The following is a 142624-nucleotide window of genomic DNA, read 5'->3' as shown; positions in this document are numbered from 1 at the left end:
GGGCTCCCACTTCATCAACTCTCCACCCTCTACACACCTCCTGCGCTGAGGCAGAATTACATACAGCTGAGAGAGATATGTGCCCCTAGTCCTTCCATGGGGGACTGTCAACGGGCCTGATCTCGTTGAAGGTCTCCATTGGGTAGCCATGTTGTGATGATTAAGATGATAATGGCTGCCATGCCCAACAGGACAGTCTCCTGTGGCCCTGGGTCATAGGTGTGTTCATGAGCTGAGACAAATGCCATCAAACAGCTTTCCGAAGGTTGACTATTTCTTCCCTCTGCCCGTGAGTGGCTACTTTACTTCCTACTTTGGCAAATGCCTAATGGAAACATAGCCCCCTCTCTCTGTTGTATGCATCCATCATGCATGTGCAGGTATGTGCAGAGGTGCTCACCTATGCCTGACCATGTGGAGGTCAGGGGTCAACAACATGTTCCTTCCTCCACTGCTCTATGCTTTATTTGGGGGAGGGGGCAGGGTGTAGTTGTTTGAGTGAGAAATGTGACCTGAGGCTCATGTATTTGGGGAGCTAGGATCCTTTAAGAGGGAGAAAACTGCTGGAGGAAGTAAATCACGGGTGGTGGGCTTTGAGGGTTCACAGCCCCACCCCACTTCCAGCTTGCTCTCTCTGCTTTCAGCCTGTGGTTGGAGATATGATCTCTCGGCTTCCTGCTCCAGCTGCCTGCTGCCATGCAGCCCCCGCCCCCTCCTCTGCCATTGTGGGTTCTCCCTCTGGAACCATGAACTAAAATAAACTCTTTCTTCCATATGCACTTTAGGTCCTGGTGTTTTATCTCAGCAACAGAAGAGTAACCAACAGACTGGGTCTCTCTCTGAAAAGGGAGCTTGCTGTTTTAGAGGACTGTCTGGCCATCGAGGCCCCAAGATCCACCTGTCTCTGCCCCTGCAAAGCCTACAGACACGTGCCACTATGTCTGGTTTTTTACTTGGGTGCTGGGATTTGAGTTCAGGTCCTCAGACTTGCTCAGTAAGTACTTTACCCGCTTGACTCTGCTCCACACACACAACCCTAACAGAAACCTCTTAAAGGAGGGACTTATTTTGGCTCATGTATTCAAAGGGTTCTCCGGGGCAGAGCATGCGGCAGACTAGCTGCTTCATCTCATGGTCAGCCGAAAGCAGAGAAAGGAGCCAGGGTAGGGTACAGTTCCCAAGAACGTCCTCGAGCTAGGCCCCACCTCTACCTCCCTACCACCCACAACCCTATCGTACCATGACTCCATCAAGGGGTGACCCACTCATTAAATGAAAGCCCTCAGATCTGATTGTCTCAGACAGATCCAGAGGGGTATGCCACTAAGTCTCCAAGGCAGAGGTGTTTGTTTTTAAGAAAAGGCCTCACACTGTAATTCAGAATTGTGGTGGTATTCTAATTGTACTGAATTATTATTTTGATTGTATGTTAATAAATGAAGTTGTCCGGGGGTCAGAGCTATTAGAGCCATAGCAAGAGTGTGGCGGTGGTGGCACACGCCTTTAATCCCATAAGATCTCTGTGTGTTCAGGGATATAGTCAGCATTGGAGACATATGCCTTTAAGACCTAGGGGGCTGTACATTCAGACAGTGATGAGGCAGTCATGTGTTTGGGTTTACAACCAATGAGAAGGCAGAACAACATACTATAAAAAAACGAACCGACAGGAAGTAGGTCTCTTTTCGCGAAGCTGGGACAGCAGGAGGAAGGGTGAGATTTTAGCTCTGAGCTCTGACCTCTCGACTTTCTCTTTTACATTGTTTCTGTGTTTCTTATTTAATAAGACGGTTGATTACATCAATACAGAATGGTCTTGAATTTGAAGCAATCCTCTTGCCTCAGTCAACAGAGTGTTGGGGTTACAGATGTGCAAGGTGAAGCCTTGCTTTTTTTTCCAGGCTCTGTGTGTGTGTGTGTGTGTGTGTGTGTGTGTGTGTGTGTGTGTGTGTGTGTGTTGTGTGTGTGTGTGTGTACAGAGGCCAGGTGTCAGCCTTGTGTATGCCCCCTCTAGTACTCCAGTGACCAGTATCAAATGGTAGTGCCCAATGAGAGGGCAGTGAGATGTGCAGAGGTTTCTGCTTCCTGAAACCCTCTGTGGAGCAGAGATGTCTACATGCCACCAACCGAGCAAGTCCAAGTGTTCAAAGCTCAGTCCCCAGAACGGCATGATTGGGAAGTTGAAACCATTACTTTTCTGTGACCAGGTGTCTGACATAGACAACTTCAGGAAGGACAGGGTGGTCCTGGCTCAGCTTGACAGCACATGTCATAGTGAGAAGTCACCAAGGCAGGAGCATGAGGCGGTTGGTCACATGGCACCCACAGTCAGGAAGCAAAGAGAGATGAATGCTGGTGCCCAGCTCACTCTCTCCTTTTTGTTTGGTCTTGTATAATATTAGCGGGACCAGCCTTAATATTATACATCCCAGGGGCTCAGGAGAGAGAACTACTAACGGTGAGGACTATTTTCGGGAAACAGAATCTCAGCACACTGAGCTCTATAGTCCACTTGCTTTAATTCCTCTGGCATAACATCCTTTATACACAGCTTCAGTTCTGTTCTCATGTCTACCTCCTTTCTTGCCTGATTTCTCTCTATACTTATCTATTGCTCCCTATAAGTTCTATCTTAATACTCTTGTCTTAACTCTGCCTCATCTAGGTCCTTTTCATCTTGTTCTTACCCAGCTAGTACTTCTCCATCTGACTCTTCCTCATCTTCCATCTCATTCCTCTAGTCCTCTCTTCTAGCCCTACAATCTAGTCCTTCTTCATCTCAGTTTGTTCCTCTCAAGTTCTTACCCATCTAGTTCTTCCATTCTCTTTTCTCTTCTCCATCCCTCGTGCCCTGGAAGTCCTAGTATGTAAAGCCAGGCTTCCAGGGTCAAATGGAGGGATGATAAGAATCACATTGAGAGGCAATAACCATTAATTATCATTTGCAACCCCAAAGGGAAGTGACCAATGGGGAAATGAATTAAAGGCTAAATTTGGGTAATATCTAAGAAGAGTGAATCTTATGTGCTCAACTATAGTCTTAAACGTGATTAGTAGAAAATGCTAAAAATCTGTAAGTTGCTAGGTCAATGGGAGAAAATAAAACTGTCTTCTTTTTTCTTGTGGCTCCTATCTGTCCAAGCTATCTGCCGTTTTTCTGCAGGGTGGGGGAAAGTGTGCTCAGTCCCTAGGCAACCTGTGTATAGCTATATGCCTCTGGTGATAGTTAAAGGGAGATCTGGGACTAGAGGTAAGGTTTGGGAAAGGAAGAAGTAAAGCTTAATTGGTACATCCGCCAGGCCTTCTCAAACAGGTAGCCTGGATGCTTAAGTCTGTTCTTAGAGAGTAGAGAAGTTATCTCTGATAAGGTACTTTCCTCCATCTGGGGATGGACCTGGCCGGATGATGCCAATGATGATAATTAGAGGGAGGCTTGAACTGGGGTTCTGGCTGAGCATAGCTGTCAGCACAGAAAGTTACTTACATATTCCTAGAAGTGATTAGGTAAGGAGTTAGAGGTTTATAAAGTTAGTAAGGCTGTAAGAAAGGAGGGTCCGAGCTAAATTGTGTAAAGCTATTACTTAATGTCCACCTGACCTAGGCAGTGTCTCCTTGTGGAATTTACCTTAAATCAGGAGACCTGCATGTGGACTGTTATTACTGCTAGTCCTTGAAAGTGGCTAAGGGAGATATCTGATTCCAGAGAAAGCCTCTCCTGAGGCTGTTCTCCAAATACCTGGAATGTGTATGTCCGGAGGGTGATCAGTCCACACTGTTAGCCCTTCTTAGGGAAAAATCAACTGGGAAAACTATGAAGGTACACATGATTTTCATAAAGAAGATAGCTGATATATAACAAGCCAAGTAACACCAAAAACTCCTTGGGATTTGGCTTCCTCTGGAGGAAATCCTTGATCCCTCCAGGTAGTGACTTTGCCATAACCAGCTGAGTTCTTATGATATATTCCTGCGGCCTGCAGCAGTTTGGTCCAGGCCCCAAGGCCATGGGACAGTGACAACTGAGGGTGGTTCTCCCTTCCTCAATGAACACAGTCTAGAAACTCCCTCACAGATATGCCCAGAGGTGTCTCCTAGGTGAGTCTAGATCCTGTCAAGTTGACAGTCATGTTAACATCACAAGTTCAAGTTCCCCACTTGCCAATTTGACAACTGAACACAATCACTTTTTTTTTTTTTTTTTTTTTTTTTTTTTTTTTTTTTTTTGGTTTTTCAAGACAGGGTTTCTCTGTGTAGTTTTGGTGCCTGTCCTGGATCTCACTCTGTAGACCAGGCTGGCCTCAAACTCATAGAGATCCTCCTGGTTCTGCCTCCCAAGTGCTGGGATTAAAGGCGTGCACCACCACTGCCCAACAACACAATCACTTTCAAGCCATAATTTTCTTTCCCTTGTTCCCATGGCTTAAGGCCATCCAATAATGCAAAACCTATACAATCAAAACAATTTACATACTTCCAATATGTGATGGCACAAAATGAACATTTAGTTCCCATTCCAACAGGGACTAAAGGGGTCACTCCAAGGCAACATTGGACCAAAGCAAGACTGAAACCCGGCAGGAAACACACCAAATGCTGCAGCTCCTTGTCAGGCATCTAGGGCTCATGATGGAATTATCTGTGCTCCAAGGGGCTTTTGTACCCTTGCTCCTCCAGCTCCATCACCTGCAGCACACACAGCTTCCTTCGTGGGCCACGCTATCCTCTATAGCTGACCTCAATGGATGTCCCGTGGTTCTGCCATCTCCAGCATCCTGGAGTCCCCATCATCACGTAAGCTTCACCTTGTCAGCTTTATAAAATGGACTCTCCACATCTGTTTATAAAGACTCCAAATCCTGCCACCATTGTCTGTCCTCAGTGACTTTCTGGAATCTTGGTGCAAGCCTCCATGACCCACTCCACCCCAGCCTCCTTCTCCCCCTTTTCATGTCTGTAAAACCAATATCACATGGACAATGCCGTCAAGTTCTGCCACCAGCTGGAGGTATGACTTGAACCCTTGGACCACAGCTGTGGTGACCTCTCTAAGTCTTGGTGGTTTAATTGGTGAAAATACTTTCCCAAGCATTTATTCCGTGAGCAGGGGACTCCTTCTGTGGAATTCTCAGTACAAATGCTCTCTGTTCAAAGGAATTTGCATTTTCACAGGTGGAAGCCCTCCATGGGTGGGACCTTGTCCTCAGGGTACCTTCCCATTGTCACAGTGTAGAGTGTGAGGTTTCTCTGTGACGGTGCTCATCTCTGTAATAATTAAGCTGCATTCTCTGCAGTCTCCTCATCTGGAACTGTACACTCACTCACACTCCTTCCTTCTAAAACTGCACACTTTTCATATCCTCTCTCTCTCTCTCTCTCTCTCTCTCTCTCTCTCTCTCTCTCTCTCTCTCTCTCTCTCTCTCTCTCTCTCTCTCTCTCTCTCTCTCTCCAAGAGCAGTGAGCAGTAACCATCCACAGCCTGAATGCAGAGTGCAGCCAGATTCCTTGTCAGAATATAGCTTGGATTTTTAGACCAGTTCCTAATAAAAACTCTTGTTTCCTTCTGAAGCATCACTAGACAGGTCCCCATGCCCCGCCCCCTCAGCACTTTGGTCTTCTAAATTCCCCTTGGAGTTCTGCTTATAACATTCTAAGGCTTCTCTAGCCCACAGCTCTAAACTCTTTCACGTTTCTCCTACAAATCCATTCCAAATGCTGCAAACCACGAAGCCAGCTGTCACAACAGCATCCCCCGGCCCTCTTCGGTGTCAACATTCTCAGTTACCTCGATGACAAGCAGCTTCAGAAAAGAAAGGTTTATTTCACCTCACAGTTTGAGGGTGCACAGTCCATCGTGGTGGGGAAGGAGTTAAAGCAGGAACAGGAGGTGCCTGGTCACATCACCTCTGCAGTCAGGAAGCAGAGACAGATGGATGCTGGGCTCAGCTCACCTTCTCCTTTTTATTCAGCCCTGGACCCCAGTCCACAGGCTGGTGCCACCCACATTGAGAATGGATCTTCCCTCCTCAGTTAACCTAATCTAGAAACTCCCTCCCAGATCTTCCCAGAGGTCCGTCACAGAGATGGTGGATCTGTAAGAAGTGGGAGCCAGTAGGAAGTCCTTAAGTCAACGGAGATGCTCCCTTGAAGGGAGCTGCAGGGCCATCGTCTTTTTTGTCTCTTTCATTTTGGACCATAAAGTAAACAACCTATCTGCATGTGACAGTTCACCTTCTCTGTCCATCAAGTCAGCATAGAATAGCATCTTTTCCTTGCAAGAGTTAGCTGTGTCTTCAGTGATGTTGAGATTAATACCAGGAGTGGGGTAGCATCACCTGAACTGAGTTATGAGTTATGGGTAAGAATTACTGGTCTTGTGGTGGATATTTTCTACATTCCTTACCTATCAAAGAATGAGAAAAGTTGATTAAAGTGTGTCTTCTTGGGGGCTGGAGAGATGGCTCAGTGGTTAAGAGAACTGGCTGTTCTTCCAAAGGACCTGAGTTCAATTCCCAGCACCCACATGGAGGCTCACAACTGTCTGTAACTCCAAGATCTGACACCCTCACACAGATATACATGCAGGCAAAACACCAGTACAAATAAAATAAAAATAAATAATTTTTAAAAAAGTGTGTCTCCCTGTATCTCACATGACTGCCCCCTTGTACATGCACCTGCTCTATGATTTAATACATAGATGCCCATGGCTCCCATCTTTGCCATTACAGACTTCCTTTCTTTGTCTTACTACTCAGATCTGTGTGATCTACACTTCCATTACTATAACAATCAACTTACAGAGAGAAAAGATTAAAATTAGCTCATAGTTCCCAACCATGATTGATTGGCCCCATGGCTTTTGGCCTGTGGTGAGACTGCACACCACATGGAAGCTTGTGGTAGAGAAAAACCATTCATCTCACATCCAGGAATCAAAAGAAAGGAGCAGGAGAGAGATATGTTAATGTTTCATCCATATTTGCCTGGTATGCCTTGACCCATGGTTTATGTCTACTCACCTTGAATTATATTGGTTTGGATGGCCTGGTATGGAAGGCAGGATTTGATTTGTTTTTCTGATCCAATCGGAATTTTTTCCTTTGACTCAGCAAATTAAGCTATTTATTTATATTTACTGGTATTTCTATTACCTGTTTGTTATTATTTTTGTGACGGAGGCAGGTTCCAGAGGAGGATTCTAGAATCGCCTTTCTTCTTCCCTTTACTTCCTGACTGTGAAGTAGATGGCTTTACTCTACCATAAGCTCACACATAGTTGACAGGCTCACCGCAGACCCAGAGCCATGTGACCAATCAGTCACGGGTGGGAACCTCCAAAACTAGAAACCAATACAAACCTTTCCTGTTTATAAGCTGGCTGAGTTGGGTGTTTTGTTACAGTAATAGAAATCTGACTAACATACGCCCACAGACCAACCTGATCCAGATCATTTCTGAGTCTCTCTCCTCAGTTGACTCCGAATTGTGTCAAATTGACAGTTAAAACTCACATGCTGGCGAGATGGCGGGTGGGTGGAGGTGCTTGCCACCCAAGCCTCTGACAGCACTAAAAAGCCACATCAGAGGGGGGTGAAAAGGGTGAACCAAGCTGGGTAAAATGGTACAAGCCTGTGATCCCAGCCCTCTTGAAGCTGGGGCCAGAGGATCACAGAGAGAGGCCATTCTGGGTTACCTGGACTCAAAAAAAAATTAATTAAAAAATTGGGCTGGCAAGTAAGTAAAAGTACTTATTACCAAGCCAGAAGATCTGAGTTCGATACCCAGGACCTACATGGCAGGAGTCGAGAACCAACTTCTGAAGCTTGTTGTTGATCTGTGGGCATGTATGGTGGCATGCACACACATGCATGCATGAGTATGCACATGGGCATGTGTGTGTGCATGCACACATACAATAAATAAATAAATATAATTTTAATTTTTTAAATTAAAAGGAACTAATTATAGGCCAATGACAGAGCTCTTGCTTATCCTACTCAAGGCCCTGGGTTCCATCTTCAATACTGGGGTGGGGAGCATTGCATACAGAGAGAGTCTTGCCAAACATGGTGCTGCTCACCCCTAAGCCCAGCACTGGAGAGGAGAGGCAGGTGGACCTCTGTGAGTTCAAGGCCAGCCTGGTCTACGCAGTGAGTTCCAGAATATCCAGAGCTACAAAGTGTGTGTGTGTGTATGTGTGTGTGTGTGTATGTGTGAGAGAGAGAGAGAGAGAGAGAGAGAGAGAGAGAGAGAACATCATTGTGCTAGTTAGTTTATTCATTTGATGCCTGTATTAGTCATGATTCTCTAGAGTGACAAGTTACAGAATAAATAGATAGATAGATAGATAGATAGATAGATAGATAGATATAAAAGGGATTATTAAAATGACTTACAAGCTGCAGTCCAGTTAATCCAGCAATGACTATGAACAGAAAGTCCAAGAATCCAGAAGTTGCTCAGTCCACAAGGCTGGATGTCTCAGCTGGTCTTCAGTAAATGCTGAAATCCTGAAGAAGTAGGCTCTAATGCCAGTCAAGAAATGGATGTGTTAGCAAGACAAGGGCAAGCGGGCAAAGAGCAAACCTTCCTTCTTCTGTGCCCTCATATAGGCTACCAGCAGAAGATGTGGCCCAGATTAAAGGTGTGTCTTCCTGCCTCAAAGGTCAGGACTAGAAGTGGACTCACCCACTTCAAGCAAAAAAAATCTCTCACAAGTGTGTCCTTTATTTCTGGATTGTAGTTCTTTCCAGATGCAGTCAAGCTGACAACCAGTAATAGCCATCACAATCCCCCAATTCAAACACCACAGTTCTAAGAACAGCCCCATCACGAAACAGTGCATGACGATGCTGCAGGAGACCTTTGTAGGAGGTTCTGCTGGGACAGCTCCCTAGGCCAGGCATCCGGGTCAGTTCTGGATTCCAGAAGGGAGGAGTGAGTGTGGCCACTGGGTGGCAGCATTGCTCCGTAGAGAAGGCAGTGGACTCTGCGGTGTGCTGTCCAGGCCCCTCACCAACTCCGGCCCCTCACTGTTATTGATGGGGACAGAAATAATGATGCTCCATTGTTGCGGAGACAAACACCATGCGGTGCTCAGAAAATCCATGAGCTGGCGTCCATGGGCCATAGGATGCATGGTCCATTCACATCTGAAAACAGGAACAGGGCTTGGCTGGCCCAGACACCCCTTCTTTCCCACTGATTGACCCTTTCCAGAATCTCACACACTGGCAGCTGGCAGGAGGGGCCGGAAGATGGAGGGGGAGGTCACTGTCTGGTTCTGGCTCAGGTGTGGAGCTCAGCTGAGAAGGGAGAGCTAGGCAGAGAAACACTGTCACCTGGGGACCCTTCCACAGGGTCAGAACTCCATCCTCATTAGCAGAAGATGATGTCCAGAGTGAGCCTGAGGCAAATAAAGATGGGCTAAGGCATCCATGGTGGCCCTTGTCTGTTGTCACAGCACTAGGAGTTTGAGGCAAGAGGACTGAGAGTTCACAACCAGCCTAGGCTGCAGGAAGGAAAAGAAGGAGAAAAACAAACACCAGCAGAGAAGTATGCTGTAATTGCCTGACTGTCCTTATGACCCTCCGAGTGCCAGGGCCTGCGAGAGGGCTCTGCAGGTATAAGGGCTTGCCGATAATCTTGATAGCCTGAGTTCCAACCCCGGAACCAGCATAGGAGGAGAGAATTGACTCCTGCAAGTTGGCCTCTGACCTTCACAGGCACACTGTGGTACATACACACACAAACATCCATATGTATATACATGCATGCATACATAAACGCTTTTTAAGGAAGAGAGTGCTTCTGTCTCTGCCTCCCACCCCAGGCCAATCCAAACACCAGTAGACCTGCTCTTCAAGCACTCAACAACCTCTTGAGGGATTCTTGGAGCCCCATGCCTCTTCCCCACCTGGCCCATTTTGGCTCAGTGCCATGTTCTCATCCTCCAAAATATGCTATGTAGATGGGGGAGGGTGTGCACACTAGTGAATGAGTGGATGGGTGATGGATGGGTGGATGGATGGATGAGTGAGTGAGTGCTCTGACCAGTTCCCATGACCTCAGATCAATCCTCCTGCCTCAGTCTAGAAGTAATATGGTAGGGTGGTAGTCACCTCCCCCGGAAGTGACCCATAATCCCCATGAGTTGAGGCAGCCATTGGAGGCTCCCAGAGGTTTTTCACTCCTGTCTGTTGGGTAATTGGGATTTCTGCCACACACAGGGACACTGAGGCCTGGAGGTGGGGGGGGGGGGTTGTGTCACTTTGCACTGTGCATCCTTTCTGCTCTACCCAGGAAACAAACCTTGCCAGATAAGACACAGGACAAAGGTTGGGGAACACTTATGCTAAAAATGTATTTACCATTCATCCAAAATTCACATTTCACTGGGCAATTTGATCTGCTCCATCTGTGCTATGGTTTGCTAAACCTGCATTTTTTTTTTTATTTTTTTTTTTGGTTTCTTTTTTTTGTTGTTGGCTTTGTTTGCTAAATCTGGCTGTCTTCTTGCTTGAGACATGCCTGCTCCCCCTCCATCCCCTGTTACTACTGTCCTTAGGAATCAGGACAGGTAGGACAGGATGACACATGCCCAAATGTCTGTGTCTGTCCCTCCCCAACCTGAGCCATGCTGGCCTGGTACCCTGGGCCCTGCTGTGAACACACACCACACGTTTGAACAACAAAGACCCATGAAACAAGAGCCAGGAATGCTTGCCTAGCACAAGGCCCTTGTTTCCAAGGCTGGCACCACAGAGAGAAAAAGAAAAAAAAAAATCTTTGAGAACAATCACTTCCCACAAAACTAAGTCCAGCCCTCAGCAGTGTTGTATTCCCAGCTCTCTAGGGTGCTCCCGGGAGAGTGTTAGGGCAGTCTGTGGCTCCTAGAGTCCAGTACAGGCCTAGGGACGTGACCTTGGATGAATCCTGTCCTGTCTCTGGGCCTCAGTTTCTATCCCTGTGGAATGGAAACTACCCTACCCCAGGAGACAGAGCTTGGGGACACTCTCCAAACCTGTAAGATCCTGGGGTGGGTCTATGTGAAGGGCCACCTCAGTCTTGCTCTCTAGTGAGCAGAGGGGCCTTCCTGGTCACTGATGAGGGCCCTGCATGTCCCAGCCTCTCAGCAGGGCACCAGCACGGTAAAATTCCCACCTATGTGACTGAATTCTGGCCCTGACTAAACTCCATCTGAGGGGCCTTGTCACTGGGTATATCCCCAGAGATATCACACACACACACACACACACACACACACACACACACACACACACCATGATGGGCAGGTTGGAGCCCCTCCCACAAGTCACATGACTTCCAGTCAGTCCGGTCTTGCTCACTGGTATGTCCCGGGGTAGGACAAGGGCCAGTGCATAGTAGGTGTTGGATGTGTCGCTGTGTAGTGAGTTCAGGGACATGCTGTCAGCACAGGCCACTCACTGTGCCCCTTCCACACATGAGGGAACTGAGACTCTAAGAGAGAAAGCTGTAAGAGACCACCTGGCTCTCAGACTGACCCTGGAGAGCCTCACCAGAGCCTACCATCCCTACATGGGCACACGCAAAACCAATCAAGGAATGTGTGGGACAGGGAAGGAAGCAGGGAGGGCCACTTCCATGCTCACCCTGCCCCCTCTAGACCTGAGTTTCTCCCACCTGCTCAGGGAGCATGCACGACCAGAGACAGGCAAGATAGCCTGGAGTCACACAGCATTGTAGCGCCAGGCCACACCTCCTGTCCAGGAAAACACACACACACACACACACACACACACACACACACACACACACACACACACACTGCCGCCCTACTGCCCACTCTGAAACCACTCTGTTCTGAGGGGTGTCACTGGGGTACACTCGTAGCTCGCTCCTTCTTGCCTATGTGACTTCAGATGAGTCCCGTTCCTCTCGATGTACCTACCCTACCCTCAGCACTGTGCTGACCAGCAGGCCCTGAAACTGTGGACCAGATCCAGGCTGAGATGAGCCAACAGAGCCCCCCCTCTCAGCCCCTGGACCTCCACCCACATCCACCCAGGAACACAGGGGGACAGAGCCCACCTGGTAGCTCCCAGAAGCTAAATCAGAGGGAAATAATTGAGGTTAATTCCTGGCCTGCATGATACCCCCCACCTCTCTTCCCAGCAGGCCTGAGGATTTATGAGTTGATGGCGGCATTGTCATGTAAAGGATTGGGGATCCTTAGAGAGGGCTGTGAGGATGAAAGGAGGCAGGCGGGTAGGATGCATCCTTACCCAGCGGCGTGCTCATGCAGACACGCTTAGCCATATTCCAGCCACCTCTCTGTTGTCCCCCACAAGGGCCAGGTTGGGGCTAGAGGTGCCCTCTACACAAGACACAGTCCTTCCAGATGCTGTGTGGCCTTAGGAGATTCACATGCCTCTCTGGGCATCTTGGCCCCACAGTTGTGTGCCAAGTGACCAAAGAGAAGGTGAATTTGATTGGGAGGAGCCAGAGCACTCAGCCTACCCCTCATCTTAGCCTACTGGGAGACTAATTAGTGCTGACTGAAGTTCCAGAATCTTCCATAGTAATGCATTAATCCCAGCCAACCCTCTATAAAGTCCTTACTGTCTATTGTCCTGAATCTGTGAAAGAGGAAACTGAGGCAGGTGGTCAAGACCTTATGAAGGTCCCGGAAAGTAACAAACCAGGGCTCAAAGCCAGAGGTCTCAAGGTAGACCCTTCTCATCTTGGGAATCCTTCCCAGCATGGACACTTGCTGGCTTCCGGGTACCCTGGCTGATAGTTGAGGCCAAGGGGAGCCAGTGTGACCTTTGACACAGAGCCGTCCACACCAAGCAACCTCACTCCTAGGAGTCCTGAAGAATAAGAGTAGAAGTTGGCCTGGGTGTGGTAGCACACACCCTTAATCCCAGAACTCAGGAGGCAGAGGCAGGCGGGCCTCTGTGAGCTCCAGACCAGCCTGGTCTACAGAGTGAGTTCCTGGACAGTCAGGGCTACACAGAGAAACCTTGTCTCAAAAATTAAATTAAAAAAAAAAAGAAAGAAAGAAAGAATGGAGGGATGAGGGGAATTAGCGAGCCAGATTCTCACAGCTGAAATCCAGCCAATGGCTGCCTGTTTTCTATTCAAAAAAGCCCAGGCTGGCCTTGAATTCATGACCCTCCTATCTCATCCTCTTCAGCCATTGCCTACTGGTATGTGCCATAATGGCCACCACCACAACTGGCAGCTTTCGTGTTCCTTGGAACATTCCTTGTTCCCAGTGTCCATCTGTACCTGCCCTTGTGCCTGGGAAGGTAAGTGGTTTGGTCTGCCCTGGCTCCACCCTCTTCCGCCATGGGAGCTCAGAGCGTGAAACAGGTGCACAGTAAGTAGATGTTCAACACACCCGTGTGAGTGTGGGTAGAAACGGTGTGTGGCAGGCCGAGGGGTGGGGAGCCTTAGGGGAAGTCACCGGAGGGAGGCAATGAGACCAAGAGGGCAACTCCCCAACTTGGAGAATAATCAAAGCTGACAAGCCGGACCTCTAGGGGAGGCAGAGCTGTGGAGCCTGCTACTTGGTACAGTCAGTACCAACAGAAGAACTCAGACACCTCCCCTTGGGCATCTCAGAGTCTCTGAGGTCTTCCCAGCCACGTGTCCCCTCACACACACACACACACACACACACACACACACACACACACACACCAACAGAGCAATGCAATCCCCATGGCCTTGACCTCTGCCCTCAGACCCCAAAGAAGGGTTCTCTTTACCCCTGCCCAGGTCCTCCTCCACCTCCTGCTCCCCCACTCTCCTTGCCATGCACCCCCATGCCACCTTCTCCACCCATCCGAAGTTAATTCCTGAGAAACTTTCCTTAAGAGCAATTTTTACTTCTTATTATGCCCGCTGCGCGAGCCCCACTCCGTGCTATCTGGCTCCTTCAGCAGGGAAGCCACTGTGACACTTGCCTGGAACAGCAGAGGTGACTGGTGAGGGGTGGGGGGGTGGAGGGGCGGCTGTCTCCTGGGATTATGATAAGGGCTGGCAGGCTCTTGGTATGCCGGCCAGGCCTCGCCTTCCCCTCCGCACTGACTGATAGGGGTAATTTTCCATGCTGGTCCTATCTGCTATCGAGAGAGAACATTCAAACTCAGCCCTCCGCTTCCGATGCCACACCACCCTGCGAGACGCCACCCCCTCTCCCAAGGAAATAGAACCTCATGATTTGAAAGGGGAAAAAATTTAATTGAAGTAGCCAGGTCACTCCTTCCCTATCGACTCCCAGATTTAATAGAAAACTCCAGACGGTTTTTTTGAAGCCACATGTGAACGCGGGGTGCCGGAAGACAGGCTGGAGGATAGGATGGATGAGAGCTCAGGCGGGTCCCGACCCCAGGACTACTGTGACCTCACATAAACACCAGAAGGTACCCTAGCCCAAGACTGAAGCTCTGCTGTGGAAGTGAGGGTGGGCAATGAGGAGTCCTGAGGAGCCATGGGGGACAGGGACAGGGAGCTGGCTTCATTTCCTATGTGCATAACATTTTACCAAAGAAGAAAGAGGCTTCTGGAAGGTTCCGGCTCTTGCCTTTATTGTCTTTATTGTTATTATTGGAGGGTCGGGGCTGTTTTCTAGGCTCGGAGCCGTCAGCAGAATATTTACTGTACTGCACGGTGCGTTAGTAACTAGATTGTCTCCCGTTCCTCCTCGACTCCAAACCCCATCTCTCTTAGGCAGGAGGAGGGTTCCCTTTTTGCCAAAGTCAGCAGCTAGGGCAGAGCCGCCTGGCTCCCGGAACTCTGGCTGGCTTTGGTGGTATCGCCCCAGGGGCCTCAGACAGGGAGAGGAGGCTGCCCGGCTACAGGATCCATGCTCTTGCTCAGCTTAGAGTTGGCTGCTGTCTTCTGTGTACCCCCTGCCTCAGAGTCTCCCCGCAACCCCCTTGGCAGGACACCACACCTGGAACAGCCTTCGCTGGCCACAAATGACAGCCTAGACAGCCAAGGGTGGCTGGCTGCAGGGAAGGGCTGGGCCAGGACGGGAAGTGCCATCAACCCGCCCCCTCCTACCTTAGCTAGGGGACAAAGGAGCCCAGCCCACGGCAGCTTCCCATACAGGTTTAGCAGGTCTGCCCCAGAGGCCAAGGAGACGTGGCCACAAGCCATTCATTACAGATTGGTTCAGGGGGAGAGGGTTTCTGCAGGCACAGCCCAGCTCGGGGCTTTCACTCTTTCTTTAATCTGTTCCTCCTCCTGTGAGCAGAGGCAAGTGCTCAGTCCTCCATCAGCATAGGGCTCTGGGCTTCACTTGCATCCATCGTGATGGACCGGACTGGACATCTCTGGGGCCTCCTAACTCTGAATGTAAGAACTGAGCAGTGGGGCTGGAAGTGTGGCTTAGCAGGTAGAGCGCTTGCCTAGCGTGCACAAGGCCCTGGGTTCAACCCCCCAATTCCACATGAACCAAGGGTGTAATCTCAACACTTGGGAGACAGGGAGATCAGAAGTTCAAGGTCATCCTCGGCTACAAGTTGACTTAACGATAGCCTGGACTACGTGCAGCCCTGCCTCAAACATAAGAACGACAGGCTCAGGCTTTGTAGCATACAGCTTCTCAGAGTCCTCCCCACCACATTGCAGGGGTGGGGTGAGGAGCACTGTTTCATCCTTACTGCAGACAAGAGGAAAAGATGGGGTTGAGACAAGCTGGTGGGGGTGGGGTGTGACCTGTCCTGCCCTGGGTGTCTGCAGTACTGTACTCCAAATCCCTCCTGGGGACCAGGCATCAGCACCCACGATGCTTCTGTGAGTCTAGGATTAAGCCTTCATCATCCAACTTCTCATCAACCTAAAATAAATACAACTGTGTGCCTCGAATCTTAAAGCCCCGCGCCGATTCCCAGCCACGGCAGACTTTGTGTGCCAGGGCAGACATCCACGAGCTGGGGGCATATTGCAGGCTTTTACTCCGAGAGATGGACAGGGAGTGGGTGCGGCTGCCAAACCCAGCGTGGCACTGGAGGCACCGGATCTTGGTCTGGTTTCTGTTGCTGTAACAGGATCCCCAGTTTGTGGTGTTTTGTGAAGAAAAGAGGTTTCTTTAATTCACATTCTGCAGACTGAAGAGCATGGAGCGGGGCCTGGCCACATCGGGACATGGCAGGGCATCTGATGGGAGCCAAGAGACAGGGAGAAGGCACTTGGCAAGAGAGGAGGGCTAGAAGATTCAAGGACAGGTTCATTATTTTCCAGCAGCCTGCTCTTACAGGAACTAACCAGGGTCCTGAGAAACCCTCGTGAACCTCTGCAGTGGGCAAAGCCCGTGACCTAATGGCCTTCCACTAGGCCCTGCCTCTTAAAGGGCCCACCACCTCTCAACACAGCTGTGCTAGGAAGCACCCTTCCAGCTGAGGACTTCGACAGAAATCCTTAAGTCATACCCAAACCACAGCACACCATTTTCCCAGCATCCTCTCAGCTTCTCCACAGTTCCCAACAACACCAGGCCTATTCCACCCTCTCTGGATCACTGTCCAGAGCATGGACTTCCCACTTCTGCATCGCTACTGACTCAGGTAGGATATTCAGCCTCGACCCAACAGGCACCTGCAGACCAACCCTCCCCAGGTATGACAGCAAATTCATCGACATATTTGCTGCTCACTGGAAATTTTTGCTCACTGAGGAGGGAACTGACCCACTAAGAACCACAGGAGTAGCTTTAGCCAATGACTTAACCTCTCTGACCTTTCATCTTCTCATCTGTGAAATGGGATCATCAAGATTCTAATACATGTACTAGGAGCCCCAGGACATAATGCTTGTGGGCCATACTCTAAACACTTAGCCCAGCACTCAGGGAATAAGTTCACAAAGGAAATGGCATCTTACAGGAAAAGCTAACAGAGTTATTTAGAGGAGCTGGTGACTTCCCAGATGGGACACAGTGTCCTGGGGTCACATTGCCCTGCCCTTTGTCCTCAGACTTCACAACAAGGTGTACTTCTGGGTCTCACGGGTGCGTCCACATCTAATGGGCAGATGCCAGGGAAGCAGCTGGGCACAACTTTATCTCGTTATGTTATGTGTATGAGTGTTTTAGTTGCACGCCTTGTGCCTGAGGAGGCCAGAGACAGCATCAGATCCTCTGGACTGGAGTCATAGATTACCATGGGCCACCATGTAGGTGCTGGGCATAGAACCTGAGTTGTCTGCAAGAGCAGCTAGTGCTCTTAACTAGTAAGTCATCTGTCCAGACCTGGGTTTCTGTGTGAGAGTGTCAGATCTTGGAGTTACGGACAGTTGCTAACTGCCATGTGGGTGCTGGGATTTGAACCTGGATCCTTCAGGAGAGCAGTCAGTGCCCTTAACCACTGAACCATCTCTCCAGCCCCTAGACCTAGGTTTCTAACTTTAACTCTTTCTCATCCAATTCTCATGTTCACTTGTTCTCTCCTTTTCTCCTCTCAACAGGCCTTCAGGACTTTCCTTTTTTTTTGCACATGTATGTAGTTTCACATGGTGTGTGCATGTGAACCTGGAACTGGCTGATTCAGTTGTCCCCCAAATCCTCCCGGCTCCTCCTCTCCAGCACTGGGATTAGGGATGTATGCCACCACAGACAGCATTAGATGGGTTCTGAGAACAGAACTCAGGTCCTTATGTGACAAGTGCATTACCAACTGATCCATCTCCCCAACTGAGCCAACCCCTAACCTGATGGACAGTTTCTCTTGTGAATTCTTTCATCATTTTTAAAGCCATATAAAGCAAGCAGGCAGGGAAACTGAGGCAGTTCCAGGTGTTCAGTGAGTAACGAGCTGAGACTTGCTGGAGAATTGAAGGGAACCTCCGAGACCAGGGTAATCAGCGTCACACACTTGGGCAGTGACAGTGATTCACATATGATCTGAAGTGGCCAGTTCATCTGCATGATGACCCCTGAAAGCATGGCATAATTTCCTTTAACTGATGAGAAAATGCAGCATCCCCAGCCAGAATGGATGACCAAACCAGATCACCTCATCCAAAAGCAAGCTGCATTAATTCTCACCACAGGATTTATTTTACTTTTGCAAACAGTGTGATCCAGAGCTTCAGCATTCTTCCGAGTGGACACACAGCAGCTGTGTTCACTGCTCCCAGCTGAGACCTGGGTGGCCCAGGCCATACCCCACCCCCCACCCCCAGGGTAAACAGTGACCCAGCACACCTGTTAAGTACTCCTCCCCGGAAGAGCAGCTCTGGGTCCCCTTGTTCCGTCATTCTCTCCCTGGCTTGGATTGAGACCAAAACTGACTTTGGCTCCGATTGCCCGGGGGCCAGCTCCTTCAAAGATAGCCCTGCCCCTCTCCTATTAACTGGCCAATTTGGATCCCTGGTCTTGAGTGAAAATATTATTTTTCCCCAGTCAATCTCAAATTGCTTCTTCATGAAGTTAAAGTGGCCAGTCCAAGCGAAGGAAAAGAAAACAAAAATCCAAGCTTTGAACCAGCTGCACACTCTTGTGTAGACAAAATATCCCTTTGACCGGCGTCCCAGGCAGCCCCAGGACCCCAGTCCATCCTCCCAGCTCATGCTCTGGCTTCTCACACTTCTCTGCTCTGGTGGGTTTGTGATACAGATGGGATTCCAATATTGCAGAGATGGGATGAAAAGGAACTGGCCTTCGAGGCTCCTGGCCTCGTCTTGCTTACTCATCACCGAGAACGGATCTAGAGCCTCATAGATACTAAGTAAGCATTCAACCACATGCCCAGCCCTTTTTTGTTGTTTTTGTTTTTGTTTTTCGAGACAGGGTTTCTCTGGGTAGTTTTGGGCCCTTCTTGGATCTCGCTCTGTAGACCAGGCTGGCCTCGAACTCACAAAGATCCGCCTGCCCCTGCCTCCCAGTCCTGGGATTAAAGGCGTGTGCCACCACCGCCCGGCCCTTCCCAGCCTTTTTTGTGTGATTATTTAATTATTTACTTTAGAGATGTAGCCCAAGCTGGCCTTGAACTCTTTGCAGAAACAAGTATGCCTTTTGAGCTCTTGCTCCTCATGCATCCACCTCTGGAATGCTGGGATTACAGTCATGCTCCACCATGTCCAGTTTATGGGGTTGGACTCAGGCCTCCTGCCTGCTGTGAGCACACACACATACACACACACACACACACACACACACACACACACACACACATGCATCCCCAGCCTTCAGATACTTTTCCTTCATTCTCCTGACTGCAAAGGATGAATCTGTTTTTCTCTCAAGGATTCTTTTTTCACCTACATGGGTGTTCTGCCTGTATGTATGTGCACCATATGTGTGCAGTGCCTGAGGAGTCCAGAAGAGGGCCTTGAGATGGTTGTGAATAGCTGTGTAGTGCTGTGAACAGAACCCAGGGCCTCTGGAGGAGCAGCTAGTGCTCTTAACTGCTGAGCCATCTTTCCAGCCCAGTGTTGCTTTTTAAATCCAAAACATTTTTTTGTTTATTTTTCTTTTGTGTACATGTACATGTTTTGCCATGGGTGTCAGGTCCTCTGGAACTGGAGTTACAGACAGTTGTGAGCTGCCACGTGGGTGCTGAGAAATGAACCCAGGTCCTCTGGAAGAGCAGTCAGTGCTCTTAACCACTGAGCCATCTCTCCAGCCCCCCCCCAACCTTTTTCTTCCCAAGAAAACCCCAGGGGATATCAAAGAACAGCCTCTCTTGGGGCTCTCAGTTTGAGGCCAGCCTGGTCTACAAAGTGAGTTCCAGGATGGCCAGGGCTGTTACACAGAGAAACCCTGTCTTGGAAGAAGAAGAAAAAAAGGAAAAGAAAGAAGAACGGGCTCTCGGCTTGCAACTGTCTTGCAGCAGGATCCACAGTGGGGATTCTCACAGCAGGAAGGGGATGGGGGGCAGTTGCCGGTGGTTTAGGCCTCCCAATCCTGTGGCTGCTCTCTGCACAGAAGAGTCAAGAAGTGCAGCCCCAAAAGGACCAGAACAGCTCTGGGGAACACAGCACACACATCCACTCAAACGGGCTCCCACACTCAGACACCCACTTACACGGACTCTCCAACATGCTCACTCGTACTCACACGGACACTCCCCCTCTCTCACATAGCAGAGCACACGCTATCAGACACACAAGCTTGTACAGTCAAGCTTACACACATTCTCTCTCTCACACACTCACACGCACGCACACTAATCAGTTACTCACACAGGACTCAGCTTCCTTCCCTAGAATGAGTCAGTGCACACATGAAACTCAGCTTCCATCTCTCACAATCAGCAGTACTGCTCTGGATATGCAAAGCCCAATAGAAGTTCCAGATTTCAATTCATGGATTCAAGATCAGGACCCCCCAACTCTGTAATTAAATCAAGGGACAAGGAAACCAGCGCAAGAAGTAACCTACTGGGCTGGAGAGACGGCTCAGAGGTTAAGAGCACTGGCTGCTCTTCCGGAGGTCTTGAGTTCAATTCCCAGCAACCACATGGTGGCTCACAACCATCTGTAATGAGATCTGGTGCCCTCTTCCTGCAGGCATATGTGCAGACAGAACACTGTATACATAATAAATAAATAAATCTTTAAAAAAAAAAAAAAAAAAAAGTAACCTACTGTGGGGCAGTGGTGGTGCATGCCTTTAGTCCCAGATCTCAGGAGACAGAGACAGTCAGATTTCTGTGAGTTCAAGGTCAGCCTGGTCTACATAGTGAATTCCAAGCTACACAGTTAGACCCTGTCAAAAAAAAAAAGAGAGGTAGGTGTGGGAGAAAAGGAAGGAAGGAAGGGAGAGAGGGAGGGAGGGAGGGAGGGAGGGAGGGAGGGAGGGAGGAGGAAGGAAGGAAGGAAGGAAGGAAGGAAGGAAGGAAGGAAGGAAGGAAGGAAGGAAGGGGAAAAGCACAAGATCATTTTGGTAATTTATGTTAACTGGAGTGGGCGCCCAGGCCTATGACCCCAGAGCCAAATATAGGGAGAGAGGCAAAGGATTGAGACATGGGCTGGGGATATGGCTCAGTGGATAACACACTTGTATGAGGACCTGAGGTCAGATCCTAGAGCCCCCTCAAAGCTGGGTGTGGCAGTGCATCTGCTGTAACCCCAGCATGCCTATGGTGTGACAGACAATCCCCAGAAGCCCCGGGACTTGCCAGTCTAGAGTACAGAGATTATCCTCTGACCACAACGCATGAGTCATGTACATACACACTCACACTTAAACATACATTTATGAAGAAGGAGGAGGAGGAAGAGGAGGGTGATGGATGAGAGATGGCTCAGTGGTTAAGAACCCTGTCTGTTCTTGCAGAGGACCTGAGTTCAATTCCCAGCACCCCATGGCAGCTCACAACTATCTGTGACTCACAACTGTCTGTAACCCTAGATCCTGGGGATCCAATGCTCTCTTCTGGCCTCCAAGGACACCAGAAACACACTTGGTGCACTCACATACACACAGGCAAAACACTCATACACATAAAACAAAAATCAATAATAACAAACATTTACAAAGAATTGAGGACAATGTCTAAGTCACAAAGAAACAGATAATGCTCCCTTCCCAGAGGAGAGCCGTGGAGGGAACTTCTGCAGACACCAGCACCACTGAGAATTCTCCAAGACTCCTTAGCTTAATGTATGTGGAGGGATCTTTAGGGAGTTGTTCCCATTAATCAGCTGTCTCTCTGTGCTGAGACAGAGGGCTGGCGGAGACACTAACTCATTTACCAGAGCCTGGCTTCCCAATTTTAGAAATGAGTTTAGCAGAGCCAGCTACTCTGGGAGTATTCAAGAAGATGGGAAAAGCCCACATCCTCCTCAGACACCCCAAATTCTGTGTATACTAGTCCCTCAGCATCAGTGACTCACTAGTTATGTGCCTTGGAGTCTTTCAGAAGGCTTAGAGGAGCAGAGATTGCTGCCTCCGCCCACCTTCCCACTCTTCAGAGCTCTGACTCAGCAAGTCTATTGGGGTGGGTGGGATCTGTTGGGGGTGGGGGTCTGTTGGGGTGGGGTCTGTTGGGGGTGGGGGGGTCTGTTGGGGGTAGGGTTGGGGTCTGTTTGGGGTAGAGGTGGAGTCTGTTGGAGTGAGTGGGGTCTGTTGGGATGGAGTGGGGTCTGTTGGAGTAAGGGTGGGGTCTGTTGGGATGGAGTGGGGTCTGTTGGGATGGAGTGGGGTCTGTTGGGATGGAGTGGGGTCTGTTGGGGACAGGGGTGGGGTCTGAGAAGCTTCATTTCCCACAGGCTCCACTGAGAGGCTGCTGGTCTGTTGGGGTGGAGTAGAGTGGGTCTTCAGGGTTCATCGGCAATGTCCTGGACACTACGTAGATGGTTCAGATGGGAGAGTGTCTTTCTTCACTCTGGAGCAGAAGGGTGTGTTGCTTTGGACTTGGGACTCAAAAATCAAGCAGGCACTGGGAGATGGTTCAGTCCATAAAGTGCCTTCTCTGAAAGCGTGGGGACCTGAGTTCAGATCCCTAGAACCCATGTGAAAAGCCAGGAGTATCAGCACACACCTGAAACTCCAGGAGCGGAGATGTGGAGACAGGAGGATCTTTTGGGGTTCATCAGCCAGTCAATCTAGCCCAGTTAGTGAGCCCCAAGTTCAGAGGGAGACCCTGTCCCCTCCAAAATGGGATGAGGTGTGATCAAGGAAGACACCTGACATCAACCTCTGGCCTCCACGTTCGTGCACACACATGTGCACTGCCCCCTGTGTGTTCTCAGGAACACACACGTGCACAGAGTCATGCAGACACGGTGGTCTTGGGGAGCTCCAGCCCTGGTGGGCATGCTGCAACAATGATCGAGAGGGTCTCTGCTTGTTACCTTTGCTGGTGAGAGGGGCAGACCACAACAGGGCCTCTTGCCTGCTGAGAGGAGAGGAACGGGAGAGGGCATGGGGTCACAGGTGGGGTGGGGACCGGGAACAAAGGCAGATGCCGTCAGAGTGGTTTTCACACACCAGGGTTGGATTGGGTTGTCCTTGGCTATTTTGCTTTGCTATTTTGCAGTGCTGGGGTTAGGAGGAAGAAGAGGATGAAGAAGAGGACGGGGCATGGGCTGAAGGAGGGGACGCCATGCCCCCCTTCCTCTCCAGCAGAACTGAAATGCTGTTAGTACCTCACAAGCTGTGAGAAAGGCGGGAGCTAATCCATATACAGATGGCGGCGAAGATGGAGAGGAAGAAATACATGTAGCACAACTGTACATCTTCTTTCAGGTCTGCCCAATGCTTCTAGAACATTCCATGCGATGAATGTTTCCTGCTGTATCTGTCGGTATCCTATCATTACGAGTTTGGGTCCTATCCCTCGTCCCCATTGTGGGAAGGTCGGGATGTTTTTATGTCTCGGCACACATGCGTGACCAACCCCAGACACCACGAACGATATGCCAAGGAAGGCGCTAAGCACTACTACAGCTTCTCAGACTTTCCAAACTGCGCCTCAGCAAGCTGGTATCAATTTACTAAAAGTTTCCAGGGCCTTAGCCCCGATACCATCACCCCTTCACGGCTGCCACTTTGATGGGCGAGTGTGGCGTCTCGTTCCTCTCACTTCCCTTTCCTTGGGTATTGGGTGAGATTGACATTTTTTTCACACCCATGAAGCCCTCAGGTACATCTTTCATAAACTGCCTGTCTATATCCTTGGCCAGGAATTTGTTTATCATTCTTATTGATTTACAAAATCTCTTTATATAGCAAAGATATCAGCCCTCTAAAGCAGAGACTCTAAATGTATCTTCTCTGGCTTGGCATTTTCTTTGTTTTTGTTTTATTTTAGTGTGTGTGTGTGTGTGTATGTGTGTGTGTGTATGTGTGTGTGTGACATGCATATGAGCATGCACCCATAAGAATCTATGAAGAGGGTACCATGTCTTTCTTCATTGCTTTCTGCCTTATTGCCTTGACCCAGGGATCTGCCTGTCTCTGTCTTCTAATTCTGAGTTACACACACACACACACACACACACACACACACACACACACACTTTTTTACATGAGTGCTGGGGATTCGAACTCAGGTCCTCACACTTGCATAGTAAGCACTCTTACTGAACCAGCTCCCTGGCCCCGCATTATCTCTGTCTTATTTTCACAGGGTTTCCTTCCTCATATGTTACTCTGTTCCTCTGAGATCCACTTGGTCACCAGTCAGGGGGCCCCTTGTCTATCAGCCTGTATCCTCCCATTCCACCAGCCCTGGGACCTCTCCAGCTTGCAGCCTAGGGCAGTTTCTTTGATTTGCTACATAATGAAAAGTCCTAGTTGGAAAATGGCGAATCAGGTCCTTCCAGAATTCCAATATGACCCCCAACCCACTGGGCTCCTACCCCTGCTGGCTGGGGTCACAGGTCACAAGTCATCACGCCCCAGTGACCCCAAAGAGGGATGACTCCAGCCCCCTGGTGACAATAGTTGATGCCAGCCAACTGGTTCTGCTGTGTCTGGAATGTGGGAACTACTTGGACTGTAAGACAGAAAGTGATACTCCCACTGAGGGCAGGTGTGTGGAGCGGGCTAATTTAGAGCTGCCTTGCCCTGCCTAGCCCGAGGCCTCCACATGCTGAGGCTACTGTGTTTGTTCTTTAGGAGAGAGGAAAGTTGAGTGACTTCCTTTGGGGAACACTCCCAAGACATGAGGCCAAGGTTACCCTTAGCATGTCTGCTCCATTCACAAGCCTTTCTCCATGCTCAATGCTTAGCTAATTATTTTAAGGCACCAGAGAACCACTCTGTGGAGCCAGCACCATCTGAGATGAGAGTCCCCTTCACACCACACAGTAAATGAAAGAAAAACAAAAAAAAAAAAGCACACACACATAGAATGAGAATGTTGTCTCTTCACACCACACAGTATGGAAGTGAGAACTGTTAAGGGGTGGGCAGTCTTCACACCACACAGATAAAAAACAAGTGTCTTCACACCACACAGTATGGAAGTGAGAACTGTTAAGGGATGAGTGTGAAGAGGGCTGGAGAGATGACTCAGATGTGTTAAGAGCACTGGCTGCTCTTTCAAAGGACCCAAGTTCAGTTCCCAGCACCCACGATGGGCCGTTCACAACCATCTATAAAAACAATTCTAGGAGATGGAATGCCCTCTTCTGGCCTCTGAGGGCAGCACACACACACACACACACACACACACACACACAGTCACACTCACCCATTTATTTAACAGACATCCATTGCATTCAAGGTCTAGGACCTCAAGAAACTCACACTAATGCACACATGTCATCCTGCCATACATACATGCATACAGCATGCACACATATAAACAAATGCATGTGCTCATGTGCCTGTCCCAATGCATAATTATTAGCATGCACACACATGTAGACAATATGCATATGTGTGCATATGTGAATACTACAAATACATGCCCACAATCACACACATAAAAAAAATTTTTTTAATTTATTTTTCTTCATGTGTATGTGTGCATGTTGGTGTATCTGCCACATGGGTGCAATATCTACAAAGGCCAGAAGAGGGCATCATATCCCTGGAGCTGGAGCTACAGATGAGCCACCCAATTGTGTTGGGAACCAAACTCAGGCCCTTTGCAAGGAAGAGCAGCACACATTCTTAACTGCTGAGTCATCTCTAGCCCTGGGAGCTATTAAAAATAAAAAGAATTGAGTCCAGATGCTCCAGCATCTAAGCTGTGTGACTCTGTGGAATGCACTTCACATCTCTGGGCCTTTGTCTCTTCATCTCCAGTGTGAGGCTACTGTTGCTCACTGCCTGCCTTTTTGAATGTAAAATAGGCCTTTCTGAAGGCAAGGACCACTTTCTCCAACATGCACAGCTGTGCCCCCACAAGCCAGAAGAGTCTAGGGTGAGAGAGAAGTCCATTTTCAGTCTTCCAGGCCCTGGTTTCCGAACCTCAGCCTTGGTGGGGGCGGGGGGCAGGGAGCCGACAGCCACCGTGGTGGAAGGAGCCTCTGACGGGGCACTTTTTTGATCTGCTCTAACTGCCACTATAGAAAATTAGATAGAATTCATTTCTGTGATGAAGGAATTAATGGTTATGGAGAGAATCGAGTTCAGGTGGAAGGCTTGAATCCAAGGAAGGGAATAAAGCCTTGAAATTCAAATGAAAAATTACGATATAAGCATAAAGGAACCCTATTTTACACCTGTAAGACCAAATGTATAAATATGAACCAACGGCTCCCTCTGGGAGACCGGAATTGTGCTTCTAATTCACCCAGACAAATAAGCCATGCATCCCTTCCACCCACACATTCCAATGAAGGCCAGGCACCAGCAGCCCCAAAGGCCCACGATGGCTGCCTCCTTCCTCCGCTGTGCACCTGCCAGTCAAGCCAAAGCCCTTCTAGTATCCCTGGAAGCTGGAGCTCCAGAAACTACAAACGCCTTGGACCAGGTTGTCCATCCCCAGGCTTCCTCCTAGCTCTAATTCCTGGTCTTCAATTTCCCCACCCCCACCATGCCTCTAGGGTATAAAATCCTGTCATCATCAGATGCTTCAACTTCTTTCATTTATTCATTCACTCACTCTTTGGAGTGTCCACTCCGTGCCTGATATTGGGTATCAACATGAAGGGGAAACTGAGGCCACGGGCTTGGGGATCGGGGAAGTTTAAGTTAAAATCCTTTCCTACTACCTTGAGTCAGAACTTAGACTACTTCCTCATTGTAGAACACCCTCTCTCCCAACACAGGACAGCTCAGAGGTCACAGGCTTGCTCTACATATTCAAATCAGAGGATGCATATCCCAAAGGTCCAGGGCAACTCACAATCATTCAGCTTGGCTACCAATTGAGCGTCATTTACTCTGTACTTCATGTGCTCAGCCCAAGCACAGCAGAGGTACAGATGGACCCAAGTCGCCCACTGTCACGGAAAAGAGCAAGCAGGAGCCAGCATGCATTGAGTGTCAACTATACACAGGGCACCAGGCTCTGTGTTTTCACCCAATCGAGCCACCAAACTCAGGGCTGGCAGGCTGTGTCTGGGGTTCACCATGCATAGATGGCCACATACCCTCCTGGTGTTCCACCTGGTCACAGAGGACACAAGAAAGTTCAAAGGCTCCAAGCAAATCACTGAGTCCGCAAGATTTGAGCTGAGGTCCTTCAGCTTTTCCTTGAGCCCAGACAACCTGCTTATGTGAAAAACATTTATTCACTCATTCATTCATTCACCCAGTGAAAATATATTGAGCATCAACAAGGGCAGTTGAGAGACAGCAGTACATCGGTGGAGCTTCCAGGAGATTCCAAGACCTTTGCTCCAGCCCACAGTAGTGGAGGAAGACACCTCCCTCTCCAGTGAACTACTTTGGAAGCAGGAAGAAGCAGGAGCCCCAGGGGCCAAGGGAGCCCAATTCCATCAGCTTCCTCTTGGCAACTGTCCAGTCTGAGGTGGAGAACAGGTAGTGTTTGATCCTTCTGTCCCTATTCTCATCCTTCCTGGGGCCCCTAAAAAGCCTGGGGTGCTGAAGGAAAGTATTCCCGGGCTTAGGGGCTTCCCTGGACTGGCACACAGTCCCAAGCTGCAGGTTAATCTCAGAGCTGCAGGCCGGACTGTACTGGGCTAACTGCCCCCCACCCCCACTCCCCACCCCCGCTTTGGTTTGTTTAATGAAAATATTTCTCGGGTGCCATAGATGCTCGGCAGTGATAAGGTAATTGTGCAAGGTCAAGGTCTACAGCCCATTACCGCCCAGACTTGGTGCAAATTGAACTTGGAGAACGGATCTAAAGGGGCCAGAGCCAGCAGCCCCATGCCATCTGACACTTGGTCTTTTGTTTAGACTGCAGGGAGCCCAGAGGAGGCACGTGTGCACCAACCCTGGCTCTGCTGTCCGAGATCTTGTACGTGTGTGCACACACATGCTCCCAGCCACACACAGTCAGCATGCACATTCCCATACACACAGTCACCCCCAACCCACTCAACTAGATGGGGGCACCCACTCTTCCTCTCCTGGCAAGCCAGTGACTGCCCCTCGAAGGCAGCCGCGGCCAGATCTCTAGAGGCCAGTCAGAAGCAGAGGGCAGGAGGGGGGAAGGAAACCAGGAGCCTTCCCTGTCAAGGACAGCAGGAGGCACTCCTGGGCCACTCCCCAGCTTCATCTGCCCTGCCTTTTATTTCGAGAAACTTCAGAAGTGCAGGCTCCCAGGACCAGCCTGAGAAGAAGACAGAAGATGAAGAAGTGGGATAGAATGGTGAGGAGAGAAAGGGAAAGGAAAAATGGGGGAGTGAGGAGGGAAAAGAAGAGAGAAGAGACCTAGAGCAGGAGAGGGAGAAGAGCGGAGAGAAAGAAAGGTGAAGAAGCAAGAGAAGGGCAGGGGAGGCTGGAGGGGAAGAGGAGGAAGGGGGAGGAAAAGGGGGGCTAATGGAGGAGCCTCCAGACCCCACCCCCAGGCTCCTGGCTCTCAGCATGTAGTTCTGCCTTGAGAACGGCAATCTCTATGCAAATTGATTTTATTTTTCTGGGGGAAATTAAAATGTGAGATATGAAAACAACTGGGCTTCCTTCTCTTTCCCACTCCTGCGTGGGTGGGCACCCCCAAAGAGCACGCTCCTTAAAAGAGAAGGTGTGGCTGTGTCCCCAAAGAGCCTCTACCAGCAGGGAGGGCTCCGGGGTCCCACCTGGGAGACCCTGGAGCCTCAGGGCCCTTTTGTCCAGGCTACCCCATGCCTGTCTCCTTCTCCACATCCACTCTTCTGTCCCATCCAACCGCAGCACTCCAGCTGGTGGCTCTGCCCCCCCCCCAGCTCAGCAGGGGTGTCAGGGGCCTTGGGAATGTCAAAGACCCCAAACCAAAAGCCTCATTTCTCAGTATCTTTAGCACCCTGTAAAGAAAGATGCACTGGGTGATCACTTTCCAAAACTGCTCTCTGCATCTGAGATAAAATAAACAACCTCTACTCCCTAGAGCTAGGGGAGCAGCCGCCGTGGACACTGGGGGTGGGGTGTCGTCTAAAGTCTCACACTTCCTGTCTGTCCTGTGGGGATCTGAGCAGCCAGGGCCAAGGTCTCCCAGCTCTTCCGAACAGTCCATACTGGCTCCATTCCTTTCTCCCCTGCTTAATGCAGTTTGGAGGGTTCCACTAAAAACTTGAAAGGAAGACTGTTGGTGTTGCCGCAGCCCTTTGAGAGAGAGGAGAGAGGAGAGAGAGAGAGAGAGAGAGAGAGAGAGAGAGAGAGAGAGAGAGAGAGAGAGAAGAGAAGGGGAGGGGAGGGGAGGGGAGAGGAGAGGAGGGAAGAGGAGGGGAGGGGAGGGGGGTTATGTGGGGAGATTCCAGAAGACAACCGCCCAAGTGGGGACAGCGCTGGAACAGAAGTGGTTCCTATGGGGATGAAGAGGGTGGCCCACACCGTTAGACTGTGCAGAAGAAGGGAAGAGAAAAGATGAAGGAGGGAAGAGGGAGGAGAGGAGCAAGATGAGGAACAGGAAGAGAAAAGGAGGGAAGAAGAAGAAAGAAGAGGGGAGAAGAGGAAGGAAGAAGAGGGGGAGAGGAGGGGAAAGAAAGGAAGGGAGGAACGGGAAGAGGAAGGGAGGGGAAGGAGAAAGAGTTAGAAGGAAAAGAGGAAAGGGGGAGGACGGAAGGGGGAAGGGGAGGAAAGGTGGAGAGAGTCTCTTCCGCAAGGTCCAGCCCCATCTGGACCAAAGGATCCTGGTCTGAGTTCCAGCCCACAGAGCAGTGGAGGCCGGTCATACTTCTGGAAACCATGGAGATGGGAGGTGGGAGGACCAGACCACAAAGTCGGGCAGAGGAAACCCACTGGGGAGGAGTCAGAAAGGCAAGGAGGAAAGAGAGAGAGAGAGCACGAGATGGACCCTAAGCACAAAGCAGACGAAAGGAAAGGAGACAGATGGTGGGGTGCAAAGGGAGGCTGGGACAGAAAAAGTGTGCAGAGAACTGAGGCGGAGAGAGGGAGGGTGGGCTGGAGGGCTGAAGAGAGCTGAGCAAGCGCAGGCTGCAGCACACAGCTGGGACAGGAGTCCTGGGAGCAGGCCGCAGAGGCTCTGGAGGTCTGGGGAGTTGATTGATGACTTGGGAGGGGGTGCACAGGGACAAGGGGCTAGCCAGGGGGACCAGTCGAGTAAGAGAGTTTCTCCCCCCACCCCAGCTGCAGCCACCCATGCCCAGGTGAACCCCCCTTTCCCCTGCTGGATGTGAAATCGCCATTTCATCCCGCCACACTTCTTAATTGTTGCAAAAATCATTTGTGAAATTGGTCTCCAACAGGCAAGAACGGCCACGCTCATTCTGACAGACAACCCCGCTTCCTCCCCCCTGGCGCCTGCCCTGCCTGGGCTCCTGGGATCCCCAGCTGCAGGAAGGCAGTGTGGCCAGCACAGGGCCTCCTGGGGAGTGCGCCTCTGCCTCTGTGTCTTCCTCCCAGGAGGGTAGAGCGGAAGATCACCTCAAGGGCAAGGTGGCCCCCAACCACAGGTCTGAGGATCCCTGAAAATGGGTGTCTGTCCCACTCCACCGGGTTGCAGGGTTTGTAACAGAGAGACTGAGCCTTAAAGCGCAGGTGGTAGCCCCCTCCCCCAGGGGAGCTAATGCAGACCACCACCCCTTCCAGACTTTGCTCAGAGCTATGCTTAAACACTCATGGAATCTACAACACGACACCTCTATTGAGGAACCCACATTTAATTTACCTAGCCTGACCCAAGACGGATCTACACAAACCCCACCAGCACGCAAAACCCCAAATATGCCAGTGAAAGCCACTCCTGCTCACCCATGAGTACACTGGGACCATGCCACCATTCATAGGAGGGTACCTAAAAATCTGCCATGCCAGGGGGTGGGTGGATGGACAGACAGATGGACGACTGAATGAGAACACATCAAATGTGTGTGTGTGTGTTGTATGTTTATAGAGAGATATATGGACATAGACATGTTTATATCAAAATGAATATCAGGAGTCAAAGCAGGCTAATGTTCCCAGCAAGTTGCCTTTTTCCCTGCACAAACTACAGGCCAAAAACTCTCTCCACCTGGCTGGTGAGGGCGCCTGTGTCTCAGGCAACAGTGGAAACCAAATGGCCTCTTCCCTCTCCCCTTTCAGAGCGGCAAGCATGTATTTAACAAGCTTTTCCACAGGGCTCCCATCCCCGGAAAGCCTCCCCCCCCCAAAGAAAAAAAAGTCTGGCGCTTCCCCCACGGTTGGAGAAAAGGTCGGTAGCATGCTGAGAGGGGCAAAGGTCACAGGTGAGGAAGGACACACTAGGGCCAGCCGCAGAGAGCACCCCCAGGCCAATGTCCCCTCCGCCACAAGGAGAGGGCGGGCGGGCAGGCGGGGGGCAAGTTTGGGGATGGGTCTATTTTATTGTATTTTACCTCCAGAGCTGGGCCAGCGAGGCCTTTGCCTGGAGTGTTAGGGGGTGGGAAGACACAAAAGGTCTGTAGAAGTGGCGTCCTACCCTGCTGGGAGGGCGTTTCACCCCTAGGAATCTATGTCCTGAGGCTGAGCCCTGGTTACTCCGGCTTCAGAGAGCAGAGAATTGTGGAACCTCTGACCAAACCCACACACACACTCTGGGCCATCTAATTGTGGCACCACCACACCCCCGCCAGCCCACCAGTGGAGGAAGCTGAGTTGGTACCAAGCTCTGCCCAGCCAGCCATCTCCCGCTCATCTCCCACCTGCCTCCCAGATCTACGGCCTTGCCGCCGTGGTTTCCGGACACCACGCAGTTCACTAGTAAGGGGTCCTAGGTGGTGGCCTGTGAGCCAGAGAAGCAGAAGCTGGAAAGAGAGGGAGGCTGTTCCCAAGGGTTTGTCAGACCCAGGTTTACCACCTCGGGCTAGGTATGTCCTGCTGGGCTTCTCCGAGCTGCTAGGTGAGACCGGAGGAGTCAAGCCTGACGTCGTAGTAGAGAAGTAAAAACCCTTCCCCCGACATCACCCCAGTATGTTCCCCCAGGGAAGGAGTCGTTGCCAAGGAAAGTTCAGAGCTAGTGAGTTAATAAGAGAAGAGGTGGACGCCAGTCCCAGAGGCCGGAGACCACGAGAGAGGACAGAGCAGCGCCCAGCCGCAGGCCGGCTTTCCTACACACGGGGAGACTGCTGAGAGCAGTGGGGAGAACCCGGACCGCCGCCGGGGAGCACGAGACCGTCCGTTCATCTCTGGACCTCACTTCTAAGAAGTTGTCCCCGCCCTCTCTCTGGGCACCCCCAGCCCACCCCATCCCTGGACTCTGCTCCGTCTAATTTCACCCCCTGCAGAGAGAGAGAGAGAGAGAGAGAGAGAGAGAGAGAGAGAGAGAGAGAGAGAGAGAGAGAGAGAAATGAAGTGGAGTTGGAGATTAGAAAGGAAGAGAAAAAATATTCGTTGGTGACTTCTTTTCGTGAGCGGTCCCCTCTCCCTCCCGAACTGGCCCCCTTCGCTCCTCATGAATAAAAGAAAAGTCAGAACCTATCAGATCTCTCTGGCTGTCGCCTGCTCCCTCCCCTCCCCTACGGGTGAGCACTTTTGCACAACTTACCCAGCTGATCGCTCGCGCCCCCTCGCTTTTCCTCTTCTCACCCCCAGCCCTGTCACTCGGGTCGCCTCCCCTCCAACCAGAAACCCGAGCAGACGCGCGTCCCCGCTCCAGTCCTCCCGGGGACAGGGTGTGAGGGCGAGCAGAGAGAGGCGTGGAGAGGAGGGATCCAGGGGAGGAGGGAGCCGGAGCCAGAGAATAAATATATAAATAAAGACCCAAGGAAATCCACTCCGTAGCCTCTGGGCTCGGGAACTTCGGCTGGGCGCTCGGGAGCGAGTGGCCCGCAAGGCGCAGCTGGGGACAAGGAGCCCGGCCTGCAGGGCCCGTGGCTGCCAGTGTCACTCGGCTCAACTTCTGGCCCGGCCAGGCGGGTGGAGGCGGACTTGGGGTTGGAGTGTTTGTTTGTTTGAACTTCCTGGTCGCCACCTCTCCCCCCCACCTCCGCCCCCACCTCACCCCCCTGCACAGCTTCTGGAAGGGGCGCGTCTGCAGCCGGGGGGGGGGGAGTGCAGGAGGGAGGGGGAAGAGGCTGGGGGGGCGGGGGGAGAAGAGGAGAGGAGAGGAGGATCGCAGCAGGGGTGAAAGGAAGAGACGCCGAAAGGTTTCTCCAGCCGACTCTGGATTCGTCTCCGGCGTGCGCAGGAATGGCGGCGCTGCCCGGCGCGGTTCCCAGGATGATGAGACCCGGCCCGGGGCAGAACTACCCGCGCACCGGCTTCCCCCTGGAAGGTAAGAGCGCACTGGAGGCCTTCACCGGGTACCCCGAAGGCCTCGGGGTGCACCAACCGCGCAGCGGGCGGTGGGTCTTCCTGGCTCTGCTGGGTCCCAGTCTTCGCGTGCGACCCGAGAAGTTTCTAGAGCCAACACTTGTCGGTTTCTCCGTGGGCGCCGCTGACCCGCGGCACGGGCTTCGCGGGTCACGGGCGGCAAGCCTTTCCCCGCAGGGTGCGACTCCCCGGGGAGTTTGAAGCTAGTCCGTTTTGCATCCCGATAAATTCCAGTTTTCCCCACTGTTTTCTGACACTTTGCGGAGTCTCTGCGCAGTGCCTCCCGCTTTCTTCCCTCGTTTTGAATCTGTCCCTCAGCCTCGGGATGGGGTCCTAAACCCTTTTATTTCGAAATACCGACGAGCGATACTCTAGTCCTACCCTACCAAACTGTCCGCTTCCTCCAAAGCAACTTACTAACCGGCTTGTCTTTTGGGCCCGGAAACAAGCTAATTGGAAATAATACATAGTACCATATTTCCCCGCAAAAACAAAAACAAAAACCCAAAACACAACTTTTCCCTCGATCTTTCTAAAGTCTGCAAATGTCCCGAAAGAGAAACTCGAGACAGAGAGCGGGTACAGCAATGTCCAATACAGGGGACTGTCGTGGTGATGAAACATATTCAGCCAAATTCTTCAGCCACTCGAGGGAGTAGAAGGGACCAGCGCACGGTGACGGGGCCCGGAGAGGAGAAAGGGCCCCTTTGCGCCCCCTCCCTTTTTCTATTTAAACTGATGGAAGGCTTTCAGCCAGTCACCGAAGGGTCATCAGGCATCCTCGGGTCAGGCAGCCCAGGGTGTCACGGCAGCGGTTAGAAATGGCGTGCCAATTTTATTTTATTTTATTTTTTAGTCGCTCCTCTTGCTATTATGTGGGCCCCACTTGCGGGTGCGGGAGGATGGGGAGAGAAGGTGAGAAGGGGCTGTCTGGCAGCCTGCGATCTGGGGAGGGAGACCCCCCTCAGGCAGCGAGAAGCCGCCGGGTCCCCGAATTAGACAGAGGCGAAGAGAGCGGGCTGCGTGATCAAGTGTGCGCGAGCGGCCACGCAGGCGGGAGAGCGCGGCAGCCGGGGATTTGCCAGAGCCCTCTCCTGGAACGAATGCAAGCAAAACAGGCGGCTGAGGACGCGCGAAGGATTAGGACAATATTTGCCCAACATGACGCAGAATACTGAGGAGAGCCGAGTGCCGGTCGCTAAAGTGGCTCTTGAATATAAAGTTGGGCGTTCGAGAGCTCTCCAGCGCTAATGGCGTATCCCGCCACGGAGACCGAGTGACTCTGGCTTGGCGACGCACGATTTCTGATTAAATCCGAGGGTGGCTTCAGATACCTACTTTTACAAAGAGAAATTGGTGGGGGGAGCAGGAAAGTAAGGAGGGGGCGGTAGGAACAGCTCAGCAGCCTGAGCCTTTTCTAGCCTCCTCCTTTCCAATTATTCTATCTGCTTTCTCCGCTTGGGCCGCTGTGAAATCGTTGTAATCTTCCAGATCTCTGCAGCAGCGAGTACCCAAATTGGGGGTATCGAGACCGGATTAGTGCACCGGGTGTCCCCCCAACCTTCTGTGAGAAAATTGTGTAGACTTTGCATTAAGGCCTGCCTGAGTTCTCCCCTCCCCAGAACACACCCGGTATGCCTATCTTCCCGGTACACACACACACACACACACACACACACACACACACACACACACACACACACACACTGGCCCATCTTCACTGCAGCAAAGACTTCTGGGACAGTTACTGCATTTCTGAGACCAAGTGGGGGTATTTTGGAGCTTGTGGTAACTGTGGCATGTGCCCCCAATTTGTCCCTAAACGAAATGAGAACTTTGAGTGTGTTTGGAAGCAAACGGAATCCGTCAAGGGATGGCCTGGGCTCCGGAAGCAGTCCAGGACAGCTTTATATCACCAATCCTTAAGCTGTGAAGACTTATGGTGGCACAAGCCTGGCTGCTTAAGCCAGAGCTGTGAATGTTGGGAGTCAGGAGCCCTACTGGTAGTGGAGTCCTGACTGCCAGGGTCGTGGAACTGGCCTGGTGGGCTACATCCCACTGACTGTCAGCCTCTTCCAGAGGCAACAGGCCTGTGACCTCAAGCTAAGGCCTCAGAACCATTTGCCACTGCTACTAGGCTCTCTAGTATCCGCCAGACTCCACTCTCTGTCCCTTCCGAAATCCACATCACCAAAGGTGTATCTTCATTTCCCGCAGCGGAGAGTGACTTTGGGGACAAACACACCAAGACTCTGAAGCCAGGGCCCTTCTCTTTCCCCCTGTAGGAACCTCCCAGTGCTTCAGGAAGATCTGGGAGACAGCTGTTGGGAGTCTTGGGTCTCAGCTCCCCCACTCACACACTAACCCTTTCCTGCGTTATTCTCACTCATCATCTTCCCCCTCTCCTCCAGTGTCCACCCCTCTTGGCCAAGGCCGGGTCAATCAGCTTGGCGGGGTCTTCATCAACGGGCGACCCCTGCCGAACCACATCCGTCACAAGATAGTGGAAATGGCCCATCACGGCATCCGGCCCTGCGTCATCTCCCGTCAGCTCCGTGTCTCCCATGGCTGCGTCTCCAAGATTCTGTGCCGGTATCAGGAGACCGGATCCATCCGGCCTGGGGCCATCGGTGGTAGCAAGCCCAGAGTGAGTGTCATTGCCTCTGAGGCAGGCAGCAGGCTTTCCCTGGTGTGGGACCTTGGTTGTCCACCTCTCACTAGCTCCTGTCACCCAGCAGCCCTGGCTGTCTGGAAGCTTCCATGGAAAAGACTGTAGGAGCTCCTCCTTATTGCTCAGAAACTGCACCAGTATTTGAAAATTTGAAGGATTCCTTAGCTGGGCTTTAGATTGTCCAAGACTGTGAAGCCGATAATCCCTCACCGGAATTTCCCCACATCTGCCCCAACACCATACCTCCACCCTAGCCAGAGGAAATCTCCCTTCCATGCTGCCTGAGGTGGGGCGGAGGGACCACAGGGTTATGAATTAGATTTTATTTTATTTTATTTTATTACTTATCCCTGCCCCCACGGATGCCAAGGAATCGTTTCCTTGAAAACCCTGAAGTCCATCTCAGAAGGAAGGGCATGACCACGGGAGCAGCAGGCCTGCCTGGGAGCTTCTGGGAGGTTGATACTAAAACTATTTCCCTTCCCCCACCCCATCTCCCCATTCCTGCTACCCCACCTCCACTTCTGAAGCAGGTGGCGACTCCGGATGTGGAGAAAAAGATTGAGGAGTACAAGAGAGAAAATCCCGGAATGTTCAGCTGGGAGATCCGGGACCGGCTGCTGAAGGACGGCCACTGTGACCGCAGCACGGTGCCCTCAGGTGAGAAGGTAGCCGAGCCGCCGCCGCCGCCGCCGCCGATGATGACGGCAGAGCTGCCAGGGAGTCTGGCTAGAGACTCGGAGTTCGGGGCTGGAGGGTGGACTGAGGGAAGGGATGGGTGGGTGGTACCTGGGAGGAAAATAGTTCAGCGTGGAAGTGAAGCGAAAGCAGGGGGGCGTGAAGGAAGAGGGAAACAGGAAGTTGGGAAAGGAGAGGTTCAAAAGAAGGAAGGAAAATGGGAAGAAAGGAGAGAAGAAGGGAGATGGGGATGCCTAGAGAAGTTAACCTTGAAGGTGGGATCCCCTTGAACTTTGGGGAAAGTGATCTGGAGAAGAGACACCTGCCCCAGGAAGGTTGATGTCCTTGGCACACACACTCACACCCATTAGCACCTCTATTTTGAAGCTCAGATCTCAGACTATGCTGTGATGAGGAGGAAAGCTACTCAGATTTGTTTCTGACTGTGTAATTGTGTGCAAGCATGCAGGGCCAGCACACACCTGCGTAGCGGCAGCAAGGGCTGAGGTTCTCTGGGTCGCACTAGGGCAGTGGGCATGCTGTGAGTGTATTGGGGCACGAGGTAGGGTCAGGCCCCTGATGAGGGTACAAGGGTGTATACTGAGAAGCACTAGGTGGATGCTCTGTGGGCTTACCCAGGTCTGGACCTGGACGTGCATGCCCCAGGAGGGACCTAGGTTCCTCTGGAAACCTAAGCTGCTGCTGGAGCAAGCCTAAAATGCCTGGGTGCGAGGGAGCTGAAAATGGGTCTCTCTGACCTTTGCCTCCTGGTCCTCTGCCCCAATAACTTATACTCTCTCTTTTTGCCTTTAATTTCTGAGGTTTAGTGAGTTCGATTAGCCGAGTGCTCAGAATCAAGTTCGGGAAGAAAGAGGACGATGAAGACGGAGACAAGAAAGAGGACGATGGCGAGAAGAAAGCCAAACACAGCATTGACGGCATCCTGGGCGACAAAGGTAAGAACCTGCCGCGGCCTGCGACGCCGCCGGAGACCACGTTTTCCCTTGCTGGCGCTGAGGGAAACTCCTGCGGATTAACCTCGGCCACAGCTGGGACGGTCGGAAAAAGTCGCAGGCTGCAGGCGGCCGGGGTTTTGGAGGCTTTATGGTGCGCCGGTCTATCCCTCCCCAGCAAGTCAGTCCAGGGGATCGCGGCTGCGGGGTAGCACAGTCCTGCGCCTCAGCTGTCACCCCCCACCCCCCGCCGCGCGCGCACCGGCCCACAGCCTGTGCATCCTCGGGAGCTGGCGTTTTGGCGTCGATCAATTATTTATAGAAAACTTGGGCAAGCTTGCCGGGGCCGCGGGGGGGGGGGCGTACAGGGAGGAGGGCGAGGAAGGAGGAGCCCGCCCGGGGCTCCCTAAATGAATTTGTTAACCAGACCCGCACACGCTTTCTAAACGGTCCCTTGAAACCCCGCCTGACAGCTGACTGACCGCTGAAATCAATAAAAATTAGCTCGGGCCGCGCGGGCCGCCTCTCAGCCCCGCATGGCTAGGGAGGAACGGGGGCACTCGAGTGCTTTCCTCTTGGCAAGCACTGTTGTGGCGGGGGCTGGAGGCCAAGTTCCCAGATGCCAAGGGTCGGTGGATTCAGAGAGAGTCAGGCGCCCCACACCCGCTGCCCAACCTCAGCTAGGCTTTTCTGCATCGTCTCCCTAGCTCAGCTTTCTCTCGGGAGCTGCTAATACCGAAGTTTATCTTTCAAGCGCCTGCACCCCGGCTTGGAGAAGCCTGCTGTGTTTCTGTTTCTGGATGGGGAAGTCTTTCCTCGCCACCCCTTCCGTAGAAGTTTTCTTGTCTTTGTGAAAGTGGGGCCAAAGGGTGGGTGAATAGAAATGGGGATGGAAGACTTCAGAGCCACAAAGACTAAACCGGGCGGCGCAGGGCACGCGCGCGCGCGGGGAAGGAGGGGGGGTCGTCTGGGGAAGGCGCCTGAAACACCCATGCCAGGGAGGCAGAATGAATTCGAAAGCCAAGTGTCTTTGGTGAAAGTGGAGGACGTTTACTAAGGATGGATCGCTTGTTGCCCAAAATTCTTCCGGAGGTTTCTGCAGATTCCCTTCCCAGCACCGCCTGTCTAGGTCTCTCTCTGGTTTTCAGGAGTGCCTCCCAACCTTGAAGATGAACTTCACAGACAAAAGCCCACTTCTAAAGACAACTCCCAGAGACGGAGGCCCAGCCCCCACCAGCCCCCAGTAGCTCAGTCCAAGTGGGGAGGATTGGGAGGAGGCAGCCCCCTTCTTAGGGCAGCCTCTTGCAAGAGAAGGGCAGGCTGCTGACACTCTCGGGGCCCCTAGAGGAGCTGCTGTCCCTCCAGGGACAAAAGGACCGGGAAGAAAGGCTGAGAGCAGTGCCTGGTGCCCTGCTGTGCCCGGCCTGCCAGAGGGGCCTAGGGTCTGCTTCGGGAGGCAGCCTCTGCACTGCCAAGTAGCCTCAGGCTTGGCCATTCTGCCCAGAGCCCTGGGACTCCTTCCCGGGGACCCAGGGTTTATCTCAGTTTATCAGAAAGACAAATTGGACTTTTTTTTTTTCTTTTTAAAAATCGGTGTTACTATTGATGGACCCTGAATCTGAATAATCTTCCCAAGGTACATGCTACACACCAAACACCACCTAGGAGTTACCCCCAGGAAGCAGTTGGGATATTTGAGTTTGTTTGGAGATAGCTGGCATGTGTGTATGAAGGGGGATGTGTCTAGTTCAGTGTGGGATGAAATGCAAGAAGTCAGTGGCCTCTGAGAAAAGGAAGAGAAAGAAAAAGGCTTGTGTCTTGAGGAATCCCTCCGACTTAGAGAATTCATGGGCCTCACAAAACCCGGTGAACCAGTGGCTTCAATGGAGAGAGGGTTTCCCTGACAGAGACCCAGGACACTTCAGGACACTTGGCGCCCCCAGGGGTTTAGAAACCAGACAGGACCTTCCAGATGGGGACAGCTGAGAACACTAGTGTTGACTGTAAGAATGAAATGGCTTGCAGGGGCCTGATGTCCGGACAGATCCCCAGGGTTTGAGATGCCGTAGGGGTAGGGGTGGCACTCGGGGTCTCTGGATAGCTGCGTGGATGCTTGCATCCTCCAGGTGACTATCTGCCTACCTACGCGCCTTTGGATCAGGTCAGGAATGTCTCGGGTCTTAGCAGGCAGTCTGCAGCTCAATCAGAGGCGACTGTGGGGAGGCAGTGGTGATTCAGTTGAGAGACTGTTTTCATCCTGGACAGATTTGGTGTCCGGTGTGAACCCTGGCCTGTTGGCTGGCAGGCAGGCATGTGGAGAACGCTCATCTCTCTCTTAGACCCTTAAGACATCAGTTTCCCAGCTGAGTTAAAGACCTTCCAGCCTGCACTCGGGTTATAGGAGTCCGGGAGAGGACCCAGATGCCCAACCCCCTCCCCACCGTGGACAGAGCAGGAGGAGGGTACACACTCACAACTTTGTTTTGGCTTCTTGCTTTTTGACAAATGCTTTCTCCCAGGGTCGCCCCTCTCGTGGCGGGGAGCCACCAAAGAGGGGTTTAAGAGGGCTCCTCTTTAAGCGCTAAAGAGAGATCCCTCCCTGAGTCCGTTTCTTCCTATCGTCCGCTTGGCATTTAATAACGTTAAGACTTATTAGAGCTGGTAATGAAAACTGAGGCTGCTGAATAGGAAGCTGTGTAGGAGAGGGGTGTAATAGCTTCCAGGCATGGTAAGAAACTATTTATCCGCAATCAGTCTTCACTCTCAGAGTTGGAAGCACAAACGTTAAGTTGAAGGGTTTTAAAGCAGATTAAATTGAGCTTTTATTTCTGCGCACTTTCATCTCTGAACGGCTCACTCCTGCTTCCCTTGGGCTGATATTCATGAGACTGTGGGCTTTTTTTTCCCCCTCTTTCCCTCTTATCCTAGTTAAGACTGAGTTATTAGGATTGTTGCTTGTGAGAATTCTCAGGACTGCTGTCGATAGGGACTGTGGCCTCGCTCGGCTTACCTGGGGAAGGAAGGAGACAGTTTGCACCCTTGAGGGGTTGGACCCTGTCCTCTTCATCCCTCTCCCCAAGAGTCAGGGCATGGGTAGTTCCTCGAGCCGGCCTGCTAGAGATCTGAGCAGAGAAGGTAGAGGAAGACGATTGCCCCCAAGAAACTGATAAGGGCATGCAAAAACGGGTTGTAGTCATGGAGAGAGACAAGGTGGAGAGATAGTCAATTAACAATGGCTGTACAACTTGCGGCCCATCCTTCAGGCATCTGACAGTGCTCCAGCTGAAGCCGTAGATGAGCACATCAGACACAGGATTGCTCTGGAGGGTACAAGGCCCAGTGGGGTTACAATTAACATAAACACCCCAAAGTTACCGGGGGATGAGAGTTGTTTTCCTGTGTGACCGGGAATACCTATGGGTGTCAGGGTCCAATGGGGGAAGAGTCCTGGAGTGTGAAAAGCCGGGAAGGCTAGGGAACTGACCAGGGGACTAGGACTTCATTTTTCCCCCGTGGTGAGGACTGAACCAGAGTCTTGCACAAGCCAGGCAAGCACTCTCCCACAGAGCTGCCGCTCAGGCCTTAGGTTTGTTTTCTTTGCATTTTCCCCTTAATTTATTTGAAGAAAGGCAAACTTACAGGTGTGGAGTGGGGATCTGACAGGGAAGGATGGAGAGGAGGGAGCGCCCGAAGTGTCGGGTTTAGACACTTGTAAAAGGAGGTGGGAAACAATTTAATTTGGCAGCGGCGATGGCTGCTAATGCGGTTTTCGGTCGTTTGCCGCACCGGAGGAAGCTGTTTTGATTGTGTGTACAAGGACCTGCCAAATTTAATTAGGCTCCGGGGGAGCGAATGAATAGGGAAGGGGGGCAGGGCTCCTCGCGGCCCACACTTTTTCTTTTCTTTTTTTCTTTTTTCTTCTTCTATTTTTTCGGGAGACTTCACACCTGGAAGGGTCGCTGTTTGTGGGGGGGATAGGTGAGAAGGGGGCTGGGAGGGGCCTTGGAGAAGAGGGCTGGGCGGAGAGGGGACTAGTCGGCCCATTTATCAGGGGGCGATCTGCATTGATTTAAACCTACAACTTCCCTCCTCTGTAAATGTGTGTTTAGAGAAAGGTAATTGACACTCCACCAAATCAAAGGATTACCCCGGGTTGGCAATCTAATCAAACACAGTCCAGGCGGGATTTGAGTCTGTTCAGAGGAGGATCAGCTTCGCATAATGGGGGCTTCGAGGAAGATAGGGGGTGTCAGGCAATTCCTCGGCTTCAGGCAGCTCTCCGCTACGGATGTGGAGGGAACAGAGCAAGCGTGGGAGGGGGCCCTGGAGGCCCCACGGTCCGATGGGGGATGGGACTCGGGAAGGTCCCGTGGGGGGAACTCCTATCAAGGGGGTGAGCCCACACTGCGCTGACAAGACCCCCCTCCCATCCCCCTGAACCCAAGACAAGAGTGAGGAGGAGGGAGCTGAGACTAAACGACACTACAATGAGGCGATAACTGTTACAAAGGCGAACACGCGCTCGCATGCTCGCAGCCTCGCATCCCGCGGTAAATAAAGTCTGCAAACTGCGCTCCAGATAAACGGGTGCCTAAATCTAGTGTGACGGGCCAGGAGAGAAGAGACAGAAGGAGATAAGGTTGGGGAGGGGCGATGAAGGAGCATAATCTAATAGAAGACATTCAGAAAACAAACTTTATAAACAAGAGAACCAGCGAGTGCCGAGAGCGCGAACCTCGCTGGGCCACAACCGGCCGTTGGGCCTGGTTGCTGGGGATGCCTCGGGGATACTGGGAATGCTGGGGCGGGAGGGGGCATACAGGAGCTGGGCGCGGGAGTGGCGGGGGGGGGGGGACGTTCAAGGAAGAAGCCCCGGCCGACAGAAGTTGCTGGAGTCTCACAAGTGGGGTTCCCTGCTGCGAGGACGCGCGGGTTCTGTGTTCACCTCCGGGCACGCACCCGCCGCGCAGCGGCCATTTCAAGGCGTTTGTACCTAAAAGATTCGTGTGCACAGAGCGGCAGTTAAAGGAATTAGATATTTACCAGTTTGAAATAAGCCTGCCTAAGAAGAAGAGAGAAGACACACACACACACACACACACACACACACACACACACACACACACATTGAAAAGATGAGACTGGGGGAAGACTTCAAACGAATTCATCATTTGGAACGGTGAAGGGAGATTTACCAGACAGTATTGGGAAGTTATTTAGATATTAATAACACATTTTCCTGAGGCGCGACCACGGCAGCCGTCTGCGCAGCTCTCCAAGCTATTTGGCTGGGTAAAATATGGGCGTCTCAAATGTTGGGAGGCGATAAGGCAATCGGGCCAACCCTGGTCCTGAGTCTGCAGCGCAAGAGCGTTAAACCCGGATTAACCTCCCCCACCCGCCACCCTCCCCTTTCACAGCTTTCCAAATTTTTGAGTGGAATTTACATGGAAGGGTTTTTAAGCACATATAGCGAGGCCACAAGGCAGTGAGGTGACTATTGAGACTTTGATTTTTATTTAGTCGCCTCTTTCTGAAAAAAAACAATTGTTACAAGTTAAATTGCACATCGATATTACATAGAGCACAGAGAGGACCGAGCATATGACAGTCTTTATAAAGTTGCGATTTGCCCTGAGTCCTTGGCCATCAACAAAGTTAAGGCAGCCTTGGCCCTCAGCCCCAGGTAAGGGCATCTTAGGATATAAACCCGCAAACTAACAGGCTGAGAACAATCGGACTGTGAGGAGGGCTCCTGCTTTGAAACCCCAAAGGGAAGGTTCTCTCTGGGGCCATGAAGGCCTGACTGAGGGGGGGGGTGTGCATTCCGGGAATTCCTGAAAAATAGCCACATCTCCTCCCACTCCACTAATGGGGTAATTAGGAAACCCAGTTGGGGACCCAAGGTGATTGGAAGACTGAGATGCCCCCCTAAGTTTCTGTTACTCTGGGCCCTCCTTCTCTTTTTCCTTACCCCTAACTCCTGCTGAACATGGGGAGGAGGTGGAAATGGGGTCAGCACTTTCTGACCCGCTCTGTTGGGACTGGCCCCACTGGGGTCAGGTCGGGGGAGGGAGGAAACTCGCCTTCCCAAATCTAATCAAGGCAGAACGGCGACCTAAGGGGGAAGCTGCGCCAGTGGTAGCTAGATCTCTCCACAACTTCAAACAAAGTGGGGCTGGGGAGAGGCGAGGCCGGGTTGCAAAGGGGGAAAGAGCTGAGGGGAGGGAGTGGGGAGGGGAGGGGCCTGCAGGAGGAAGAGAAGGGGTCGAGGGCAAAGGGGAGGTGGGGGCCAAATGAAGGGGTGTGGGGAGAGAGATGTGAAGGCGGGGTCAACAACTTAAGCCCCGGAGGAAAGAGAAAGCTTCGGATAGATCCCAGCAGCCTCGGGAGGGGTGCGGGAAAATTGTGCGCCCCAAATCTAGTTTCGAAGTGCCCCCAGAGCGTGTGTCTGGTCCTTTAGTGAGGCAGCTAAGTTGAGCTCGGGCAGATTTCCAGGGAGCGGGAGGCCGCCGCAGGTCTCTGGAAGTCCACTGCAGCCATGAATTGTCCTAGCGCGTCCGAGGTCTAGGGTCAGCCGGGTGGCTGGGTTGCCAGGTCCTGGAAGGACGAGAGGCCCGAGTCCGAGTGGAGAGCCAGGCAGCGGTGGGATGGAACGGTGGGGACCCGGAACCCTAGACAAGGGATGAGAAAGTCGGAGAGAATCTGCAGAAAGGGCACGACCGTGGAGAGCCACGCAGGAGAGACGACTGGGAGTGGAGTGTGAGGACTGCTAAGCAGCTCCGGGGGGGGGGGGGTTCAGGATAGCAGCTGGAAGGACAAAGGGATGCAGTAGCCGAGAGGCAGACCAGGTCTGCGAGCGGCGGGCTGCAGAGCTAGCGGGGCCGGCCGGCGGGTCGCAGCGCTTTTGATCCTCGGCGTTGGGTGACATTAGTACAAAAGCAGCTCATCGTATTACCGCGCGGCCCGGCGGCTTCCCGGGATCCAGCCGCTTAATTAGAGGCAAGCGCGCCGAGCTGGTGGGGCGGGGACCCGGGCGGCGCGCTGTGACCCAGCGCTGGGCCTCGGCCAGCCGCGCAGCGGTGCGCGATTCCCCCTCAACCCCCCACGCCCCCAGCCTTGAGCCCCGCTCTCGCCTTCCCGCTTAGCCGTCCCACCGCAAAGTTCCCGGTGACAGCGCTCAAGTCATCATCAGCTCCTGGTTTTGGTCTCGGAGTCAGAGGGATGGGGTTGAGGGTCGGGGGCGGGGGGGGGGGAGGCTAGAAGACTGCACCCTAGGGCGCGATGAAGGCTAAGTGCTGCCCCGGGTCCTGTTGCACCCACTGCTTATCCGCAACTGGGTGTTCGCTGCCCTCCACCGTCCTGTGCTCCGGGCCCCAGCAGCTCCGGGTGGGGGATGCTGGAGGAGCAGGGAGGGTCAGAATGCACCAGTCTCCAGTCTCCAGCACACTAGCCTTGCAATTTGGGACGCGTCGATGAATCTCTCTGCGCCTCCGTTTTCCATGGACAGGGATTTACACAAAGGTTCCCATCCTTTGGATGGGATTCCAGAAGCCATTTGAGAGTCAGGTAAAAGCTAAACAAAACCAACAAACAAAAGCCCAACCCTTCACTGGAGTCCATAGGGGCAGAATTTTAAATAGTGTGTAAAGACGCGCCTCTGCTTCCTGAGGTCACACCTTGCTCAGAACCCCACAGCTACCTTTTTTTTTTTGATAGCATCATATTCTCTAAAGAGCCCCAGCTTCCCAGAATAGGGATCTCTCTCTCTCTCTCTCTCTCTCTCTCTCTCTCTCTCTCTCTCTCTCTCTCTCTCTCCCTCACTCTCCAAAACAGTCAAAGGACCCGTGACTCCAAAACAGAGGCCACCTCTCAGCTTCATGATTGGAAGGGCCTTTTCCCAGACTTTACAGATTTTCATTTATTTGTTTATTGTTTGGGATTGAGTATGCACTGTGGAGGACAACTTGCAGGAGTCGGTCCTCTCTTTTCATCATGTTTTCATCATGTGGGTCCTAGGATCAAACTCAGGTGATCAGGCTTGAAGGCACTCACCTTTACTGGCTGAGCCATTTCACTGGTCCCTGCACGGATAAATGCTTATGTGACGTCTCCTTTCGCGCTCCCCCCCCCCCCCCCCGTCACTAAAGGAAAAAAAGAAAAGGAAGGAGAGAAAAATCTTCCCAAGGAGTAGGAAGTCATCATTTGTTCTTTAGAACTTTTGTTAAGTGTATTCGAGGTACTGGACACAGTGTCAACCGCCTAACTTATACTCCAGATATCAGGTCCCTTGCCTTCAGGAAGTTCTGATCCTGGTAGTGGGAACAGACAATAAGCCCCAATAAACAGACCCCTCCCACTGTGTGTGTCTGTGTTCACCTGGGTCTCTGGGAGTGAAGTGTGCGTGCGTGCGTGCGTGCGTGCGTGCGTGCGTGCGTGGTGTGTGTGTGTGTGTGTGTGTGTGTGAATGGTGTGCAAATGTGTCCCAATCTGCCTGGGAGCACACAGCGGGGTGTGCTTGGGGCTGCCACTGAGTGTAGCCAGCAGCCCACTTTGCAGTTGCAGGCATCCGCTGCCTAGCTTTCCTGCACTGAGGGTTCAAGGCAGCAGTGGAGGGAGATGAGAGCCTCTGGCCTTCACTGAACTCTTTGTCTGTGGGGCCAAAAGAGCTGAGATCAAAGAAGTCCCGGCAGGACAGAAAAGGGGGTGGGAATGAGAAGTAGCTTAGAAAACTCTAACCTGGACTTTTCTGGGGTCCTTTGGGGGGAAGCCCCAGCAAGTGGGCTGGGGCCTTTCTGGGGGGGTTCCCCTCCAAGGCCCAAAGCCTCAGCAGGGCTGACAGGTGATCAGCCACGCCTCCGGATGTGGGTTTAATTTCAGACAGCAGGTCTTTCCGTGACTGGAGAAAGTGGAACCCAGCCTTCCAGAGGTGATCTGTGTGGGTGTGGAGGTGTTTGAGGAGTGTGGTGTGGAGACGGGGAGGAGGGGTGTCTGGATTCAAGCTTCCTGGGTCTCAGGAAGCTTGTCTTAAAGTCTAACTCGAGTTTATATGACCTGTGTAGACATGAAAATCAAAGCTGGTGTTCGCCTCCCAGGAGAGTTTTGGGGTGGTTAGGGATTGGGGGAGTCTTAGGGAAAGTTTTTGGACCTCTACTTGCTAATGGAAGCTTCCAGAAGTATCCCCATCTCCCGCTTTCTCTTGTGATTGCAGAACCAAGGGAGTGGTATACTGAGCCCTTCCTTCCTTCCCCTCCGCATTAAGCGCCTGACCCCACCCCCATCCTGACCCCGCCCCATCCTTGTACTTTCCTTCTTCGACGGGACTTCCTGGATTTGGCCTTTCCAGGGCCCCAAAATCCGGTGGGAAACAATAAATTCCAATGGATGGGGTGGGGGCTGCAGCTGGAAGGCACCTTGGACTTCAGCTTTGGGCCTCCCTGACCTGGAGGCTGATACCCTTTCTCTAATCTTCCTCCTGCTGTCCGAAAATAACCAGAAGTCCGAATGCCCACCCCTCTTTAGTCAGGGATAGAGTGAATTGCTGCAGAACCCCTGCATTCCGTGCCTTTATTAGTAGGATTCTAAGAGGACCCTATGAAAAGAGGCCCAGGAACTTTATTGAAAAATGTGAGACTCTCGGTGTGCTCCAGTTCGGACATTCCCTCCCATAACCAGTTGAGGCTACACTGAGGTCCCACCAGAGAGTGCCCCTAGCCAGGCTGCAGACGCATTTTGCTCTGCCCCCCAAAGACTGGTATTTTTCTCTCTGCTGTTTGGTGGGTTCAGATGCCGAAGTCCACCCCCTGGCAGGGAGCCTTGCAACAGCAGTGACTTCCCAACCAGCCTTGGCCTCAGTTTCCCCATCTGATCTACGTGGTGGAGAGATTTTCCCAGCAGGAGAAAAGACTGGGCGGGCAGTTGGAAAGCTCCCTGGAGCCTGGCGGGGAGTCCCAAACTGGAGAGAGGCCCTGGCTCCTCCTCCCCTCGGTCTCGGCCTGCTCTCGCCTCAGTGGCCACTTTAGAAATACAAACAACTTTAGAAATAAAGTAACCAAACTCCCAAGGGGCTTTGAAGCCGCGAATGCCTGGTGGCGTTTTGCTGTGGTGTGGGCCAGGCCCGGACCTAATCTCGCTTTCATTTCCACCGGTGGCTGTGGGGGGAAGAGCTCCCGGCCTCCCGGCCCCTCAGGAGGCTGATTAGGCCACAAAGAGCCCCCATTATCCCGAGAAGAAAACGGTGGGAGGGGGGTGCGAGGGGACAGCGAAGGGGGAGCAGCCCCTGAGCCAGTCTATTGACTTAGTGGATGAAGTCAAGAGTCGCACACACGCAGGGCCTCGAGGGGCGGGGGCAGGCCCACAAAACCCCAACAGGGGAGCAGCTGGCCCCCGGTACAGGGATTGGTCTGCCGAGCTGCTTCAGGGTGACTGCCCAGGCTGCCCACCGAGGGCCTAGGACAGTGAGCCCCACCACTCTAGACCTCGGTTTGCTGGGTGAGGAGGGTGGTGGTGATGGTCCCCTGCTGCTCTGCCTCTGGAATGTCCCTCCATTGTGAGTCCAGGAAGCTGATGCATCCAGAAGTCACCTGAGCAGTGGCTTCCTAACTGTTAGAGGCTACCACTCAGCAGCTGAAGAGCAGGTGGTCGAGACTGGGGAAGGGTTCAGGGAGGAAGAAGATCCTGGTAATTCAGTGAGATTTTTCTGAGACTCCGTGTACTTTTACTTTTTCAAACAGGGTATCTCTATACAGCCCTGGCTGTCCTGGAACTAGCTCTGTAGACTAGGCTGATCTCAAACTTAGAGATCTGCCTGTCTCTGCCTCCCAAGCGCTAGGATTAAATCCAAGTACCTTTGGCAAATGGCAGGTGGGCGTAAGTCTCAGGATGCTGGGAAGAGGGAAAGATGACACTGTACAAATCCAGGGCAAACCGCAGGCTAGGTAAATATCACCCCCAGCTTCCCCAGCATCCTTCATCCTTCAAGGATTCCTTTAAGAAGCAGAGACCCTCCCTTATGACCTTGGCATGTGGGCTGTGAGTCTACAGCCATCATCCAATGGTGAGTGGGGTGGAGGCAGGACGTGTACAGATGGCCACATCCTTCCGGTCTACAAACCTGAGCCAGGAAACACAATAGACTCTGGGGGAGCTGCCCATCCACAGAGGACCAAAGGAGAAAGAGGAACCTAAGTCCAACAAACACCATTAGATGAATGCAAAGACCTTGGTAGCTCCATCCCTTGATAGAGGCTGGGAAGCTGGGTGGAAAGGGCAAGGCCAAAGGTCAGGGACCAAAAATGGTAGAAATCCCTCCAGATAGGTACGAAGGAGACAGGGAAAGTTGGGTGACAGGATTTTCCGTTCTCCCGAGCTCTTACCCCCTAACCCGCTCAGACTGCTGCCCATTGTATCTTTGCCCTACCCCAGAGCCCCCTTGAGACAGGGTACATGTGACCCCTGCATAGCTGGGCCGTGATGTGCAAACCTGCTGCTCTTCAGCTGGTCTTCATCCCCTCCCGAGAAACTAAGCTTGTCACGGTGGACAATGCTGGCGAGGTGCTCCACCAGGGACCTGGCTGGTAGGCTCCTCCAAAGCTGAGCTCAAGACTTCAACTTAGGGCTTATTCCAAGGGCGGTGGGGAGCCCTGGAGGGATTTCAGCTGGAGAATGATGGACTGAGCAGAGAATGGTGTGGAAGGTGTGGAGGTTGACGCTGTGACCCAGAAGCTGGGAGAAATGCAGATGGGAGCAGAGAGCAGAGATGCAGGGGAGATGTGGTGGTGGTGGGGGAGGAGACCATTCTGCCGCTGAAGCTGATGGAGGAGGGAGGAGGCAGCTCAGTCCCTGAGTCATCCCTGCCCTGGAGGCTCCAGGGTGTGGAGCCAGCAACTGCCACCCATGGATTCCTCTTCAGGCTGGGAGGGCACAGACTTGGACAGGCCCCTGAGCTCATCGTGTTACAGTGAAAGTTCAGAAATGGTGACAGGAGTGAGCCCGAGGAGGGACAGGCCACAGAGCTTGTGGGTAGAGGACCGAGACCAACAAGCAGATGGCAGGGCATTCAGGAGGCAGAAGGTGAAATCCCCTTTCTCATCTCTGCAGACTCGTTTTTGTTTGCTTGTTTGTTTGGTTTTGGCTTTTTTGGTTTTTCAAGACAGGGTTTCTCTGTGTAACAATCCTGGCTGTCCTGTTTCTCACTGTGTAGACCAGGCTGGCCTTGAACTCACAGAATCCGCCTGCCTCTGCCTCCCTAGTGCTGGGATCAAAGGCGTGCACCACCACCACCCGGCATCTCTGCAGACTCTTTGTGTTGAGTGTGGTACATGCTTAAATCCTCCACTGAGGGGAAAACTGAGGCAGAGAGGTGGATGGTGGGGAGGAGAGCTCTCTTCTGAGTCTGCTAGACCCTGATGTCCTTGGCTTTCAGTGTCCTGGAGGGACCCAGTCCTGCTCTTTTGTTTGGGCTGGACAACTGAGGCCCACCACCTTCCTGTCTTTCATGAGTCCTGGACCTTCTTCAGTCCCAGGGGAGACTGTGGCTCCAGCAGGCATCCTATTAACCACTTAGGATGTCAGTATCCCCAAGTATCTTATGAGAGCAGAGACAAGACAGATGTCTCAAACGTGGCCTCTGAAAGGTCTGTTTTGTCACCCAGTGAAAAATTCAGTAGACAAATGAAGCTCAGAGGCCACGTGGCCGCAGGCTGCCAGGAATTGGAGGTAGACAGAGTGAGCCCTTTCAGGAGTCTCTGGTCCTCAGGGCTCTTTGTCCGAACCATAGCAAGGCTCAGCCCAGTGATTTTCAAGTTGTGTTGGACAGACACACAGCCCCAACACTGCATGGGCATGAACATGGGCATGTACTGGAGGGGAAGATGTACGAGGCCGAGGCCGACCTGCCTGGTCTGATGGAGGGCGTTCCAGTGAGGCTGGGCTTTGTCCCAGGGAGGATGAGCCCGGCTGCTCTCCAAGGCTTCTCGGGAGGGGGTGGAGGGGAAGCTCTGTTTCTCTTGGAATCAGAGCCTGGGGCTGTGGTTATTGGTCCTCAGAGATAAGGTGGTGATGCTTATCTGGTGACAAGTGAATCCTCTCCCTTTCTAGTCCCCTGATTAGGGAACTTTCTCTCCTGGCTGAGAGTCTCAGGCAGGGCTGATTTTACAGACACTGATGCCTGCCTCACAAGTTTGCCTAGCTGCTGTGTGACCAGGGCAAGAGCATCCCCTGTGCTTTCCGGGTAGTGGTGGGGAGGGGGTGGGTGCTGGCAGTGGGGCACATCAGACCGGTTCTCAAGGGAGGTGCTAGGAGGAGGATTCGCCAGAATGTGAAGAATGGAGTTTCTCCAGCCAGCAAGACAAATGTGTGTCCCAGAGACAATCTTCCCAGGTCATCTGAGAGTCACTGACCTAATATAAAACACAGGTATCTAGATAAAGAAACAGAGGCCCAGAGAGGGGAAGGGACTTGGTGATTGTCACAGAGTAAGTCAGGAGCATTGAACAGAGCTGCCTTCTCTAGACCATTACGGTAGGTCCTTCAGTGGAGCATTCTTCCAAAGGTGCAGGGTTCCTTGTCCTGTCCAAGTCACTCCACTCTGTCCTGCTGATCTCAGCCCTTGCTGGGTTCATAGGATAGCCTCCTAGGCAGTGTGTCTCCATCTTAAGCCTGACTCTCCCTGAGCTGTGGCTGTGGAGGACCTGAGCCTCTGTCCTCCGTCTTGACTTTCCACCCAGCCAGTGAGGATGAAAGTCACACAGACAGGAAGGGAGCTGAAGCAGTAGGAGAGGCACCTGGCATTTGGGAGAGCCTGGTTAAAATGAGGGAAAGATTGGAGGATGGTCTGTGTAGGATGGAACAGGCACTGAGGCTGACTGGATGAGGGATTCCCAAACCAGGTGTGCGCCAGTCACCAGGGGCTTTGAAGTAGACAGGAATAGAATTCCCCATCTTGTGCATCTATTGCAAAGGTGATACATGCTTGTGAAATTTTTTATTGTTATTTTATTATATAGTTATTGTTACTATTATTTATTTATTTTATTTTGGTTTTCTGATACAGGATTTCTTTGTTGTAACAGCTCTGGCTGTCCAGAAACTCATTCTGTATACCAGGCTGGCCTTGAACTCACAGAGATCCACCTGCCTCTGTCTCCCAAGTGTTGGGATTAAAGGCATGCGCCACCACCACCCCACTGGAAATTTATTAACTTATTCTTTTTTTTTTTTTTTTTTGAGACAGGGTCTCATGTATCCAAAGTTAGCTGCAAACTTACTATGTAGTCAAGGATGGTCTTAAATCTCTGATCCTCCTGCCTCCACCTCCCAAGTGCTGAGATTACAGGGTCATGGCACACGGCTCATGCAGTACTAGTGATTGAACCCAGGGCCTCATGCCGGCTCGGTGAGCACTCTGATAACCGAGCTACATCCCCAGCCCCTATGAAGTTTCAAATAATAAAAAGTATTAACTGAGGCTGGAGAGACAGCTCAGTGGTTAGGAACACTTGCGGCTCTTGCAGAGGACTCCAGCTAAGAACCCACAAAGTGGCTCACAGCCATCTGGAACTCCGATTCTAGGGAACCTGACACTGTCTTCTGACCTCCGCAGATACCAGACATACATGTGGCATACACACACACATCAGGCAAAACACTTATGCATGGAAAGTAAAAGAAATTCATTTGAAAAGTAGTTTAAAGTATAGAAATTAATGTTTATGGATTCACCTTCAGACCCATGGGCAACCTTTCAGAGTTGGGGCAGAACCGGCTGGTGTCTCTCTGTGTGGCTATGGCTGTGTGTATCTGAGTGTTCCCTGTAGACCTGGAGCTGGATTGGGATGTAAAGTGGACTATGTCCATTCACTCTGTGACCATAGCGGTGTGGAGGGGGTATGCATGACCATGAACCCCAGATCAAGCTTCTATTCGGTCTGTGTGTGCTGTTCCCCTGGGCTGTGTTTCTTTGGGTTTTTTTTTTTTTTTTTTTTTTCTTCCCATGAGATACTTGTGATGTTCAAGCTGTACCCTTAGCTCTGTCAGGCCAGTGTCCCTAGCAGGTTAAACACCCAAGTCAGAATATTTGCAGGTGTGTGTCCTCTCAAAGAACCCCCCCCCCACACACACACACCTAAATGCCTCCCCTCCTTTCCCCCTCCTGCACCTGCCCCAGCTTCCGGCCTCCTATGCTTCAAAGCAGCAGGCTGGGCTTTACCTGCCCGCCTTTGAGAAAAGCAGCACGGCCTGAAAGGGGAAGTGGTATTTTAGGGGCTTAATTAGACGCAGGATAAGAATGGAGGCTGGCGCTCTGGTCGCTCTGGTCGGGCCAGAAGAGATTGTCGGGATTAACACCCAGGTAAACCTGTCAAGGCCTCAAGGCTTGCTGGCCTCCTGGCAGCAGGCAGCAGGGGAATCCTGGGCAGCAGAAAGGCTGGGCTAACTGGGCTGTCACCCCAGGAACCATACCCCAGGGGTCACAGTGATGTGTGTTCAGAGAACATCTCTCCCCCCACACCCCCCAGCTGTCCCTTCCCCGACTCCTTTCCCTTGAGAAAGAGGAGTTAAGAGCTCTCATTTTATTATGGCTAGAGATGAGGGGAATACATACTGTGGGTGGGTCAGGGCTGAGAGCGTATTTACGAAGGGGCAGGATCCCACTTCAGGCATACCCATTGGGGAAACTGACAGTGAGCTGGCCCACAATCTAGGAGAGACTTTTAGAAGGCAGAGATGGGGCTGTGGAATGGGAAGCAGGGGTGGGGGATGCAGAGCTGGTAGATGCTTGTGGAGGAGGCTTGCGGGGCAGCAGCAGTTTGGCCTGAGTCCTGAAAGGCAGGAGGGAGCAGACATCCACTGAAGATACCAACCAACCAAGCAAGGTGGTAGCATCTATAATCCCAGACCCAGCACTGTTGAGACTGAGGCTGGAGGTTCACAGTTTAGAGACCAGCCTGCACTATACAGTAAGATCCTGACCCCATCTTAAGAAAACCAACCTGGTGGTGGTGGTGCACGCCTTTAATCCCAGCACTAGGGAGGCAGAGGCAGGTGGGTCTCTGTGAGTTCAAGGACAGACTGCTCTACAGAGTGAGTTCCAGGACAGCTAGGGCTGTTGCACAGAGAAACCCTGTCTCGAGGAGAAGAGGAGGAGGAGGAAGAGGAGGAGGAGGAGGAGGAGGAAGAAAAAAGAAAAAAACAAACAAACAAATTCTGCTACCAATTCTGTACTTTACAGAGTGAATTCTCCAGGCTCTCCAGACAACACTTGGAAGTAGGAATGATCACACAGCCCATTTCTAGATTAAAAAAACAAAACCAAAACCAGAGACATCGTGGTCACACTGGGGCAGGCCCATCTCAATGGGCATCCACGGTCAATGGGACCGCCTTGAACTAACGTGAAGGACAATGCTGAGTCAACGCATTCTCATTCAACCAGCCAGCCCCATTATCTGTTGTCTGGTAAAAAACAAACAAACAAACAAACAACAAACAAAAACCAGCTCAGAAAGGTTCATTCATTCACCTGGAGTCACACAGCCAGAAAGAAGTAACGCATATAGGTCTTTCTATTGTGGCATCAGCTTTTCCAAAGGCATGCACCTTTGGAACATTCTTCAGAAGTTCACAGGGTCCTGTGTCCTTAGAGAGTGGCTTCCCCGTCTCCTCCTGGGAAGGGTTTATCCTTTAGGGAAGATTCATGGAGAGTAGTAACAGGCTTCTTTTTCAAACGGAGTTCCAGCGGGCAGTGTGGCCAACTTGCTGTCTGTGATCCTAAATCAAGAAACCCCAGTGGCCCGGGAGTGTGTTGGATGGGTAGGTGGAGCAATCCCTGTTAAGGGCCTTTTTTTTTTTTTTCTTCTGTGTGGATTTTTTCCCTTTCTCACTGTCCTGTATAGACCTGGCCTGCACTGGGCTGTATCTTGGGTCTCAGGAAGATAGCACAGCAGACATCTCTGGTCATTGGTGTGTGTGTGTGTGTGTGTGTGTGTGTGTGTGTGTGTGTGTGTGTGTGAAATAGCCCAGGCTGTGTGCCAGCTGAGTGCTGTGTGCACGCAGGTGTGTGGCTGCTGTTGCCACGTGTCGGGGTGTATCCACTGTATAGCTACAGAACAAAAGAGGTGTGTGGCTCGTGACTTGGTGGAGAGCACTCTGCTGGGTGTAGGCTTGTCGATTTGCCCACGGCCCCATTCATAGATAGGAAACGGGATCCAGGGACCCAGTCAGTTTTGTGAAGGCATCTAGCTGTGCATGCCTGAGTAGGGAGAAACCAAGGCTGGCTTCAGAGCCTGGCCCCTCTTCCCTGCTCCCCAGGGAAGATTTAAGTGACAACAAAAAGTTTAAAGGCGCTGGCAGCATGCAGTGGCCCCACTGTCATCAAGGGGTCTGGCGGACGGACGTGTGTGTGATCACATGCATGCCCCCCTCCTCATCTGGCCTCTCAGCTCTTGCCCGTTCCTGGGCCCCCAGCCCAGCCCCGTCACACGAGGGCCTTTCTTTCTGGGGATTGCAAAGATTAACGCCTGCAGCTGGCTGTAGCCCTAAACAATGGCAAGACCTAGGAAGTGAAGGAATCGCCAGGGGACTACAGAGCCCTGTCCAGTGAGGCGGGTGGGTCACGGTCTGCCCGCTTGACTCCAAGTGACCCCGACCGACCGACCGCCCTTCCCCCAGCTCCAACTCCAAGCTCCAGGCTGGAAGCATAAGTAGTCTGTGCAGAAATTCTCCCTCCAAAGACTAGACCACTTTGCACAAGTAATGCCTTCTACTAGAGATGGGCGGGGGGGGGGGGACACTTTGAGAAGAAGGGGAGCACCCCTCCAGTCAGGAAATAATCAAGTGTTAGGGAAGGACCTGGTGTCAGAATCCCAGCTGGGGGCTTCACCCACCCTGTTCTACAAAGACAAGACAAACTGACAATCCCAGCACTTGTCAGGCTGAGGTAGGAGATGGCCAGCCTGGGCTACTAGCAAGATCCTGGGGGTTGAGGGGGAGGTGGGGAGAAGCGAAACCAACCCAGGCTGGTACACTGCCTTTCTCTTCCCCATATCCCTACCCCCTCTCTCCTGTGGTAGCTGAAATAGCCCTGGCTACTTGAAAAGTTCATCCTGAGCTACGAGTGGGAAGGAAGCCAGTGTGGGAAAGGCCAGATGGTCATCTGCCCTGGTTTTCAAGGGCAGTGTGAGTGGGAGTTAGTGCTGGGACATGGAGCCCAGTGATCCAGCTACGTGAGCCGGGACAGAGCATAAGGTGGACAGAACCTGCTGGCTGGTGGCTGGAAGGACTTTCTGGGTGCAAACCTTCTTTGGCAGATGACTTGCTGTGTGCTAGGCACAGCCTTCCATCTCAGAGCCCTGAGAAGGAGAGGTTTCAGTGATGCCAGGAGATTTAGTCACTCGGCCCAGACCACAGAGCCAGAGAAAGAGACAGAGGAGCATTTGATCCTAGCAAGGTCTGGTTCTGGGCTCAAGACTGATATCTTTCTGGGCATGGTGGCACATGCCTTTGATCCCAGCCAGCACTCAGGAGGCAGAGGCAGGTGGATCTCTCTGAGTTCGAGGCCAGCCTGGTCTACAGAATGAGTTCCAAGACAGCCAGGGCAGTCACACGGAGAAACTCTGTCTCAGAAACCAAAACCAAGACCGAACCAAAACAAAAAGATTGATATCGCCCTGCTATGTGGGTGGATGGGGGTGGGGATGGGTCAGAAAGAGTCCATCAAAAAGAGAACTGACCCTGCTTGGCTTGCCTAGCTGGTGTCTCCAGTGCTGTGGAGATTTTAGCTCCCAATCCAGAGCCACCTATGTGTTTCTTGGATTTGGGCATTATTGGTAAATTCAGCCCTGTTCTTTCTCAGGGGCTGCTCCCGTCTTTCTGGTGCTTCCCATAGCACACCAAAAAAGAAATAAAGACACTGGGTGGAAAACAATGCACCCCTGCTTCTAGTAGCCGAATGTGGGTCTCCTTGGATCAGAAACAAGGGCTGTGGCAGGTCCCAGCCCGTGACTGCAGAGCTTAGAAATGCAGGTGGCGAGTCCCCTCCGCAGATGAAACCACTTAATTACCACGCAATCAATATGCAAACAAGTGCCAAACTGGGTTTGAATCAAATTTCTCATTGGGGACTCGGTGGGGGAGGAGATTCAGGCAGAAGGGGGGGCACCGGGTGAGCTGCAAAGGAGGGGGCTGGCTGATAGAGAAAAGGGTATCAGTAAGACCCAGGCACCCCAGGGCCACTCAGAGGCCCCCAGAGTCTGGCGTGGGGCCCTGCTTCCCATTGAGAGGAGCGGGGGTCCTGTGCCTTCAGGCTGCCTGCTTCAGGAGGCTTCTGAGGCCTGTCAGCTGAAGTCTGGCGGCCTCTGCTAATTCATTTGACTCGGAAATCTCAACTTGACCAGGTTCCCCCTCCCCTCTTTAAAACAAACTCATTAAACTTGTCAACACTCATTAGGCCTGTAAAACATTGAACTGGAGCCACTGGGGGAACTCGGAGAGGGTATGTGTTAGCTGTGTGTGAGCATCTGGGAGCGCGCACTCCGGAGCTGAGCCAGGCCCTGGGAGACTCAGCTCAGGCTTGGCCACAGGACCAGAAGTCACAACGGTTCGTTTTCTTGCATCTGCCGGTTATCAAAGGCAGAACAATGCTGGGTGTGAGGTCCCCCAGAGTCGAACTTCAGTTGGAGTTTGCGTTCGACTGTCTGGTCGATCACAGTGGGACTTAGCTCATTGGGCCAAGCACTCTGCCACCAAGCTGCAGCCCCAGCCTGAGCCTGCTGCATTTTAGAGCCTGGCATTGGTAGCCGCTATGATTTGGAGCAGCTGTTTCCCCAGCAGCAGTTTGAACGTAGGCTTCCTGCTGCAAGCCAGTCTTTGCAGGACAGCCTTTTTCGTTGAGCCTCAGTTTCCCCCAAAGTAAAAAGTTCAGCAAAGAAGCAGGGTTGTGGTGAGGAGTGAGCTGGTACCTGCCAGGACTTCAGGAAGAGAATTTCTTCTTTGTCGCGCACACACCCACCCACCTCTTCTACCTGCTGCCCACCCTCAACTCCTTGCCAACACAGTGTGGAATCCAGGGGTGGGATCTAGATCCCAGTCCTTGGGTGAGAAGGGTATGTGTTTGGAAGGGGGACTCTAATCTGAAGTTGAGAAAGTGGAGGCTTCCAGAAGAGAGTCTGAACCCAAGGACAGAGGGACTCTTAGAGGGAGAAAGCACATTTTGCAGGGGGAAACCGTGTCACAGAGATCTTGCCTAGGTACAGGAGACGAGTCTCAGCCCCGCGCGCCTGCTTTTAAACACTGCCTGTTGCAGAAGAACCCAAACCACCCAGGTCTATAAATTGCAACAGGAAGAAGCCTGCTGCTGCATCCAGAGTCTCCTCTTAGGCCCCAGTCTGCAGAGTCCAGAGATGGCCTCCCTGCCTCCCTGGGTCTGCTCTCGGGGCCGGGGAGACAGCATCCAGCCGATGAATAGCCGTTTTGTCTGGGTCCCCTTTTAGCATCTATGATGTGTTCTTTTTCCCTTTAAAGTGGGGTGTCTGCAGTCTCCGGCTCTTTTTCTCTCCCCTTCCCCCTTCCCCCTCTTATTGAGAATACCCTCTTTAAAAGAGAGAGAGGAGAAGAGAGAAAGAGAGAGAGAGAGGAGAGAGAGAGAGAGAGACGCCAGCCTTCTGCTGTTTTCCTTCTCCTTGAAAATGAGAACATCAGCCATTGAAGTGGATTGATGAACTCTTCCAAAAAGTTTATTAAGGGAGGTTAGACAAAAGGCCCTGGGTCTGCAGGCAACTGAGCAGTCAGTATATATACTGGGCCCTTTTGTCCCCCCAGGGCCGACGCTTGAATACCTCTCAATGGCCCTCTTCAGAGTGACAAGATCAAGCCAGACAACGGCTTGTTAAAAGGAGCTGCTAGCCGTTTCTCTCTGGCCGGGCGCAAAGCTGCGTCCCCCCACTTCGCTCCTGCATTAATGTACATCTGCACCCGCGGGAATAATCGGCTGGAATTCTGTTGGTTTTGTGTGGGTTTTTCTTTTCTCTTAAATACACTCTCCTCCTCCTCCTCTGCCCTGCCCCCACCTGCCCCTCCCCTAGCCACCTCCTCCCTCCCCACAGCTGTCCTAGAGGCATATGTTACCCAGCTCTGCTGTCTGTGTCTTGGGAGTACCCTTGGATGAGTGTTTCTGGAGAGGAAGCAAAGAACAGCGCCCTGGAGCCTCTATCTCTTTGGTCCATCATTATGGATGCTCCTGTGCCCCGGGGGTGGGAGGTGGGAACTTAGCTACTTTCTCACCCTGTAGCTTTGGACATCAAGTTGGGAATTCTCTGTCCCACTTATGGATGGAAATTCAGGCAGGTGTGTGGAAGTCTGGGATATTCTCCAGACCTGGCCACCTCAGTGTCTGTGTTCAACAGTCCCTAGGTATGGTGGGTTTCCCATGCGGCAAGCTGTTGAGAGCAGGGAAGCTATTCTCAGAGACAGGGACAGCTGGATGCCTGGCCCCAGGAAGCGGGGTGGGCAAGACTGTGGGAGACCCATAGGAGTGGGACAGGAGGCGAGGAGTAGCTGCCTCCAGAGGACCATGGATGCTGACAGGGGTGGACACTGGACAGAGGAAGCTAACAAGGGTCAGATCTGCCTTCGTCAGCTGGGCTGGGCAGTGTGCATGCGTGTGCATGCATGCAAGCCTGTGTCCATGTGTGTATACTTCGAAACACTGTACTAAGGAGTTTCATTTTACCATCAATGCATTTTGTTCTGTCTGGATGCCCCAGCTCCAGGGTCAGGACACTGTAATAGATAGGTGCCCAATCAATGCTCTTTGCATCTAGAACCTTCCTGAGATCCAGAGGGGCAGCTGCTGCTTCTGGGGGTTGATGCTCTTCCCTCCCAACCTCAGAGACAATTGTCTTCCTTTTCTGAGCGGTCCTTTCCTGGCAATGCTAGGGGAATAGACTATTCTCCCCTTGAGGATAGGGATAGCATGAAGGAGAGAAAGGGGCCGGGCCAGGGCCAACAGCCTGAGCAGGGATCCCTCTACCTCCTAATGGCCCTCTCTGATGGGGAACAGCTCTTAGCTTCCCCTTATTTCTGCAATGGAACGCACTCCCCTGTCCCTGTCACCCCAGGCCCTCTAGGCCCATGGATGGCCCAGAGGGCTCAGGTGGATCAGCACATTCTACTAACAGGGTGGCCTCAGCTTTACTACACCTTTTTGTAGACCAGCACAGGTTCAAATCCTGCGGCTTGCCAACCAAGTCACTGCAACCCAAGTCTATATGGCCGGCAGAAGGGAAATGCTCCAAAAATAATGTTCGGGTTGGGACAAAAGTTCAGGCATCCAGGCCAGGCCTGTCTCTGCTCTTGCCCCAGTCCCCTTCGTGTCTTTCTGCTTAAGGATAGAATTGGGAGAAAGGAAATCCAGATGCGTGCGTTTGTGTGTGTACGCATGTGCACGTGTACACCAGGTGGGGGGAGGTGATGGGACACTGTAACTTAAGAAATTCGCCTCTCACCCCTGCCCACCCACCCCAGTGAAAGATAACTATTTCACGGATGATTCAAGCCAAACTTCCCTGGAGGAAGGGCTCTGACCCGTGACCCCTGTAACCTGTATTTAGCACCTTCAAAAGCTCCTCTTAGCCCCAGAGAGCTGCCCTGAGACAGACCTAGGGAACAGGGCCATCAGCAAGCCAGGTCCTGAGCTCAGGAATCCTGAGTGAAAAGCCAGATGGATCTGGGAGGAGCTGGGCTAGTCTGTGAGTGAGTGGCCACAGGGCACCTGGCGTGGTGGAGGGAGAGAGGACTGGGCTCCCAGAGGGTGACTGGGAGGTAGAGAGAGTTAGGGCAGCTGCCCCTCCCCCACGCGAGACGATATCTTTCCTCTCTGGCTGTGTTGGCTTACCTGTAAAATGGAATGGCAGCCTTCCTTGTGGGTTTTTGCAAGGATGCGTGAATGCTGTGGAGAGAATGGCAGCTCCCATTGGTCTAGCCAGTAGTGGGGACTTGTCTGTGTTGGAGGGGACAACACAAAGGTCTGTGCCCAGGCAGGACAGAGGATGGGACAGCTACAGTGATGAGGGTTGCAGTTATTAACTCAAAGATGTGAGCTCATGACCTATCGTCACATTAGCAACACCAGACAGTGCAAAAGCCAAGAACAGTGTGGACTCATCCCTGTCCCCAGGGACCCCTGTTGTGATAGATAGACAGGCAAATGTGTTCCTTCCCATCCTGTAAAAAAATGTCTCATGTTGGACAGGTGATGGGTGGGTTTCTCTGTCTCTCTATCTCTGTCTGTCCCTCTATCCCTATATGTCTTTCTGTGTCTCTGTGTGTGTGTCTCTCTTTTTCTGTCTCTGTCTCTCTGTCTCTCTGTCTCTTCTCTCTCTCTCTCTCTCTCTCTCTCTCTCTCTCTCTGTGTGTGTGTGTGTGTGTGTGTGTGTGTGTGTGTGTGTGTGTGTGTGTAGCTGGCTGGCATTTTGAGACATGGTCTCATTCTGTAGTCCAGACTAGCTTGGAACTCACCCTGTAATCCAGGCTGGCACAGAATTCATGATCTTCCTACCTCAGCCTCCCAAGTACTGGGATGACAGACATGAGTTACCATCTGGCTTGCTTTTGTCTTGATTTTCTCAAATTGTATTTCCCGTGCATCTCTGCAGACTTTCAGATCTCTGGCCTGGGGAGATAGTTCATCTGGTAAGAGCCTGCTCGGCAAGCATGACGCCTTGAGTTCTAATCCCCAGTGCCCGTGGATATGTTCACCTGTAACCCTGGCACTGGGAGGGTGCAGCAGAGGCAGGAGGATTGTTGGGGCTTGCTGGCCGCTGATCTAGCTCCAGATTCAGTGAGAGACTCTGTCTCAAGGGATAAAGTGGAGATTGAATGAACAAGATAATGTCATCTTCCTGTGGTCTCTGCATGCGTGTGCACACATGTATACATCACACAGAGAGAGACAGACAGACAGAGACAAAGAGGGAAAGAGAATGAAACAGAGAGAGAGAGAGATTCTGATCTCTGCTCCCACCTCCTCCTTCCTGCCCAGCCTTGCCTTTGTCTACCCATGTCTCTTAAATTGGACATCAGCTTTCCTTCATCTTTCAGGCAGGAAGGTAAAGGCTGGGGCGGTGGAGGGGGGTCGGTCTGTCCTCCCTTGTTCCTCCATGTCTCTTTTGGAAGCTGGCACTGGGCAGACTTTTATCTTAGCTCAGCCCTTGCTCTGCCACCTCAGGCAAGACACCAGGGTAGGGGTGGGTTTGCCATCTCACAGGGGGAGGAAGCCACATGCTGACTTCCTGACCTGGCCCACAGTGGACCCTCGGAACATAAGTGCCGATGTCCAGGAGGCCCTGGGCCCCGCATGGGCTTCCTGGTTGAGTGCAGAGCCTGGGCTCCCACAGCCTGGCCAGCCTTTGAAGGTCAGTGCAGCCCTTTATTGCCACAATTAATCATCCAGGGACAATGGTGCTGTCATGCCCTCAGCCTGGCCTTCAAGGGGCAGGGGTGGGTGGAGGGCACCCGAGGGGGGTTTAAGCAGCTGCCCGTTTGTTTAGGGGTGTAGAAAACTTGGTTGGCTTGTGCTGCTGCCCCATGTTGGAATTAAAGAGCGTTCCTAGGGAGGGGCGGTAGTCAGCCTGGATCTGGAGGGAGATTTGCTTTTTTTGGAACACAACTTGTTCTCAGCTCGTGCCAGAGTCCTTTTAGGTCTGCTCAGGGGCTGGGTGACAGCTGTGGATAGCCAGTGGTTAGGGACGCCACCTTTCTAGGTTGGCTAAGTAAAACAGGGAGCTTTGGTGTCCCCAGCCCCAAGAAGAACATTCCACAGTGTGTGGCTTGAGCTGGGTAGAGCCCCTCATCTCTGAGCTTTGGACTCCTCTTCCACAGGTGAAAGGTAACCAGTACCTCAGGGATGTGCTGGGGACACTTACTGGTGGCATCCACTTAACAAGCCTTTGGGAAGTGTTAGGGTTTGACTTGCATCTTCCTTCTGTTGACCCTCATTCACTCATTCATTGTCCATTCATTCATTCATCACCCGCTCATCTGCCTAGTCTTCATCCATCCATCCATCCATCCCTTCCTTCAGTACTTATTCATTATTCATTCATCATCCATTTATTCATCACCCACTCATCCGCTCAGTCTTCATCCATCCATCCATCCATTCATTCATTCCTTTACTACTTATTCATCATTCATTCATCATTTGTTCATTACTCATTCATTATTTGCCATTCATTGCACATAATTGACCAATCGTTCATTCACCTTTCACTTCCTGAAACTGTGAAACTGAAGCTTCATGTCTGCCTGGAATTTGAACAGAAGAAATCTGGTTCTTGAAATCTACAAAAAGTTTATTAATTTTTAAATTGAGAATCGCTTGCTTATTGTAGAAAGAAATCATTCAAAGGGATAGAAAGTTTGCCTGTCCATGCTTCCTACTGCTAGACTTCAGATGCAGATAATTTGAGAGTCTGATAGTCTAGATGTTTCTCTGTGGAGAAGTGTGCTTATCTCCACCTATGTGTCCTCTCACAATGGGACAGTGCAGTGACACTGTTGGAATCTTACCTAGATGACAGTGTGCCTGGAACAGTGTTTGCTAGGAGCTTGGGACGTGAGGGTCTTTCATCAAAACCTCACCGGTGCAGGGCTTCCTTGTTTCCTTTGGCTGCTGTTGATTTGGGCAGGAGTAGCTGAGGTGCCTGGAGTAGCTGAGGTGCCAGGTTCCAAGGTTTCTCCTGGTTGCCTTTTGGCTCAGCGAGCCAGTGCATCGCTGTTTCACAGAGGGTTAGACCTAGCGCCACAGAATTATTGTGACTTCTAATTTCGAAGTATATGACATTTGGGGTGTGTGTGTGTGTGTGTGTGTACATGCACTCCCTTGCCTGTACAGGAGCCAGGGTCAACCTTCAATGTTATTCCTCAAGGTCCAGCCACCTTCTTTCTTTTATTTTTTAAAAATATTTATTTTATTAGTGTGTGTGTGTGTGTGTGTGTGTGTGTGTGTGAGTGAGTGAGTGTGTGTGTGTGTGTGTGTGTGTGTGTGTTTCTGCAAGTGCCAGAAGAGACCAGAGGCTTTGAATTGCCCTGGAGCTGAAGTTACAGGCAGTGGTGAGCTGCCCTGTATGGATGCTGGGAATTGAACTCTGGTTCTCGGCAAGAGCGACACACACTCTTAATTTCTGAGTTGTCTTCCGGGGCCCCCACCTCATATCTTAAAACAGAGTTTAATGGCCTTAAAATAGCTGGAATTCATCAAGTAGGCTAGGCTGGCAAGTCAGCAAGCTACAGGGATCCGCCTGTCTCTGTCTCCCCAGCACTGAGATTGACACAGAGCACCTGCATGACTGCCCCGCCCTCTCAGTTCTGGGCGTTAAGTGAAGGGCCTCATGCTTGAAAGGCAATCACTTGACTACACCCCCAGCCTCTGAACTGAGGTCTACTGAATCTTCAGGAATATTCTGGGATATACAGGGACTGCTCCCCTCTCAAAGGGTGGAGGAAAGACTCCTGCTGTCGTAGCCTGGTGTGGCCCTGTGGCAGGCAGGAGGCCCCAAGCTCTGGCTTTCTCTGCAGCCCAGGAACAACTGAAGGACTTTAAGATCCAGCCTTGACACAAAGGCCCACTGCCAGCAGCTGGGACATGATGGTACCCGGAACACGAGCACCTTGGTCCTTGGCATTCCTGTGAGAACTCAGAGAAGGGATGGGGTGTATAGAGCCCCAACCTCTAGCCCAAGAGAGGGCCTCTTGGACTGAGTACCCTTTCCCTTTCTGCCCTGTGGAAACCCAGGCCCCCACGCACCCCCTATCACAGCTCCAGGGTTGGCATTTGTTTGGTTTTGTGTTTGAAGTCCTGGGGATGGAACCCAGGGCCACTCAAGTGTTAGGCAAGTGAGCTACCACTGAACTACAAACCTTGCCCTTAAATGTTTTTTACATTAATTGAGTCGTTTCTGTATGTGTGTATCTGTGGATGTGTGGGCATGTACTTGTCACAAAGCGTGCATGTGAGTGTGTGGGGGGGGGCGGTCAGAGGACAATTTGTGGGGATCAGAATCAGGTCTCTTTTCCACTCTGTGGGTCTCCAGGATCAAACTGGGCTCGGCAGACTTGGCGGCAGGCGACTTTACCCACTGAGCCATCTCAGTCCCCCGTCAGCTCTCCTTATTTTTTATTTTGAGACAGGTTCTCTCTAAGTTGCCCAGGCTAGCCTTGAACTCACACTATAGTCCAGGCTGGCCTTAAACTTGTGATCCTCCTGCCTCCGACTTCTAAATGGCTTGGATGGCAATTCTTAGCCACCAAGTCCAGTTATGGTTTGAGTTTGCACTGAAAACCCCCTAATCATCAGATCATGAGAAGCTTCTGGATGTTAGGTCTGGAAACACCCAGACCCTCTCACTCTTCACTGTGTCCTCAGGAAAGTTACCCGACTGTCCCAAGGTCATGCAGCTCACTGCTGGCAAAGCGGGGACAGATCCAGTCTTCTGAGACCGAGGGATGGTTGTGACACAGGAAAAGCAAACAAAGGCGGGGAAGGATGGCCGTGGCGGCAGCCTGGGGGTGCTATAGGGATGAGGGTGGAGCGGCCATGTGGATAACCAGGAACGAAGCATCACGGTGCTCAACTGTGGCTTATAACTTCACTCTTCACAACGTTCCTTCAAGGCTGTAACGCTCATAACCCTCTGTGAAGGAACCTTGGCCCCCTCTTTTACAATTGGAGAAACCGATGCTCCAAGGGTACTATCAGTCACTCAGAGCACTCCGTAAGTGATGGACTAACAGGCCTGGGTGGGCTGAGGACTTGGGAACCACACAGTCCTTCCCTGCTTTTATAAACGGAGGTGAGGCCCTGAAGAGTGGAAGCAACGAACTAACAGCCCTGCAGCCTCTTCCAGATAGAGGACAGTGAGCCCCAAGCTGGTAGAGAGGCCAGCCCTGGACCCCAGCGGTTCTGAGCAAGGCAGGATTCATAGCGGTCCCTTCCAGTGTCAGCTAACTCAAGTTCCAACCTGAATCTGCTGTTTGTCCTTGGGAAAATGGCACTGTCTCTCTGTTTTCCATCTTCTTGCGTGCCGTGTGCATTTCTTTATAGAGTGCTTGAGAGGGGAGATGACCTCTGGCATGCACTCAGTCTGGTCACAGTTAATGGGTCCAGATACTGCTAGCAATCCACAGACTTTGCTGAAAGGGCAAAGGAATCTATTAGAGAAGGAAAACTCACAATACAGAACAGAGGAATTATTGCATTGTCCTGGAAGGCTGAGGCCCAGCCCTACACTGTTCTTTCCCTGTCTTCAGCATCCAAAAACCACTAGGGAGTGAAGAGAAAGCTGTGTACGTTCATCCCAGGTCTTAAGGGTCCCAAGCAGCCACACCCCAGAGGCATGTACCCCAAGGTCATAGGCAGGTGTAATAGTTACCTGCTACCTCACTAGGGACGGTGCTTCAAGGTAGAACAGCTACTCAATACACACAGTAGGTCCTCAACATATGTCATGACCTAAGTGTTGCTGTCAGGCTGACTGGCTAGGAGGGGTTGGCAGCATCTCTGTTCTCAGTTTTGGGTCCCTGACAACACATCCATAGCTTGTGTCATTCATGGCATAAGCGTTAAGAGTTCAAGGCCAGTCTTGGCTACAATGAGACCCTGTTCTCAAACACCCAAACATAAATAAATAAAAACTCAAAACAAAGGCGGCTGGAAAACAATTGGTTAAAAAGACAAAATAATTCTGCATTCCAGGATGAAAGCCAAGACCAAAACAGTGTCTGTTCACATGCCGCCATACACACGGTCCATCTTATTCTAAGGGGAGACACTGAGCTTGCTCTGATGTGTAGCAACCCAAGGCTCCCAAAGAAGTTGTTGAGGGAGGCGTGGCCCATGCTCTGCCTCTGCCCTAGAACGGCCAGTGCATGGGTGGACACACCCCAAGGCGCCACAAGTCTCTCTAGGTGTAATGCCACAGGGCCCAAAGGGCTCTACCTGCTGCTGCTGCTGCTGCTGCTGCTGGTGTGACTGCTCAGCCTCCAGTGTGACTCAAGGCCCAGGTGACCTGTGACCCTGGGAAAGTCTTGGGGTAGAAGGTCCAGTGAGGCCACCGAAGAAAGCATCTGGCCGTTTACCAAGTCGGGCACCTCCCTGGTCCCTGGCAAGGTCCTCGGGGTCCCACCTCTCACCCAGGTAGTGTGAGGCAATACTTTACCTAAAGACAGGCTTTGAAAGTCAGTTATTTGAAGCAAGGCAGTCAAGGCCTGTTGGGCCTCTCAGAGTGCTTGAGGCAAACAGAATGTTGGCAGGTTTAGGACCTGAAGAAACAGGATTGAATTTCCCTTCACCTCACCTGGGGAAAATACACACTGCCTGCTGGTGAACTTGGTTCAGAGGCTTAAGGGGTAGGGGCCTTTTATGGTTATTGAGGAAAGGCCCAGAGGTGTCTAGAGCCTCTCCCCGCTTCCCATCCCCCACTTCTAGCCCTTATCAGCTGCTTCTGTCTAGGGCCTAGAACTACCAAGGCTGGCTGGTTGTTCCTTTGGTGTGGCTTCATTTCCTCCTGCTTTAGATTAAAAAAACAGAAACAAAAACAAACAAACGAACAACAGCTTGCCCTTAGTTTAGAAGCTGAATTAAGGAGAGATCCAAGCCTTGACCCTTCTACAGGTAGCTGTGAGTACCATCGGGTAAGCCTCTTTACCTCTCTGCCATAACTATCTGTGAAATGGAGGAAGGTGAGAACACTCAGGTTAGAAGGTCCTGGCCAAGTGTCGGGTGGTGGTGGCACACGGTTTAATCCCAGCACTCGGGAAGCAGAGGCAGGCAGATCTCCGAGTTTGAGGCCAGTGTGGTCTATATAGTAAATTCTAAGACAGCCAGAGCTACATAGTGAGACCTTGCCTGGAAAAAACAAAAGAAAAAAAAAAGTTCCTGGCCAAATGTAACACATACAGAAAAAGGGAAGAGCTAAAGGGAAGGGTGTTGGTTGGGTGTGCTTCACCTGAGTCCTTCTGAGAGCCTCTGGGGTGTAATAGTGGCTTGTCCTGCAACCCCATACACACACACACACACACACACACACACACACACACACACACACCAGCCCAGGCAGGATCTCTTGCAGCCTAGTTGGGCTATGTAGCGAAGGATGACCTTGAACTTCTGATCCTCTTGCCAACACCCAGTTCATCCGGGCTGGGGATCAAACCCACCATGTCCTGCCTGCTGGGCAATCAGGCTACCCACGGAGCTATGGCCCATAAAGAGCTCAGGAGTCCCAACTTCAGCATGTGGGTCTGAGGGACACAGATGTAGGGTGTGAGGCCAGACATAGGGATATGTGCCCTACTTAGTATCTACACGTTCTGCTGCAGTGGGTGGGGGAGGGGCAGCAATGTGAGGATTTTGGAAAGCACTCTCAACACAGAGGCATGGGCTATTCACTGCCCCATCTCCTACCCAGAGACTTGGGTCTACTGTCCCCTCAGCTGGGGACCCTGGTGCCTATCTGGGCCTTCCTCCAGTCCAGTGAGATCAAACAACCCAGAGTGAGCTTGGGGAGTTGTTAAAAAGCTCCCAGGTAAGGCTAGGGGATGTAGCTCAGGAGTGTTCCCCTAGAGTCCAACACTGTACCAGACAGGGCATGGTGGCACACACCAGTAATCTCAGCCCTCAAGATGGGGAGCTAGAGCAGAAGTTCGAGGATATCCTCAGCTACATAGTGAGTTTGAGTCTAGCCTGGGCTATAGGAGAACCTAACTCCCCTCCCCACGCCAGACCCCCAAAAAAGTCAAAAATAAAAAGGCTCACAGATGATTTCAAGCACCCACCCAGGCTGAACAGCAACACTGTGGATAGTCCAGCAGCCCCCGGGCTGTCCTGCCCAAGCCATCCCATGCCCAGTGGTCACTCTCCTCATCTATAAAACCCCAGCATTATCAGTCATCCCACAGAGGTGACAGGCAGATTAGGAGAGACACCAGTTCGAGAGAGCTCACCCGGCACCTAATAGGTGCCCGTTCAAAGCTTGCTAACCATAATAATGGCTTCCATTTCTGGAGCACCAATCAGGTGCCCATCCCTTGGCATGCATTTACACAGGCTTTTCTCTGGAGTAGACCACCTCCCCCCACACACACACACACACCAGGAGGAGGGTTGCCTTTGTCCTGCTTTGGGGCGCTGGGGTGTGTCTACAGCTGGAGAAGGCCCTGGGCTGGTGCCTGTTGGGACATATCTAGGCGACCTTCAGCAAACAGTGAGTCAGCCGCTTGGCTACAGATAAGTCTCTTCTCAGGCTAGTCCGAGCTTCCTCAGGTTTCTCCCCAACATGTCAGGGCTCAGGAGGATGTGGCAAGCTCCTGTGTCAGTTTCCCCAGAGGCCCGGGTAGGAGCTGGGGGCTGAGAGACCGTCCACTTCTCTCTTTAATTCTGCTTCTTCTGTCCTTGATGCTTCTGGTCCTCAGCGAGCAGAGGGTCCCAGTTTGGTGGGACAAAACTTTGCTCCTGGCACTGGGGGTGGGGGTGGGAGCGGGGGTCTCTCCTTTTCCCCACTTCTGGTTTCTGGGTCTAGGACGCCCTCACTGGGAGTAGGGTGGCCCTGCTTCCAGGCTCCCAGGGGGAGAGCAGAAGGAAGCCAGCATGCTTTAGAGCCAGTGCTGGGTGACCTCAGGACTGAGTGAAAAGTAGCCACAGGAAGGACCCCGGACTCCTTCATTGTCTGTTAGGGCAGGCTGTCATTCACCCTGCTCTTCAGTGACATACTCAAAGCACATCTGGGATTCTCTGGGAACAAATTGAGTGGGGGAGGGCTTGATGTCAGCCCTTAGCGCCCTCAGTCACCCGCTGTGTGACTTCCCATGAATTCCATCCCCTCGCTGGGCTGGGCTCAGTCTTCTCATCTGTAAGGCAATGAGACTCTTGATGTGGAGCAAGTCTCAAACAAGTAGACTGAACACCTCTGAGAACAGCAGCCCTGAGTTCAGCCCCATAGTCAGCCCGGAAGTTCTCTCACAACAGAAGGTAGCTTCGCCTCTGTGGGCTGCTTTCTCTGTAATGTGATGGGTGAACAGAAAGAGCTGTTCTGGAAATGCCTCTAAGGCACCTGAGGCAGGGGCGCTGCCTTCCGTACGCCCCCAGAGTCACTGGTGGGGTGGCACTGCCATTTGGAGCCTCCGTCTCTCACGTGGATGTGATGGTTTCTGTCTGCAGGAGGAGCTCCTGTAAGGATTAAATGAGATACTAGGTACCCGGAGCTTGGTCGGCAAACAGTCTCGATCATTGCAAAAGCCAATTATCCCCACACGGGTGTGGCCGAGTCTCTCTCCCTTTGCCAAATCCTGTCTTGAGAGCAGGACAGGAGAGTCTGGGAGCCAAAGAGTGTGGCACACAGAGTGGTGTGGCTTTTGGTGACCTTACTCGGGTACCTGGACATCCTGGGTGCCCAGGCTCTGCATCCTACCAATGTTCTACCCTCCTCCTTTAGCCCACGGCTGTGGGTCCACCTAAGCTGGGTCTGTTTCCTCAGCAAGCTTCCCTCCCACCCCCTTGTAGTCCCTGGATCAGGATTCCCCACCCCTAATTCCTGAAGCCCATGGATTCCTGATCCCAATCTGCAGCAATACCCACCCACCCTACACCATCTCCCACTCCCCCACCCCACCCCCACCAGGCATCCAATCATCTGTCTATTCTCCCATGGTAAAGGAAGTCTTACTAACCAGGCTTTGGGGAGTAGAGGGTGGTGCTGACCATGAGGGCCTTGGGCTGTGCAGATGGAAGCCCTGGCCCGTGGGGATACTCTCCGCCCGGCTCCCGAGCCCATCAGGCCCCACTTAAGAGGATGTCCCTCACGTGGAGGGCCCGTCCGGCTGGAGATGCCTTCAGAAATGGAAATGTGGTCCATTTGTTTGTGATTTACTCCCTGACCCTTAACGGGAACCCGATGGGACCAATAAAGGCTCCCAGCGTGCCCAGTGCCCAGCCTCGGGAAGGCTGGAGCCCATCCAGTTCTAGAGGCAAAAAGTACTCAAAGTGGAACCGACTGCTAAGCTCCCACCTCAGGCTACCTCACCACTCACCGCGGCTCCCTAGACTTTTGAAAGATTCCTCACTGCTCCCCAGATCGGCCTCAGGCCATTAGCCTTTCCATGCTGGGGGCAGGAGGCAGAGGATTCTGCTTTGAAGGCATGGAGGGGCTGCGGACCAGCGTGAGAATATTTAAGGTAGGTAGAGAGAGGACTGGGATGGAGAAGAAAATCCAGTTTTCAATTTTCCTCAAGAGAAAAGTAAGCTCGCAAGAGACAGGATAATTTTCCAGCGTGCCGGCCATAAGTACAACCTCCTTGAGACGTAGCGAGTTATTAACAAGGAGAAAGAAAAGCAATTGTGAAACCTCTTTGCCTTCAGCAGAACTGTACAAAACCGCTTATTCCCAGGGGAATCTAATTAGAGGGTGGGGGCCAAGCTGGGAGGGATAGAAGCCAAGGTTGGGCTGGGAGGCCCCAGTGGCTGGTTCAGGAGGAGGACGGCGTGGAGGAACATTTTCATTCACAGCACCACAGAAGGTTCGGGGACCTGAGCGAGAATCCTGTAGCTTGACTTTGCCGAAATTATAGCATAGAAAATAGTTGGACTTGCTAGTTCATGTCTGTCACCCCCAAGGCTTGGGGGGTTGAGACAAGATGGTTGTCAAGAGTTTGAGACCAGAATGGGCTACACAGTGAGGTGCTCTGTGTGTGGATTTTGTTTTGTCAGGAATCCTAGGCTGGCTGGAACTCCTCATGGAACAAAAACGAGTTTGAACTCCTGATCCTCCTGTTTCCGTTCTCATGGTGCTAAGGCTCGAACACAGGATCTCACACCTGCTAGGCAGGCACTCTCTCAACTGAGCTATGCCTCCAGCACACATAGTGAGCTTCAGGCCAGCGTGAGCACAGAGTGAGACCTTGTCTCAAAAGGGACAGTCGAGAGACATCCCCAGAATTATAAGGAAGACAGGCACACCTGTGCCTAGCTGACCCAGGTCTGGCAGTGCCAATGAGGCCATCCCCATCAGTTCCACCATACACAGCATCTGCCACCATATACGTCCTTGTCCAGAATGCTTCATCCATGGTCACCAAATGCAGCCTCAGCCCACAGAGTTCTGGTCCTCATCAGCTCCCCTCACAGGCCATTCACAGCAAGCAGAGCATGGTTCTGGGACAGGGGAGAAGGGGCCTGTCAGGAGAGCAGAGACATCGGCATCAGTCCGAGCGTGTTCTATAGTCTCCACGGTCTGTTCAATACCCTCAATTCGCAAAGGGCAATGAAATGTCTAGAGGTCTGGATTCAAGTCTGCCTCAGCCACCGACAGCTGTGTGCTCTGGGTAAGACCCAGCCCCTCCCTGGCTCTCAGCTTTAGAATGAGGTTGGCCTTGGTGCCCAAAGGGACACAACATAGTTCTGAGTGCAGAGCCTGAGTGCACAGCCTGACACCTGATGGAGCGTCTCAGATAACCGGTTTCAGTTTATCTTTACCTAGTAGCCTCTAGCTCTTCAGCCCTCTACCCTCAGTTCCTTCAGTGAGAACATTTTTTTTTTCCGTGTCCACAAGACACAGGAGCAAGGATTCTGCCCTCTGAGGACCAGTGTGTCTTCGGAATTTGCTACCTCCTGGTATCTTAATGCCACTGCCCTACAATGGCTGACACCTTTTAGAGGAAATGACATTATTTATTTTAACAAGATTCAGCTAACTGAGCTCAGAGCAGTAATTGCCGCAGGCTGCAAGTAACAGATTTGTCTGTCTGTCTGTCTGTCTGCATTATCAAAAACACATAAACCTAGAAATGGCATAGGCAACAGGGACAGATTGGATTTTAACTCCCTCAGCAGTCTGTTTATAGAGCTGTTTGACTCTAGTGAGAATCCAGGGAATGTCAGAGTCCCCAGGTAGAGGGGCTGTTCAGCAGTCATGAAGACACCATGTTTACAGGGGGACAGGAGTGAATTGAACATCTGGATACAAACAGGGTACTGGATGGATGGTCTGCGTGTTGGTTTCTAGGGCTTATGTCCTCAGCCCTCTTGGAGCAGTCAGCAGGGACCAGGCAGGTGGCTGGTGCCACATAAATCAATCTCTAATGAGATTCTTGTGCAAGGAGAGGCTAACAGACTGGCCAACAATCACACTGACTTAAATAGCAAACTGTTGTGGGCATCTGCTGGGGCCCTGCAAGTTAGGACACCCATCTGGACACGAAGAAGAAATCATTCATTCATTCTTCATTCATTCATTCATAACCATAGGCCAGCTCCTCTCTGGGCATCAGGAATAAAGCAATGAACAAAACAGAAATGATGTCATCAGTCTGTGACAACACACACTCACGCAGGTCCTCCAAATCATTCAACCACAGAGTTGGTCCAGGACAGGTGCAGTCCTGATTTTGGCTTCTTAAAGCCTCTCTTGACTGGGTGACAGTTCTTTGCTCTGGAAAATATCATGGATGCCTCTGACTATAGAGTCCAGAGGGAAAGACTGGGGGTGAAGAGAGGACTTAGGTCAGAGCCTAGGTGGAAAGGAGGTGTGTGTTCAGAAAGGGCAGCCTGCAGGCTGGGGCCTGTGGGAGGCGGTCAAGAGAACTGGGGATACCGAGAACCATGTGATACAGTGGCCATGTCAGGTGGTAGGAACTGCCTCAGGGTGGTTTTCAGCTCTCCGTTCCCTTCCACCATCACAACAGAGGAGGAGAGCTGTAAGCCTTCACGACCCTTCCCTCTCTGCAGAGCAGGCAACCTTGTCCTGGGGATTGCTGCGGAGCCCTGTCCATGAGTGGCCCTCAAAGCTGGCAATGACCAGCTCTCACAGGTGACACTTGGGATCTAGGTTACAAGTGCACCTCCTTGGGCACCACCCACAGACCCACCAGCTGATCCCCACGTGGGAAGCTTGGAAGGAGTTGCTGATGTACAGTATGCTGACTGCATGCAGAACCCAGACCCTGCATGTTACCATCCACTCAGGTCTCTCTCCTGGCCTTTCTGACTATTTCCTGAGGAGTCCCGATTGTCCCGTCCATAAGGGACTGAAGATTCTAACTGCCTTATGAGCTGCTGGGACATCTCAGGTCAAAGCCAGCCCTTAATCAACAGCCCCCTTCTTCTTCCCCTGTTGTGTGGTTACGGACAGACAGAAACCACAGAAGGCAGTCGCTGTTCAACCGGCCCATTTTTGCAAATCAGTTTCCCTAACTCTGAGAATGACTATCACCCATCCTGAGAGCCTCAGAGAGGCCGGATGTTGGAATTGATACAAAGATGTCTAGCCTAGCCCCTTCTTGGCAGGAAGAGGCAGGATCATGAGGGCATAGCACTTGGTCCAGGTGACACAGTGTGTGAGAGCCAGCTGGCCACCCCCTCCTGAGTACTCCCCCCCCCCATGTCACCCTTTGGGTCCTCACAGCCAGGCAACCCCAAGGGAGCTCAGCCCAAGTTCCGTATTATCTTTATCTCCCAAGCATGGTGGCTTTCTCAGGATGGGGTGGGAGAAGAGTACAAAGGCCAGGGGCACAGACAGAAGTTCTGGGTCCCCCTTGCCCTGACGGGGCCAAGGGACAGCTCCCACTTTCTCGGCTGCCCACCGGCACCCCAGTGTCAGGACCTGGTTTCAGGCCAGCGTCTGCTCTGGACCAAGCCTTGCAGGGCAGGGGCGTCGTCAGCCTGCTGTAAGACGTAACTGTAATTAAGAAATAAGCCGCCTCGCCCAGCACCTCGGCAATCATTTGGCTAAGTAACTAGCATGGTCCAATGCCTCAGAAATCACCATTAGAGTACGCTCCTTATGGCCATAAAATTTCTCGTTTTCTGCCTCTCCTCAGCCTCCCCCGCCATCTTCGCCTTGCTTTATTTACACATTCGTCCTCAAACAATGGCAATAAACTCTTTCCCAGAGTGTTGCAAATCAGAAATTTGTCCACATTTTTCCACCACCTTCCACTGTGGACCTGCTCTGCCTGGGAACAGCCCGGCCAGGCCAGCTGGAGAGGGCTGGGCAGCTCAGATTGATAGAGGGTTGTCCTCACCCCACCTCACCTCTGCCCCAGGAAGAGGTCGCTGGGGAGAAGGCAGGAGGGGAGGGGACCAGTGACCAGCAGGAAGCAAGGGGCCCTCTAGGACTAGGAGAAAGAGAGAGACAGAAAGGAGGGAGGGGAGAGGAGGGGAGAGGAGGGAGAGGAGGGGAGAGTCTACCTCTTCCCTCCTCCTAAGAGAAGAGGGCTTAGGAGACAGAAGAAGCAGAGCTGGCCCCACACAGCTTGTGAGGGAAAAGCCCTTCCCGTTCCATGCAGGAAACTGATTTTCGGATGTCCTGTGGCTCACACTGACCCCCACAACCTAGCATCCAGGCCCCTTCTGGAACTTCATCCCCAATGATCTGTAGTCCTTTCTAGGGTGACAGCCAGCCCTACTATGTGCTGAGCACACTGCCCTGGGCTTTGGTGAGCGATGAATAAGTCACACACAGCCAGGGCCCCTTCTCAGGTTGATCTTAGACACCCAGGAGAACCTTCTTCTCAAAGATGGGGGAATGGGGCTTAGAGAGGTGGTTGAGATTCAACAAAGGTCACAAGGCAAGATGGTGAAACTTCAAGGTCCCCGTCTAAAGTTCCTTTATTTTTTTAACCATCCCAAAGACCTTCTGGGAACCTTCCCATGGGTGAGGATATAGTCATCTTATCTAGTGAGTTGTGGGGCTTCTGCAATCACACACACACACACACACACACACACACACACACACACACACACACACACACACACACAGTCTTACATAGCTCAGGCTGGCCCCCAAGTGCTAAATTCGAGGCAGAGGCATGCCTGTCTGGTTTATGCAGTGCTGGTGATGGCACCCAGGGCTTTCTCCTTGCAGACAAGCACTCTGCCACCTGAGCTACGTCTCCTGCCTCATGTGCGGTTTTATTAACGCATCTTGGGCTTTTTGATGTGTATGACTTTTTGTCTACATGTATTCATGTATACCACTTGTGTCCAACGCCTGTAGGAAAAAGCATCAGATCCCCTAGAACTGGAGCTACAGACAGTTGTTGGCCACTTTGTGGGGGTGCTGGGAATTGAACCCAGGTTTTTTGGAAGAACAATCAGTGCTCTTAAATGTCGAGCCACCTCTCCAGTCCCACATCTTAATTTCTTAAGTGACTCATTGTAGTTGCCCATGTTTTTGGGGTACAGAGGACATTTTAAGGGCCACGGGGTATGTAGTTCACCTACCTACCCCCTCAGACATGTGCCATTTCTTTGTGCTGGAGACATGTACACTCCCATGTCCTGGCCATCTTAAAATATTCCATTATTCATTGTTACCATCATGACCCACCATACACTAGAACACTAGAAGAGATTCCCTCCACCTCCCACAGCATCCATGTCCCATTAGCCAGTACCCGTATTTCCTATCTCCCTGGAGCTCCTGGAGGCAGCCTAAGGAGACAGTGAGGGCACTGGAATGCTCAGAGGGTTGTCACTTTAAGTCACTTCTGGTAAGCGGGTGTCCTAGGTAAGGCTTTCGGTCTCTAGAGAGGAATGCATGCCCTGCACTAGAGCGCCCTGCCCCAGGGATGGAGAGATACCCAGCTTTGCAGTGACCCCTGCCCCAGTCCCCTAGCAGCCAGGTAAGTTGTGGCCATGGCAGTGGGAAGCTGGGCCTTTACTAGAAGCAGGATGGGGACAGTTGATCTTGGTCTGTGGGCCTGTGCAGCCTGCAGGAGGGACTCAGTGGTGTCTACAGAGACACGGAGAACCGTATACCTTCCCTGGCAACAGAACGCTAGTTCCAGAAATTTCTGCAAGGCCTACTTAATAAAAATGAGGAGTGGTGTTGGGGGGGGGGTTGGGTGAAGGGAACGAGTTGGAAAAGGAAAGTGGGTGGCAGGCCCTTGGGGAGGAAGCTGCAACCTGGGCATGCTTGAATGTGTGTGTGTGTGTGTGTGTGTGTGTGTGTGCCCATGAGTATGCAAATGTGTATACTTGTGTGGAGAACAGAGAACAACCTCAGATGTCATTCCTCAGGTGCCGCCCACCTTTGTTTTGAGACAGGGTCTCCCAGTGGCCTAGAACTCCCCAGGGAGGCTAGGTCTGCTGGCCTGTGGGACCCAGACTTCCTCCTGCCTCAGTTACTCCATGACTGGGATGACAAGGCTGGGCATGACATCTGGCTCTTACTTGGGTTCCAGGGATCAAACTCAAGCCCTCTTGACTGACAACTGAGCATGCTTTCCAGCTCCCGTCAGTTTTTGTGTTTTTGGATGAGTAAGGCCTGTGGCTTCTGTATTTAGGGTGGCTGCAGGTTCTTCCATTTTAGTTTCAGACAGGGTCTTGCTACATAGCCCTGCCTAACTTTGAACTCACTATGTAGCCCAGGCTGGCCTGGAACTCACAGAGATCCACCTACCTCTGCCTCCCGAATCTACCTCAGCCTTCCGAGTGCTGGGACTAAATGCGTGGGTCACCATACCTGGACTCTCTTTTAGTTAGTCTTTCAACCTCAGGCTTCTTCGTGACTGAGCTGGCAGAGGTGTGGGCAAGAAGCAAAGCCTGAGTCCCGAAGCCAGTTTCCATGTTGAACCTCTCCATGACTGCCACCCTCCGTCTCCCGGGCTCAGCACTGAGGAGGATGAGGAGCAGGGAGAGGGAGGGCAGATGCTGGCTTCATGGTGCCAGGCAGCCAGCCTCATCTGGTAGGAAGGCTGACACATGTGGACTAGAGCCTGAGGCTGCTGGTCTTCTGTACCAGGTGAGACCAAAAGAGGAGACTCGCTGAGCTGGTCACCTTGGAACTCTGTCACACACAGGTCTGGGAGCTCAGCCTGGGGTTCCACTCCGTCAGAGCGGTTCCCTCTCTGCTTAGCTTCCCCCCACACTGTCATCAGTGACCCTTTTTAGCAAGGACAAGCCCAGCAGCACCTGTGGCGAAGGAGGCAGGCAGATCCTCCCATTTCTCTGACGCCCTGGTCAGCTTTGGTTGCTTTGGCCACACCCCTTAGAACTAAGACGGAAGAAATGGTGTCCTGGCCTCTACTCTGACACTGGCTGTCGCTTTCTCTGATTGATGTTCATAGGTGGTGTCAGTCAGCCAGTTATTAGAATAACCAATAATATTAGGTTATTCCAATATAGGGATAGGGAGACGGTTCAGTTGGGGAAGTACCTGACACCTTGCAGGAGGATTCAGGTTTGATCCCCAGAAACCACTTAAAAAGCCAGGCACTGTGACGCATGCTTGTAATCCCTATGATGGGGAGGTTGAGACAGACATGTTTCTGGAGGCTCACTGGCTAGCCAGCCTGGGCTACTTGTCAAGTTCCAGGCCAATCAAAGACCCTGCTTCAAACAAAAGGTGGAAAGTGCCCGAGGAACGGCACCCAGGCATACCCAATGACACCGCGTTTCATGATGCCCACCCAACCCGCCCCCACCAAGCACATGCGCCTCAGGGTGTGTGACACACACAGAAATAACCTGAGGAAGAAGAGGATAAAATCAGTGTTCTTAAAGCCGGAGTTAGCTTATGAAGCTTTGGAGTTCAGATACAGTTAGGGTAGGTTTGCTCCTGTCTCCAGGGCGCTCACACCTCTCCCCACACAACACATTAGCCACATGGGACAACATGTTTAAAGAGACTGAGTTAGACAGGACCCTTGACCTTCCGTCTTCAGGCAGTTACACTCTAGTTTTGAACTCTGCACCCTCACTCAGTGTCCTTGGCTAAGATGTTTCCCACCCAGGACACCTGACTCCCACACATGACGTATGCTTGGTTTCCAGTTCAGTGCAGAAGAAAGAACACTAGATCCACGCTGGAAAACATGGCTGAGTTCTCATCACACAGTATTGTTCCAAGCAGAGCTACTTCCTTCTTCCTGGACCCGCCCCTTCCTGTTGGGAATGTATAGACAGCACCCTCTAATGCCTAAGGACAGTACTATGCTCTTAGCACAGGATCATGTTCAAACTGCCCCACATGGACCCCACATTTTCTGATACAAACCATGAGGACTGTCTAGCTGAGGAGGGCCTTTGTCAAGTTGTGAGTAGATGTGAGTTCAACTCCAGCTTTCCCAGAGAGGCTACATCTTTTCTCTTGTTGGGTGCGGGGTGGGGGGTTAAAACATCAAAAGACTGGGGGTCCAGGGATCCTATTTGCACCTGCTCCTCTCTATGGCCCCCACCTCTGGAGGAGCCTCTAAGGAAGCAAGGGTTCTGACAACTGGTATCTGGTTCTGGTTCACAGGAATCCTTCAGACCTGAGGGGGTAGACATCTTACTCTCTGACAGACCAGGTCCCCTTAAGAAGTAGGAGGTAGCCTGCTAGATTGGTACAGTTCACCCACCTCCCTAGACAGGGGTAGATATGGCAGAGCTCCTGGACTAGACTGGGCTCAGGCTGTGGCAAACCCCAGAGCAGAGCCCCACCACCCGCCTCTGCCACCACTGCCTTCTTGGCTGTAGCTATGAGCACATCCCTGAGACTCTGACCTCAGCACAGGCTCTCAGCTCTGTGATGTAGTCTTGGCCCAGAAGCTGGAGTTAATGAAATTCCTGGAGCCAGGACATTTGGGATCCACCAGATCCCCCACATAGGGTGAGGGAGAGAAGGCAGCAGGGCCTGGGAGTTGATAGAGACCCCCAACCCCACCCCTGCATAGAAGAGTCTTTGGCTGCTTCTGAGCTCCCAGCTCCCTCCCTTCTTCCCAAACTGGTGGACACACAGCCTGCATAGATAGGGCAGGGTGCATGGCTGGGTCCTTGCTACCAGGAGCAGGGAAGATGTGTATACGTGGAAGGAAGAGCAGTTCATTGTGACCAGAAGGGAGAAGAAGCTCAGGGCCAGCAATTGCTCTCCTAAGCACCTCAGGGCAGGACCCGTTTTTGAGCCCCAGGTGACGAGGATAGAGAGGGTGTCTGGGACGCTCTATAATGAGTCGAGGCTAGACCGTTCTGCTCTTCACCGGCAATGCACACACAGCATCCCTCAAACTCAGACAGAGCAGGGCACTGTTGAGAAGAGTGGCGTGTCCCCAGCATCCATCTCCTTGTCTTGAGACACAAACCCATTTCATCATCACTTATGCCATGCACCCTCAGTGGCTCTCAATGCCCAGCGTCAGAGGCTCAGTGATGGAAAAAATGCCAGGCCAGGGAGAACTCCCATTTCACACAGCTAGCAGTGGTGTGCTGTGGATATTACTCTATATAAATAAAACACTGATGGCCAGTGACCAGGCAGGAAGTATAGGCGGGACAAAGAGAGAAGAGAATTGGGGAAACAGGAAGAAGAGGGGAGAGACACTGCAGCCACCGCCAGGAGAAGCAGCATGTAAAGACGCCGGTAAGCCACCAGCCACTTGGCAAGGTATGGATTTATAAAAATGGGTTAATTTAAGATAAAAGAACAGTTAGCAAGAAGCCTGCCATGGCCATACAGTTTATAAGTGATATAAGCGTCTGAGTGATTATTTTATAAGTGGATTGTGGGACTGCGGGGCTTGGGGAACCTGGAGAGAAGCCCTCCAGCAACAGTGGTGTGTGTATAGGGAGTGTTTAGGGCCTGTATGTCACTGGGAAGGTTGGGTCCCCAGTATGAGATGATTCCACACAGGAGTCCTGTGTAGGTCAACAACCAGTATCACACTGTTTTGTCCACTTCCAACCTTCCTGGGCCTGGCTAGCTAGCCACAGACTTCATGAGTGAACCAGGCCAGGGGGCATGACGAGGCAGGGGGCCCAGTCCAGGGTGGGGCCGAAAGGGCAGAGCCGGGCAGGACAGAGAGTTGGGGCCTGAAGCTGAGTTGCTTGGTGCTGGGCTGGGTGGAATATGGGTAGGAGAGGTGGGCTGGGGCAGGGTGCTTCATCTCCTGGCAGGAGCCCCTGTGTCTCTGTGAATCATGCATTGGCCAGTTTCTGCAAACCGGCCTGGCCTGTGCACACCTGGTGAGCCAGTTACAGCCGAGCACTTTGCACGGAGGGCCGAAAGGACAGGCCACCACTAGGCTGGCGGCCCCCAGCTGAGCTGTAAATGACTTTTCCATTTGCTGAGGCCTGTGCCCGGGCCTGCTTGGTATTCAGAGACACTGGGCCCATACTCGCCAGCTCTCGGCTCTGCCCGAATTACTTGATTAAAACGCATATCAACTATTATGTGATTCGTTTCTCTGCCGCAGCTCCAGACCAGGGCCTATGTTAAACTGTAATAACCGGGATGGGAGAAGGAGGGAGAGGGGTGTAGGGAACGGGGCTGGGAGGGCTTCTGGGATGGGGTGCCGAGCAGAGAGACCCTGTGCCTCTTGGCTGGTGTTGGCTTCCACTGCCTGAGGGTGAGGAGGCCTTGGGAGGTGTGTGGCTTCAAAACCACCACTGTCCGTGAGGCTTCTCCAGCCAGAAAGAGAAGGGAAAGGCGGGGGAGGGCGGAGCAGCCGCCATGATTTCAAGATCACAGGCAGACTCCTCAGAGAAGCTGCTGTAGCAGGTGTCCGCCACTAGGTGTGGAGCCAGGGTCCCAGGCTTTTGTTCCAGCCCCACTGCTCCAGGGCTCCACCGGGCACCTGTAAAACTGGTCGACCTCATCTTCTGGCATTCCAGCTGATCAGAACAATGGTCTCATGTTAGCGGCATGAAGGGTCTGCGTTCCTATACACAGAGATAGGTGCTGCAGGATGCCAGACTTCAAAAGGCACTTGAGATTGCTCTGCCAGGCTGCGGGCACTGGTGCCGCCATCCTGAGTGCCTGCTGTGTGCCAGGCACCATTGGTGTCACAGTCAAGGATCTGCTGGCTTAGCAAGACCAGGAGACTCATCCACAGACATGGCCATGGTCTCCAGAGACTTAAGATATCACTCTGCATATGTGTGTGTGTTGGAGGATGGGGATGTGCATGGGGATCAGAGGTCAATCTTGGTGTTGTTTCCCGAGGAGCTGTCTATTGGGACAAGGTGTCTCACTAGGACCTAGGGATCACCAGTTGAGCTGGGATAGCTGGCCAGTGATCCCCAGGGGTTCATTTGTTTCTGTGTCTGAGATTACAGATGCACACTTCCATGGGCTCCCTATGTGGTAGCTGGGGATTGAACTCGGGTCCTCACACTTGTGCAGCGAGGACTTGGCCATGGAGCCATTTCCCAGCCCTTCATGCCTGTTTTCTGACGGTTGAGACTTAAGAGCCCCCCCAAAACAGTGCTGAAATCTACCAGTGCTGGCTCCTTGCTGGTAGATCACCCACTGTGAGGGGTTGGACTGGATAAGCAGGCTCCATCCCACAGCAAGGACGTAGCTAGAGGGAGGGGCAGGAGATGGCCCTACATATTCATACAGGGAGTGATGAGCTTGATTGGGAGCCTTGTATGTGGGAGTATAGAGTCTGGACACATGAATGGCAGATGGTTAGTAGCCTCACTGGTTTACTGAGACTTCTTGCATAGCCCAGCACACGGTGATGGCTTCCTGGGATGGGATGGGCTCTAGAAGAAGACCTTGGAGGAGGCAGAAGCAGAGTATCTGCGGGAGGTTATGGTAGCCACCCCAAGGGACTTTCCCTTTGTCTCCCACCATCATCCAGGGCTAGTCTATCCTGGGCTTTGACAAACCCATATCTCTGGTCCCTGAACTGTCCTCAGATTTCCCGGGCTTTTGTGGGTCATGTAGCAGTCTTGATGTCTGATGTCTGTCTGTCCTGTGCACCCATTCGCTAGATACGGTGCTTCCCACCTTGGACTAGGAAATCCCAGCACAGGAGGGATGTCTCCTCCATCAGACAAGCTCCCTAGGACAGACTGTTTCTCCCCAACTTAGAAACCATTCTTCCCTGGTTGGCGTGGGCCTCCTGCTCCCCTAAGCAGAGACAGGATTGGCTCCTTACTGTTCCTTCTTTTTTGAATTAGTGCTTGGGACAGTTGCATCCCCCAGCTGCAGGGAAGGAGGAAGGCAGGAGTCACAGCTGGCCAGGAGGTGCTCCCTCCTGCCCACCCCAAATCTGCCAATTATTTAATGAACGCTTTTTCTGTGTCTGCTTTCCCCACGATCCCTGTCCCCAGGTCCGATGCCCAGGCTCCAGTGAGCCACCAGCTTTCCCTGTGCAGAGGACTAAGCTGCAGCCTGCAAGGCCACCGGCACACTTAGTCTTACTAATTTAACCCGGGAGGTGAAGGGTTCCTGGGGTAGAGAAGGGGGTGCCGAGAGGGCAGGGTATAAGGAACTGAGTCAAGGGCACCGAGGGGTGGCACAGAAGCTCTTTGTGGCCCTTCTCGGGCCTCTCTGTTCCCCCTACCCCATTTTTCTCTCATCTTTACTATCATCATTAATAATAATGATCCCACCTGTGTGCTTTCTGTCCCAAATCACTCCCCGTCTATTTTATTCTGTTCCCGGATCCTTCCAGCTGTGGGGTGGTATGCATAAATAGATTCCATCCTCTCTTTCCAGTTGAGAAAACTAAGAAAGGAAGTGGCTTCGCCAAAGACTCATGAACGCGAAAGACTGAGACCTGGGTCCAGTTCTCAGGTCCCAGCTGGACCAGGGTTGTCCCAAAAGTCCTCAAACACCCAAACCATCACCCAACTACCTCCCTCCAAAGAATGGAGAAATTTGGACTTTGGGCTGTGTGGCCTCCTTCAAGTGACTGAATCTTTCCCAATCTTATCTGGCCGCTTTTAAGGGACTCAGTAGCTGGGCCTTCACAGATCTGTCAAATGAGGATTCACAGAAAAGGCTGCAGGAATGGAGGTCGGGTCCCCTGGGATGGGCCAGAGAGTTGGAAACTGAAGTCACAAGTAGGCTGCATCCTGGTCTCTTCAGAACTCTTTGGATCTTCGTGGGCAGTGGGATAAACCTGTCCTCCTCAGCATCCAGAGGGTTGTTATGGCAGCGCTTCATCGCAGAGGACCAGTTCTCTCAAACAGCAGAGGCTTGTGGGTCCTGCTTTGCGCTCTTCAGTTTTGACTTGGAATTGGTGCCTCTAGAGCCACAGAGCTCCACAGATCCCTGCTTACTAAGGATGGGAGGGAGGGACAGGGAGCCAGGGAGGAAGTTGGTAGTCTGTTCAGAAAGCTGCAATCTGAAAAGCAGGGAGAAAAGGGTGAGGAGGAGGCAAGAGTCTGGCCATGATCCAGCACCAGCCGGCAGGATGATCTCTGCCCGTGGTTTTTTTGTTCCCGACAGTCCTGATCACCATCCGCCTGGCCAGTGTCCGACTTTCTGAGTGCAGGGTCACCTGGAGGGACATTCCCAGAGCCTGCTCATGCCATGAATACTTCCTCCCCTGACTTAACCACTGTCCTGGTCCCCGTCAGAACACTGAGACCACTGGTGTGTCCGACTCTGAGCCCCAGTGTGTGCTGGGAACCCCAGGGTGCCATGCACGCCCACATGCATGCTCTCACCACAGCTAGGGTGGGTGGGAGGCTGGCAGGCTGTCTAGAAAAGGACAGGGGAAGGGCTGGCTTTGACCTTAGGTCATTGAGCTCCATTGGCTCTCTGGCCATGGAGCAGAGTGTCACAATCAGACACAGCCTGGCAGTGGTCACTAAATACAGAGATGAGTCCCCAGTGAACGAGGCCAAGTGATGGAGGGAAGGGAAGAGCTGAGGAGGAATCCAGCCCAAGCCAGGGCATTGGCCAAGACTCTCCCCTCCCCATGTGCCACCTGTCTCCTCGCAGTGGATGCCACCCTGTGGCAAAATGATCCCGTGAGCTTTTGATGCACAGGGCCTTTGCACATGCTCCTCTCTCAGTCTGGCACGTGATTCTCTTGACTCCAGATGACTTCTAAATTGCTGTATTTTGTTGTTGTTGCTCTCACTGTGTTGTGAGTGGGGTGTGTGTGTTGGGAGAGGGTTTGTTCTTTGTGGGAAGGGCCTAGACTCTCATGTAGCCAATCCCAGAAGCGTCTGAGTGTATGCTGGTGGGTAGGTCAGAGAGGTCAGTGTAGGCTGACTGCAGTGTAGACAGCTGCCCAGAAGCTTTGAACACTTCCGCCCACCTTTCTGTGACTCTGTTTCCCCATAGGTATTGTGAGCAGGCAGCTGCCCAGTCCCTCTAGCTTGCCTTAGACTGAGTGCTCTGGGCATAGAGTCTTGGTCACACCTTGTCGCCGATGTGCTTGGCCTATGCAGGAGCATGGTAGGTGCTCAGTAGATGAATGAATGAATGAGTGAATGAATGCACAAATGAACAGAAAAGCTCCAAGAATCCCAATGGTGTGGCAAAGGGAAGGGAAAGATAAATGAAGGTAAACAGAGGGAGAAACAGGAAGGAACAGGACCGGTCCAGTCTCTCACCTACTCCACCAGGCCAGAGAAGGGCAGGAGGCTCAGTGCCACTGGTGGGGATGTGAAGCCCACTCCGTTCCCCAGGTCTAAGCCCCAACAGCTGGGACAACTGATCAAGCCGTTTCTTTTCCTTTTTTTTGGTTTTTCGAGACAGGGTTTCTCTGTGTAGTCCTGGCTGTCCTAGAACTCTCTCTGTAGACCAGATCTGCCTGGACCTCACAGAGATCCACCTGTCTCTGCCTCCTCTGCTGGGATTAAAGGCGTGTGCCACCACCGCCCGGCTGATAAGCCATTTCTGCAGCTTCCTCCCCAGCTGGACTGAGAGCTCAGCTGCCTGTCAGCCCCTTCCTGAACAAGCCTGGCCCCAGCCTCCCACACTCACGGGAGACCAAAGCCTTTATCTTGCATGCTTTCCCCAAAGGAGGAATTGCTCCTTGCTCACTGGTTTTTGCTTTCCTGCTTTTCTTACAGACAGGCTTACTGGCGTGCAGTAAAAAGCAACCACACTCCCTGTCTCAGAGCTTATCATCCTTTGAGGATTTTTCAAACTTTATTTTACATTTATTTATTTGGGGGGAGGGGCACATATCACAGCTTGCACGTACTTGTGGGAGTGGATTCTCTTGCTCCACTACGTGGTTTCCAGGGAACTGAACTCAGGTCAGCAGTGTTTGTACAGAGTTTACCCCCAGAGCCTCCTCGACGGCACCTATCCCGTGAGTTTTGAGAGATGCTTTTCATCAAGTCTTAAGTCAGGGGCATCCATGTCAGTGTAGATGATCTAAATGCCTAGCTGGAGGGGCCAGCTTTAAAGGCAATGGAATACTTGGGCAGAAAGTGTTTACCCAGTCTCCTGGGCTGGGCACAGAGGTTCTCTCCCATCCTTCATTGCTCAGCCATGATGTGGTAAGCAGTCTTTTCCCTTTGGGAGAGACTGGGTCCCCAGGACAGTGTTCAGAGAAAGACGTAGGCGTGACCCCTTGCCCACTGTGTCACCCGGCTCTAGGGAACCGTCTGGATGAGGGCTCAGACGTGGAGTCAGAACCTGACCTCCCGCTGAAGCGCAAGCAGCGTCGCAGTCGGACGACATTCACTGCTGAGCAGTTGGAGGAACTGGAAAAGGCCTTCGAGAGGACCCACTACCCGGACATCTACACCCGGGAGGAGCTGGCGCAGAGGACCAAGCTCACGGAGGCACGAGTCCAGGTAGGGAGAGCTGGGTGCTCGCTGGAGTCAGAGGCGGGGTGGGGGTGGGGGTGGAGGAGCTAATTCCGACAGCTGAGTCGAGTGCTGACTCCAGAGGTTCACGTGGGAGATCCCGGGACCACCTACATGGTATTGCACCCAGGCACCGAAGAGGGGGTACTTGTCGGTTGGTTACAGATTGACAGATTGAGGTGAAGACCCCAAAGTAGAGGAGGGACGCAGGGAGAGAGGAGAAGAAAGAAGGCAAGGGAGAGGGAGAATGGGAAAGAGAGGCGGAAGGAGAGGAGAAAGGGGAGTGGACAGGAGTCAGTCAGAGAAGAAGGCAGGCACACAGAATCTCCAAACGTCCCTGTGTGGAGGGAAATTTCCCAGCAGGCCTCTCTTCCTCAGGCAGGGAATGAGTTTCCCATTGCTAGAAGAATGCAAGATGTGTTCTGAGTAGGTTCAACCGAGGCCCAAACACCCCAAGTACACAGTCCCTAGTCATTGGGGCTGGTAACCGGGGAGAGAGGCCAGGCTGAGGGTCAGGTCTGCATGGGGGAGGGGCAGCCCATCTCACCTGCCCAGGCTGAGTCCTGAGCATCTCTTCTCCTGCAGAGCACAGACTAAGAGTCATCTCTGCACCTGCCTGGAGAGGGCTAAGGCTAGGGAGGAGGTGGGGGAGGGCAGGGTGATTTGACCAGTGGTTCGGCATGGGAGCCTTGTCCTGGACTGTTGCCTTCCTGGACAGAGGAGGCGGGTCTGCAGAGGGGCTGCCTCGAACCACGTCATCCCGAGAAGTGACTCTCCTCACTTCTCGTTGTTGAAGGTGATGGAGCCTCACACTCACACTCAGGTTGGGTTGGCCACTCCCCCAGCCCAAATCCCGCATTAGGAGGCTGGAGCTCAGAGAAGTGGCCTGTGGGACACAGAACTAGGCTGTGGCAGCTTGGCCTGGCTGACACTGATGCCTACATTCTTTCTGTGCCCAAGAGAAGGGAGCTGAATCAGAAGCTGGAATTAGAAAGCATTAAGGAAAGGCCTAGGAGAAACCGGCCTTAAACCCTCCAGGAACCGGTGGACCTCCCTCCACTTCCCCAGCCTCTAGGGGAAGAGGGCAGGCCATGGCAGCCAGCTAGCTTGTCTCATCTCCTCCCCTCCTGATGGCACTGAGGCTGCAGACTGCCTGCCCTCTCTCCTGGATCCCCGCAGCTGTTGTCCTGGTGCATTCCTCCCAGCTTCCTCACTGCCTAGTCTGGCAGCCTGTGGCTTCCCACCACCCGGAGCCTGGCAACTTCTTAGAAAAGTTCTTGGCCATCAAGACAGTGCTTTCATTGGCCCGGGGGACAGGGAAACAGGTGTTACTCAAGGTCCAAGGAGGGAGGGAGGGGTCTGGGAACGGAGGAGGCCAAGCCTTGGCGAACCACAGAAAGGCCACCAGCCATCGATTCACTGGGTCCCTCTCTTCTCGTGACCTGTCAGCTCCTGGGTAGGATAGAGCAAGGAGGAAGAAACCAAAGCAAAACTATAGAGAGGCTGACCCAAAATCTGAAGACTTAGCCCTAAGGGAGGAGTCTGGAAGCACTCAGACACTTAGGGGCCCTGGAGGTGGGACAAGGGCTGGCGGGACATACACTGCAGTCCAACAGAGAGGTCTACAGAAAGAGGCTCCAGGTGGACAGCCTCCATCCCTGTCACTGACCAGCTGAGTCTCTCCGGTAGCTCAGCCTCCTCTTCCAAAATGAAGTTGGTACCAGGAGCTCAGGAGTTGGAATCCGGGGCTCACTTGCCCCACCTTAGATGCAGCCATGAGGGTGTTGGTGTGGCAGGAGGGCTTTTCTGTCTAAAAGCTGAAGAGCCTGACACAGGAACTGCTGTCGGTGAAGGGAGCAGCATGTGAAAAGTCCAGAAGTGGAAAGGAACCTCCAGCCGAAGTGTGTGTGTGTGTGTGTGTGTGTGTGTGTGTGTGTGTGTGTGTGTGTGCAGGTGTACATTCATGTAACGTGTGTACCTGTGCATGTCCTAACAGTGCTAAGGCTATGTGAGCAGGGCAGGGTCTCAGCCTCCAGTTGGCATAGCTGGGTGCCAAGGACGTCCTTACTCAGGGCATTCTGTATGTGGTATCCTCTTGGAGGGCTTCCTGGAGGAGTTGGAGGTTCAGAGTAAGGACTGGAGACCTGGGCTGGAGAACTGCCCCAGGAAGAGCACTAACAGACTTCTCCAGGCCTCCTGTCATCCTGTCCTGTGACTGGCACCTACTCCCTCTGGCTCTTAGTCCCTCACCTGTAAAACAGGGGGCATTCTAGAAGACCTTCCCGGATAGTGGTCAGGGGACCCTGCCTTTGAAGTTCCCTGCAGACCATCGTGGGCTGCACGGTGGTGGGCTCTGCTTCTTGGAAGAAGACACTGACCAGCTGGGAGTCGCCTGCTGGGGCATCACCTCACCCATGCGTCAGCTCTCTGCAGGGGCCCAGGCTCAGCATCTTCTCCCCCTCAGGTCTGGTTCAGTAACCGCCGTGCCCGCTGGCGCAAGCAGGCAGGCGCTAACCAGCTGGCCGCCTTCAACCACCTGCTGCCTGGAGGATTCCCACCCACTGGCATGCCCACCTTGCCACCCTACCAGCTGCCAGACTCTACCTATCCCACCACCACCATCTCCCAAGGTGAGTGTCTGTGCACAGTCCTGCTGTTCTGACCCTGAAACTCCTGGTCACTTGGGGCTGAAGAGCAAAAGCTCCTCCCACCCTTCCACCCTCCCGGGGCAGCCCTGGACCACTGAGATCCCCCTCAAGGAAGGAAACGCTTTGGGCACAGTTCTTCTGGTAGCCCCTAAGATGCCACACAGCCTCAATCAGGGGGATGCTGGAGGGAGGTGGCAGGAAGAGAGCCCAGGATATCCAAAGGAAGGATATTCCTTCCCCAGTTTCCTCTCCAACCCCAGTCTTGCTCCCACCCAGCATACACAAGAAATCCCTTGTCATCTGAAGCACAGGGCTGTCTCCTGAAGGACCTGGAGGCTAAAGAGTCAGAGAGCCCTGCCCATGATTCTCAATACGAAATCAAGCCAATGCTGAGGACAGCAGAGTCCCAGCCCTGGAATGCTGTGCGGAGGGACTCTACTGGCCAGGAGGAGAAACAACTGGATTCCGTCATTTCAAGCATCACTCACTCATTGATCTTGACTCTGACCCAACCTGGCTGAGCCTCAGAGGTCCCTGTCCCCCACCCCATAAGCTACTCTTGCTTTGTACCTTCTTCAGCACGAGTGAAGGTATCTGACAGATTAACAGTACCCACAAAATGCTAATAGGACAAGTCTGGGTAGGTTATAGTTCTCATCGGGTACAACTTACAATCCATTTATGGAGCATCCACTGTATGCGTAACACAAGGCACCAGGACCCACCTGTGTGTAAACTGTCCAGAGGTCATGTCTACACATCAGCTGGGTGGCAGTCAAGCCTGGGGCCAGTCTGTAGGGCTGCCTGGGAACCAGCTTGTTTCAGCCCAGGTCACTTGAGAAGCTGGTCCCTTCGCTCCAGAGGGCACATCTGGGTGGAAGACTCCCAAGGCTGCTTTGCCACTTGCTTAGGACCTCTCTGGGTCTCTCCTCAGATGGGGGCAGCACAGTGCACAGGCCCCAGCCCCTTCCACCGTCAACCATGCATCAGGGTGGACTGGCTGCAGCCGCCGCTGCAGCTGACACCAGCTCTGCCTATGGAGCCCGCCACAGCTTCTCCAGCTACTCGGACAGCTTCATGAACCCGGGGGCCCCCTCCAACCACATGAACCCCGTCAGCAACGGCCTGTCTCCTCAGGTAAGTGGCCTCTTTGCTCCATTTAGGAGTCTCGTTGCCAGACTCCTGCTGACCCAACCAGAGGGGCTCAAGGCAACCCAAGCTGTCTCTCTCCCACAGGGGAAAAGTGTCACTCAGAACTCAGCGGTCTTGGAAAGCCTCTGGGTGCGGGGGACCCTGAGAGAATTTGAATGGAAGACAAATGTTCCTTCTTTTTTCCCTTGCCTGTGTCTGTGATCATGGCTCCGGGCTGACCTTCCTCTTGCTGTCAAGCTGGAGATTAGGGAACAGGTTGTCATTTCCCCCAAATGAGCAGGGAATGACTACAGGACCCGCTCTTGGCCTAATAGCCATTCCGAGCTTGATAACTGACCCACGGTGTCATCACGTGCACCAGGCACTTTTCTGCAGTGAGCAGGGGAAGGCTGGTGCTGGGTTTGAACCTGGAACCGAGAGTTCTTCCTAGATCCAGTCAGAGCTCCATGCCTCGCTTGTTGTCAGGAGTGACCAGTCGTTGGATGAAGGGATCTCTCCTATTGGTGGAGAGAATTGCTGTCCAGGTTCTGTGCCAGGATCTCTACTTTCGATGGGAGCTCAGAAACTCAGGTTCACTCACGTGCAAATGGTTGCTGGACCAGTCACTCTTGGCCCAATGGAGTGGTGGCTTTGGAGAAAGATGGAGCAGTAACGAAGAGCTTGGAGTGGTTACTGGTGGGTTTGTTGGACAGACCTGCTGTTTGGGTCTGAGTGATTTTTGAGGAGCTGATGTGTTTGCTTCTGTTGCTACAACAGGCTCCCAGGTTCCCCTGAGGAAAGAGGTCTATTCTGTCTCCCACCGGCCATGCTTTGCTTCCTCCTGTCAGCAGGAGCCAGGCTTGGCAAGGGGAGTAAACTGATCTGAACAGCTGTGTTGTGCAGGAGAAGGTGCAGGCTTTGGGGGAGACAGAGAGCCTCTCTCCGCTGCTCTGGGGCCAGTGTGCATCTGGGTACCTCAGCTTTTCCCTGTGCTACAGGGTCTGTTCCAAATACTTTACCAGAATACAGCTGTGATATGTGGATGGTTGTGTGTGTGTGCGCCCATCCATCGAGGGTGGCAAGGGTGTCCTCTGAATACCAAGGGTGGAATGGAGTCTGGATGTGAGTCAAAAGTCTCAACATGTCAAAGCCCCCGCTTAACTCAGGGTTCACTCTCATCTTCATGGTTCTGGGGTCTTGGGAGGGATCTGTCTGGGGGAGGGAGAACAATTCATCCTACAAGTTGACCTCCCTTGTCCTCTGTCCCCAATAGGACATTCCCCCAGGGTTCATCTAGGCCCTTAGGAATGTGTCATCTGAGCTGAGGTAGGTTGGCACACTACTTATTACCCGGGAACAGAGATTTGGTCCCTGTCACCTGGGTAGTGTTAGCCATGCAAGTTGGAAGGCGTTTTTGTTTTTCCAGAAGCCAAAGGGGATTCTGTGTGTAGCTGAAGCTGGGAAATTTAGGGATGGGACCAGCCTGCCTGCGTATCTGACTGGTGGTCTGTGGCTGCCTGTGGGAAAACAGACCTCTCCTCTTCCCATGCGCTGACTAGGATCTCTTGTCCCCATCCAGTCTTGGAAATGGGTGACTGAGCATCAGGGACTCCCTGAAGAGACCCAGCAGGATTTCATAAGAAATCCCTTTGTTCCTTGAAGTTATTCAAGGTATCCATCCTGGAGGTAGCTCCTCAGAGGTCCGAAGGACCTAGTGCGGGCCATACATCAGGTGCTGTCCCTGCACTTGGGACAAATCAGTAAAAACAAGTGGATAGACCCTGCCCTGGGGAGTCACCAGAGCAACCACGTCCTAGTGACTCGATGATGACAAGAGGACTGAGCTTTCCGAAGTCCTGGGACAGACACTGTCTTGTTGTTATTTATATTTTAACCCATGTATGAGTCAGGATTCAAACTCACATCTCACAAATCCCAGATCCTAACTTCTCAGCTGGATGGAAAGAAGGGTTCCTTTGAGTCATGCTGTGAGTTTAAAAAAAAAAAAAAAAAAGTCCAAGCATTGGAGGCTACTGGCAGAGAAGCCTTCCTCAGTCCAAAGCTTCCCTTGAAGCTCAGAACCTCTGATGGCCCCACCCACAGACCCCCACCTTATAGCACTGGCCATTAAGTACTCCACAAGGGACCTCCTGGTTGAGTCCTTCTGGTGAGATGCAGGAAAAGAGATGCCTGTCCAGGAACCTCACTTCTGATGGCTCCTCTGGTTAAGACTTTGCTCCTGGCTGAGGTCAGTTACTTGGAAAATGACTTAAAAATAGCTCCTGAGAAACTGGGCATGGTGGTGCACACCTGTGATCCTGCCCAGCACCTGAGAGGTAGGAGCAGGAGGATCAGAAATTCAAGGTCATCCTTAGCTCCATAATGAGCTCAAGGTCAGCCTGGGCTACAAGAGACACTGTCGGTAAGGGGAAGGGGGAGGCAGGCAGGTAGGCAGGCAGCCTTTGCAAGGAGACTACCCTGGGTCCTCAGTACTGCACGTGGGTAAGATGGGCGGTTGCTTCCAGTCCTGGTTCCTGGAACCGTATGAAAGACCCACAGGACAAGCAAGATGCCAGCCTGATGGAAGGGTCCCAATCTGATGGCAAAGCAGGACCCCTGACCTTAGGAGAAGCATGGCAGAGACACATTTCTTGTCTCAGGTGCCCTGGTGTGATGGCCTCCCTTGTTGAGGTCCCAGGGGGATGCAGAGACAGACATCAAAAGACTATGCTGAGCTGCCAGACTTACCCACCCAGAACCAAAGCAAAGAGTCAGGAGTGGAGTTCTGCCACGCAGGGGACCTCCGCTGCAGGCCGGGGACCTCCGCTGCACGCAGGGGACCTCCGCTGCAGGCAGGGGACCTCCGCTGCAGGCCGGGGACCTCCGCTGCAGGCAGGGGACCTCCGCTGCACGCAGGGGACCTCCGCTGCACGCAGGTGACCTGTGCTCACACCTCTTCAGGGCAGACTTTTGGGACCTGGGGGGAGAAGTCATTCTCTGGTGTTCCTTTCTTATCCACCAGGTGGATGGACTTGGGAGTGGAAACTGAGGTCTGAGAAGGGCCTAGTGTGCCAAGACTCTTGCAAAGTTACACACCAGACCTTGAGTCAAGGGCTCTTACTGCTGTGTCACGGAAGGTGACAGGGTCGCAGCTCACACTCATCTTCACACCTTCACTCACCGTCATATTCTTTGTCCCTCTCCATATTTACAGTTCCCTCCAAAATAGGTGGGCCATCAGTCACATGCCCATGATCTCAGCAAACGAAGCCCTTTTGTCTTTTCTTCCTTTGGGCTCCTTCTTCCTTTTTCCTCCTGTGCCTAGAGTAGTTAGACGGTGCCCTGATGGGCTGGGGTAGGGAGTGTGGCTCAGAGGCAAAGTGTTGCTGATCCTGCACTAGGCCCTGGACTTGACCCCTAGCAGTATAAATGTAAATAAATGAATAAATAGATCAATAATAATTACAATGATTGTCAACACAAAGTTTAATGCTAAATGCAGGCCAGGAATAGGAGCAAAAACTGTGGTACCTCTTTCCATTCCTAGAATCATGGTAGTTGTCTTATAACCTCCATTCTGCAGGTGGGAAGATTATGTCATCCAAGGCCATCCATCCATTCATCTATCTATTCATTCATCTACCCATCTACCTAGTCACCCATCTATTCATCCATCCATCTACCTACCAACTCATCCATCTATCCATCCATCCTCCCTCAGTCCTACTTATTCATTCATCATCCTATCCATCCATCCATCCATCAACCAGCTACACATCTATCCATCCTCTCATTTATCTATATAGCCATCCATTCACCCACCCACCAAGTCCATCCATCTAATCATTCATTTGTCTACCAACCAATCCATCCCTTCATCTATCTACTCCTGCACACATCCAGATATCTATGCATCTATCTGTCTATCCACTCACTCATTTATCCTCTCATTCATTCATCCATCCTCCTATCCACCAACCTGCCCACTCATCCCCTATCCATCCACCCAACTGATCCACACATCCATCCATCCTACAGTTTATCCATATATCCATCTATCTACCTATCCATCCATCCACCCTTCCATCCTCCCTTCCTCCCATTTATCCATTTGCCATCCTATACCATCCATCCATCCATCCATCCATCCAATGTGCTGTTCCAGTCTCTCCAAGGTTCTAGAAAGCATCAGAGCTGAGATTGGAGCAGCTTGCTTACAGAGTCCACCATGTTGTTGTGTTGTATCTGCCCCATGAGGTTGGTACGATGGTCCATATAAAAGAAGCTTTGTATGATGGTCCAAACAAGGAAGGTCTAAGGCCAGAGGAGCAGCTAAGGGCAGATCCAGGTTCAGAGTCTGCATTCACAAACAGCTGCATCCCCTTCCTCCTGAGACAGAGCTTCAGATCTGCAAGGTTATTGGCAAATGCCATCTCCCAAGTATCTCTCAATGGTAGGTGCCCAGTTCGGCCCTCCATCATAGTCCAAGCCCTCCAGGGGAGACAGACCAGCAAGGTCAGACACTTAGCACCAGAGTCCTGTAAACATCTGGCCTCTTTGAGGTCATTCAAGCTCCACAACACCCCTCCTCTTGGGGAGGCATTCTTTGAGAGGTTAAGAAATTCATAGAAGGCCTCAGGAGCCACTGAGCAGTGGAACTGGGGTTCTAACTGAGATTGACTTGACTTCTGAACCTCACCGCTCTTGACCCTTAAGAGGACAGGAGCAAGGCAGTCAGCTGGCTCCTGGCACTGGATTTCACCTGCACCGGAGACTTCCAGCCTCTTTCTCCTCTCACTTCCTCTTTGTCTCCACCCCTTTATTGGTGACATTGCGTTTCTAATAAGCATTTAAAATGAGTCTTGCTGGACCAGGGATGAGGAAGGAGGAGGGAGTGAGAGACATGTAGTTAGGAAGACGGGGCGGTGTGGGGGGGATCATGGGGTGTTAAATAGCCCAGAATTTTTAAAAACCTGATGCAAATCATTGGTAGGAGAGAAAATTACGTGCAATTATGCCCTGATACTGGAAGGTTTGCCTAGCCCAGGCAACAAGATCTCATTAACAAGCAGAAAATAAGATTGAAATGGTGTGTAAAAGAGCTGAAAAATGAATTTGAATGCTGCGTTTGTCCACAATTACCCCCTCCTTCACACATATTTTATTGCAATTTTTTTATTATTCTTAATCCCTCCATTCCTCAAAGCAGATTGGGGACATCCTGGCATTACCGGGGCGTTGGGAGGAGGTGTAGAGGATCTTCCGCTCCCCTGAAAGGAGACCCTTTCTCTCCAACATCTTCCAAGGTTGGGATTTGGAGGGATCGGAATTCATTTCTCGGGCTTAGCAGGTTGTAGGGACACGGGGCTTTAACCCCAGCCAGAGTCTCCTCTACACCAGCTCCCGCCCTGCACTTCCTTTGCCTCCCTTCTTAGGTGACTCTCCTGCCATTCTGCCTTCCTTCTGCCTTCGTGGGGGTCTCTATTCACTCTTCTCAGGGAGCCTCCCACTTAGGCCCCACAAGTGGACTGTGGGCAGGGTCGGAAGGAACCTTAAGGCAGATACCAAGTTCTGATTCTGCTACTTGTTATGGTGCTGTGTGACCCTAGGGTAGTTTACGTAACCTCTCTGGGCTTCATTTGCCTCACCTGGAAGGAAGGACATTCTCCCGGCTTCTCAGAGGCACTGTGAGGACTAAATAGAGACTTGAGCAGAGTTTCTGGCTCGGTAAATGTGCTTCTCTGCATCCTCTCGTCCTTCATGCCTTCCCCCTTCCTTGCCTTCTCTCTCATCCCTTTTGGTTGGCCGGGAAATGGCTGTGCTAGTTTCTTCCTTAGAGCAGTGTGGTGTGCTCAGCTGACCCAACCTGGACAGAGCAGCGCTGGGCCCCAGGCGGCACACTCTTCTACAGAAAGCACAGGAAGCCGCCCACTGTGCTCCCCAGAAGGTGAGCTGAGAGGGGAAGGCTGGGGATGACTCAGACTCCACATGGCTTCCCAGGGCCAGGGGACAGTCAATGGAGTCATCCCCACCCTCCTTTCCCTGCCCCGTTTCTCATCATGACTGGCAGTGCCAGCGTAGGGTCAGGGGTCAGTTTTCAGATGGGACCAGGAGTCTGTGGCTGGATTTTTTTTTTTTTTTTTGGACCCAAAGACCAGTACCATTTTTTTTTTTTTAACATCTACCCTCCTCAACTGGCTTTCCTCATACCCAGTAATAGCCCATCTCTTAAAGATGCAGGCCACATCTGCCAGCCCCAAGTTAAAGCCAGATGGGGCAGCAGCTGGGGGAGATGTCACCATCACTCTGCTCTCCAGGGGTCCCTCACACTGCGAGCATCCTCCCCTCTCCACCGGCATCCTTGGCTGGCCAGCTCTGGCGAGGAATTAGCCGCTGCGGAGGTATGAGCCCACGGTCTTGGTAGCCAGCTTTAGTCCAGGCCTGGATATGCCGAGCCTCCCTCTCGGGGCTCCAGACCCTGCCGGTGCCTGCTATCCAGCTCTTCTGCCTTTGTCCGAGGTCACCCAGCTCCGTGGAAAAGCTGAGTTATTTCCCACTGGCTGCTGCTCCTGACACAGCCACCTGCTTTCATCCATCAGAGGCCACGGCTCTGGTCCCCGGGGAGAGACTGGGCAGCCGCCTCCAGTGAAAACAGAGCCCTGTTTATGTCTCTGCTTCTGCCCTTTATCCTGGGTGGAGGGAACAAGGGGGGCCAAGGGTGGGAACTGCCTCCCTAGAACAGAATGGGAAGCCTCTAGGTAGCTAGCTGAGGAGCGGGTACCATGCCTGTGATGATCAGGGTGAATGGCCTGTGGCCTGGCTTTCAGGGTGACACTGGAGACTTGAATGATTGAAAGGACAATGGCTGGGTCTACTGGTCCTTTTTCAGAATGAGACCCTGAGAGCTGCAGCGTAGTCCACCATAGAAATAACGACGTCTATCTAAGTGTCCACATCCACGCCAGGATTCTCTGTCCCATGTGGGGCCAAGGGCACCAGGAGGGACAAGATTTTATGTGGAACTCCACATCTTCAGGGGCCGAGGGAGCTCCGTGTTACTCAGCACACTGTTCGCTTGGTGACACACGTCATTCTCGGCATCTGGAACATAGTAGGTCACCAGCACTTGCTGGCCAACCCCAGACCTTCAGGCTTTGATAAGGCATAGCTCAGATTGGCTTCCAGGGGTGGGGGTTATTTGGAAGCAGCTGCTCATCTGGTCTGCACTTGAATTCTTCATGATGCCTGTCAAGTTCACTGGGCACAGTACATGGGGAGGCTTGGAAAGAAGGGATGTGAGGTCACTTGTGCTCCAGCAAAGGTGCATTTTGGGGAGGACAATACCTCCTCCTCTCCTCACTATGACACCACCCCCACCCCCGCCACACACACCCTATTGGAGAATTGATTGTGGACAATTCCGAGGGGTTTCTGGTTCGGCAGGAAGAGACAGGGAGATATGTAAGACAGAAGGAATGATTGTGACAGCCAGTCACAGAGATGTAGTGTGGGCTCAGTGGCATGGTCTGCAGATCAGAGTTTCCATTCCAGCTCCCCTCTCTACTGTGTGACCACAAACAACCTACATGAGCTTTCTGAGCCTCCCTCTCCTCATCCACACCGCTCATCTACAGCCTTAGACTTAAGTGAGGGGCTGGGGGCACAACTCAGTGGCCAGAGTGCCTGCCTAGCATGCAGGAAGCTGAGATCCATCCCCAGGACCAGACAAACCGGGCGTGGTAGTGCACACCTGTGATCCCAGTACTCAGGAGGCAGAGGCAGGAGAATCAGAGGTTCAAGTTCCGCTTAAGCTCCACATCAAATTCAAGGCCAGCCTAGGACATATGAGACCGTGTCTAAAGAAAGACGAGAAGAAAGAAATGGTTCATGGGACAGAGCCCTTGCCATACCTTCCCTGTACAAGGCAAGAACCTAGTAACCAGGTTCTTTCTGCTTCTCCCACTCTGAGCAGATCCTATTGTGGAGAAGTCTGGCTAGGCCCATCCCGCTGCAGACCGGTCTGAGCTCTCTTCCCAGCTCTATCTCAGACTCACCGTGTGATCTGATGAGATGTGTCCTTGCTATGGGCCTCAGTTTCCTACCTCACGCCATGAAGGAGGTGGGCCAGTTGCTACCAAGGCATCTTCCTGTTTACTTCCCAGGCCCCCTGGCTTGGGCTGCTGAGCTTCGTAGAAAGTCAAGGGTTTAGCCTTCTGGAGCTACTTGGCTTGGTGGGGAAAAATGCAAATGGCTGATTTCTCCTCCTTTCTGAGTAATGCAGCATCTCAGGGAGAGACAGTCCCGGGTAGACAGGGGGAAGAGAAAATGAGGAAGGTTAACAATTAATATCGCAGGCAGGCTGGGAGCCTTGAGACCTGTTTCCGGGCTCCCCGAGGGAGGAGAGGTGGGAGTCACATTGAAGGTCTCCAAAAGGCCACACTCTTCCTGCTTCCTGGCCCTGCAACTGCTGCCCCTGTGTTAAAATCCCCTTCCCCACCCTCCCCTGGAACCCAGCCCCATTTACTCTTTCAGACTTCTCCTCCTGAGAAGTGTTCCTTTGCCTCCTCCTACTGGGCTAGCCATCCTTCCTCAGGCTTTTTATCAATTTTTATCAGCATATGGAAAGTGCTCGCATTGTTAGACAGGTGCTTTTAAATAGTAATAATGATGATTACATTTTTTTTTGAGTGCTCACCCCAGGCCAGATGTGCGCTGAGCCCAGTATGTGGGTCACTTCATTCCATCTTTAAAACATCCCCTCGGAGGAGGCCCTGGAATCATTTCTGCATCACAAGTGGAGGCGGGTAGGGGCATGGAGCAGTTTAAGCAATCGGTCTAAAAAGTTAACACAGGGCAAAGCCTGGACCGAAATCCAGCTGGCCTGGCCCCAGACATGCTGCTCTTCCCCGGGCCATGTCACAAGGATAGGAGAGACTTTTAAAAATGTACATTGATTTATTTTTATTTTTTGTATGCATGTGTGCATGCATGCATGGTCGGTGCACCCCAGCGCGCATATGCATATGGAAATCAGAGGACAATTTGAGGGACTCAGTTTTCTGGGTCCTAGGGAATCAAGCTCAGACTGTCAGGCTTGGTGCAAGTTCCGTTACCCTCCGAGCCACATCTCGCCCTCTGGTAGGACCTTGTAAAGCCCCCAGTGGGACCGTTTGACCTTAGTTGATCACAGACCCCTCTAGAGGAAAATAACAGAGGTGGAAGACAGGAAACCAAAGGCCAGAGGCTGGAGAGCAGAGGGCAGACAAGGCTGGCCTTGGGAAGGGTATCTGCAGCCCTGTCACTCCACACCTGTGTGACCCCAGGCAGCCTTTCTCCAGCCTCAACATCTCCCCAGGGAAAGGGGGTGTAAGGGGGAATGAATGGGTTTGCAGATATGCGTCCAAACTGCACCTGCACCTGCACAGCCTATGTGGTTGGCTGCAGAAAGGAGCTGTGTGCAGTGGGTCCAAGGTCACAAGGGGACAGTGTAAGTCTCGGCCAAACCTCCTGCTTCCGAATCCCTTTCCTGCACCTCTCGATAGCTCCTGGTCTCCTTCTTGGTCTTGTTCCCTTCGTTCCTGGCTCTTCTCTAACCAAGGCCCCCCCCTAACCACTCTGGCTCTCTCCCCAGCTGGGACACTTCCTTTAGCACCCTTTTCATTTGGGACAGGTGTTCGACCGCCCACAGAGTTCTGCTAAAGCAAAGGCAAGGGCTCTGGAGACTCTTGCTTGGCATGAAGCTTCTGGGAATAGCTAGGTTATCTGGGCTGCTTCCCTCAGTGTTGTTGGAAACCCTTGGAAGGGCACGCTGGACTGGGATCTCATTCCTGTGTACCCTGGCTGTGGGTCACTCACCCCAGGGATCCTCTCTGTCCGCGCTTTCCAGGGAGGATGGTCAGCCTTTCCCTTCCTCTTCCCACACTTCCCTCACCTGAGGTCCCAGCCCAGAATTTTCTCAGGCACACAGCTGTTGGGAAGTGCATCTTTGGTTTCTGTCCATTCCTTTCCTGTCCCCATCCTTCCCTCGTCTCGGGCCCCACTGTCTCTTGAGCCGTTGGCCCCACCCCCCGACATCCTCTTGGACCCTGTCTCACCCTTCTGCATACCCACACACAGGTGCAGGCCCCTCTCCTCCAGGGCATCCCCCATCCCTCGGTTCAGACCCTCTTCCTTCCTCCCTCCCTCTTTCCTGGCCATTCCAGCCCCCAGCCCCATTGTCCTGCCCTAATCTCTCTCATTCTTCTCTACACCTCTCCTTTCCCTGGCTCCACCGAGGGCCTCTTCTTCCTCATCTTCAGTCCTTCCTCCACCCCTTCCACGATTCTTCATCTCTCTGGTCAGCTCATCCAACCTATGGTGCTTGCGGCTGAGCTAGGTGCCTGCGAGTGAGCTGGGTGCAGGGTCCCCAGGCCTTGTGTGGGGGTGGGGAGCAGGGGGGCCGGGATGGGGACACGGACGGGGGCGGGGCGGGCAGCTGACACCCCTCCCTCTCGGCTGCTGCTTCGGCTGCGCTGCCGCGCCTTTGATCCATGGCCTGAGGCCGCCTGACAGTGGAAAATGCAGGGAGACAAAACCACTCAGTCAAAGTGATTCCCAACAACTGTCTCCCCGAGATAAGGACTCACTGGGCTCCGCAGCCTGCTTAATTCCTGCTGCCCGGCCTGGGATCCCGTGCAGCAGCGAGCCGACTGCCAGCCCAAGCAGCTCTGAGAACCAGCCTGGTCTCAGGACCCAGGATGGGGTGCAGCCCTGGGTACCGACATTTGTGAGGGGAACCCAGGACAAGGCATTGTGCATCCAGTGATCTGGCAGGCTAGCCCCCCTTCTCTTGGCAATTTCAGGGAATCCTCCTTGTTCCATCCACACTAAGGCATTTGCCTTCTTCCCTGAAACATTCCTGAGCCGACTCCCTCTTGGTCCTCAGCTCTTCCACTCTCCGAGTGAGTTCCCCAGCCCCTCTTGTTCCTGTGCTTGCAATATTAGCTTGGAGCTCTAACTTTCTGGATAGTTCCCTCAGTAGAGCAGGGTCCAGGCTGTCTGGTGGCCTATATCCCCAGTACAAAGCTTTACACACAGCAGGGTCCCAATTAATGCTTAGTGCTAGGGACAAAAAGCCAACCAGCCTTGCTTGGACCCTGCCTCCAAGAAACAGCAAGAAGCCAGCACTGAGGCAGAAGCCTTCAGAGAGGGAGATGTGCCCAAGATAAAGCAGGGTGTGGTCTGTGGGTCCTAGACACCCGAACCCAGGGGCATACCTTCTTGGTGTGACAGACAGGTCTCTAGGAGGCTGGGCTGGCTTCTCTGTCCCTGGCAATAGGGTTCAGCATGGAGACCAGGAGATAAGATTCTGTATGGTAACGTCTGGAGGACCCCCACTGATGGGAACTTTCAGGAACCCCCATGACGGACCCCCTCCCTCCACGGTGTGTGGCACAGAGAGCTTTTATGTGTGCATGGTGGTAGAAGCAGGGGTCAAAGGAACGGGATTCAGCTCAGGAGTCCTGAAGGCCGGGGACGAAAGGGAAAGTTGGGAGAACTAGAGAGAACCCATGGGTGCTGGGACGGTACAAGCAGAGCAGGTCCTTCAGAGGCCAGAGATATGAGATCAGTACCAGATCAGGGTTTTCCTGAGCTGGGCACCAAAAGGGTCTGGGGTGTCTGTTAAAACTCAAGCTCCCAGATTGGTCCACGACAACCACGAAGGTTATGCGGTGGGCCTGGGAACCTGGTTTTAAAGACAGCACCAACTGAGGCAGCCCATTGGCAGCCTGGCACCTCAGAGCACGGGATTAACATTGGCAATCTTACCCAGTATGACTGGAGACCCTGACAAAGGCCTCCCTGGTGTCAGTATGCTTGGGTGCCCCGTGCACCCCAACAGCCTCAGCATGTCAACCCCCTTTTCTTTATGATATGACTCTGGAACAAAGTATGGTGGTACAAGCCAGCAGCCCCATTGCGTGGGAGGTGGAGGCAGGGGACTTGTCATGAGTATGAGGCAAGCCTGGGCTGCACAGCAAGACCCTCCCCCGGGACAGGGAGATGGCTCAGCTGGTTAAGCACTTACTGCACAAAGCACGAGGACCCAAGTTCAGTCCCCAGCACCCTCCAAAGAATCTGGGTGAAGTGGTGCACACCTGTCACCCCAGTGCAGGGAAACAGACAGAGAAAGACCCCTCGGGCTCTGTGGACAGCTGGCCTTAGCCAGAACGGCGAGCACAGGTTAGGTGGGAAAACCTGGCTCAAAACATAAAGTGAAAAGTGATTAAAAAAGCCACTTGAGGGGGCTGCAGAGATGGCTCAGGGGCTAAGAGCACTGGCTGCTCTCCCAGAGGACCTGGGTTCAGAATCACATGGCAGCCCACAACTGTCTCTAACTCCAGGATCCGATGCCCTCTGTCCTCTGTGGGCACTGCAGGCATGCAGACACACCCATGCACATAAAATCAAGATAAATAAGTATTTCTTTAAAGAAGAAGACACTTGATATCCACTTATCCACCTCTGGTCTTCATATGTATATCCAGGCATGTAAATGCACACCTGCACACATACAAATGTGCACACACACACACACACACACACACACACACACACACACACACACACAACCACTCCCTCCAAAAAGGAAAAACAAAATCGACTGTTGGGAACTTCCCTAAAACTTTGCCCCTGACCTCTCAGAGCTGGGAGACACCCCGGAATAGCCTCTGTGTTACTCAGCACCTAGAGAGACCCCAAACCTTGGTTGCTAGAGGGACCTATTCTTAGACTTTTCTGAGTAGCCGTCTCTTTCTACTGTAGAGCCAGGGTGACATCTTGACAGAGCCCGCTAAGTCACAAATCCAAAACAGAGGTAGAGGCAGCCTTGTGGGTGAGACAATAGTGGCCAAGGGGACAGGAGACCCGCCCTGCCCTCTTTCTGTCCTCTCATCCTGCAGTGGATCAGACCTCAGCTCCCCAGGCCCAGAGGTCTGCCAAGTGGAGCTGGCCCGAGGCCAAATGAACAAGACCCTCTCATCAGACCAGGGCTGTCTGACCAGAGGCATCAGAGGATTAAGGTCCCATGAGGGCCCTGGCAAGTGTCTTATCAAAAAGGGGACATGTCCAGGCTGAAATTGAGACGTGGTGCCCAGGGGCAGGAGTTCCTGATCCTTACCCAAAGGGCTCCCTTTCCCTTCTAGCCACAGGCATGCTCTCTCTGCAGCCTGAAACTCCAGCATCCTTCCCTGAGCTCCCTGGGGGCTCATCCCACTCCCAGCCAACCTCATCCTCTCTCGAGGCCTCTGGGGTAAAATAGCTGCCGCCGTCGTCATCATCATCGTCGTCGTCGTCGTCGTCGTCGTCGTCGGGGTTTTGCTCTGTTTTGAGCCACTGAGAAGTAGGTCTGATGTGATTACTGCACACAGTGGCTGAAGTAATGCTTCTATTTGGTTTTCACCGTGCTGGGCATGGAACTCAGCGCCTTGTAAGTAGGTGCTGTACAAGTGTGCTTCTGCTGGACTACGTCCCAAGCCTTGTTTTGTTTTGTTTGTTTGTTTGTTTGTTTGTTTGTTGGAGACAATCTTTTACCCTGTAGCCTAGGCTGGCCTGGAACTCACTGTGTAGATCAGGCTGGCCTCAAAATGGCTGGGTTTACAGGTACGTGATTTCACACCCAGCTTGACAAAGCACTTTTGTTCCCCATTGGCAGTCTGATGGTGACTGAGCACAGAGGACCTGTAGTCAGACTGTCCATTCTGCTGACTCAGATGTGAAATCCAAGGTCAGCATGCCAGGACAATGTCAGAATCCAAAACCCAGATCTACTCTGGGGTAGATGTCGTCTTCTCCATGGGCCACCCCAGTAGGAGGGACAGGCTGGTTGTCACCTTTGCGGTTTAGATCTAGGCTGTTCTTGAGAAGGTCTCCAGGGATACTGTGCCCTGAGGGTGTGAGCAGTGCTGGCCAGGTGGCCTCTCCAACCTTCCTTTCCCAGCAATCCAACTTACATTGTACCACCCTGAGCCACAGAGGGTGAAGAGAGAAGGGCATATGAGAGGGAACCCCCAGACCCCGACCCCAGACCCCAGGAGCCAAGAGGAAACAGCCAGCGAGTGAGACAGGTAGCCCAAGGGCTCCTCACCCCTGAGGTCTGTAAGAGCTGTGCTGACCATTAGCTGGACCAGGCTCGACCAGGAGGCCTATGGGTGAGGGGCAGGGTATGAACAGAGGGGAATAAAGAAGAAAAAGAACCTATGTATGGACATATGGACCAGAGAGCTGCACTGTGAGATACTGGAGAGAGAAGGAAGCGGGGTCTGAAGTGATATACAGAGTCATGGAAAGAAGAGAGGGGTGGGGAGAGAGAAGGAGAGAGAAGACAGAAGACTAAGAACAGAAGGGTGAATTAGGGCTCAGTGACGGGGCAGAGGCAGGGAGAGAGGCGGAGGGGAGGCAAGGGCGCTGTGGCCAAGTCTGACGGAGGGTCAGAGCCCTCCCTCAGTGAGGCAGAGATCAGGAGTCTGGGTGGACGGGCCCAGAGCATGGGGGCAGGTGCCGGAGGGGTCAGAGGGCTCCTGTGAGGAGGGAACCCAGCATTACTCTGTAGCCAGAGGAGCACAAATCGGAATTCCAGCCGCACCAGCACCCAGCTGTGCAGCCTTGGGCTACCCTGTCCACCCAATCAGCAGCCACACAGGCCCATTTTGTAGCCCAGTGGGGTGACCTGCTAGAGCTAGTATTGGCACATTCTCCCTGGGCAGGGACCTTTTTCAGAGTTGCCGGGCCTGAACCTCAGAAGTCCTGGCTTCCCAGCATGGCAGTGGTGGTCTGCAAACTCCCAGAGCCCGAGGTGAGAAGCCCTGCCCCTGGCCAAGTGTTTTCCTTTAGTTCCAGATGCCACCCTGACAGGTGCTTTCTGTGATTAATGTCACCATCCCCTAGCCCTGGGACCAGCTTCTCTTCCCCAAGCCGTGGCTGGCTGTGGGTGGGCAGCACAGAATCCTGCCTGGCCTTTTAGAATCTTCTCCTGGTCTCTCCCTTCCCTAGATGCCCCAATGGACATGGGGTACAGACTCAGACTCCTTCAGGAATATGGGAGGGAGACTGTTTTCAGATCACACCCAGAACCTTGAGAACTCGTGGTCTCTGCACAGAATGGCAATAGAGGGAACCCTACCTCGCTGGAAGGACAGCCAAGGTTAGGGGGTCTTGGCCAGTTTAGGAGACTGTCGTCAAGATTTGGGGACCACAGTTAGAGTTAAATGTCAAATCAGAGAGCATTCTTTGGGTGAGAAGCAGTGCTCACCAGCTGTGTGATCGCAAGCAGCTGACTTGACCTCTCTGTACTGCCAATGTCCTAGGTACTCTGAGATTATATGTGTACCTGGTATGGGTCAGCAGTCAGAAGACAATAATTTCAGTTATGTATGGCTATATTTAGAAGTGTAGCCAACTCCAGGGTCATAGAGTGGGGGCTCAGAGTGGAGCTGGGGATATTAGTACAGCAGTCTGGTTCCTTCCCCGTGCCCCCCCTTTCCCGTATAACCATATTAAACTGAGCCATCAGCATCCCCATCCCAGCCAGTGAGCCCCTCCCTATCTCTAGCCGCATCTCTCCCGCCCCGGGATGGGAGCAGACAACATCTCAGTGCCGTCCCCAGCTTCTTGTTTGTTTGCTATGGAGCCCTCCATGCCGTGGGCACGTTTTTTTGCTAATTTTGTAGCTGCCTTTATCAAACGGGGATTCACAGGCGCCTTAGCCTTGATAAGTGGATTAGTCTCTGCGCTAAACAAGGAGGTGCGGGGCGTGGGGGCTGCGCCACAGAGGATGTTTGTTTCCGGAAGAATGGAGACTGCGTTCTCTGCCCTGTGCGGGGTGTCTGAGGCGCTGGAAGGGCCATCTGCGTGCCTTGTCTCAGTTTAGAACTTGCTGCAAAGCAACCAGGGAGCCAAGGGGAGGGGGTGGGAGTTGGGGGGGTGGGGAAGGGACTCTGGATTCTTTCCAGGCACATGATCCACCTGGGCTCACCATGTGAGCATGGGAGCACCTGCCTGGGTGGAATTCTCCCGTGGCTGTCCTCCTCCTCCCTCCCCTCCAGCCTCTACTTTCTGTCTTTCCATTGTGACTTGGCTGGGGATTCAGGCTCAGCTCTTCTTGCCGACTTCCCCAATCCAACTGTACAAAACCACAGCAACAAATTTGCAGGCCCTGGAACTCTGGAAGCAAGAGACTCTAGAATGTTCCCTGGAACTTCCTTAGCGTTAGTGGTCTATCTGGGGCCCATGGGGCATCTTCCAGTCACCTCAGATTGTAGTTGAGAGTGCTTCTCCTTGGGGCCCTGAGTGTTCCCTGTAAAATGTGTGTTAGCTCTTCACTGTTGGAGCTACGAGACATTAGTTAGCATCACGTCAAGTTGACCCTTGGTCTCCAGGAAGTTCCACCATGTTTAGCTTGTGACTTTGCATGGCTCGTGGTGGTCTGCCAGGTGTTGAGTCGGCGAGGGAAAGCAAAGACGTCTGGTGACCAAGACAAGTCACAGGCATAGACAGGGAGTCGTGGAAGGCTCTGGACCAGGCACATCTCTTTAGAGGTCAAGGCAGGAGGCAGCCAGATAGGTGGACTGGGGAGAGGTCAGAGGGGTCCCCACAGAAGCCTGGAGATGCAATGAGACACAGGGAGGAAGAAGGTAAATGGGGTGCTCGCTCAGATAAACCATGAAGGCTGGCTGAGAAAGTGGGGTGGGAGACCCCAACGGCTCCTTTTCCTTGGCCCTTCTTGGTGTAAGTGGTTGGGGTGACCAGATCTCCACTCTGTGCTGGCTGAGGAGCGTGGGAGCAGAGGTGCTGAGAGAGAAAGAAACGGGTGGAGCGGAGCGCCACAGGCCCTCAGCTGGTCCTTAGCCGCTCGGTCTCCCAAGCTGCCTCCAGCTGAGTGTGATTTTGCTATTTATTTACATGTAATTATTGCTATGAGGTGCAGATATTAACGCTGTCAAGAGCAATTTGCTCTGACATTTTTCACTCCCTCAGTGCCCCCGCCACTCTTGATGGGGCCCAGGGCTCTCCCTGCTCAGCCACTGCGCACTCGGTGGCCCGGCCCAGAACCACCCAGCCGGCAAGGAGCTGCGTCAGAGAGTTCACCAGGCTCTTCTGCAAGCCCATTAAGCTTTGAAATTGAATTTGGTCTGGGAGAGGGTGGTTCCTCCCCACCCTGCTCCAGTTCCACCAGCCAGGCTGGCTCAGGGCCTTCCTGCCCTGCCTTTGACAGACAAAACTGGTGGGCAAGGGCTGGCTTGCTGAGGGCATGGGCCGAGGCTTTGAGGATGGCGGAACACAGCCGAGAGGATGATAAGGACCTTCACGGCCACTGTCAGAGAGCAGGATGCACATGGCCTCAGCCTCACTGCTACAGCCTAAGATGGATGTGGCCACTCATTCTCTACCTCACCATCTGGTCAGCCACAAGAATGGGTGGGGCTGGGGCGATAGGGAAGTTGTAAGGCACTAGGGGGAAAGGAACTGACCTGAGTTTGACCCTCAGAACCCCTAAAAAAAAGCCTGCCATGGTGGTGAACACCTGTAATCTAAGCGCAGAGACAGGAGGCCCAGGTTAGCTCCAGGTCAATGAGAGACCCTGCCTCAGAAAACATGGTGGAGGGTCACAGATGAGGAACACATAAGGTTGTCACCTCACCCAGGTGTATCAGTGCATATGTGCACAGAGAGAGAGAGAAGGAAAAAGAATGCTAAGTGGCCCTGGGGACAGGTGGCTGTACCCACGTCACAAGGAGAGTTTGCTCGGTAGCGAGTGAGATCACTGTGGAGTAGGAACAGGATCTGGGCTGGCCCCACAGTGAGTCCCTCCAGGAGATATTAGGAATGGAATTGGCTTTCAGTGTATACCTTATGGGTTCCAATCCCAGTCCCAAAAGTGACCGAGCATATTAATCGGGGTCAACTAGTTTGCTTCCTGGAGCCTTGGTTTCCTTGTCTTTAAAATGAAACCTCTGTGTTGTTGTTGTTGTTTTTCCTTTTTATTAAAAAAGGATTTACTTTAGTGTGCATGGTGTGTGTGTGTGTGTGTGTGTGTGTGTGTGTGTGTGTGTGTGTGTTGTGTACATGCAGGTGTGTGTAGGCACCATGGAAGCCAGAAGAGGGCACCTGGAGTTAGACTTACAGGTGGTTCTGAGCCACCTCGTGTAGGTGCTGGGAACTGAACAGGAAGTGCTCTCAACCTCGGAGCTGTCGCTCCAACCCCTAGACAGCTGCTTTTCCTTAGGCTCACACTTCACTAGGTCAAGGCCATGGGGTGGATGCTGGCTCATTCTTGAGCTGACCGGGAGGTGTCCAGAGAAGGTTTCATGAAGCATCCCAGCAGCCTGCTGCTCATTCGAAGACATCTGGTGGGTGGAGGAATAGCCTCGGTTCAGAACGATGGAAGGGTGTGTCCCTGAGCCAGTGGTGTCTTTCTGATTGGTGGGAAGGAGTGGCTTCCTGCACACAGTAGGTATATAGCAATGTGGGCCTGTCAGTGTCGGGGACAAAACGGAAGAACAACTGAGGCCCATGGGTCCTTTTACCCTGCTGTGGAGAACTGGCACTCTGGGAGAGCAATAGGCCTGAGCCATCATGGCTGTGGGTCCCTAACACACTGTGATGCATGCCAGCTTGTCTGCCCAGATACTAATGAGGCCTCACTGCCACCACCCAGTCCCTGCCACCGCCAATCTACACTCTCCTCTCTGACAATTATGAAGGGGACCCCCCCACACACAGACCCGGGGAACTGAGGCCCCATCCTGCTTCCCTCCCCTTCACCCCTCTGCCTCCTCCTCCCCCTCAGCTTGGCCAATTAGGCCCCTGACACCTGGAGCCGCTGACAAACTGTTTCTGTCACTTGCTCTCTGTCTTTCATTAGGGCAGCAGAGGCGGGGGAGCGGGAGAGGGAGGGGACCTTTCATGCTTAGTAAGGCCGGCTACATTAATTACAAAACGGCCATTTGCCGCGTGAAACTCTGCTAATTAAATTTATGCAATCATTATCTTTAAATAGTCATATCTTTCCCAGCGATCGGCTGGTCCCTTCCTTCCCAACCCCTCCACCACTGTCTGAGCAGTCAGTCGCTCTAATCCCCTGGCCGTGTTTATCCAGCTATCAGAGATCTCACCCCCCCTGCCCACCCCCAACCCACATGGACACCTCCAACCTTGGCCAGCCTAAGGAGCTGCCCAGGGAGGGATGGCTAAAACCTCTGCCATGTTTCTAGATATCTGGAGAGTGGCACTTTTTGTGTGTGTGTGTGTGTGTGTGTGTGTGTGTGTGTGTGTGTGTGTGTGTTCATATATATGCAAGAGGTCATTCCATCCACAACTCCTGTCCTGCTTCCCTGGCTCTGTGAGCTGGGGAGGGGTCCTTTGAGAATATTCAGGATTGGGGGACATAAGCATGCCACTACAACTGGCCTTTTTGATTTTCATTAAAAAAAAAAAAAAAAGCCAGATATGTGCCAGGCCTGGGCTAGAGAGAAAAAGATCCAGTCCTTGGTTCCCTTCTGAACTTGCTCATTTAGCATATATTTAATGGACACCTACTGTGTGCCAGGCACTCAGTCTGTCTCCAGGCAGCTCCTGCCCATGCTGGGCTGTCATGGACGGCTACAATAGAATGTGTAAATGTTGAAGAGGTGTTTGTGTGCATGGGGATCTGCGGGTGTGTGGGTGAGTTTGCCATGTGCACAGCAGCACTCAGGGTTAGTATCAGCCTGAGCCTGGGAAGAGTATGGGGCACAGGAAAGCTGAGGGCTGCCTCTGTGAGGCGAGGCTCCAGCCTCTCCCTGCTGAGCCTTCTCTGGTCCCTTCTGATTCCAGGAGGGCCTTCCAAAGTCTCACCTGGATCCCTTCTGCTGCTGGCTCCCAAAGAGCCTTCCCCCTTCCTGCTCACTCCAGGAGACCTTACCTGCAACTTTTACCTTGCACACCTACACCAAACTCACAGGCAGACTCACATGTGTGCACAAACAATATATCCATGTATACAGAGATAAATAGTGCCATGTACACAAATGTACACAGACACAAAAAGATTCTCCTGAGAATGTATAATACTCCCCTGTACACACACAATCCTGAATACAATAGTCCTTTGTGCACACACATGTACACCTGATGCTCATGCATACACACACACAGTTAACAGCTATGCAAACATGCACTCAGTATTTCCGTACACATGTACCTGCTCACATAGCCCCACACACACACAATTTTCACACTCATGTCCATATGCAGACAAAGTCCTCTGTATGATAATCCCATGTATACACACATACACACAGTAATCATGCATGTACATATCTAACAGCCAGATGCACTTTGCACTCCCATGCACACATGTGACCCATACACAGCCCATACACACAGAGTACACACCATACTGAGCTGCTGAGCTGTCTGGTAGCGCATACCTCAGGACAGGGACAGACCAGAGCACAGCACTGAAGCCAGGGCTCAGGGGCTCACTATTATTTGCCCCTTGGGTACTCCCGGAAGCCCCTGGGCCTGAGTTTCCTCTCTGCCGAGTAGGGCAACTGCCTCAGAGGAGGAGGTGGGCCTGACAGGGACAGGCTCTGGGAACCAGAGGCTCTGGGAACCAGAGGGTACGGCTGTACTTCAGCAAGTGAAGAATTTCACTGAAGGCTGGAGGGATGCAAGCCTGCGGGCTTCCATGTGAAGTGGGGGATGGGGTGCAGCCCCTACACAGCAATCGCTGGTGAAGGGGCGGGGCCCGGGAGACCTGGGAGAAATCTTGTTTGGAAGTTCCGAGTCAGCACCCGAAGCCCATTACTGCTGTCCACAGGGGGCAGTGGGGGGGGGCATAGATCCTCTTAGCAGAGAATTGAGAGGCGGGAGAGGGGAGCAGTGGTAGCTGGCTGCCTGGGTGGGGGATTTCTCGCTTGCACTAATCCCAGCTGGAGACAGGCAGGGGACCAGCAGGGGGAAATGCTTCTGTGTGTGTGTGTGTGTGTGTGTGTGTGTGTGTGTGGTGTTGGGATTGGAGGAGGATGATATAGATGCATAGGTCTGCACAGGGGAGCTGGATAATGTTGAGGTGTGAGGCTATGGTGTGTGGGAGTAAGTGTGGGTCAGTTTGCCACTGTGGGGTTTGTGGATGACTTGTGGACCTAACATGTATGCACATTTGTGTGTATATGTGTGTGCATATTTGTATATATGCATATATATGCATGCATGTGTGCATTTGTGTGCATTTGTGTGTGTGTGTGTGTGTGTGTGTGTATACCCCATGTCTTTGCCCAAGAGGACCTGGCTATGTTTTGAGGCTATTTGGTACCTATTGGAGTCACCTGGAGATACTGAAAATATTCCCAGTATCCAGGCAGGTGACACCAGTGAACAGCTAAGTGGAAGGAACAGAGATTGGACCACAGTTCTGCTCCACTTCCCTCCTCAGTCCAACCTGATGGAGTGCGCGCCTGGAGCCAGGGCTATCCCCAGCTAATCCCAATCTGGGTTAGCCCCTGGTTCTTCAAAACATTTTTGTAGCTCCAACAAACCCTGCCTCCCATTCTTGGCAATGGAACAGACTGTCACTCTGTGCCCACTCTGGCCTGGCCACTTTTAGTCACAGTGATGTGTGTTAGCAAGAGGGTGAGCCAAGGATGGAGCTGGGCGAGAGGCTGGAGAACCAGTCTTTTGAGTGCTACATCAGAGAGTCCTTTATGACCAAACACAGTCTGAGGATGGGAGTGGCAGTGGGTGGACCCTTTACCAAAATGTGTGTGTAGAGATAAAAGGGTGTTCTTGATGGGAAAGAAGGAAAAACTGTTTGGGGTCCGGAAGAAGGTTGCTCCATCTGTGTGGCTATATGTGCCTGTACCAAAGTGTGAGTTTCCCAGCAACCCAAGACTGGGAAACCTCAGAGACTTGCCCCAAATCCTCCCAGCCTCCTCCTCTCTAGTGGTGAGCACCATCATGCCTGAGGGGGTGTGGCTTGCTGAAATGTCCTGCGCCTGCTCCCTTTTGGAGACTGCAGCCAACTCTTAGGTAGGACAGACCTTCCCAGAGCTCCTGGAGGAGGCTTGGCGACAGAGTGGAAAAGCACACATTCGCCCAGGTGGCTGGAGAAGAGTCCCCTATGTCTACTCTCTTAGGTCCATTTCCATCTCAGGGGGGTCGCAGGTTAAAGAACTTCAGCAGGGGTGGTGGTGGGAGACGGTGTGAGGGTCCGGGTGGGGGCAGAGTCGGGGCAGCGACTTGGTCTTGAGCACCTGAACTAAAGGACCTGTTCCCAAAGCCAGGTGTGGGAATGCCCGCTTGTAATCCCAGTGCTCTGCCTGTCGAGGCGGATTCAGGATTATTTTTTTTTTAGCTACACAAGGAGTTCCAGAGCAGCCTTGGACGATATGAGACTGCATCTGGTAGGAGAGTTGAGTGTTCGAGGCCAGCCTGGGCTACAGGAAGACACTAGCTCAAAAAGCAAACACCTTCCAGGCTCGAGGAGGATCCCCGGCTTTTCTGCCTTCGGCGGGTCTAGGATCCTTGGCAAAAGTGCTGTAGCTCTCGGGGCCTCAGAGAAGGAAGTCTCCAACCTGCAGCTTTGACCTAACAGTAACCCCCCCATTCCCTTCTCAGTCCCAGGCCCGTCTCCTCCCTCTCCCCACCACGCAGAGCCTGCCACACAGCCCTGGTTTAGCTATGACACCTCTAATTTCAGCTCCGCTCCCCAAGCCATGTTGGGTTATCACAGAGGGTGCAGAGCTCCAAGCTCAGGCTCTTCAGTCCCAGGCCCTCAGGCCAGCTCAAGAACGGAGGGAATTAATTACATTCTACCATCCCCTTTTAAAGTAGGGGAGTGCGTCGGGGCGTCCACAGAGGAGGGGCTGCCGAGCAGAGACTGTGGAAGGGGGGTCCCACCCCTGAAAGCAGCAGGCCTCTCCCCAGGGGCGGAAGGGGGTGGGTGAGGCTGGCCCCTTATTGATTTAGCCAGGTCTGGGCTGGGACTGATTTGGGGAAGGGGTGGGGGTGGAGTGTTGGTGGGGGTTGGTGAAGGGGGAAGAAAGGAAGAGAGAGGAAGGTAAGGCTGTCAGTCAGGCTGACGGACAGCCCCGAGATTTGCCTTCAGATAAAACCTTACAGATGTGGAGGTCAGTATTGATTTTGAGTTAGTAACGGTACCTTACCAAGAAGTAATACATTAGTGGGAGCAAGGTCACCGGGATAAAGCCAACCCCACCCGGGAGAGGCCTAGGCATTCCTGAGGGGGTGTACATTACCACATCAGACCAGTACTTCCTCAAGTTCAAAAGTGTGCGGGGCCCAGACCTCCGCCGGGCCTCACTGTGGGCAAGATGCTTCCTGCTTCTGTGGCAGAGGGACTTCCGGCAGAGGTCCCCAGGGCTCTGTGCCATCAGTGCTGGGAAGACCCCGAAGCCTAGTGGGAGCCACACCTGAGAGATCTGAGACCCAGGCACAGACCCCGGAGGGACCACTGACCAGCTGCATGAAATCCAACAGGTCTTTCACTCCCTGGTGCCTCAGTTTCCCCACTTACAGATTAGGGGTAGAAAACCATTTACTTGAGAAGCTGCTGCAGTGACCTGGCACAGCCCTGGCTGAAACCTCACCTCCATGGGTGCTGCCCGGCTCTCTCAGGTTGTGCCCTGTCTGTTTGCTGGGAAGCAGCTCCCAGGCAGATGAAATAGAAACCGTTTGATCCACAGGCCTCCAGGGACTCAGCCACCATTCACACCTACCCCAGATGTGGATTTGATTTGATGTTCCAGGCCAAATCCCATTGAGCAAATCCCATTATGGGAAAAGCTCCCTGGGCCCAGCTGTCTGTTAACCGGCAGGGTCCAAGACCTTCGGAGCCACTGGGCACCACACAAACCCCTTCCTACAAAGGGTTGCGGGAGGTCTCACAGCTCACAGGTCTCCTTACTGTGCAGCCCTGGCTGATCTGGATCTCACTATGTAGACCAGGCTGGCCTCAAACTCATGGAGCTCCATATATATACCTCTGCCACCCAAGTGCTGAGCACCTAGAATCATGCTCCGCTTAAAATATTTTCAAAACGGATTTCATTACTTTCCATTATAAAATGGCATGTACATATATACACATAAGTGCGCATATGTGCCTGTGTGAGAGGTTATGTGCAACATGTATGTGCAGGTGCCTGAGGAGACCAGAAGAGGGCGTCAAATCCCCTGGAACTATAGTTAGAGGAGATTGTGAGCTGCCTGATGTGGGTTCTGGGAACCAAACTTGAGTCCTTTTCATCGGAGCTCTCTGTGGATTCAGCCAGCCCTCTGAGCTCCTCGTAGGAGGCAGACACACACATCACACACTGGAGCCACAAAGCAGCTGAGAGCACGGACTTTGTGCCCATGGCACCATTCCATGACACATTTGTTGAATAATAAATGAGGGCATGAACGTTGTCTGCTTCAGGGAATACAATATCACAATATCACAAAGTCACAAAGGGGCCGGGAAACTGGACGAGTAGAGAAAGGCGTGGTCACAAGAAGCCCTTGCTGGGGCCCTTAGTAGTTCTTAAGCGATGCAGTCAGGTCTGGCCACCATGTGTGTGGGTGTCTGTCATAGAAAATGTGTGTGCATGGGGTCTGTGGAGTACCGCCTTCTCTCCCTACCCATCCTTCCCCTTTCTACCTTCCCCACATCTTTTCTGAGCTGGCCATCTTGGTAAAGGGCAGGACTAGAGTCAAGCTGGGTCCCAACCTCCTCCAGGACCCTGCCACCCTGATGCATGTTCTGAAAGAAGGGAAGGGGCCACTGAGTCTGTTCTTGAGGCCCAGGCCTCCTCTCAGGGGTCGCAGGCTGCTTGTGAGCGACAAGATGAGTGACAGCGTCATCGTTTGGGTGGGAAAATGGGGCCTGGATTAGGAGTCAACACAGAAGCACAGCTGGGAAGAGAGGAGTCTCCCAGGACCAGTTCAGCTTTAGAGTCCTGCGTCCGCCATGGAGTCCCTGTACTGCCCCCAACAGCAGGTTTCCCAGGCTTGGGGACACCCATCTTGAAGATCTGAACACCTATACAGACCCAGCTCAGGGTTTGGCTGTCTTCACATCCCCACACCCAGTGCCCTGCTATTGATCCTGCCCTGACAGATGCCAGAGGCAGGGTCAGTCTGCGAGCTTTGCAGACAACTCTAAGTGGTCCAGGTGCACCCCACCCTGCCTCATACCTCCCCTTCACACCTCCCCAAAGACACATAATATCTTCACCATCTCGGACGGTCCACGGGGTTCCATCCAGCCTAAAATTCCACCAGCAAAGTCTGTGGGCAACCTGCCACCCCCTGCCCTTGGCTCTGCTTAGGTCAGGTACCTACTTCACAAAGTCCGGGCGCTGAAGGAGGTGTTCCATTCCTCTTGGCTCGTCAAGAAACAGATGACTACATAACCCTGGGGTGACACCCTCCAAAGGGCTTGGATGGGTCAACTTGATCCTTGGGAGTCCATGGCAGGTGATCTGGGCCATGAACCAGGCCCTAGCCTGCTGGCTCCCTGACCAGCTGTGAGGTCTGGTGGAGGCATAGTTCTCTGTGGACCTCACTGCTTTTGCCTGAGAAATGGGTTCTTAGCTCTGCCCCACATGTCTCCATACATAGTGCTCTGGATTGGGGATGCCATGTAGGTGAATGATTAAGAAAAGGTGTGCAAGGAAGGGGCAGCTGAGGAGGCCTGTGAGGACAGGACCCCATTTCCCCAGCTCTTCGGCAGGCTCAAGGCAGAGCATGTCCCAGCCGGAGCTCCCAGCATCCTCCCAGCCCCCGCTGACTCGGGCACCCTCACAATTCCTTCCCATGGGACCTCAGGGGTCATGGGATTTCCGGGCTGTCCACACCCCCTCAGCCACACAGCTGTTAAGTATGAGAGCTCTGCCTCTGTCCAGGGCTTGAAGAACCCATGTGTCTGCCCTTGACCTGTTCTCTTGCCTCAGATCCTGTGCAGGACAAGTCACTGGGGAGACAGATGTCCTCAGAAGGGTCTGTCTTCATCTTTTCTTGTGCTGGCGGCTAGCCTTATTCCTAGAGACAGGTGAAGAAGTCACAGTGCAGTCACAGGGTCAGTAGGAGCTGCCTTGTGTTCTGCCCAGAGCTGGGCACAAGCCCAGCTGTCTTCTCCTGGCCCAGGGCCTCTTTCCCGTAGGATGGTATCCCCAGGAGGTCACCAGAGGCCCGGGCCCTGCAGACAGGTCTGTGAGGCTGTTTTCCTCCACATTTGAACCCTCTGGATCACCGTGCCCCCTCATTCTTTAGCATCATCCACCTGTATCACCTGTCTCTACTGTCCCTGGAATGCTCCATGCCAGGTCCCACCTTCTCCAGAAGTTTCTTTGGACCTCTGAGCAGTCTGGGTGCCCTCCTTGCCTCTCACAGCCAAAGGTGTCTCTACAAACCCCTCAATGCACTGTGCTTTGAGGGTCTTTGCTTATTGCCTGGAACCTTTGCTTCTTCTCTCCTGCTTCAGTGGGCAGGGGCTAGGACTCTCTGCTCTGAAGTTTCATGGCCTCCACCCTGGGGCACGAGGCTAGACTTATTACCAATACCTGTTGAATGACTGAGTGAGCACCCCAGTGCCCCAACATCCATTCTTCAGGCTCAGTTCCTAGAGCTCAGTCTGGGGGTCCTACTGCTGAGCCAGGCCAAGCAGGGTCATGAGTGAAGGCCAGAGACAGCGGGGATGCTGGTGAGATGTGTCAGTGGGTAAAAGGCACTGTCTGCCAAGCCTGACGACCTGAGTTCAGTCCCCAGGACCCATGGGGTGGAAGGAGAGAACTGGTTCTCTTGGGTTGTTTTCTGATCTCCACATGCATGCTATGACATGCACCCCCCCACACACACACACATACTTACAAGTAAGTAAATAAAATATTGAAAGCACAGACTTTGTGTTTTCCTGTCGTAGAGGCAGGAGCTCAAAGTCCAGAGAGGTCGAGAATGGTACTGTCTTAGCCCAACAAGGGTGTGAGGGTCTTGAAGCCAGGAAGACCAGCCTCGCCTCAGTGTGTGTGAGGATGAGGGCATCCCAGTCCGATGGGGGCGGCCCAGTCATCTCATTAATGGAGGGAAAGCCCCCTGACTGGTGAGAGAGACACCATCATCTGGTTTGGACGCTTGGGAATGCACACATCAATTCATGCACAGATCAGTTCATTCATTCACCCCTTCAGCTGATAGGCCCGTGGTGCCTTTTATCTAGTTAGTAAATTTATCTCTTGTGCATGTGTGCATTCAGTCAGTCAGTCAGTCTGTCCATCCATCAAGCATCTAGAGTGCCCTTTCTCTAGTTAGTATCCATTCACTCCCTCATTCATTCATTCATTCATTCATTCATTCATCCGATGGGTAGACAAATCCTGTGTAGTGAGTGCATTTGTTAGTTCATATATGTATACACCCATTCATTGATGCATTCGTTCATTTCTTCACTCATGCCCTTTGTGAAGTTAGTTCATTTATTCATGCATGCATCCACTGGTTCATTCATGCATTCACTGATAAGCTGGTAAGTTCAGTGTGCCTAGTTAATGTACTATCATTTATTCAGTCATTCAACTGACAGGCCCAGGGTGCCTCTTGTCTAGTAAGCACATTCATTAATCCATGCACTCATCTATCCATCATTCACTCACTCATTCAGCCAATAGATTCAGGATGCCCTTATCTAGTTAGTGAATTTGCTCGTGCATGCAATCATTCATTCATTCAGCAGAAGGCAGAGGGCAACCCCTCAAACTAGGCCATGAGGGACAGAGAAGTGACAAAGGGCTTGCTTTGCTCCTGGAGCTCTTGAGGTCCCCATTTGGGCAGGGGAAACACTGGAGACCAGCGCCCATTTCCTGTATAAAGCTGTGACATTGCTGAGGTCTGCCGGGGCCTCCAGACCCGGTCCCTTTGTGATGGTGCCCTGGGGTCCAGCCTCTGGCACTGTCTGTCTCTCCCACAGGTGATGAGCATCCTCAGCAACCCGAGTGCAGTACCTCCACAGCCGCAGGCCGACTTCTCCATCTCCCCGCTGCACGGAGGCCTGGACTCTGCTTCCTCCATCTCTGCCAGCTGCAGCCAGCGGGCCGACTCCATCAAGCCAGGAGACAGCTTGCCCACGTCCCAGTCTTACTGCCCACCCACCTACAGCACCACTGGCTATAGTGTGGACCCTGTGGCTGGCTACCAGTATGGCCAGTACGGTCAAAGTGAGTGTCCCCTCATTGCCCATCTCCAGTGGGCTGGCTTATTCCTGGGCAAGGTGGTGGCCAGGGTGGAGGGTGTCTCTCCCTTTGAAAAATTTTAAAATTATCTTATTGGTTTATGTGTATGAGTGTTTTGCCTGCCTGCCTGCCTGTCTGTGTACCATGTGCATCCTGTGCTGCAGTAGCCAGAAGAGGGCATCTGATCCCCTGAAACTGGAGTTACAGATATTTATAAGCCACTCTAAGGGTGCTGGGAACTGAGCCCAGGTCTTAGCAAGAGCAGCCAGTGCTCTTAACCACTGAGCCATCTCTCAGGCCCTCTTTTAAAATTTAAAGTAAGCCAGGTGGTGGTGGCACACTTCTTTAATCCCAGCACTTGGTGGGCAGAGGCAGATGGATCTCTGTGAGTTCAAAGCCAACCTGGTCTACAAAGCAAGTTCCAAGACAGCCAGGACTATTACACAAAGAAACAAATAACAACAAAAACAAAACCATTTTTTAAAATTGTGTGGTGTGTGTGTGTGTGTGTGTGTGTGTGTGTGTGTGTGTGTGTGCTGCATGTGAGTGGAGGCAGGGACTTGCACCTGAGTGGAGGTCAGGGGACAAATTTTGGGGACTGTTTCTCTCTTCCCACCTCTACCTGGGTTCTGGGAATCAAACTCAAGGTTGTTTTTTTACCCTGTGAGTCACTGCACAGGTCCAGATGTCCCTTTCACAGGTGGGAAAACAGAGGTCCTTAAAGGAAGCAGAGGTGGCCTAAGATGTTCTCAGCTACTCATCCAACCAGGCTCACTTCTTGGTGGCTCACTCCAGCTTCTGTCCCAGGAGCCACAAATGCCCCTGTGTTTTCTAAAGGCCAAACTTTCTTCTTAAAGTATAAGAAGAAAGGAGCAGAATCATTTTTATTAACATTTTATTTAACCCAATATATTCAGAGTAGGTCACTGCTTCACACAATCCACACATAATTAATTACCCAGGAAACAGTTTATATTCTTTTGTTCAGACTCTGTTTTTGAAATCCAGTGGCTTGTATTGCTATCCTTTGGTGGTACTGGGGATTGAACTCAGGACCTTGCCCAAGTTAGAGAAGAGCACTACCACAGAGCTACATCCTCAATCCTCTATTTACTTCTTACTTTGAGACAAGGTCTCACTAAGATGTCCACACTGGCCTGAACTCACCCTGTAGCCCAGATGGGACTTGAGTTTGCTGTCCTTCATCAACACTTAAAGTTCATGAATGTGCTGTTGGGGACGCAGTACTGCACACCCAAGTCCTTCTAAATAGACTGGTAAGATTTTCAACCGGGAAACAATTAAACTGAAGATGAGCTTTTAAAATTTGAATGGCACAAAACTAACACCTGCGAGTCCGCTCCCCGTTGCAGTAGGTCCAGGTCAAGTACAGGACAGCTAGCTGCATGTGGGCAGTGGCATGAAGAGGGGACATACAGTGGGGGGTCTGCCCCCCTTTCCCCCATGCATGGGGGGCGGATGTGTGTAGAGCCCTGTCTTCTGCGTGACCCCCCTTCTCAATCTCCAGAGTTTCACGTGCCCACTCCAGCCATGGTCCCCTTGGTATCTTGCCTTGATGGAGGGACGGCAGACCCTCAGGCCAACAGCTGGGCAAGATGGGTTTGGCCACAACCTCTGGCCACCACCTGACGGGGCCAGCAGCAGGGCAGGCCCAGACAGGATGGGGGAGCCAAAGGTCACAAGGCTGCCCTCCTGCCACCTCCCAGCGAAGGCCTCACCTGCTGGTGTCAAACTAATCAGGAGGGCGTGTGGAGAGAGTGAGGCCCCCAGCCCGAGGGCATCCTCTCCTCCAGCTGCCGCCTGGGCCTGCCACACTGACCTCTGCTTCCTGAGGCCCCCAGCCCATTCCAACCACATGGCCTTGGCCTCCACGGTTAAATGAGGGCCAGCTGTGTGGGCCTCTACCTCCCATGTGCATATGTGCATGCTTGCATGTGTGCATGCATCACAGGTATGTTATAGTCCAGGTGTCTATGCACATAGTGTGTACAAGTGACGGGGCTTGAATAATTCAGCAGTTGCTAAGTGTCCACATATTTGCAGATAAATGAGTTGACTATATGTGTGTAAATATGTGATGGACATATGTATGTACATTTACCTATAACTACACACAAGTACATACAAGTGACCATTCTGTGTACACACTGGTATGTGTACATGGCTTTGCATGTATGAGCACACACAGACACACATACATATGACAGTATGTGGTGGCAATATGCACACATTTTAGTTTTCATAGGTGAGTTCTTATAGGCTGGTGTGTCAATATATGTGTGTGTGCATTGACATGTGTGTGTGTGTCCTTTGTATACAATGAGAATGCAGATAAGTGTGGTCGTGGTACATGTGTATTTTGGTGTGTGCATGTGCTTAAAGGTGTCTATGATTATGCATGCTTGGGTGCTTGCATGGTTGTGATGTGTGTGCCTTCGTATGTTCATATGCTGTGCCTGGGCATGATTGTGTATGCGATTATGTGTGACTATGGATATGCAGGACCGTGAGTGTGAATGCATGCATGGGAAACAGCTCTCTCTACACGACCGTCTGTGAGCAGGGCACACCCGTGTGCACAGAGCCTTTCCAGTGGGTCCCTGGTTGACCTCCTGACCTAGCGCATGTTCCCAGCCCAACACAGGACACACATGCTCTTGATAAAACATTGGAGAGCAGAAAGCAGCAGCGTGGCCGGCCCCGGGCAGGCGTTAGTCACACCCGGAGCCTGGAGCCCCAGCCCTGCTCCAGGGCGCCTGCCCAATTCGGAAATAAAATTAACCCCAAAGTCAGCATGGGGGTGGTTGGGGAGGGGGATCAAAAGAGAAGGGGCCCAGGAGGCCAGAAAGGAGAGGCAGTTGCCCTCCCTCTCCTTCCTCGCCCCTCCCCTTTCCCCTGCTCCTCTGTCGCTGCAGGGAGAACTCGGGGCTCCTCTGGGGCCATCTTCTCCAGCCCCACATAGACCCCGCTCACTAAGGCTCCTCCACCACCGTGTGACCCCAAGACAAGACACACATGCAGCCGCAGATTTCCCACCTGCAGGATGGGGCCGGGGACCAGACGGTCATCTCAGAGGTTTCCTGTCATGCCCGGCTCCTCTTCTGTTGACATTCTGGAGCAGCCCAAGGGCATGCCATATTCCCATTAACCACCTGCCAGACACCCCTGAGCACACTGAGCACACACGAGGCCAGGTTCCCTGATAAGCTCGGAAAGTCACACATCTTGCGCTTCCTTAGGTTGATCCTGACCCACCTGCCATCTGCTGCCTCTTGTCCGCACTTGAGTTTAGGCCCCACCCCCACCCCCCAGCACTGTGTGAAATGTGTGCTGGTTCACATTGCTTTCACGGTTCCTAGTCCTCAGCTTGTTAGGCTCAGAGAGGTAGAGTAGTGTTCCCAAGGTCCCACAGCAGGGGAATTGTGACTCAGCTTTCTAACCTCAAACCACAGGTGAACCAGTCTTGTATAAGACGCTTGGTATTGATTGGTGCACGCTCTCCCATGTGCAGACTCTATGCTCTCCCATGTGCAGACTCTATTGCTCAGTGGCACTATATGAGTGCCACTGAGCAAATGCACAGAGTCAAGGCATAGCTGTGTTAAGCGCATGTGCAGGAAGGGAGGAGACATGCTTGTTAGTTGAGCATCTACTATGGAGTCGACATCCTATCCACACTGCCACACAGAGCTGTATACGTGGTTATTCCCACCGCAGGCTACAGAAATGGCATCTGGAGAAGTTACTTGCCTGAGATATTGATGGGCAAGGTAGCCACGCCTGCATCCCGGCCCTTAAGCACCACTTTCGGGTGTCTTTGGAACGAGTACACGACCCAACTCCTATGCAGCAGAACCCTCCCCCATCCCCTAGGGCCGCTCACCTTCCCGGGGACACCTTCACACCTTCTTTTCCGGCTCTGGCCATGTCCATCCATCTGCCCATCTCTCACCGTGCCTGGAGTGGGTGGGAGCAGGAGGCCAGGGACGGGGCACGTGGTAGATTAATATGGCCCCAGTGTTCCCAGAGGCCAGGGCCATACTAATGATGGGGCTGATAGAACGCAGGAGTGTGAAAAGAATTTTAATAGATCTGACAACTCTAATAAGAATTTGTGTCTAGAAGGGTCCTCCTCTGGGGCCGCTCGCTGACGAGGCATTGATGGCTGAGATTTGTTTACGGGTTGGCATTGCTGGCCCATCTCCTGCCAACTCCTGATTAATGTAATTGGAGATGTTCAGAGCCCAGGCGGGGTGTGTGGCAGGAGAAGGGAAACACGGAGGGACAGAGGGACAGCGAGGGCTGTTGACAGAGTCCCTAATGAGGAATGTCACCTCCCTGTCTTCTCACAGCCCCCTGGCTCTACTAGGAAGAGGCACGAAAGCCCTACAGTTGGCCCCCTAGAGTGCTCTGGAAGTTGTCAGGGTCGGCAGGAAAGTTTAGCCTCTGGGTGCTTCCTTGCCTACCTCAGGGAGGGCCTGGGAAAGCTCCTACTGTGTGCTAGGGGAGGGTAACCAGGGACGAGGCACAGAGTGGGTAGAGGTGCTAGAGAAACAATTCTTTATTTTTCCCCTATTTGTGTGTGTGTGTGTGTGTTTGTGTGTGAATGCTTATGTGTGTGCAGTTGTGCACATGGAGGTCAGGTCAGAGGTTAGGCTCAGGTATCATCCTCAGACACTGTCCATCTTGTTTTTTTGAGACAGCATCTCCCACTGGCCTGGAACTTACCAAGCAGGCCACCAGGCAGACTATCTATTAAGCCCTAGGGATCCAGCTGCCTGTCTCCCCTCCCACGGCACTGGGGTACAGATACCGCCATGTCTGGCTTTTCTACATGGGCTCTAGGGATCTGATTTTCATGTTCGCACAGTTTGGCCATTGAACAATCTCCCCAGCTCCATGGGTGTCAACTTAAGTTCCTCCGGGCAAGATGCAAAGTGTAACTCTGGACTGGCAACTGTGCTGTGCCTCAGTTTCCACATTTATGAAGTGGGAACTGTCCTGCCTAAGGCACAGAACTCATGTTCCCCTAGTACACAGTAAGTGCCAACTAGGTGTGGACTCGGCCTTTGCTGTTATCGTTGCTCGGTGACAGACCCCACAGCCCACCACAGGAATAACTAACGAGGCAGCGTTAGAGCCCAGCATGGCATAGACTGAGGCAAGGTAGGCCACCGCCTTCTGTGACCAAAGGAAGGTCACCTGAGGTAATGTGTGCCCTTGGTAAGTCCATGGCATTGCCTGAGTGGAAATGGGACAATGTGAGCATGGGGACAAAGCGCCTCAGTCCTGAGGGCCACGTGCACACTGGGGGCCATTGTACACCAGGGGCCATTGCCATGATGCTCAGACCCCAGGATTATTTCCAGGGGCTGCCGGGGTTTGAAAGCATGAGAGGAAGCAGCTAATTTTAATTACAGTCCCCAAGGGCCTTGGCTGTACCTTCTGTCAAACCAGGAAAAGGGACCATCACAGTACCTGGCTTGTAGAGCTGGAATGAGACCAAAAAGCACCCTGAGTACAGGGCTGCACAGGACTAGCTCTCTGCCGCTTCTGGTTCTATCCCTCTGTCATCCCTTTAAGAGGGTGGCTTACTGGTCCATGCACCCTGGAACCGAAGGAGAAATGACAGAGTGCTCAGAGCTGCGGGGTCTCCCCAAAGCTATAGAGCTGGGAACCCCACACTCCCCACAGCTGCCTCTGCTCCCCAAGCTAGGGGCCTTGGACTGAGTGAGTGATGATGTCACAGACCCTCAAGCCTAGGAACTTGTTACAGAATGTTCCTCCATTTACCCACCTTAAACCTGACTACCTGAGGCACAGACGAGACCCAAAGAGACCCCAGGACGTTTGCATAACCTTTAGGATCTGGGGGCCTTGTCCTGAGCCCTCTGTGACAGTGTGTTTAAGAACACTTTGCAGATGGATAAATAGACCTAAAAGGGAAGACAATTTGCTCAAAATCACAGGACCAGGAATGTGGCCACCCTTGGCCACCCCTTCCTTCATACCGCCATTAAAGGTCACATCTATTTTGGGCCTGAGCTCACAAGTGCCACACTCTAACCTCAGATACTATGTGTGTGGGGTCTATTAACTTTCCCTGCAGTTCTTTGGTCCAGATGTTCTATCCAGATGTTCTATCCCATGATACAAACAAGGGAACTGAGGCTGAGGTGGTGTGCCCCAGATCACACTCAAGGTGAACAGTCACAGAATTTAAATCCAGGTCATTTGAACCCCCATGTGACACAGCTCAGTTATTGAGATTGTTCCTCTGGGCTCCCTGGCTTAACCATCAGGCTGTGTCACCTTTCAGCTCTACCCGCCCCTACCCTGCTTTATGCAGAAGGTGACAAGCTCGGGGAAGCACAGAGGCTGTCTACAGGAAGCCCTGGAAGGCAGGTGACAGAGAGAGCCCCGCGACTCTTCATGCATAGCTTCCTATCTTCCCCTAAGCCCCCTGAGTCATGGGGATCCTCTAGGGGTGCACCGGCTACAGTCACAAGGCCCTGCCTAGAAGGCAGCATCCTGCACCCTGGGAAGCTTGGCCACATGCCTCTCGAGTGCCTTGGTCAGGATAGATTTCTGCTAAAGCTTCCATCAGGACAGATCCACATGCTGGCAGGCCAGCACTTGCATATGACAGACGCCTGTGTCTCCCTCAGGTGAGCTCTTATGTTCACAGGACCTGTGTGTGCATGGGTGTTCCCATTTGTGCATCCGCTCACAAGGCGCACATGGCTCACACACGTGTGTGTGCTTGCTTGTTATGTGTGTGTGCATGTGTGTGTGTGTGTGTGTGTGTGTGTGTGTGTGTGTGTCCCAAATGGGCATGGATAGGCATTGTTCTGTATGAACATTCATGCTATGTTCAGCGTTGCCTTGTGAGGAGACTCTCGTCTCCGCTGGTCTCGGCACCCACCACCACCACTGCCCACGCTCACACCGCGTCCCCACCAATGCTAGCCTGTCTTTGCTGGAACTGATGGGCTGGGGGCCTCAGCCCCCACTCTTCCTCCTGAGGGCCCCCTTGGCCCACGTGCAAAGCCACTTCGGCTCTTGCACAAGGGCCCTGCTGGGCCTCTTGCATGAGTTACACTCAGGGTCCAGCACAGGTAGAGAACCTTCGTCCTCAGTGCCACCTGGACTCACTCAGCAGGGTTCACTGGCCTCCCCGTGGCCTGGATCTCCAGAGGGCTTGTGGGAAGGGAGTTTAATTCCCCACTGAATACTGGAATGTGTGTCTGTACTTACCCACAGAGCCAGCAAGAGAGCTGGGAAAACAATAAACATTGAGTAAACAGCTGCAGAGGGGCTGGGAAGGAGGTGAGAAAATGAGATTCATGAAGAAATAAATGAAGGAAGAAGGGATGAGGGAAGGGTGGAGGGGTTTTAGTTTTATTTATGCTGCTGTGGCAAATACCCTGACCAAAAGCAACTTAGGGAAGGAAGGGTCATGTTGCTCACAATAACATGCGATAGTCCAGGGTAACAGGGAAGTTACGGCAGGAACTTGAAGCCAGTCACCTCACACACACAGTCAAGAGCAGAGAGAAATAAATGCACCCGTATCACCTACGCACCGCCTTTGGCTAGCTTTCTTCACTCTTAGGCAGCTTAAGGCCCCCAGCCCAGGGAATGGTGTCACCCATAATGGACTGGGTTGATCAATAATCAATTAGCAATCCAGACAGTTCCCCATAGACATGCCCACAAGCCTACCTGATCTAGACAATTCTTCAAGTGGTACTCACTTCTTAGGTAATTCCAGGCTGTATCAAGTTGGCAATAAAAACTAGCCAGCAGAGGATAAGGGAAAGATGGACAAATGGACAGGCGGATGCATGAACAAAAGAATGGATAGATGAATAGTATGATGGAAGGACAGAAGGATAGACTGGCAGATGAACAGATGGAAGAATATGTGTACGGATGAGTCAACAGAATAATGGGTGAATGGAAAATGGGTGGATATTAAAATTGATATGTAACCAGACAGACAGACAGAAGATGGATGGATGGATGGATGGGTGGATGGATGGATGGGAGGATAGAAGAATAGGTGGTTGGAAGGAGGGATGGATAGTGGGTGGATGTACATACAGATGGATAGAAGGGTGAAGGTTTAATGGCAGAATACATGGAAAGAACCTCAATTTCTAGAAGCTTCTCTCTCTTTCTAGCTGCTGTTGATTACCTGGCCAAAAACGTGAGCCTGTCCACACAGCGCCGCATGAAGCTTGGGGAACACTCGGCCGTGCTGGGACTTCTCCCTGTGGAGACAGGCCAGGCCTACTAGGGCCCCTGGGGCGACTTGCCCCAGCCAATGGCCCAGTCTAGCCCTTCCCAACCCCTGAGCCTCCCCACCTCAGTCCCCTCATCCCCCTGGGGCCGAAGGAGACCAGGGAAGGAACCCCTTTCCTTCCCACAGGTGGCTCTCTGGAGACAGACAACCAGTGTGTCATTTACCCATGGTTAGTGACACAGATCGGCCCCTTAGGTCTGCCCCTCCACCATCTCCAGAGGGGCTCCTAGCCATCCTTCAATGATCTCCAGCCCACATCCATTTTTCAGTGTCATGGCCTTGGTCCTGTCTCAGCACAGAGACTGAGGGTCAACCCGAACTGAGCACCCATCACCAGAGGAAATTGGTGCCAAAGACAAGGCCCTGGAGTTCTTGACCTCTGAGTCCTGGGTGCCCTGACCACGGGGGCAAGGTGGAGCTCACAGGGGTGGGTCTCCTGCTTGGCATCAGAACTGCACCCCCTTTCACTGGACACTGAGATGAAGCCCCAGGGTGTTCCCAGGGAAGAAAGCGGACAACATCTCAGCTTTACCCAGGAACCCAGAGGACTTTGGGACTGTCCCTACACCCCTCTGCTGGGCATCAGGAGACCAGGAAGAGATTCTTCCGGGGGCAGGGCACGTGGAGGCAGAGATTGTCGGCCGTGGGCTATCCCAGACCCCGGGGCCAGCATCAGAGGGTGCAGGACTCCTAGGCCACAATCTGATAGAGGCTTGCCCGCTGCATCGGGGTCTAGGGAGCCCACGGAACCTGTCAGTCTCCCCAGCTGGTAGGAGAGGGGAATACCTTGAGGTGACAGGAGGCATAAGGCGGGCTCAGAGGGTCTGAGGGCATTCAGCCTTCAAGTTCATACCACTGGAGCTCTGCACACCATCTTGCTGGCAATGGGGACCTGCCTCACACATGCTGGTACTCTGACAAGGCCTCCTTTGCCCAGCATGGAAGATGCAGCATGATGCCACTGGATGCCACTGGATGCAGACAGCCTTCTGGGACCAGGCAAAACTGCTGGCCCTCACCCCTGGAGAAGATGTGACTCAGTGGAAGGCCATGTCCTTGTCCTTTTCCAGAGCGGCATTTTTTCAGTGTTGGCTGCTCACAGTCAGGAGGCTTCTGTGGCCTCACTGGGCACAGTGCACCCGTGGCACTGTTTTTAAGCCACCACCACCCCTGGGCACAGGAAGATGCCAAAAGTCCCAGCAAAGGGGACATGGCACCTTCCAGAAGCACTCCAGGGGCTTCCTTGCACTCTACCCTCTTTTAGAGCTGGGTCTTTTGGGGGAATGGATTGCTCAGGCCCCCCAATTCTCCTCCCTGGAGCTCTTCATCACCCTCTATTTATCAAAATTGTACCCATCTTTACCCTCCCCCTCGATATAATTTACACCCGGACTACCTTCATCAAGTGCTGGGATGCCACGGCACCAAACCCATGGGCACTGGGCCGGATTGCTTGTCCCCACCTGTACACGTGAGGCTGCCTGCTGACCCGATCCATGGCTCCTGCCCTCAGCCAGCAAGACATTCCTAGAAAGAGGGGCTGCTGCTCAGGAGCCCCAACTGATTTCCTTCTGCCTGGGGAGCTGGACTGGCAGGACTCTGGGACACTTATCTCTACAAACACGTGACCGATGCGCATTTATTTCTCATCTTTAGACCCATCATCTGAAGCCCGTCCTGGGCCCATGACTAGGGTGACTTGTATCTGTGGTTTAGAGATGCTTATTAATAACTGGGGACAAACTGGACTCTCTGGTAGTATCAAGCACCAGATGGGTGGGGCTCGTCAGCTCAGTCCAGGTTTCAAGAGAGAAGACTTCTGTGCTCTTCATGGTCTGGACAAGAGGAAAGCCACATTGCCCCTTGGAAACCCAGCTTGTAGTTCTCACAGCAAGCACCCCTGTCTCCTCCACATTCCTCGCTTCCTGGAGGCCGGGCTCTGGATGCATCTGAATCTCCTTCCACCCAGTACACTTCAGGATCAGGGACTTCAAGCAGGTGACATCCACAGGGCTCAGCCCCAGCCCAGGGAACAACATTCCAACGCTTGGACCAATCACGATGATCTACTCACTATGGTAACCGCAACCAAGACCTGCTCGGGAGAAAACAAAACGACTTCCCATTCCGTCCAACCCCTCTGAACGTTCCTCAAACTGCCGTCTTGGTATAAAACTGGACTTGCGTTCCGAGGGGCCTCTGACCCCCAGCAGATTTGCCCAGCATCTCATGCTTTTGTGTATCTATCTGTCCACCTTGGTCTGTAAAACTCAGCCTTGTTTGGGCAGCTTGCAGCTTCACTAGAGAGGTGATGTCAGTTTGATGAGAGGCACCAGGCCTCCTTCCCTTTGGGGTTGAGTGCAGCCTAGGAGGCCTGACTTCCAATTAGCAAGGCCAGACCAGAAACACCCCTCGTCCCTGTATATAGAGTCAATAGCAAGATAAGAGGGGTGCCCTCCATGTCACCTCAAGTGGCTACTGGTTCTGTGGAGGCCCCTCTGGACTCCTTGTATGTTAGTTGGAAATGTGGTGTTGTGCTGTTGTTTATAGAACATTGGCTTTTTATATATAAATCTATATACTTAAAAAAGGGGGGAAGGAAAGAAACCCCCATGGTGTGTGTCGTGCTAGTACCAGGGACCATCTGTAGGGATTTGCTCATCCTGTGTTTTGGATTATGTATTCCCGCCTTTCTTGGGTTCCTCGATTTAATTTTATTTTATTTTTGTCATCGTCCCCTCTGTTCGGTATTTTTCTCTTGCTATAAAGATGGAAGTCGTGGTGGTAAGGACCAAGCTTCTGTTCTCTTGTCTTGCACTCAGTTTACCTTTGCCCTTCTTTTGGAGGGACCAGGAAGGAGCAGGGGAAACAGATATTGGGAAGCAAGAGAGGAGGAGAAAAGAATGAGAGGAGAGGCTGGTTGGGGAGACAAGAGAGAAGGGCAGTTTTGTGGCAAGACGATGGCTGTGGTCCAGGACAGAGCCTGGATTGGCATGCTCCACCGGGGTCCAGTATTGGTTTGTGTGGAGCTGATAGAATATTCTAGAAGGTGGAGCTGGGCCTTGCTGAGCCACTCCACAGCTGCCAACGACGAAGACTTTGTGTAGATCCTCTTTGAGGCAGGCATTCTCCCCAGGCTCCTGGACATATCTCTCCCTATCAGACACTTTTTAGGGTACATAAGCATCCTCACCTCCTGCAAATGCACCAAGCCAAGACCAAATGGGGGGTACTGGGGCTGCCATGTTGAAATGCTTCTGGACACCTGTGCATTTAATGTTGCTTCTGTCGACATTGACTTGGGCAGCCTCGTACTGGGAAAAATACTGGTATTTCTGGAGAACATTCCCTCTTTCTAAAGAACGGCAACATTGTTCCTTCAGCCATTTTCCTCCATGCGAATCGAGTGTGTGTGCATGAGGGGTGTGAGTGGGATGTGTGCGTGTGGGCGGGTGTCTAAATATAATCGCACCATAATTTATTCAGCTATATGGAGTAGTAGACTAGGAAGACAAACTGGTATTCGCTTTAACTACCTGCTGCTTGTAAGCGCTGCCTCTGTAACTCAGGCGTAACTGTTATACATTAAAAGAAATTACAAAAACATTGTGAAGGTTCTGTATCCTCAACTGACTGCCATCCCGTGGCTGGGGACCAGGATGTCTGGGTACACCACGGGTTGGTGTGGGAATGTTTCTCTTGTACTCTGTATGGGTGGGTTTGCTAGAGAAACAGAACTGATAAAATGAACACACACACACACACACACACACACACACACACACACACACACACGAGATTTATTAGACTGGTTCACAGGTTGTGGTCCCACTATACCAACAATGGTTCTCTCCCAGTGGGAAGTCCCAAGAATGCAGTTGTTTTTCAGTCCCCGAGGCTGGAGCTGGATGTCTCAGCTGGTCTTCAGCAGATGCTGGCATCGTGAAGTAGACTGTAACGCCACTGAAGGAATGAACTCACCAGCAAGAGTGAGGGCCAAAAAAGGCAAATAGCAAGTGCTTCCTGATTTCACGTCCTTTACAAAGGCTGTCACCTGAAGGTGTGGTCCAGATTAAAGGTGGATCTTCCCACCAAAAATGAGCCAGGTTTGAGGTGGGTCTCCCCACTTCAAATCAGTCAATCAAGAAAAATCCCTCAGAGGTGTACCCAGCCACTTGAGTTTTAGTAAATCCCAGATATAGTCAAGAATTACCAGCACAAGTCCGCCCTTTGTCAACTTGGCACACAGTCACATCTCCTTTGGTACCAGGAGTGGGGTACATACCCTCATTGCATATGACCCCCCAGAATGAGGCAGCTGTTGACATGCTGCATGTGCCTCTTTGGTATTACTAAGTATCAACACAGATGGATACATATCAGGTAGCTACTGAAGTATCTCTGTGGGCTCAGGGGAGCAGCCCAGAGGCGGAGAATGGGGGAACTCTGAGCAAACGCTGAACTGCGAACCTTTGGTGGTTCTCTGCCTTGGATGGAACGCAGAAGCGCCTGTTTCCTTGAGAGCAATACCAGATGTAGTGTGTGCGCTCTCTGGCAGAATGACTGGGGAGTCCATGCCACCCCAAGGTGCTGGTTTCCTTGGATGAAGTTCTGAACAGAAAAGGATTGTGTGGGAGTTAGAGATGGGGAGGGGACACAGGTCAGTCACTCCTGTTGACCTGAACCTATCTAGCCAAGGTCAAGCTCTCCAGAGCAGGGCTTAGAAGGAGGCTGAGTATGCCCTGGGCCTGAGTCCAGTTGGAAGCTGCCAAGTACCTTTACAGAGTTCTTGTGTGTGCTAAGCCCCATACACACCCTTAATGTTATAACTGAAGCTCTCAACCACAGATACCCTTAACCCTAAGTTAAGAAGATTTGGGGACAGTCAAGGCCTCCCCAAGTTCTACCCTCAGCTCTGCCTCAGACTGGCTGTAGGACCCGAGGCCATTTTCTCCCTGCCTCCCCCTGGGACTGGATCTCCATGTGTTTTAGAAAGCAGGCCAGATGACTTCTAAGGACCTTTCAGGTTACCATGGAGATCCTGAGCCAAAGACTGGGCTTGAAGGCAGCTTACAGCATGCCGCTACAGCTCAGAGTTGTCCATCTTCAGGGCTGGGAAAAGGAACTGAAGTATAAGACACCAAGACACAGACCTTGCCCTCAGGGACCCAGAGAGCTCCCTGACCCACTCCTAAGAAGCATTCCTAGTGGTCATCCATTTCCCAACCACCTTTGTCTGCGTCCCTTGGAAAACTGAATGGTCTCCAAGAGGACACACTGCCACCTGAAGTAAAGTCAGATTTCTGAAGAAAAAGAAGAGGTAGGCATTGGACAGATACTTGTATCCGTCAGCTATTTCAGTGATAGTACCGCATAAGATGGCGGTCTGGGTGGTCTCCCTGGCCACACACAGCTTAGGGTGAATCCATTCCCAAGCCTTCCCTTGGATGAAATTGACAAACAAGGGACAGCAGGCACATGGAACCGCTGAGGTGGGAGGGATACCCAGACAGACACTAGCCCAATCCCAACGGTTGAATATCTGGCTGTCTTAGTTAGAGTTTCTATTGCTGTGAGGAGACACCATGACCACGACAACTCTTATAAAGGAAAAACATTTAACTGGGGTGGCTTTCGTTTTCAGAGGTTCAGTCCATTATCATCATGGTGTGACATGGTGGTGTGCAGGCAGACATGGTGCTGGAGCAGGAGCTGAGAGTCCTACATCTTGACCCGGAGGCGACAGGAAGTGCACTGTGTCAATGAGTGTAGCTTGAGCATAGGAGACCTCAAAGCCCACCCCCACAGTGACAAGGCCACACCTACTCCAGCAAAGCCACACCTCCTAATAGTGCCACTCCTTTGGGGGCCATTTTCTTTCAGACCACCACACTGGTCTTCCTAAGAGCTTCTGGTGATCCATTCTCTCCCTTCCTCAGGCTACATGACCTACTCTGAGCAAAGATTTACTTTCATAATCCCAGTCACGTGAGCAGCTACTGCTGGGAGTGGGACTAATTCCCTGGAGGCTTCGGGGAGTGGGTTCAAATCCCCACTACCTCTGTCGCCTCCTCTCAAAGAATTGAAATACGTTCCTTCAATCAGGCCTCACCCTTGGGCCTAAGTCCCTTCTGTGTGACCAGAGACAAGTCACTCCCTCAGCTGTCCCACCTTTCAGACAGAAATGAAGTCTGTCCCTCTGTATCAGAACTATAGCCAACAACGCCATGGTTTGCTGGCTTCAAACATCAACAGCTTGCAGCGTGTGTGTGTGTGTGTGTGTGTGTGTGTGTGTGTGTGTGTCTGTGTGTGTCTCTGTGTGTGTCTCTGTGTGTGTGTGCGTGTGTGTGTGTGTGTGCATGTGCGTGTGTGTCTGTGTGTGTGTGTCTGTGTGTGTGTGTGTGTCCCTTGTCACTGTTTACAACTCAGAATCTTAGTCCTATTTCTGCTGTAATAACAAACTACTCCAGAAGGGAAATGTATAGAGTGGACATGGCTATCATGATGGCTAACAAGTAAAGAGGATTGCTGGTCACATCTGGAGACCTGAGTTTGATCTCAGAGTCCAGGGAGGCATGAACTGGCTCCAGAAAGTTGTCCCCTGGCCTCCACACTCATGTTGTGGTACACACACCTACACAGACATCATGCATACGTGCAATAATAAAAAAAAATGTAAAAAGTTTAGAAAGAGTGGACATTGATTTGGCTCATCGCTGGGAAGCTCAAGAGTGTGGAGCTACATCTGCTCAGCACCTGGCGAGGGCTTCCTGCCTCATAACAACAGGGTAAGATGGGCTGTGTATCAGGCAGCTTGGGTGTGGCCAATGGTCGAGCGTCTAGCATGTGCCAAGCCCTGGGTCCAATCCCCAGCTCTACAAAGACATAGATGCTTTTCTGGTCACTGTGACCCAATGACTGACAGGAAGAGATTTAAGGGGGGGGTCTGCTGTGGCTCACAGTTCAAAGGGGAACTGGAACCATCCTCAAAACAAGTCCTTTCTTCCCCAGCTTTCGTCTTGTCAGGCTTTTTTAGCACAGCCACAGAAAAGTAATCAATACATATCTGGTGAGTCCCAGGTCCCAGTGACGGACGGTCTCAAAAAGTGGTGAACGGGGCCTGAAATACGACACCCAAAGTTGTCATGTGCCCTCCACAAGGGTGCTCCCCCGCACATGTATGTGCACTCAAATACAAGAACATGCACACGTATGGACACACACAATGGAAGTCACTCTTAAGATTCTGTAGGTCTCCATCATGGTGGCTGGAGAGAGGGTCCCTATCAGCTATAAAGAAATATCAGTGAGAAGTCACACGGATATAAATGGCCATCTCTACAAACTGAGAATCGCCTTGTACAGCAGTAAGGAGGCAAGGTCCTCCCTCCTGCAGTGACAGAAACAGAGCCCCTCCGACCCCCAAGTGAGCTTGAAACAGGTTCTTCCCTCTGGCACCTTTGTATGAAACCACAGCCCATGCTGGTGCTTGACACCGGAGTCCAGATCCTAAGCCAGGGGTCCAGCTCTGCTGAGCTCAGACCTTATGAGGTGCTCAGCATGTACTGTCTGTGTACCAAACCTGTGTGACGATGGAAACTCCCACAGAGGGACAGGGAATATAAGAGCCTGCAGGTCTGACTATATTTCTTCTGGGGCCTGCGAAGAAGGTCTGTATCTTAGTTACTGCTTCTAATGCTCTGATAAAACAGGTTGACCAAAAGCAACTTGTAGGGGGTTGGGAGTGGGAGTGGGGGGGGGAAAGGTGTCATTATTTCATCTTATAGATTGTAGTCCATCATCTAGGGAAGTCACGACAGGAACTCAAAGCAGGAATCTGGAGGCAGGAACTTATACAGAATTCGTGGAGGGGTGCTGCTTACTGGCTTGCTCTGCTTGCCTTCTTATACAACTCAAGACCTCCTGCCTAGGGGTGGCACCACCCATTGTGGGATGGGTCCTCCAACATCAATCATTAAGACAATACCTATAAGCCAATCTTATGGAGGCATTTTCTCAATTGTGGTTCTCTCTTCTCAGATAATTCCAGCTTGTGTCAAGTAGACATAAAACTAGGCAGCACAGCACCATTATAAAGCACCAAAGACCCAGCGTAACTGTGGGTACACTTATTTCAATTTATTTCCAATTTCTCACTCCCAGTTCCCAGACATCTTCATGACCAATGCAAGTCTCCTAGCCAATCTCAAAGTCAGGGGATGGGGGATGTACTTCCTGTCCATCTTGAGGCATGGAGAGGAATGGAGTCCTAATTCCATCCCAGAGGAGTAAAGTACTGAAGTGTATTGTTCAGGAGATGTAGCAAGACTGCACCATGACTGATCTGACCTCCTCCACTCCCATGGGCAAAGAGCTAATCAACAACAGTTACTTCCCAGGGGCTTGAAACCCTGGGTGCCTCTTTCCCCAGCCCTGTCAAATTGGTTCGTGGCAGATGTCTAGGCCTCCAAGAGAGGACAGTGGAACCATGGAGGAGTGAGGGCCAAAGTCAGATCATCAGAGTCAGGATAAGTTATTTGGCCACCAGGAACAGCATTCGACATGAGCATGTTACCGGGAATATCCCAGGTACAGGGCTTAAATAAGGTTCTGGCACAAGAGATTGGCTTCCCTGAGACCCTGTACTGGGCCACACCCCCCATTCCCCTTTAGACCCTCCTTCTTTGGGAAGCTAGGTCCCATGTTAGCTGCCTACACCATGAACCAGTGTCTTGCTGTGCCAGATGCCTTCCACACACTATTAGCCTATAGTTTTCAGAGAGCCACTCCAAAATCAGCCTATATCCCAACCTTGGGATCACCATTGACTAATCTTGAGCAAGGTGTCCAGCTTCCTCTAAGGACTCCATGCCTCTCTATACAGTCTGCTTAATGATGGCATCAACCTCCAAGGTGGTTGGGAGGATTCAACAAGCTCACAGAATTTCCTTATGGCCATGTTTCACAAACTTACCGATCACATGACCTTTTACTGCAGAATGTTCACTGACTGTATACGGATGAGCCATGGGCTTGCCAGCAGCCAATAGAAAAATCAGAACCCTGAATAGTTACACAAGTATTGATATCAATGAAAAGAGAAGACACGTGCAAAAGAAAGGTCCAATATTATAAGTAATTTAATGTCTTCCAAAAGAGACTACTTGGTGATAATAAAAGACAACTCAAAAACAAACCTTTGAAGTATGTAAAGATGTATTGTGAGGGTTTGTTTGTCCTAAAGGTCTCCAGGTAGAAGGTGAGGAGAAGAGAGAACAAAACAAGACGTAGTCACATTCCTTAAGGGTGTCCCTTGCTTTGAGGGTCATTTAGGAATCACCAGAAATGGAAAGTAAAGTCACCAAGAAAGTCACACAGAACACAAATTCAGAAAAACTGGGTCAATTAGGCTGGAGAGGTGGCTCAGCACTTAAGAGCAATGTCTGCTCTTCCAGAGGATCAGGGTTCAGTTCCAGCACCCACATGGCTGCTCACAATTGTCTATATGCCAGTCCCAGAAGATCTGGTGCCTTCTTTTGGCCTCCGTGGGCACTGCATACACATGGTGCACATACATACATGAATGCAAACATTCATACACATAAAATAAAAATAAACAACTTTTAGAAAATTGGATCAATATTATATGGCAAAGAGATGGGCAGTACATATTCCAGGAAACTTTCTATAATGTAATTAAATAGCTACTCCATGGATTTCTTATGACAGTTTTGTCAAGGTCTGACAATCTCTGCCCCACAAGGTCTGTTTAGGCCTTTTACATTTAGTATAGTAACTAACAGAATTGGATTTAGGTCTATCACTATGTCACTTTCTGTCTGTAACTCCCTTTGGTTTGTATCGTTGTTTCCTCATTTTGGTTGTTTTTATGTTTTGTGAGTTTTGTGTGGCTTTTGCTTTTCTTTAGATACTAGAGATCTAAAATGATGCAGGGCATCATGCATGCTAGGCAAGAGCCACTGAGCTACAGCCTTAGTCCTCAAGTGACTTCAGTATATTTTAGTTCGTTTATTGCTTCATCTGACCCCTAAAATTATTGAAATATTTATTTTCTTTCCTTTTTTTTTTGTTTTTTGTTTTGAGGGTTTTTTTGGTTTTTTTTTTTTTGTTTGTTTGTTTGTTTTGTTTTTGTTTTGTTTAGTTTTTTGTTTTTCAAGGCAAGGTTCCTCTGTGTAGCCTTGGCTGTTCTGGAACTTACTCTGTAGACCAGGCTGGCTTTAAATTCACAGAGGTCCACCTGCCTCTGCCTCCCAAGTGCTGGGATTAAAGGTGTGCACTAACACTACCCAGCAAAACATTTCTAAATTTTATTTTTTACTATTATTGAGGAAATATGTATGCAGTAGCACACACGTAGAGGTCAGAGGACAGCTTTGTGGATGTGGTTCTGTCCTTCCACCTTAGTGTGGCTTCTGGAGATTGAACCCAGGTCTCCAGCCTTGCAGGAGTTCTTTTAACCATGAGCCACATCACCAGACCCTTGTTTTTAAAAATACATTTTCATTATTGTTAATAGGTTTGCTATGAAAGTTTTATACATGGATCTCATTGTACTTTGCTCAGATTCACTTGTTACCTTTTAAGATTACTTTTTAGAATGAGTGGAAGGGATGAGAGTGGAGGCACATGCATTTAGTCCCAGAACTCAGGAGGCAAAGGCAGGTGGATCTTAGTGAGTTCGAGGCCAGCCTGGTCTACAGGATGAGTTCCAGGACAGCTAGGGCTGTTATACAGAGAAATCCTGTTTCAAAAAAAAAAAAAACAAAAAAACAAAAAACAAAACAAAAAGAGTGAGTGTAAGGAAATTACACCTGTATAATTTACATGTGTAGATGTAACTTTTTACAGTCTACCTAGAATTAGTATTTTGCCTACCAAAAAATAAAACAGAGAATGTAAGTTGAAGCCAAGAATACTGGTGAGTGGCCCCTACAACACAGGATTATCTGGCCCAAAGTGTGAGCGCCAAGGCTGAGACTGTGTTTTGAGGGAGGTCAGGAAGGAGTTGGCTCCCTCACGCAGGCTGTGGGCCCATGAGCTCATCAGCCATGTCTCTGTCAAGACCCATCAACATGATGGAATTTCTCCTCTGGACCAGAGTTGGCCAAGTTCTTTCTAGAGACAGCTGGGTATGGCAGGATACCTGTTTTCATTCAGGCACTATGTCTTACACTGTGTCTTCTTCCAGTCTGGGCAGTCAGCCTAGCAATGGGGATGGGAGATGGTTCTGCAGAACGAGGACCCAAGTGTCTGATGGAGACATGGCATCTGGTGTGGTGTGTCCCAGCAAGTGGATGTACTATGAGTCCAACCCGGGGACAAGGAAGAGGTCTGGGACTGGGGTTAGGAGCAGTAAGAAGTGTGACTTTGGGACCGGGTAGGGCCACTGTTCTGCTATGACTATCTCATTTGCCACTGGGTAGTCCCGGCCTGGGACTCACTCCACCGAGACCTCTGCTCATTTGTGCCATGACCTACATCACAGGACACCAGGAAGGTCATCCAACAGATAATGAGGTCAAAAGCTCCAACAGCACAAAGAGTTCATCCAGGGTCTCAGAATAGCCAGGGATGCAGCCAGGTCTCTATCTGAGGCTAGACCCTCCCTGCACACTCACTCCTTCCATCTATCAGTCACTCATTTGTGGTGGAAGACTCGAGGGGTGACATGGGGAGAGACTGTGGATTTTATTCAAGAATGTGGGGTAGTCCCAAAGGTCTCCAGAGGTGGACGAAAACTGATTTATGTTAGAAAGAGAGTGGTTGTCATGTGGAGACAAGCCTGGAGAAGAGAGGAAGGGATGTGAGGGATGTAGCTAGTATTTCAAAGTTTACTGGAGATCATCACTATCCCTACCATCCACCACCACCACCACCACCACCACCACCACCACCACCACCACCACCACCTGTGGTAGTTTGAATGGGAACAGCCCCATAAGTTCATATATTTGAATGCTTGGTTCCAGTTGGTGGAACTGTTTAGGAAGGATTAGGAGGCGTGGCCTTGTTGGAGAAGGTGTGTCACTGGGGGTGGGCTTTGAAGTTTCAAATGCCCATACCAGGCCCAGTGTTTCTCTCTGCTTCCTGCCTGCAAACCAGGTTGTGAGCTCTCAGCTGCTGCTCCAGCACATACCTGCCAGCCTGCTGCCATGCTTCCCACTGTGATTATAATGGACTAACCCTCTCTAACTGTAAGCTAGCCCCCAATTAAATGCTTTTTTTTTATAAGTAGCCTTGGTCATGGTGTCTCTTCACAGCATTAGAACATTAACTAACATTCACTAGAGTGGTGAAGCTGAACAGTAGCAACAAGGTGGCCTGATCCACAAAACCTGCAATATTTACTACCTGGTTAATGTCATAAATAACATTAACCACCACCACCACCACCAGCATCTCCACCGTCATCACCACCAAGAACATGCTGGTCACATTGGGACATTTTTGGTCACTTCTGCTGGAAGGGACCCATTTTGCAGGTGAGAGCTGAAGTCCAGAGTAGATGAGTATACATCTTGGTCCAGAATACTTTCTGTCATCCTTGAATAAACAAATGTCAGAGAATTTTGAGAAAATTCTGACTAGAGTTCTTCTGGGGGAGGGGGAATCCTAATCCTCAAAGAAATTAACTGCACCTTTGATGAGTAAGTGATGGACAGCTCTGAATGAACTTGACTCATGGCACCTGCCACATTACCCTACAGGGTTGGTTTTCCTCCTAACATTCCTACCCTTTTACATGAAGGGCTGGTATTTGTCTAAGCCCTTTGTTTACATGATTTCAGGGGCTGGCAAATTCTTCCTGAGGAGCCAGGTAGTAAATATTGCAGGTTTTGTGGACCAGGCCACCTTGTTGCTATTGTTCAACTTCATCACTCCAGAAGAGAAGCCACCAGATGCCCAGGAGCGAGCTGTGTGGCAGCAATACTTTCTTCGTCTTTCAATTGCTTATTTTATTCTGTGCATGAGTGTTTTATCTGCATGTATGTGCACCACATGAATGCAGTACCTGGAGAGACCAGAAGAGGGCATTGGATCCCCTGGACATGGAGTGATAGACAGTTGTGAGCTACCACGTGGGTGTGCTCATTTTCCAGCAGAAAGATGCATGTATATACATTTTATTGTCGCCCCATTTTTAAAGAAACAGAAAGTGAGTCATAAAGAAGTTAAGAAGGTGTCAGGAGGTGTCTAAGTCTTGTTTGCTGCTGTTCAAGCATGAGGGCCTGAGCTCAGATCCCCAGCACCTCTGTGAAAGTGGGGTGTGGTGGTGTACATCTGTGATCCCAGCCCTGGAGGGTAGAGAGAAAGGGATCCCTGAGCTCACTAGCTAACCTCTCTAACCAAACTGCACCACAGATTCAGTGAGAGACTGGGTCTCAAAAATAAGGTAGAAGGCTGGACAGACGGCTCAGCAGGTAGACTTGTGGACAGGCCTAACAACCTGAGTTCGGGGTCCAGATCCCACAAGGCAGCAGAAGAGAACATACATGTAAGCATTCCACATGTGAGCATGAACACACTTACACACACCTGTACATACACAACATCACTGTGCACACCTGTGCCTGTGCACATATACCTCATGCACGTGCACATGCACACACACACACCTGTGCACACACACACCTGCTCACACATGCTTGCGTGCGCACACACAGGTAATTAATTAAAACTTACATGTGTTCATGTGTGCATACACACATACATACATCACAGGTGCGCACGCACGCGTGTGTGTGTGTGTGCGCGCACACACACACACACATACACACACACACACACAGCGCATACACAGAGAAAAGGCACTGTGTGTGATTCCACAGCTAGCCCGTGGCAAGGGAAATCAGATTGAAGCATCGGGTCTCTGGAGCCAGGCGCTTTACCACACGGGCCCAGAAAAGGAAGTGAGGTGCAGAAAGCTCAAAGCCGAACCCAGAGTGGGGTCTAGAGTCAGACACTCACCCGGCCCACTGACTGGGATGCTGTCCTCAGTGACAGCTAGTTGTCATCGACTTGGCACACCGGCCCCTCCGGATGTGTGAGGTGGAGGTGGGGGCAGGGTGGAGGAGACCGGAGCCAGAGGCCAGGGAGAGGGCCACAGCGTGCACACACTTCCACGTGCACACGCGCAGACAGGGCTTCCATTTCCCCGAGATGTCCACCTGCTTTTCATGACTATAAGTGGATTTGTGACAAGCATTGCAGCTGCATAGGCGCCATTCATACATGGGAACAATTTTACTAGATAATAGACCATCACGCAGGATACAATTTAAATTAAAAAATGCAATTTTCACCTTGAAATGAACAAATGATTACAATTTCTATACAAATTAAGGCATTCAGCCTCTCTTTCAGTAGTAGCACCAGCCCATGAAATATGACATAATTACCATGAAATACATTTTCAAATATTTTGATTTTTTTGTCCGCCGCTTTTTAAAAAACATAGGCCGCCTTCTAGCTCTCCGGGTGTGTGCTGGCATTTTCCCACCTTCTGGGAAAAACACATTAAAAAGAAAAGCCGAGGTTCCCCCTCACCCCCGAAGATGAAGCTGGCCCCTCCCTGCCCCCCTCTCCTCCTGCCGCCTCACCCCTCTGAGCCCCCTGCCCTCCCCTCCCCCTCCCTTGGCTCAGAGATAAAATTGAAAAAAAAAGCAGACAAGAGAGGGGGAGGCAGGCGACCGGTTCCAAAGCCTGAGATTTATCTAAGTTGCTACGCTTATCTGCGGGATCACATCTGTTGGTTATCTCCAGCCAACCACTCCAAGCCGCATCCCGCTCCCCTCTGGAAATCCCTCCCCCCACCCCCGGCCCCATGCGTCTCCCCCCACCGCACCCCCTCCTTCGTTCTTATTTTCTAATTATTTCCCCCATTCAGTTCTCTCTTTGTGGCTAGAGAGGAAAGGATTGAGAACTCGTTGCCTGTGACTTGATCGGTCTGATGGAACTTTAGGACTCAGAAGGCAGAGATTGGGAGAGGCAGTCTTGGCTCCCTGTCCCTGAGTGGAGTTCTTGTGACATTGATGAAGGTCAACCCTACCCTACTCTGCCTCATTCCTGTGACTGTAAGGCACTATCTTGAACGCTCCAGCCCCTCGGTCTGAGCTTGGGCCAGGCTTCTTGGGCCAGAGGACCTTGGGCCTTCCTTTGCTTTTTGTTCTGAGTCCACCCCCTCCCCGCCCCCACACCTTTGTGATGGGGTTCAGGGCTACCTAGCTCAAGTAGCTGTCCTCCAGTCTTGTTTCCATCTGTTGCTGGTTCCCCGGCATCCTGTCCGGCCCCCTGCAGGGCAACTCTGGCTCCTTCTGGGGCTCCTGTCAGTCTGGGATAGCCAGGCCAAACTTGCTTCTTCCTCAGCTTGGTGGTCTCCCCACCCTCCCCAGGAGAGGGAAACAGTTTCACCAGAGTCCCTCCATCCACCCTGCTTAGCTACTGGCCCGGAGTGCCGTCACCTGCTTCAGTGAGATCGCATCTTCCAAGTGTCCCATTGGGAGGCCTTCCCCCATGGGGATGGATCCAACCTTTCATGGGGGAACCAAACAGGTAGTCTAGGGCAAGGGAGAGAATCGCCATTGCAGTCAGGTCTTCCAGTGGCTTAGTTAAAAGGTGCTTTGTGGGTACTTGTGAGCTTAAACAACCCTGTTCCCTACACACCTCCCTCCCCAAGCGACACCAGATCACACTGCTTCAGAAAGCAAAACAGGACATCTTAGTGGACCAAGAACGTTTTTGAAACCAAAGGCCCTGAGTTTCAGAGTTGGGCCTTCATTACTTCCTCTGTCTATGACCTTGGCCAAACCTCCTGTCCTCTGTGCTGTAAGATTCTTCTCCTGCACAGTGCCAGACAGGTCCTCAGCAGTGTACAATGCTCCCTTTGCTCTCTGGCTCCCAGCTTACTAAGGAATTTAGAGGTGCTGAAACAACCCAGTCCAGCCAGAGGGCTCGGCAGGTAAAAGCACTTGCTGAGCAAGCCTGATGGCCTGAGTTCAATCCCCAAAACCCACAGCAGAAGAGGAGAACTGAGCCGCCTGCCAAGGGTTTTCCCCTGACCCCATGTCTGTGTTATGGGACCCATATGCCCATATTTACTCTCGCGTCATCTTCATAGACACACACACACACACACACACACACACACACACACACTAGCAATAATAAGTACTATAAGAA

General features: G+C 52.1%; 1 protein-coding gene across 2 annotated transcripts; it reads left to right on the top strand.

The window, feature by feature from the left end:
• Nucleotides 1-33033: 33033 nt before the first annotated feature.
• Nucleotides 33034-130010, top strand: Pax7 (paired box 7). Of its 2 annotated transcripts, none has more exons than XM_028880657.2 (9): nucleotides 33034-33197; nucleotides 35647-35882; nucleotides 36437-36566; nucleotides 37412-37540; nucleotides 85861-86060; nucleotides 88537-88702; nucleotides 89655-89857; nucleotides 117834-118080; nucleotides 126303-130010. In XM_028880657.2, the coding sequence occupies exons 1-9, from the start codon at nucleotides 33113-33115 to the stop codon at nucleotides 126416-126418; spliced, it is 1512 nt and encodes a 503-aa protein (XP_028736490.1). In that variant the 5' UTR covers nucleotides 33034-33112; the 3' UTR covers nucleotides 126419-130010. The 2 variants fall into 2 exon arrangements, with proteins under 2 accessions (XP_028736490.1, XP_028736489.1); XM_028880656.2 differs by having other exon boundaries at nucleotides 37406-37540.
• Nucleotides 130011-142624: the final 12614 nt, after the last annotated feature.

This window comes from Peromyscus leucopus, chromosome 2, assembly GCF_004664715.2.
Source record: "Peromyscus leucopus breed LL Stock chromosome 2, UCI_PerLeu_2.1, whole genome shotgun sequence".
Taxonomy (NCBI): domain Eukaryota; kingdom Metazoa; phylum Chordata; class Mammalia; order Rodentia; family Cricetidae; genus Peromyscus; species Peromyscus leucopus.
Note: the sequence above shows the minus strand (reverse complement) of the source record. Positions and strands in the feature narration are given on the sequence as shown.

Coding starts and splice junctions, on each gene's coding strand:
- Pax7 (XM_028880656.2), top strand. CDS start 33,113: ATGGCGGCGCTGCCCGGCGCGGTTCCCAGGATGATGAGACCCGGCCCG. Junction 36,567..37,405: donor CCGCAGCACGGTGCCCTCAG/GTGAGAAGGTAG, acceptor TTAATTTCTGAG/GTTTAGTGAGTTCGATTAGC. Junction 37,541..85,860: donor CGGCATCCTGGGCGACAAAG/GTAAGAACCTGC, acceptor ACCCGGCTCTAG/GGAACCGTCTGGATGAGGGC.